Source organism: Coloeus monedula (genome assembly GCF_965178545.1).
Source record: "Coloeus monedula genome assembly, chromosome: 6".
Lineage (NCBI taxonomy): Eukaryota > Metazoa > Chordata > Aves > Passeriformes > Corvidae > Coloeus > Coloeus monedula.
Genome location: NC_138786.1, coordinates 61,302,573 through 61,424,468, shown reverse-complemented (window position 1 = coordinate 61,424,468; position 121,896 = coordinate 61,302,573). Strand labels below are relative to the sequence as shown.

General features: G+C 47.4%; 1 protein-coding gene across 9 annotated transcripts; it reads left to right on the top strand.

The window, feature by feature from the left end:
- The first annotated feature begins 3,643 nt into the window (after positions 1 to 3,643).
- On the top strand, positions 3,644 to 78,815 carry KTN1 (kinectin 1). 9 transcript variants are annotated; one of them, XM_082283504.1, is made up of 44 exons: positions 3,644 to 3,762; positions 26,435 to 26,991; positions 28,589 to 28,726; positions 31,185 to 31,286; positions 33,507 to 33,637; positions 36,038 to 36,154; positions 38,602 to 38,742; positions 40,582 to 40,688; positions 42,060 to 42,192; positions 43,149 to 43,236; positions 43,527 to 43,693; positions 44,304 to 44,372; positions 45,926 to 45,963; positions 46,561 to 46,651; positions 46,921 to 46,989; positions 47,703 to 47,740; positions 47,855 to 47,945; positions 50,241 to 50,309; positions 51,377 to 51,411; positions 51,546 to 51,636; positions 52,988 to 53,056; positions 53,927 to 53,964; positions 54,581 to 54,671; positions 54,831 to 54,899; positions 56,426 to 56,463; positions 56,928 to 57,018; positions 57,121 to 57,198; positions 58,075 to 58,112; positions 58,816 to 58,906; positions 59,008 to 59,076; positions 59,440 to 59,477; positions 60,423 to 60,513; positions 62,465 to 62,551; positions 64,373 to 64,462; positions 65,491 to 65,571; positions 66,145 to 66,234; positions 66,318 to 66,410; positions 67,872 to 67,943; positions 68,385 to 68,468; positions 68,671 to 68,754; positions 71,018 to 71,101; positions 72,379 to 72,471; positions 77,039 to 77,158; positions 78,333 to 78,815. In XM_082283504.1, the coding sequence occupies exons 2-43, from the start codon at positions 26,469 to 26,471 to the stop codon at positions 77,141 to 77,143; spliced, it is 4,002 nt and encodes a 1,333-aa protein (XP_082139630.1). In that variant the 5' UTR covers positions 3,644 to 3,762; positions 26,435 to 26,468; the 3' UTR covers positions 77,144 to 77,158; positions 78,333 to 78,815. The 9 variants fall into 9 exon arrangements, with proteins under 9 accessions (XP_082139630.1, XP_082139627.1, XP_082139632.1 ...); XM_082283501.1 differs by having other exon boundaries at positions 31,119 to 31,286; XM_082283503.1 differs by lacking the exon at positions 3,644 to 3,762 and adding an exon at positions 4,083 to 4,131 and having other exon boundaries at positions 31,119 to 31,286.
- The last annotated feature ends 43,081 nt before the right edge of the window (positions 78,816 to 121,896 follow it).

Genomic DNA, 121,896 nt, shown 5'->3' with positions numbered 1-121,896 from the left:
TCCAGTGTCATTTCTGCTGACAGATGCTGCTTAGGACAGATTTATTTTTATTCCCTTACAGTTGAATTGGATCAAACGTCTTTTTCCATGTAGCTCAAGTTTCCACAATGGAGTTACTCCTAGCTGACTACTCTGAGAAGAAAATTGTAGTAATTTTTGTGACCTTCTTTAGCAGCAGTTGAAATGTTTTTTGGCACGTGTGCCTATAATCTATTAATTTCCACTTCCTGTCAATTGTAGGGATTCATGCTTATAAATAGTATGAAAAATTTTAATGCAAATAAAGAGGGAGAGAAAATCCAGAATTTGCTCTTTTTTTTTTTTTTTTTTTCCCCTAGCTGGATTCAGTGAGGTGTTGAAACATGCAGGGCATTTGTTTCTGGCATTGATAAGGATCTCTCACGTTCTTATATGAAATGCTACATTAACAATAATCAGCCCCCATGCCTTAGAGCCCTGCTCAGTGCATAGCTTGCCTTTTTCTCGGGCTTCCTCTGAATCCACAGATCTGAAGGCTTTTTCCCTGTGATCTGAGAAAGCAAAATTCCTGACAAAACTAATGACTTGGGGCTCCTGCGGCATTTTAAAACCTTTTCTTTTTCCCCATGAGTGGCTGCCTAATGTGAGTGGGATTTCAGTGGCTGTTTGCATTATTTCCTCCCTGCAGTTGGGACATTCAGCCCCATTAGCCTGCCCGCCTGCTCGGCACAGCAGTGGCTCTCCGGTGAGGTTTTCCACCAGGTTTCCCAATCCACACAATTGAGATAGTTTATTGCCTTGCATTTTGGGTAATGGTATCTGACATGGGATTTAAAAGCATTTTCAGGTCCTTTATGCTGTGATGTTGTGGCAAATCCATAAGATGTGAAGAACTGGAGATTTCTGAGCTGGTAGGAAGTGGAATGTTCTCAGCTGAAATCCTTCAGAGCAAGCAGTGACCACCCAGCAAGGAAATCAACTCCGAATCCTGGAAGGAGGAAGAGGAGAAAGTTCTGAATCATAGAATCAGAGAATATCCTGAGCTGGAAGGGACACACACAAGGATCATGAGTTTGACTCCTCGCCCTGCACAGACACCCCAACAATCCCACCCTGTGTATCCCTGGGAGCATTGTCCAAATGCTCCTGGAGCTCTGGCAGCCTTGGGGCTGTGCCCATTCCCTGGGGAGCCTGGGCAGTGCTCAATCACTCTCTGGGAGATGAACCTTTTCTTGATATCCAACCTAAACCTCTCTTGACACAGCTCCAGCTGTTCCCTTGGGTCCTGTCACTGGTCACAGAGTGCAGAGATTGGTGCCTGTCCCCTCTGTAGCTGTAGCAGCTGATTTGCACTCTCTGCTCTTCCATTGCGGCTCCACTCCTGGCAGGACAGGCAGCCCTGTCCGTCCAACGCCCTTCCCAGGCTCGTGGCTCCAGTGTTTTTCTCTCTGTTAGCAGGACCCCCACCCACTTTCTGGGAGGCAGCAAATCCCATTCCTGGGAAGCGGCGATTTGCTTCTGATGCCAGCTGGAAAACTCTCCTGTGGACAAGAGCAATTAAACATCTGCAGAATCTGCTGCTGCTAAGCCCTGCCACAACCAGTCCTGGAATGGTTAATATTAGGAATATTTGGCCTTCAGTTTTCACCTTGGAAGCGTGGGGTGGGGATTCTGCCTTTGGCTGGATCATGTGCTGCTCTCAGCAGCACTCCTGCTAGAGTGGAGTGACTGGCCGGGATGTGCTGAGCCAGGGAAACTCCAGGATGAAGCAGCAAAACGCTGCCTGGCCAGCTGATGGCCGGTCACACATTCCAAGTGTCCAGCCGCCTCCACACCCCCGTGGCCACCCCGCCAGCGAGGCCTCGCCTCCAGGCCCGTTTCACCTCCCAGGCAAAGGCACAGCTTCCGTCAGCATCTGCCTCATGCCGCTGCCTTTGTTTGCTCCGGATAGTTTGGGAATGCGGCGGTAGCCTGCAGCTGAGTGACACGCATGGCTGGCCAAGAGGGGAATGCTGAGCTCTCCCCGCAGCTCCATGCAAATCCTTCTTTGATACCCAGTGCTACGGAGCGGTTGATTTCTCAAAGATGCTTTGGGACAAATAAACATATGGCTTGCTCTGAGCAACAGGACCTGGAAGTCAAACCAGGCTCCTCATTGCCAGAGATCTGAAGAAATGATGGGAGGGTGCGTGCAAAGCCTCTCTGCTGCGCTGGGATAACTCCCTTTTGCCGGCTGCCTCCCGGCTGCAACCGGACACTGTGGATACCTGACCAGCATCGGAACTTCCCCCCCAGCCACCGCTGGCTCAGCTGTGCTGCTGAGCCAAAAAAGGTGCACATTCCTGTGTTTTCCCCAAAATGTTTGGGATTCCAGGAAGCTGAGAGTTAATGTCAGTCCCTCAGCGATGGAGCTGGACGGGTGCCCTCGGTGATTTCTTGGGCTGTTTCGCTGTCCCCAAGTAACAGACAGAGCATCAGTTTCCATCCCCGTGGGTACCCACAGATCCGTGGTCAGCCGCTGAGCTGAGGCAGGAGAAGGAAATCTGCCCTGTGAGCACTTTGGGAAAGATCCACGTCAGAGGGAAGAAGAACTCGGGGCTCTAAGAAGTCAGAGCTGAAAAAATCCTGTTAATCTTCCTCCCTGCAGACTCCGCAGACTCCCTGAATGAGCCCCTGGTATGTCTATGCTGCAGGCAGGGCTGCCAGGCAGTTTTAAGATTTAAGTGAAATTGAAGGACAAGCTCTATTCCTGGTCTTGAGGAGGTGTCTGGTCTCCTTCATGTCCTGGAGGAGGCCTTGGGGTGTGCTCTGTCTGCTTGCCTTGGGCACCTGGAATCCCCACACCCCCCCACTCTGCCAGCTCTGGGAAAAGGGGTGGAGAGGGATATGGTGGGAACTGGCTGGAACTGGGGGTGGGGGGGTAATTAAGGAGGGTGGGGGTCTGGATGGGCGATCCCTGTGCCTGGTGGGTCTGGGCAGTGAGATCCCCGCATCAGGCCGGTCTGTGGAGAACGGTCCCCACGTATGGGTGGGGAGATCCCTGGGGACACCTGCGTGCTAGAGGTGGTTCCCATGCTTGGGTGGGGTTTGGGTGGATGTACCTGTGTTCCCTACGTGTGGGAAACCTGGGTGGGAGGATCCCTGTGTGCAGGAGGTCTGGGTGGGTGATCCCTGTCCATGGATGGGGTATGGGTGGGGAGATCCCTGGGGATCCCCGCCTGGTGGAAGTGTAGGTGGTTAATCCTCAGGAATAAGTGAGGGATTGCAGCATGGGGGAGCTTGGGGGTGGTGAGATCCCCACGTGGGGGAAGTCTGGATAGGTGATCCCGGGGGATCCCCGTGTAGGGGGACTCCGGCTGGCTGATCCCTGGGATCCCCACGTGGGGGGAGTGTCGGTGGGTGAACCTCAGGACCAGGTGAGGGATCCCCACGTGGGGAGCTCGGGGAGCGATCCCCCAGCGCACGGGCGGCTCTGGGTGATGCACCCACACACGTGGCAAAGCCGGGCGGGCGCTCCCCGCTCCTGGGGCTCCCCCGTGGGTGGGCTGCGGCCGGGGTCCGTGCCGGGCAGGCCCGGGGGGTGCCGGCGGCCCTCGGGGGCTCCCGGCCGGGGCGGTGCCGGTGCCTTTAACGCGCGGGGGGGCGGCCGCAGGCGCGGCGGACGTGCGGGGCCGCCTCCTCCCCTTCCTGCCGCCCGCGCCGCGCAGCCACCGGCCGCTCCCGCTCCGTCCCCGCAGCCTCGGCCCGGCCCGGCCCGGCCCTGCCCTGCCCGCCGCCGTCTCGGTGAGTCCCGCCCGGGGGGTGCCGCGGGTCGTAGCGGGGCCGGGGCCTCCCGGCGAGGGGCGGCGGGCCCAGGCCTCGGCGGGCCCGGGGCTGCGGCCCGGCCGTGGGGAGGTCCGAGCGCGGCCCCGCGCCGGGGAGAGGCCGCCGCCGTGGGGCCGGCGGGGTTCGGGGGGCTCCGGTGGGGCTCCGGTGGGGCTCCGGTGCCTCCCGAGCGCATCTCCCCGCAGCCGGGTGAAGCGGGGCAAACACGCCGTGTCCGCGGTGTTCCCGGAGCGTGCAGCGTTGAACCGCTCGCCGAGGGGCGGCTGGGCGAGAAGCGACGCCCGAAATGTGATTTCGGAGCGTTCCCCGTGGCTGTCGGAGCCCCGGGTGAGGTTTGGCGAGAGGCGGATGCTGCAGCGCCCGGGTGGCCGTACGAGCTTTAATGAGCATTGCGCTTCATTACCGCGGTCTGGCCCGGCTTGGGTGCCTGTACTGGTGTCACATGCTCGCAAATGCTGCTCTCCACCTTCGTAGGTGATGTTGTCAGCGGTGTTTTATTTTTGAGGTTGCCTGTGCCCTTTGGTACGGCTCCGGTATGGTTTGTGTGCAGCTCTGTTAACCCTGGAGGTGTTAATGTCCCCTCACCTCTTCTCTACTCACAGCTTACTCCCTTCTTCCAGCGTGCAAGTTGTTGAGAAGGAAAGAGGAGTTAAGGCGGCAAGGCTAAACCTTTTGTACCCGGCTGCCTTCGCTTGATGAAGTATTTTAATTGAGTAGGTGGTTATTAAGAATAACGTAGTTGAGCATCTTTTCTGCATTAGACAGTGACAAGTTCTGCTCTCTAGTGATGTGCATCCACCCGTGTGCTTTAGGTTCGTCATTTTATAACCTTTCTTCCCCCACACCCCCCCCAAAGGCTGTGCTGTGTATTTTGAGGTCACTGTTAGAAAACCTCAAAGATCATTTCTTTCTTTGTGGAAGAGGAGCTGAGCTGATACCCTGCTGTAGCTCTTTTCTGTTTAAAATTCTCCCTTCCCCCATTCCTTTAGTGTTGCCGTTGCTGCTTCTGTCCACCAACACAAATGGTATTTAGTCGACAGAACTATTCTGTTTGACATCTCTTTACCTATGACAAGGCAAAAATTTCTCACTGGGCAGTCTGAACTGATTGCTGCAAAAGTTGAGAAGGGATTCAGTTCCTGTCTTCCACATCCTTTCAGGTATTTTCCTTGCCTTTTCTCTCGGTGAATCACTATCATCCTTCTGTTTGGCTTGGGCTGGAAGTGTTTCTCTGCCTCGTGGACCTCCTGCCTGTAACTGCGCTGTAATTTCTGCCCACGAACAGGCCATGCAACTTGCTTTACAACATATTTTTTCTCTTGCCTCATATGCTGATGCTGCTTTCTGCATACTGTGATTAAAATAACTTTTGTGTGTAACTGCAGCAGTGAAAGGTTGGGGATTGGAGAGAAACATTAATTCTCTGGTAGAGTTATTACCAAATACCTTTTTTGGTAGTTTTTTTTTCCTACCACCCCACTTTTCTAGCTGCTCTCAAGAAGATGCTTTCTGCTCTCAGAAACAGCAGCAGTAGGATCTGAAGGACACAATGAGATTTTAATTTGATCCTTTATCCCCTACTGGCACAAAACCCTTGTTACAGACCTGATGACTGCTTTGTTTCTGACACCCCTTGAAGAAAAGGGAAGGACTTGCTTAAGCCTGTGTAAAGCTGTGGTATTGCTTGGTTAGCTTGGTAACAGCTTTCGTTTGCGTCATCTGCTCTTGCTGTTGGAGATTTGGTGGTTATGGCTCAAAAAGGTCTAATCATTCTTGACCCTGGTTGCTGTAAACCCGGGGCTAAAAAATTCCCTTAGGAACTGGAATTCCCTGTGAATTTCAGCAGTGATGGCCAGGTCTGTGTTTAAGCTACGCCCAAGACCCTTAAGCGCGAGGACACGGGGGAGAGGACGTGCGTTTTATTTTAAGCATCAAACTTGGTGTCTCCTAATCCCTTTCCCGTGCTGCTGCCAAGGCACCCACCTCTCACCATTGACTTTGTGAGGCTTCAGCTCCCAAGTTTAGTTCCCTGGTCATACCCCAGTGATGTGCCTGAGTAAATAGTGTGAAATCCCCCTGTGCTGTCCTGGAGGGATGGGGAGGAAGCAGAAGACAGAGTGGCAGGAGGAGGTAATTCTTCATCCCGCTCCGCACTCCAAAAGCTGTGGCAGCAACCCAAATCAAGTTTAGTTTCCCTGTTTTTAGCACCCATCCGTGCTGTGGATGCCTTTCATAACACAACTACTTCCAAGGTGAAACTCGATCCATTTATTCTTTCTCCATCTCTGTGGGAGAGCTCATGGAGAACCTCCTTGAAGTCTCAAGCAGTTGCTGAATTCCCATCCTCACGATGTTTGTGGCCTGGTTGTGTAATTTGTTTTTGGTTCTAGTGTTTCCATTTGGTTTAAATGATTGTTTTCCCTTCCTGATGTAATTAGAGCAATCGGATCCCCTCTTGACCCCTTGTTTTCATAGGTTAACCAAGTCAAAGTCTTTAAGTCTCCTTGTGCTGTTCTCTTATCAATATTCTCAGGATTTCCTTGTCAGTGACAACGTTTTACCTTTACCCATCAGAATCTTTTTTAGTATAAGGGGAATTTTACGTATCTGTGTTTAGCTCTTAAACTTCCTGCTCTGCATTGGCAAAGCAGCAGGATTGGACTATTTTTAAAAGTAGGAATATTTTGGAGGGGGCTGCTCACTGCACTAAGCTCACAAACCTTTTGACATTCCTCGGGTGATTGTTTCAGGCTAACGAGACAGGGAGTTGCTGGGCTAAATCTGTCCCAGACAAATCACTTCTTGTTAATGACTGTGCATAAACTATGGAGATGATAAATTGGAGAATTACCAGCCCATGACTCCTAGGAATCTGCTTCTCTTCTCATCGTTATACAAGATGTCCAAGCAAATAAAACACATGGGGACTTAAAAAAAAAAAAAAAAAAAAAAAGTATTTCTTTATGCTTTTAGAAATGTAAAAGCTTCTTCCTGTTAGCATGCCTGAACTACAGCTGGTGGCAGGAGAGAGGGTACTTGGGAGCTTTGAAAACTTCCTATTTCTTGCCAGAATGGAGCCTTTAAAGTATTTTCTTACAATGTGGACTCTTTGGCACGTTTTCCAGGCTGATGCCTGTGGTCTGCAGTTTGGGAACGCATCTGTGCCTGCTGGCGTGGGTGCTGCCTGAGAGACTGATTCCTGTTCTTTTTTTTTGCCCCCATTTCCAGTGATTTAAGAGCAGGAGCAGCAGCCCTTGCATCGATAAGTGCTGTCCATTGATCTGGACTCTGCTGCTGCTTCCAGCTGAGGAATCGTTATTTACCTGGTGGAGGGAAGAAGCAGAGTGGATCCAGGTGCGCTCTGAGACAGTGCACAGACATCTGCAATTCCTGCCATTCCTCTGCAAGGGGTATTTTCCCCTCTCTGTGAGAACTAAGTAGCACCTGGGCTGGGCTCCCTGTGTTTGAGCTCATCAATGCCTGGTCACTGCCATGCCTGTGTACAGAACTGCTGCATCTAATTAGATTATATTAGAATGAATAAGTGAATCTCGATAAATGAGCTTATGGGGGCACTGTCGGGTCAGCTCAGTCCCTAAATATAGGTCCTGGGCAGAGGGCAGGCTTGGTGCAGGATCTCTCCATACAGCAAAATTAAACAGAGATCTCCTGGGAGTGCAAAAATTCTGCTGCCTTGGCCATCTTGTCAGTCTGGATGCTCCGGTCTTGGTACAAGAAATACCAAAGTCCACTCAGATAGGAGGATTCTGTGTTTGAAGCTTGGTGGGCACTTGGAAGGGGGAGTCATGGCAGTGGAAACTCTAATATAATCTGAGGTGCTAAAGAATGCAAATCTCATGATCCTTTTTAATGCTTCCAATTTAGAGGTGAGGGGTTTTTTTAAAGTCTCAGTGTAGAAAACAGGGAAAAAGAGGAATGGTGTCTGTTACCTGTGTGCATGTGAAAACTCTGGAAACAATCTCTGGCTAGCACAAATAAATCTCCTTGCCACTATATGATGCAAAGAAGTAGTTTGGGTGCTTCAGGCCTTGAGTTTTGCTGTGCAGTGAGTGTGCAGTGGGAGGGAGAGGAGAGGGGCAGGAGCTGTAAGGCTTTTGGGGCAATCAGAAACCTTACTTCTTTGTAGTTCTCCTCCTCCTTTTCTGCAATGTTTTCTCTGTTTTTGTTAGTGCTTTGTGGCCACACTGCTTACCAAAATCCATAGCTCTAACTTGCTGTTACTAAAGAGAAGCAAAAGTAGTTTCTTCTCTTTTTCTTTCCATGAAGATTTATTTAAAGGAATCACAATTTTTTCTGTTTCAAATGAAAGCTCATCTTTGCTTCTGCATCACTGGGGCTGCATTGTAACTTGGAGAAAGTGTCTGTAAATCAGTCATGTGGACAAGCTACTCATTTTCTTGCACTAATAGTCCCTATTATAAATAGCATTGCCCTCTTCTTACATTTACAGCTCTTTGCTGCGGTTGCTCTCAGGTGTGCAGGATTTTCAGTGGTACTAAAGCATGGGCAACAGCTCTTCTTGCAGGGTTTTTTTCTCATTTTCCATTGGACACCCTTCCTTCTGGCTGATCCTGCTGCCTGGCTTTCCTGTCTGGATCTGCTCGCAGCCAGGCAATCCTGCAAATCACTGCTCTGCTGGAGCTGCTGCATCACAGCTCCCCTGCTGCAGGAAGCATCTTTAAGCCCTTTTGTGCTGTGAAGTTGAGGAAATAGAGCAAAACTCCTTTTTCCTTCAAGTTGTAGCTGAATGACTAATGGACCATCAGAAGCTGAATGACTAATGGAGCATCGGAAGAGGTATGTTGATGTTATCCAGCAAAACACAAGTTCTGGTTTTGGGATCACACCTATTAATTGAATAGCTGACCTTCTCAGCCTGCCTGTCTCATGTCCAGCTCGCTGAGCATGTGTTGAATGACCCAGGGAAAATCAAGCTGGAGTTCAGAATTACGTGGGTGTCAGAGGCTCTTAAAGCCTGGTATATTTATGCCCCTGATTCATGGTGCTTCCAAAAACAATCCAGCTCTCATCCTGCAGAGGGGAAATACCTCAGTCCAGTGTTACCAACTTTTGCTTAGCTGCCAGAGAAATATAAACTCAACCCGAGTTATTTTGGGCTCCTTATTCTTTTGCTTCCAAATCCCACCCTGCAAGTTCCTTGTAGAAGAAATGCTGGATTAATTCTGTTTTACACGCTCCTGTATGGACTGAAAACGGTAAGCAGGGCATTTTATTTCAGGGTTATGACAAATTTTAGTACATCTCGTTCCTGCCTGTGGTGTGAAGAGCTGTCTTTTGTCTGCCTGCTACCACACAGGAAGGAAGTTGTTGAGTCTGGGAGATAAAAGCTTTATCTCCTCCCCTGCAAGAGACAAGCTGCCCACTCCTAGGCTGGCACCACTCTGTTCCATCCTGCTTGTAGTAGGGCAGGGAGGAAAATTTTCATGGGAAAGTGTGAGTGGACTCATAATCTGTTTGTAAGTGCGTAGCTGTCAAGGAAGATGATGACTAAGCTATTGCACAAGGTGCAGCTCTTCAGGGAGCTCGCCAGGATTGGACCGGATCGTGACTGACTCATAAGACAGCCTATAATATCAGTCAGCTCCTAATTTTATTGTTCCTGGTTTGATCTGACCACTAGCCATGACTAGTTTTTTTTCCCAGCCTATTTGCCGTGGGGTTTTAAGTTGGAAAGTCTACACTTGATGACAACAGATTAAAAAGTCCAATTTATTGGAGGAAGTGAATGGTTCCCAGGCTTTGGGTGGGAAGTGCTGGGTGGCAGGAGTGTTTAAGCTGATGTCTTGCATTTGGCTCACATGGATGTTTCTCCATCAGCACCTGTCCTGTGCTGCTGCCAGGCTCTGGCATGGCACTTAGCTGCCCATTTTACAGGAGGGAAAGCAGAGGCCAAGCACCTGCAGGTGAAGATGCCAGGGGGTCACCAGCAGAGCAGCTGGTAGTGCCTTTCTCTTGGTCCCATCTGTGACCTGGACCCCTGGCAGTCAGCTGGTGGGTGAGCTGCAATGTCAGATACTGACAGGACAAAGGGGAATGGATTTGAATGAAGAGAGGAGAGATTTAGATTAGGTATTAGGAAGGAATTCTTCCCTGTGAGGGGTGTGAGGCCCTGGCACAGGTTACCCAGAGAAGCTGTGGCTGCCCCTGGATCCCTGGAAGCGTCCAAGGCCAGGTTGGATGGGGCTTGGAGCAACCTGGAATAGTGGAAGGTGTCCCTGCCCGTGACAGGGGCTTGGAATGCAGTGATCTCTAAGGTCACTTCCAACCCAAATCATTCTGTGATATGACGTGAAACTGCTTTCCTGCAGCAGCCAGTTCCCATGTGCCCCTTCCTTGCAGGGTCTCCTCTGGTGTGGGTGGGAGGCCAAGCCTGACCCCAGAAAGTGATGCTGCTTCTTGCCTCCCAAACTGGTTTGAAAGGCTGCCTTGGCGTTAAGTGCTGCTTTGCCCACTAAACCATCACTGAATGTTGCACTTGGACATCCCAGCTTGGCTTTCACATAGGCATTGCCTTTAATTCTGTGTGAGGACCTAAAAACAGGTACATGAAGCCAGCTGCAGCATCCCTGCTGCTCCTGTCTGCTTCAGCTCCAGGTGTACCTGAGAGCATCACCATGGCTGCAGCAGCTCGTACCCACTGGATCTTTCACAGGGCATTTTCAGATGTGGGAAGTGATCGGAGTTTAGGGTGCTGTGCCAAGAAGGGCCCTTTTCCCCAGGACTAGGTGGGAATTCTTTTGCCTCCTTTAACTCGCTGTTCTCCAGGGAGACTCAGTGTGTCCTGTCCTTGGAGCAGGCAGTGTCTGCAGTTCTCAGGGGGTGTGGTGCTGGGAGCTGGCAGAAAATGGGAGGTTAGAGGTCAATGCTGTATCCCATGTCACACCTACTGACCTTCACTTGGTTCAACACCTGTTGGCAGCACGTGTGGCTCCAGCTGTGGTCAAAGGACAAAGGATTGTGCTGCTTTTTCTCTTCATACTGCCTGGTTTTGTGTTTACAGCAGTGGTGGTGGAGGTCCATGAACCTTCACTTCTCTAAGCTCATGGAGAATTGTTTGCCCTGAAGTGTGCTGAGAAGGTTCCTCCCAACCCTGTCCTAGCATGGGCAATGAGCAGCATTGTCCAGAAGAGAGGTGGAGGTGGGATCTCAAAGCCTTGGAAACCACCAAGCTGCCTGATGGATTTATGGAGGTTTTGTTAGGATTTTACTGGGTTCTCTGGGCTTTCCCACGGCAGCTCAGTGGGAGTACTGACAGCTTTTCCTTGTTACCTTCACCTAAGGTCACTTCCATATCTTCTGCTTGTGCTATGTTACCACTAGGATTGGGTTGCGTGCTAAATTTAGTGAACCTTTATAGCTTGGTGTGTGTATGTAAAACCTGAGGGGTTTTTAGCAGCTTTTAAGGGGTTAGAGCCTGGTTCAAGATGCCCAACAAGGCCAGGCTTTCTCTGCACAGGTGGCAGCACCCCAGGCCAGGTGTGGGAGGGTTCTTCTCTGCCTCAGTGTACTTCCACACAGGGATTTGCTGAGGTGTAGAGCCTGTGGGTGGCAGGGAGGGTTCTGGAGGCACAATTAGAACTTGCATAACATGGTCTGCAGTCTGAGGCATGTGAGAAGTGCTGGCGAAGGGGTTGGGTCTCAGAAGTTTTAAAGGCTTGTGAAAATTCTTGATCAGATGTTTCCATTACAATCCTGCCTTTTTCGGCCCCTTGCCCTCTGTCTCCAAGTTTCTGCCTCTTTTTCTATGCTGTTTGTGTGCCAGAAGAAGAATTTTTTTGGCTTCAGGTCAGGTGTACCTATTTCCAAGTAGATTTTTTTAAATCCCTGCTTGGCATTATAGGCTACTGAAGTAATAGTTTGAGATGTAACTTAAGTTGGAAGCAAATAAGTTTAGATCTGTGTGGTTGCAGTGAAGTGTTTGTTCAATTCTTGCACGCCAAAGGAGGAGCAGATTGTGGGACAGCAAGGGGAGTGAGAACCCAGAGAAGCGTGAGAGAAATGACCTCAATTACTCTGCATTTCTGTTGCTGAACATTTTTAGGCCTTTTTAACAACCTGGCGTGTTCTTGAATTCAGATCAGTGCTGAGCACATTGGGGCGGGTGTGTGTGCTTGTGTTAGGAGGCCGTTTTGGGGGCAGAACTCAGGGATGTTGGGTTCTTGACTTGAATTTGAAACTCTTCAAATAAGCATTTCACTGCTTTCAGTTCCTTTAGGAGACTCCTGCAATCTCGGTCCTTATGGTCACAAGTGGAAAGAACCAGGAAACCTTTAGAGATGTGCTTTGAACACATCTTTTGCAGGGTTCTTGTGTGGCATTGCCCAGCTCTCAAAACTGCCTTGTGCGTGGGGTTATGCAGTGAACTGGATTGTGGAACTGGGGCCAGTAAGGAGTGTTGCAGCATCCCCTGGGCTGCTGCTGCTCAGAGAGACATTAGCAACACTCAGCGTCACTCACCTGGGGCATCAGCAGCTGCATGAGGAAGGTGGTAAAAGAAAGCTCCTTCACCATGTGGCTCAGGTGTGGTTCAAGCATTAAGCAAGTCTGTGGAGGAGCTGGAGCCTTTACCCTGCTGCTGGAGGGGAGTCTGGTCCCCTGCTCTGGGTGTTTTAAGATGCAAATATTGCCTTGGGGTCTGCTGAAACACTGCACTGATTCCTGAGAACATGTGACCTGCTAAAGCTGCCTGCCAGAGCCTAAAGGATCCGGGTGATGACACCGTGAGATGACACCAGTGGTGTATCATTTCTTCAGCTGTGAGTGCCCTCAGCAAACTGGTCAATGAAGCACAGAGAGGTTAACAAGGTGAAAAGAAGCCTTGTGGGGAGGAATATGTGGTTCTGCTGTTCAGGAGCACATCTCCTTGGTGTGGAAGGTGGAAGGATGGCATCTCAGTGGAGCTGTAGCCAGTGAAATTCTTGTTGTAGTGCAGGAGGTGTTTTGGATGGATGATGAGGTGAGCTCTTAGTGCTGCCCTCAATAAATGAGATACGTGCAGTGTCTCAAAGGAGAGCAGAGAAAGACCTTAACACTTCACCTGCCTCAGCAGGGAAACGACCAGAGTTCAGCAGCAATTTCTAAACCTTCATGTTGTGCTTTTAAATAGTTAGAAGTTCCAGCTCCTGATGCAGTTTATACTTTGAAATGCACTGGTGTAACTTGTATGGTGCCAGTGCTGCAGGGATTGCTTCTAAAGCCTCTTTGTTCCTAAACCATTTTGAAACTTTATTTCTAAGAGTATTAACAGCACCATGTCCTACAGCATGAGGGATCTGACTTGGGTATAGAAGTGCTGTCTTTATGCCTGCATGATAACATGCTGTAGGATAAATGCTGAAAGACAGCTTTGCTATGGAGCAGTCAAATGAACTCCTATCTACTGTGGAAGTTTTCATGATGGAAGTTTGTTCAGCCTTCAGCTGGTGCAAATTTCTGCTGGAGCAGAAAGTCAAAATACCAGTGTACTAGGAAGCCTATCACCAGCAGAGCCTTCTGTGGTCCAAATTCAGTTCTGAGTGTACCTCTAAATGTTCCCTGCATTCAGAGGGTTTGTAAACAGAGTGTGAACAATGCTTTAATCTGGCAAACGATTTAAAATTTAGTGCACATTTGAATAAAATCCAACCCTCTTTGGAGGTGTTGTTCCTAATGTGACTGTGGATTAAAACTCATTGATTGCTACCAGCAAAAGAGTGAAATAAAATACAATGCCCCTGCTCTGTACAGAGGCTGCAGGCTGACCATTACAGCACCTTGCACCTCGCTGGATTGAGGATTGAGAACGTTCTCCCGACTTGCAGCCAAAATGCAGCCATAGCCCATTGCTGCCCAGTTGTTCCCACGCCAGCATTGTCCTCTGGCTTCGACCCCTCCCTGCAAGGTGGGAGCGGAGGAAGCCTGAACTGCTGGGCAGGGTCCTGTTCCTTGGGTGCAGTTCAGGGCAGCAGAGCTCTTTGTGCACAGGGGAAGGGAGGGTAGCAAGTAATGCCTGCTAAAGCCTGGCTGTTTGGATTTTCCAGTATTTTTGTGTCTTTCTGACCCATGACTGTGGTGTAGAGTATTAAAAGCAAAAATAGACCTGCTGATGCAGTGCTTACCCGGCCGCGTGGGCTGAAGAGGAGGCAATTCCAGCCTTGTAGTAGTCCCTAAATTCTAGTTTGGTAGTTGTGCTGGGCATGTTGGTGATAATTTCATTTTTGATGCCTCTGTCAACATACAGGAACTTTGACTTCCCTGCGTTGAGTCTCTGTTCCCCCCGTCATCCAGCCTAAACTGAAGCTGCCCTTTTAAAATCTCAGAGTTGAGAAACTAGCTGCATACCCCTGAGTTTTAAACTCTTGGCATATTTGAAAATTTATTTTCACTCTGTGAACTTTGGTTGTTTAACTGATGGATACTTTTCCTCCCCCATTCTTTTATTGTACTGTGTGTGGTGACAAAGGAAAGATCTTCCCTGTTGATTTCTCTCCCTTTGCAGCTGAAGAATTATCAAGACTCAGTCTGAGTGATGGGGTACAGCAATCTTGTTTCACTTGCTGCCTTTTGATGCTCTCATTTAGCTACATCTGTGCCACATTGACAGTAATTTTGATACAGCAATCACACGTTTTCTCTTTAGAGACAACTTAAATCACTCAACTGCTTAGACATAATGTGTGCAATAAATAATATCTTGAGACTCCAGGTAGTTAGAAGAAACCACATGAAAGCATCTAGATCTGATATGATTCACAATCACTGAAGTTTTGATTTCTCTCTGAGCTAACAACTCTCCTCTGCTGTGCAGCCTGTTCCCAGTGCAACTCAATTTCATTTTCCTCTAGGAATTCGGATAGATGAGAGCATCCGTCTGCTGCTGGCTTCTCCTTTTGTCCATTGCTGTTCAACAATAGGATTGTCGAGTCACTGAGAGGTTAACGAAGCTTTTTTTTTTTTTGTCAGTGGTCCAACCTCTTTGTATAGCTGTGTGGAACAGCACACTGAACAGAAATAATGGGAAAATCTTGTTGCTGGAATGACCGGGGTTGTCATTTTGCGATACCAGGGTAAAGACCTGCTTAAGCTTCAGGCTTCTGGCTGTGTTACGGGGTGGCTGAGCACAAATCCCTCTGCAAAACATTAAATATTAGTTTCTCTGTGTCTCCTTGCATCCAGCAGTGTTGCAGCAAGGGGAGGGAATCTGAACGATTACAGTTGGTTCAGCTTCCCATTTAGTATTTAGAATGGTTTTGTTAGGAGCCTTTTGGGGTTTGGCATTGGAAAAAGGGTGAATTGTAGTCCGTAATTATGAAGTGTGGGAACAATTGGAGCTGGACAGACAGGCAGTGGTCCAGCTCCTCTTCCTGAGCGAGCAAAGCTTTTGTGCTGTGCCATCCCACCGCACAAATGACCGTGCGGGGCTGTTGCTCGATTGATTGGTTTTGATCTCTTTTAGGAAGGGGTTTGGAAACTCTAATTTTGGGTTTATCACAGTAGTCAGGCTCCTGCCCTGTTGCTCTGAGCAAGCCTGTTACTGTGGCTGCCCCGAAGAACTTCCCATGGCGGGGGGAGCATGGGATTAAAAACCAGTTGTTAAATCCAGTTGAACTGGGACATCAGTGGCAGGGCTCGTGTGGGTTCAGTGACAGAGTAACTGCAAGGAAAGATGTGAAGGTGCTGTGTTTTGCTTGTGCAGGGAATGGAGAGCTTTGAGGGGGAATTAAGCTTGGAATGGTGTGGGATGGATGGCACGTGAGTGAGCTGTGACTTGCCGGATGCCACCTGGGGCACAGAAACACTTGCACTATCTCTTATCAGCTTGTGGGTGAGGGCACCCAGCAGGGCAGGGTGGCAGTGGGATTTACAGGAGTGTTTGCTGGTGGCAGTGCTCCAAGAAACTCTCACCTTTTCCCTCCAGAGCACCTCTCCAGGCTGGCTTTTCCCTACAATTCAGGCAAAGTGCACCTGTTCTCACTCGGGCATTGCTGCTGGCCCCAGCTGTGCCTCCTTTCCAGGCTCTTGTTCCAGCAGAGCTCATGCTGGGAAATGGAAAATGCAGAACTCCTCTTCAGGACACAGCTTCACTTTTTTTTCCTGTATTTTTTTTTTATTTTCCCCTCCTGGGAGCTGCCGGGCCTCCGTGGTGACTGGTGTATGCATGGCCCTGCATTCTCCTGTTGGGAACGTTAAAAATACCAGCTACAATTTTCCCTTTCCACATACCAAAATATATTAATGTGCTGCTGCTTTGATTAGTCATTTCCTCTTCGTTTGTTCCTTTCGCAACAGGGTAAAGGACAGCATGCACGCACTTGGGTGAAATCTTGTCTGGTTAAGAAGTCTGAAACTAAATAGATTCTCTTAGGTTAATACCTGTCTTTGTTGGCAGAAGAATTCTGTTCTCATCCCTTAAATATACATTCAAAAATAAGTCTGGATAAAGTCACTTTTATGGTGTTCAGACTAAGAATATCTTTGCCTGATTTATTTTTGTAGTGGAAAGAAATTCTAATATGAACAAGATTAATATTCTTATCATGAATTTAATACATTCTTGTAGGAAAACCTTTGGTGATACATTACTATAGGAAATTTTCCAAATCCATTTATTTTGAGGGTTCTTGTCTTCCTCCTGTGCCATCACCTCCATGCACACATTCCTCCTTCCCTGAGTTCCTGTGAGACCTCGTTCAGCGTGGGTGGAAACTTGGTGAAAGCAGCATTGTGCCATTGTTGGGCTGTGCATGGCTTGGTTTGGGGTAGTTCTGGCAGCCTCTGCACCCTCGGGGTCTGGGGCTACAAAGGTTAATAAATCCAACTTACAGGGACCTGCTAAAGTTGCTCTGACTTGCTCATCCTTCAAGGCTGGGTATTTTTTGCTTCTCTGTTGCTGTGGCTGCCTTAGGGAGAAATTTGGGAGAAAAGCTTTAGCACCAGGCAGTCTGGAGAGCTGCAGAACAAGTGGTAGGTTTAAAACTTTCTTGTGTGTGTGGAGGAATTCAGGTGAGTAAGCTAAAAAGTTGCCTGGTGAGTATAGTTAAGGGCAAAGTTGAGTAGAAATCTGGAGAATCAAGCAATAAATTAAGACTGATCTCTTCTCAGTTATGTCCAAACTTGAGAAACACAACCCATAAACAACATGCCATCCTCTTTAGCAATCTGTCGTGGTTTTCCTGTCGCTCTGGCGCCGAGGGCGTCTGCTCTGCCCTGGATTCAGACGGGAGGACAGCTTGTGCCTGCCCGGGGAGGTGAGGGGCTGCTGCTGCTGCCACGCAGCCCGAGGGAAAACTGTGGTGCTTGGGCTGTGCAAAGCTTGCAGGGAGCGGATTTTACTTCTCCTGGGATGCACAGGCAGGTAGTACACTCGGGTTTTCTCCTTGACTCTTTGCAGCTCTTTTATATAAAAGCCTGTGTTGTTTTTTTGAATGAGCATTAGCTTCCCAGTGCTCAGATGCCATTCATACTTTCACAGAATCTGCTAAGGCAAAAAAAAAGAAAAAAGCTAAACCAAAGGCCTTTGCTTCTTTTGTTTCTGTCTCCTCTTATTTTACATTTATTTTTAAAAATATAAACAAGAATTCATAATACAGAATGTATATTTATACAGTTATATTTGCTATATACACTGGGAAAGGGAAAATGTTTAATTCCAGCTGTTTTCTCTTTGCAGATTGCTGTGAAGGTATGAGAGGAATTTGAGTACTGAGAAGCTGCTGCTCATACCTGCTTTCCTCTGTTACAGAATCATGGAATGATTTGGGTTTGGAAGGGACCTTAAAGACCATCTCATTCCAACCCTCTGCCATGGGCAGGGACACCTCCCACTATCCCAGGTTGCTCCAAGCCCCGTCCAGCCTGGCCTTGGACATTTCAGGGATGGGGCAGCCACAGCTACTCTGGGCAGCCTGCACCAGGGCCTCCCCACCCTCACAGCCAAGAATTTCCTTCCATGCTTGGAATTGGATGTAAGGGGATGAAAAGGATGTAGCAGCCCTAAATTTTTCAAGAGATGACCTTAATCTTTTTTGTTTTTCTTGGAATTTGGGGCTCTGCCTCATTTGTGACCAGAGAATGGTCAGCTGCATCATTCCCATGGGTGCTGCAGACCTTGTTTTAATTGAGTAATAGAGCATGGCAGGGGTAGGTGCAGAATGAACATACTTACAGTAATGCAACTCATTCCTGCATCAGAAAGGGATTAAGCTGTGTTAAAGTGAGCAAACCCAGCTGGGCTCAGACCTATATTTTACTGCCCTTGGCTTTTTAGGGACTGGTAACTGCTCCCTGAGGCTTTCTATGGGTCTGAGGTGAAGATTATACTGTGAATGTCCATTTATACACTAGACCACAACAGTTGTCTTAAGGCCTTTGTTGAGGTGCACAGCAGCTTTAAACCTGTGTAAATGGCTTTTGTGTGTGGTAAAGCTGAGCTCCTGTGGATTCAGCAGCGTGGATTGTACAAACCCCTGTGAACTTCCCAGACAGCTAATTGGAATAAAACAGGCGTGGCCTGGTCCCTCCCTCCTGTCCAGGTGCTGGGCAGAAGCAGATTTCAGGTGTGGTTGTGTGTGTTTAATGCTTTTGCCTGTCTGATCCAAGAGTCCTAGCTTGAATTCTGTACCTGGCTGGTGCTTTTGGATGGGTTCATGTTGCAGGAGATGCTCGAAAACTACGCGACATACGGAATTGCTGCTCAAACTGGGAACCTAAACTCAGTTTTGGCCATAAGTCTGCTAGATTTGGCTCTTATTTGTAGTAGTATTTTGAGAAAATTCTGTGATCTTTTTTATGCCTTCCTATTTTGAGAAGTATCACTTCCCAGTTCCCTGTGCACGGAAGCGGGTGGTGATTGAAGAGCAAATGTCTGATCTGGTCCCTGCCTGCGTGGAGAGTAGGGAAAGGGGAAATGCTTACCCAAAAGCCTGAGCCGGCTGCTTGAGTGTTTAAATGCCTCTCAGGTAGTTCATGGTGGTGTGGGCAGATCATGTCTGTACATGAATGTGTGAAGGAAGGAGCTGGGGAAGCCTCAGGGACTCCTTGGAAGTAGTGATGGGAAGATGCAGACTTGCTGAGTAATTCCTGCTGGAAGAAGGAAACCTTTGATTCTTTACAGGCCCTTTGGAAAAAGGTAGTGTAAAGATCATTTGTTATCTTCTGACTTTGGAGATAATAGGGGTGTGTGTGTTAGCTGGTAGTGATTTAAAGGGAAACTTGCAGTTTCTGGAATCTGGTGGAGCCAAGGACATCTTTCGCTGGTCCTGACACATGCTGGCCTTTATCCCAAATAACATCCCCTCACAAATACTGCAAAAAATGTTTTGGTTTCCTAAGACCCTGTGCTGAACAATATAGATTCATTTAGGCTGCAAGAGCACTGTAAGATCAAGTCTAACCATTCCCCCAGCACTGCCAAGGCCACCACTGCCCCATGTCCCCAAGTGCCACATCCACATGGCTTTTAAATCCCTCCAGGGATGGGGACTCCACCACTGCCCTGGGCATCCTGTGCCAATGCCTGACCACCCTTTCAAGGAAGAAATTTTCCCTAATATCCAAACTAAACCTTCTCTGGTGCAATTTGAGGCCGTTTCCTCTTGTCCTGTCCCTTGTTCCCTGGGAGCAGAGCTTAAATCCCACCTGGCTGCCCCCTCCTGTTGTGGAGAGCTAGAAGTTCCCCCCTGAGCCTCCTTTTCTCCAGGCTGAACCCCCTCAGCTGTCCCTGGTGCTCCAAACCCTTCCCCAGCTCCTTTTCCTTCTCTGGTCATGCTCCAGCCCCTCAGCATCATTCTTTTTATGATGGGCCCAAAACTGCGCCCAGGACTGGAGGTGCCCCATCAATGCCCAGCACAGGGGACAATCAGTGCCCTGGTCCTGCTGCCACACTATTCCTGATATCAGTGTATTTGTGCCCATGATTTGGTGAATGCCGTGGGGTGCTGCTGTGACAGGGTCTGTGCAGTTTTGGGGTATTTGGGTGAGCTGCCAGGCAGGAACGTGGAGCGTGGTTGTCCTCGCTCTGTGCCAGCAGCAGATGTGTGCGCGTTTATCCCTGGCTAAATGCGAGGTTGCTCGCTCCACTTTCACTGATGCTAATTCCAGTTCTGGGCTTTATCCTACAGCCCAGGTGGTTTCAGGGCGTCAGCTGCCACCTGGTGAATCCATGCCCTGCCTTATCTTGTAGGAACTTGCCCGAACAGCTGGGCTGTGGTGGAAACCTCTTGCAGGAGGTAGCTGGGTGCTCCCTGCTGCTGGCGCTGGGACAAGATCAAGGACATCTGCTGGATACTGGTGGCGAGGTTGCACAGCCATATTGTGCTCCTAGCTTCCTCTCGGCACTGCTGCTGCATTTTGTCAGGTGTTGGCTCTGAAGCTGTGTTGGAAGAACCCTCTGAAAGTAAAGGCTTTTGTTGAAGCAAAGCTACTCTTTCTGGAATTTAATAAAGAGCTTGTCTGTGTTAACTAACATCAAGCGACTGAGAGCAGACAGAGCCCAACAGATGGTACAAACAGTGGCATGTTTGGAATGGAAAATATTTACCTAGAGGGTATTTGAAGCACTGAGCCTGTGCTCTGCAAATGGCTTAATTGTATCAGTGAAATAAAGTGAAGAGCAAGATTTATTGACAAGTTTTCTCTGCTCTTGCTGTCAGCACCTTGGAGGGGGTGTCAAGCACTGTTGAGCTTCCCTTGAACAAGTCTCCTTCCTGGGAAGAGTAGTTCTAATACCTGAATGGCTCAGTTGGTGTTTTTGAGTGTCTACAGCTTTCTCCTGTGGCTGCACAAATCATGCTGTCAGGGCAGGTATGGAAATGAAAAACTCAGAGCTTGAAATGCTGTTTATTATTGCTTCCCCCCCTCCCCCCCAGTCTTGGGTTTGGGAGAATTGGTGTAAACAGAGCATGGAAATACAGATATAAAACTAGAATTTAAAAAGAATACAAATATGTAGGTTAAATTTTACATTGAGTAATGTGTGCAGTTTTGGTTGCCACAATATAAGAAGGTTATAAAGGTATTGGAGAGTGTCCAAAGAAGGGCCATGGAAGTGGTGAAAGGTTTAGAGGGGAAGCCATGAGAGGAGTGGCTGAGGTCACTTGGCTTGTTCAGCCTGGACAGGAGGAGACTGAGGACAGGCTTCATCCTGGTCTCAGCTTCCTCACAAGGGGAAGTGGAGGGGCAGATGCTGATCTCTTCTCCCTGATGACCAGCAACAGGACCTGAGGGAATGGCTGAAGTTGTGTCAGGGGAGGCTTAGGCTGGATATCAGGATTTCTCCCAGAGGGTGGTGGGGCACTGACCAGGCTCCCCAGGGAATGGGCACGGCCCCAAGGCTGCCAGAGCTCCAGGAGCATTTGGACAACGCTCTCAGGAACAGGGTGGGATTGTTGGGGTGTCCTGTGCATGGCCAGGAGTTAAGCTCTGATCCTTGTGGGTCCCTTCCAACTCGGGGTTTTCTATGACTCTACTGTGTAATTCTCTGATACTGTCATTGGGGTCAAAACTCAAAGGTCTGTTTAGACCTTCAGTTTTTCTGTGTGGTGAGTGCCTCATGCATGACTTTAAACTGTGCAGTTTATAAAGTGACCCGTGAGGAGATTGTGATCTTACTGGAACTGTGCCTTTTCCTTGTCAGGTGAGATTTATGTGCAATACCGTATTCTCCTGTGTAAAAAACTGCTCGGGTGCAGTCAGCTCCTTGCTGGTGTTCTCTGGGCTGGGTGGTTTTGTGAAGGCTGAGGCCAGCAGGTGTGGCTCACCTGCAGAAGTTAGCCAGCTGTTAATGAACTCAAGCAAGTTTGATGGGCTAAAATCCCTGCCTGCTCCGACAGCTCCTTTGTGTCACATCACAGCAGCTCTGCTGTCTTTTGTGTCTTGTCCTGGGGCATGAAAAACCCATCTTGTTTTTTCAGTAACACACAGTGCTGCTTAAAAAACCCTAAAACTAAAGCTGTAATTCTGCAGTTTTCCCATGTCCTAAACCAGCACTGATGTTAAATGAACTACCCTGAGGTTTTTCTGGCAGCCCCCCTTCCTAGAGCTTGAGCCCAGCAGTGCTTTAGTCAGGTAATACTCATGAACGAGTCACAGAGAGCTGGTTGCTCCTGCTGTATGAATGTGGAATAGGCATGGAGTGGCTGAACTTCTTATTTAATTTTGTTCTTTGCCTTTGGCAGAGTCTGGGTTTAGTTGCCCAAGTTGCTGGGCATCCTCTCCCAAAAAGCTCTGGGGGAGGATGAGCTTGGGAGTGAAGCTGTTTTCAAGAGGATCCTCTTTGCAGCTGGCTGATAGGGAGCGTGTTCCAAACTGTGTGCAGATTAGGGAGAACAAAAATAGTGTTATCTGTTTGAGGAATTTATTGAATCCAGATACTGCTCTGAGACTGCTTGCTGTGTTCCTAGTGACTGTTGGATGTGAGTCTGCTTGCCAGCTTGAGAAAATCCCAGGAAAATATCCCAATTAAAGAAGCTCTTGCCTTGGCTAAATCATACGTGGTGTCTCTTAAAACTGCTTAGTACTTAAAAAAAGGCACCTTGGTACCTATATTCCCCCCCCTTTAATGTTAGTTTTTCAAAGAGGCACAAATCCCTGAAGATTATGTGCATTTTGGGACCCAAGCATTTACAGAAGCTGTGCTTCTCATGTGCTGGGACTAAGCTATGAGTGACTCATTAGCCAGATGGAGCTATAATTTATTTCTATCTTCTCAAGTAAGTTAATCCCCTGGACCTAAACTGAATGGATATCCTGTGAAATGTGGTATCTGTGCAGAGTGAAACTTGAGATTTAAATTCAAAAAGGCAGAGGGTGGGTTAGAAAATCCAGGGCAGCATGAACTGGCAGGGGAAGTCAGGTGCAAGCAGTAATAGCACACTGGAGTTCAGAAATAGTCCTTTTTCTGTGGCACGGGCTCTGTTTAGGGAACAAAAGTGCAATTCTTTTGTTAAAGGCGGGATGGGAACAGTAACTGGGTCTGTGCACGGCCTGGGACAGATGCAGCTTGTTCCCCTTTTTCAGAATGACTAAAGGGATGTTGTGAGGTCTGGAATTTACGGGTGAGACAGGAGCATGTCTGCAAGGGGGGAGCCTGGCACGGGTGCTGGACTCTAAGAAACGTGATCAAGAGCAGGTCGAATATCAAATACGAGTGAAAGGTGAGTATTTAACCAAATACGTTGAAATTTAAATGTAGCTAAAGTCACTGTGCCTCTTGTAGGCAGCAGGGAGAGGGGGAGTGCAGTGTGATTCCTACTGGGAGTGCCTTGCCTGGGATTGTGGGTTTGGGTGGGTGGGGAGCTGGTGCAGCCGCCCTGGGGAGTTCTCTGAGGGAGCTGCGAGTGATAAAAGTTCCATTGCAGCATTTCTGTGGGAGAAAAGCTTTTTTTTTGGGAGGGTGTCTCCTAACCGGGATGGTAAAACTAAATGGAGCAGTTAAGCTGGTAGGTGAAGGTGTGTCAATGTAGCAGTTGTTTTTTGCTGCTTTAACAGAATGAGTTTCTTCATCCTGTTTCTTTTTGCATGGCATAGAATTCTTTTTCCCCCCCATAGATTTTTTTTTTTTTTCCTAGATGGCTTCTCAGTGTAATACAGAAATATCAATTGGAATGATGGAACTGTTTTAGTAATTGTAGATTGTCAGAGGACAACTGGAAACTGTCTGTGAACCAAAATATTGCCAATTTACCCCATGGCAAGGATGCCTCTTTACAAAGACATTTTGACAGGGGGTGGTGTGATGGGTGTTGTTTTGTCATTCTGCATAGAGCCAGCAGCAGTGGGATCCTCCTTGAGTGAGTTTTAAATACCCTTGCTGGGCTGAGATGAGAAATTAGTGTATGGTCATCAGAGCAGAACTTCTGCTTGCCTTTCCTGTGTGCTTAATCAATTCTAGTTAAACCCTGAGACTTTTATTTGGGTTTAGTTTTTTTGGACCCTGCTTGCATGTGAAAAACTGGATTTGTGTATGGCATTCAGAGATCAGATCTACCTGCCTCTGATTAGTGTTTGGGGTGGAAGGGTTCACGTGGCTTGTGCTTGGCTTTGCCCCGATGACCAGGAGGGGGACAGGAGCAGGAATGGAGCCTGGAGAGGCTCTGGACCTCACCACTGCAGTGTCATGCTCCAGATCTGGGAGATGATCCTGTTTTTGGTGAAGTGCAGGGAGGGGGAGCAGGATGGGGGACAGAGGCTCGGCAGAGCTCGCACTGCTTGTGCAGCTCTGAGATCAGACCTCAGCTAGTCCAGCACACATTCCCCACCCAGGCTAGCTGTTGTAATTCTGTATTTATGGCTCCTCTGGAAGCAGCTGAAGCTTTTAAGTGTGTCTCTGCTCTCTGGTCTCGGAGCAACAACCACTTTGTGCGAGCATGTCCTGCCTCGATGGCCACTGTGCCCTCCTGACCTTTGAGCCTTGAACCTCTTTAGCAGCACATGTTACCCTGAGCCTGTGGTTTGACCTGAGCATCTGGTGTCAGATGCTGGGAAATGTGTAGGGACTGACAAGGTGTGACTGTCCATCCCATGAGTTCATGGCTGGCTGTGTGCATGGTGTCAGCAGCAGGGCAGAGCTGGGCTGTGCTGGGCTCCTCGTGCTTGGGTATTGTAACTGTTGCAGTAATGTATTGTAATGATCAACTTAATTACACTTGTGAGAAATCTGCTTAATTACATATTTACTTTGGGGATTAGCTTCCCCCCCCCCCCCCCCCCCCTTAAGCATTCAATATTGACTTTGGCTGAGACAAATTTTCAAGATCTGCTTCCTTCAAAAGATGACTAATATTAGATCACTTAGTACAGGGAGCTGGGTTTATCAAGTAGCTGTAATTAATCATTTTGAAAGCTCCAGCTTAGTTTTGAGCATCTGTGCTTTTTCTCCCCAAAAGACAAGCTTTTCTTCCAATCCCTCTCAACCCTTCCAAAACTTTCTGTGCTGGATGTAATTTTAGACCCTGTAATTTTCAGTGAGCTGTGTGCATGCAGAAAATAAATACAAACTGGGAGGAGACTTAATGTTAAGACAACTGATGAATAATTAGTGTATTGAAGTGTTAGTCTTTTATTTGGATAACTTAATAGCCAAATTAGAGTTCCCAATCCTTGCTTTCTGTGCTACTCAATGCACTGTACAAATATATTATCACAGTAACTCCTCTCTGTCCAGAAATTATTCTATGTAACAACTATTCCCCCTTGAGCCTGAGCCAGACTCCACACCGAGCTCTCTCCGGTGTGGCAGGATGGCACAAGCCAGTTTGTGATAGCAGCTTCCAAAACAGTCAGGAATTGAGGTAAAACAACTTTAAATGAGTAAATCTTCTGCCCAGCAGCAAGGAGAGCCTGTCCTCTGCCTGCACCATGCAGCTTCTTCGTGGACTTTATTCCCTGTGCCCTCGGTAGGCACATCTGTTTTCATTTTTCAAGCAGCAGTGGAAATATTCTGAGCAACCTGGGTTAAATCCCTTGCCTTTTGTTCCCAAGAGAATGGGTGTCCCAAGGGACACTCAAGTTGAAGAGTCTTTTTTTCTTGTGTGCAGGAAAATGTAGTTGTAGCATGTGCTTCCTGTGATGGGTTGGTGGATTGGGAATTGCCTAATTAGTTTGGATTATGTCTGGATTTTTTTTTCAATATCTGGTGAATTTTTTTTTTTCTTTCGTGGAACAAACAGTCTGGAGAAGATTTGGATTCTTTCTGCAAAAATCCAGGTCTGTTCATAGCAATCAGCTGTGAAATGGAAAAATCTGGCATGTCTTGACCCCGAAGTTAGGTTTTTTACCATCGTTTTGACTGTTTTTTAACTTTGTGGTTCCTGCTGTTTTTAAAAAGACAATAAATGTAATGCTTGGGACAAAAATATTGTTTTTAGCAAATTGCCCTGGAATCCTCTGGTCTGTGTAAGTGCCCTGGAAGTTTTATACCATCACATGGTCAAAATAAATAACAGATCTTCTTGTTGCCCCATAAATGTATGGAATTTTCATGAGTGTGAAGCTGGGTTTTAAGACTTCAAAAAACAGTTTTGAAAATATCTGATTCTTTATGGCTGACTAAAATTCAGGGCTCTCTCCTGTTTTCTCCTCATTCTACTTCTGAAGCTGTCATAAATCTGGGAACAAAAGCAAGGTGAAATTTAACTCCCACTTGTCCGGATAAGAATGTTAATTCAGTATGTTTGATTTATGAAAAAAAAAAAAAAAAAAAAAGGCAGTGTTCTGCATATTCTGGTCCCTGGTCCTTATTTCACAGCCTCTGAAAGTGCTGTCTCATGTATTTCTGAAATCAAAAGCTTTCACTTTCATAAAGTCACGTGGGAAGGAAGAGTGAGGAAGATGAAGGAAAGCAAGGGAAGGGAATTATTCTCTCCCCAGATCAGCAGTCTGGCAAAGTGCATTTCTTCCTCTCCAGGCCAACAACTTTGAAGCAAGTGGTAAATGATTCCAGAAGCTGTTCCATGGCTGATATAGTTTGATAATTTTATTAAAGCTACTTTAAGGCTACTCTGTAACAACGAGAAATCTTCTTTTATTATTATAATTGGTGGAGGAAATAACACCTAGGGAAAACCTGTTCAAAACCTAATTCTTCCTCTTTTTTTCTTTCTTTCTCCTATAGGTTTTTTAAGAAATCATAGCTAAGAAAAAGCACAATGGAGTTTTACGAGTCTACCTACTTTATCATCCTCATTCCTTCTGTGGTTATTACAGTCATCTTCCTCTTCTTCTGGCTTTTCATGAAAGAGACTTTATACGATGAAGTCCTCGCCAAACAGAAACGGGACCTAAAGTTCCCACCTACCAAGGCTGACAAAAAGAAAACCGAAAAGAAGAAGAACAAGAAGAAAGAGGCTCAGAACGGGAACATCCACGAGTCTGACTCGGAAAGTGCCCCTCGGGACTTTAAGCTGTCTGATGCCCTGAGCACGGATGAAGAGCACGTCACTCCCGTCCCCTCGGGCGTCACCGAGGCCTCCGCCGGCGTCAGGGAGCGGAAGAAGAAGGAGAAGAAGCACAAGGCCAACCAAGATGATCATGTAACTAAGGACTTGGAAGGATCCAAGTCTTCAGGCAAGAAAGTAGATCCAGTCCCTGTTACAAAACAGCCCACTCCACCATCTGAATCAACAGCAGCTAAGAAGAAGCCTGGGCAGAAGAAGCAGAAAAATGGAATGGGTACCTGATGTTGCATATGCTTTTTGCACAGAACGCCAAAACTGTGTTCTGCTTTTTGCAAGGCCACAGAGTGTCTCTCACAACTGTTCTGCCTGATCTCTATGGGGCAAAGCTCCCTTCTAACCTTCTCCTTTTTTACAAGCTATTGCTTTTTTCCCCCCTGTTTTTCATCTGGCAGCAGTGCTCTGGTTTTCCTCCTCCCGTCCTTGCTTTCTTCTACTAAAGATGAAGTGGAACAGAGTAGCTCATTCCTCTGCTTTGCTCTGTGGTTTGGCTGCTTTGCTCTCAATCAGAATTTTGATTACCTGAGAGAAGGCAGTAGATGTTTGCTGGGTGCATTCTGAGTCAGGCTGTGAAAAAGTGGAGTCCTAAGAGTGGTGGCTCTGATAAGGGAGGGCATCTCGAGTAACCTCATAGCAGTCTGCAAAATAAATCACTGTTTAGGCTCAGGGTTAATGCACAGAGAGGTGTTTGGTGGCTGATTCATGGATTGGTGGTTGATTCATTGCTGCCCGCCTGCTACACCTCTGTAACTGAATGGAACTGATGCTAAAACTGGTCTGGCTGTTGTAACTGAAATATCCAACCTAGAACAGACCAAAAACTCATCAGAATCACTTCTGACTGTCTTGACCATATCCTCAGCAGCTGACATGTCTCAGTGTGGTTGTCTTGACTAGGAATAGAAGTGAAAAAAGAATAAAAATACCCAGTTCTAGAAATGAAACCCAAGATATTTGCAGATCCCCTTGTGAGATGCAGGCACAGCAGGTTTACACAGGGAGTGAGGAAAAAGAATGACATTGCTGCTTGATGTGGTAGATTTTTTATTTTTCTGAAAAAAAAAAAAAAAAAAGGAGAAAAAGACCCACCCACTATCAACAGAGAAAGTATCCAGTCTTGTTTGTGGGTGTTATCCAAAAATCTCTGTGGCACAGTTAAAACGTGGTCTGCAAGCACAGTTCTGAGGGCAGCCACAAGTAACTCTTATCCTTGATTACAGGAGCTGACACCAGAGCCCTGTGCTGTGCGTGTCAGCTCTGGCAAGAATCTTAATATAGCACAGGCTGTCCAAAATGATAAAAAAATTCTCACTAGAAACTGCTTTTAAAAAGAACAGTTCCCTAATGGGAAACACTTATTTTCTGCTTCTCACAGTCCCAGTAGCTATTGGGGGTGTGTGTTTAAAGTGCCCAAGTGGGTTCACGGAAGGGAAGAGTGCACTTCTAAATAAGAAACTAATATGGGTAACATGTGCTGTCTGCTCTGTCACAGTGAAATCTGGATTGGAGTTGTTAAACTGTTCCTTGCATTGCCGTGTGTTCTGCTTGCACATGAGATTCCTGTCTTAAAAATCACTGGGTGCTGTGGCTCTTGATTCTGCTAAACCTTCCTGTTGCTTTGGGGTCTCACTTGATCTGGGAAGTGTGTGTATGTGTGTCTGTGTATGTATGTATATGTGAATAACTTTGTTCTGATTTAAAAGATGTGAGTTTGTTTTCCTGGGAGTGGAGACTTTGGTTATTACAGATTTGCTGATTGAAAAGTATTGCTGAGGATATACAGAAGAGCATATTGTCTTAATTGTCTGTTGCAGATGATCAAGATAGTAAGACTGATTCTGTTGTGTCTCCTGCCAAAAAGCAAGAACCGGTGCTGCTCCACCAGGAGATAAAGCAAGAAAATGTGTCAGGGAAGAAGAAAGTCTCTGCAAAGAAGCAGAAAGTTGATAATGGTAAGAATTCAGTCTGTGACATTGTTCAGGTAAACCTGACTGTTAAACCTTTTTGCTGTCCATGCTTCAGTTTCTCTTCCTTTGGAAAAGGAACTTGTAGAATAGTAACTCTTTTGATTTGAAAAAGCAGGAATTGCAGGTAGGAAAGATTGCTGAGCCTGAGATACTCTTAAATTTTAGGAACATCTGGTACCACTGAGCACGGGATAATGAATGTTGTGAACCTTTCTGAGCTCTCTTGGATCCAAACATCCATGCTTGAATGAGGAGTAATGTGCAGACTTAGAGTATAAGCTGAGCAGGTTTTAAGTTGCTCTGAGCAAGGCATGTCTGGAACTGCTGCAGTCATCTGCCCCAAACAAGATTGCAGTTTTTTCAGCCAGTTGCTTTGGCCACATTCCTCTCTTACTGTCCTTTTGTTGGCTGGCTCTTGCTCCAACACAAACTGTTCATCTTTGCTGTCAAGGCCTTCACTGTTCGTCATCCCTTGTTCTCTGCCAAGATGCTGCTTCTTGTGTCCTCTTGGCTCACTGTGCCTCTGTGTATGTGTTTTTCTCCTTTTTTTAAAATTTTTTACAATGAGTGCTCTTGTGTCTGGCTTTTGGACACAGTGTGACCATGAAGTTCTGTGAGGCCACCTTGTTAGCTGCTCAGGACTCTTTGCTGGGGCAGCTGTGAAGTTGGGAGCTGGTGTGCTGCTCCTGGAGTAGGCACTGTTCCCCACTGTTCCCTTTGTACTTTGGTCAGGTTATAAGGGTGTAGAGCTATTGTGGGCACTGTTCAGTCCAGGATGGGGTTCTAAGCTGTGTAAAGTTCCTGTATAACTGAAAAACTCCTAAATGATTCCTGGAAAAAGCCTACTGATGGGGAACTTAGGATGTGATCACCTTTTATGGATGTGCTTATTGTTTTCCTGATGGGAAGCAGGTGCACTGCACTTCTTTAGGGGCCATAAACTTGTCTGTATGTGGCAGTAAATGTCAGTACCAGCTCAGCCAGCAGCAAAGCTGAGCTGTCAGTGCTACAGGGCAATAGCTTATGCATTACTTGAATGCAAACTGTTCCTTTTTCAAGCCACCTCTCCAAAATGACAGAGCAAAAATGAGCAGCGGTGGACATCAGGATTAGCCAAGACAGTACTATGGGGATTTCATCCTGCAAAATGTCTCATTGATATTAAAAAGGTTTTGAAAGGAGGGGAAGTTAATAAGGAGAGGAAGGAAAAATATGAGGATAGCAACCGGAGTAGCTGGTGGCTGTTTCTGCGAGAGGAGAGCTCTCCTCACTTCTGAGCTTGCAATGTACCTGCAGGTGTTTGCTGGCTGCTTAAGTGAAAGGCTCTTACCAGGTGACACAAAAAGGTCCATCTGGCCTATTCTGCTCCTTTTACAGCAGCCAGAATTTAAGAGTGTTTTATAACTGGCTCTCTGGCAGCCAGGAGTGCATACTTGTTTTGCACTGATGCCCAAAACCCTGCATCCCACCCAATTCCTCCTCTCTCTGTGCTGCTGCCTGGCATCTGTTGTCCATCAGCCCTGCAGTCTGGGCTGGCTGGGGCAGTGATTTTCCTGTTGGGCCATGCACAGCCTCTGGCATCCTGCAGGCAGTATGGAGCAGGAGCTGGGCAAGCAGCAGCTGCAGCTCTGGCTGTACCTGTTGCCCCAGGTCTGTCACTCCTGCTCTCCCCTTGCCTGCTTTTGTCTCCGCTGAAGAGCTCTTTGGACAGAGGCTGCTCCTTACCACGGTGATCCAGTAGTGTGGGAATGGAGACCTGGGGTCAGGCAGTAGCCCTGGGTACCTCTCTGCATGTTAATGATGCCCAAAGCCTGCTCTGACAGATGAGAGCTCTTCATTAAGTGCAGTGGAGTCTGCATGCAAAATAAGCTTGACTGCTGCCCCTGCTGCATGTTCTGCCTAAGTGGTTGAGTTCACAGGTGATGTAATCCATGAAAATAATGGCAGTGCAGCACCAGCTTTTAACAGAATAGGGACAAAAGACTTTACTTATATGTTAGGGATGCTGAATGGTTTCCTGCACAGGCACAAGTAAAACAGTCTCACTGATGCTATGTGCAACTTTCTCACTAAAGTGAAATGAAAGTCAAAATGTAAAGGTTCTTGTCTTCTTGTTAAAATGCTAAAAGGCAGCTTTGGAAGTAGAAATTTAATTGAAGCTATTAAATTACTATGCATTAGAGACCTTTATTTAATGGACTTACCTGAAGAGCTTTAATGAGTTAAACTGTGAAGGATAATAGTAATAGAGAGTATAACTAACTGTTGAGGTTAGAGATGTTTTACTTCAACTCTTAATATGTTAGGCACCTTTTCTAAAAAGGTTGGTGTCAATTATTCCAAAGCTTTAACCCATCCTATGGACTTATGATTACAGTTTTGGTGGATGAACCTCTTATTCAAGCAACTACTTATATTCCTTTGATGGATAATTCTGACTCAGGCACTTTGGAAAAGCGTGAGCCGGTTGAAGTTGTAAAACACAATGTGAATGAGGGGATCCAGAAGAGCAGTGGCAAGAAACTGAAGAATGAAACAGATAAAGGTAAGAAACTGATGATTCAGTCTGTCTCTGGCATAGCCTGCTTGCAAACCTCAACAGGGAAGATGTGTGGGGAGGGGGATCCTCTCTGATGTAATGTGAAGAAAGGATTTGAGGAAAACAAAAGAGCAGGATGCTCTTCTTGTGTGTGCTCATTTCTGCCTTGTCTTTGGCACTGTGGAAAGGGCTTTGTGCCATCTGAATCTTTTCAGCTCTGACTGGGCTTTTGTGTCCCCAGTGAGCACAGGGGTGATCACAGACCACACAGATGCAGCGAGGGAGTTCACAGTGGAGAGTTCAGACATTGCCCACAGGGATGGAGTCCAAACCCAGGGCGTTCAGCACAGGCTCTTGGAGTCTGCTGGAGGCTGGAAGTGCAGCCTGCATGCTCCAGGACTGTTCATGGAGCTGAGACTGACACAGTGCAATACAGAGTGACCTGAAACAGGCTGCCAGTGGAGGGAGTCTGGCAGTTTCCAGGGAGACTCCGAATTTTCCCTTCAGTGCCGTTGGAATTGGTTGGGACAGGGGAACTTCCTTCATACTCTCCCACAAATGCCTGGAGTGATTAATGAGCCTTGTGTTCCACCCTGAAGCTTTAAATAGGCCTCTGACTATGTCAAAGCCTGACAGATATACGGAGCCATGAGGTGAGACCTCAGATTTGTGAGTAGCTAGGCTGATTCTTCAGCGTTGTCTGGTCACTCACTTCATTCTTTGGAACCTCTCTTTTTAGTCTTGTCTTCTAAAATGCCCCCTGGAAAGCTTCCTGGCAGCTCTTTGATTGGATTCCCACATTCCTGAGGCTCCTCTTGTGCTTCTGGTTCAGTGGCTGCATGTTACTGTCCTGCAGCATCAAAGCCCCTCACGTGCACTCGTCCCTTCTCATTTCCTTGGCACGCTGTGACCTTCTCCATGAACTCCTAATTCTCCTGTGTCAGCTGGGATTTGCCCTCCCGATATAGAAATCTCCCCCTGCTCTGACTGTAAGCTCCTTGGATGCAAGGGCAAGGTCTCTGTGCCTTCAGGGAGCACAGGGCTCAGGCTGGTCCTGGCCCAGCTGCGATGGATTCCCGGCTCACCGGACTGTGGTCTCAGGATCTTGGCATATTCCTGGTAACAGCATCACTGATGATGTCAATGCAGCACCGATGTGAGCTGAAGTCTGTGGCCAAGACTAAGTTGGATTTAGGACTAGAAGAGAGAGTGTGCTAGAACTCCTCAGCACTCCCTCCCCTTGCTCTATTATTCAGCGATTTTTATCTGTGGTAATTTCTTTCAGGGCATAATGTCACCACTGCTTTTTTGTTCATTTATTTTTCAGACAGATCTTTGGGTTTGATGTGTAAATTGGTTTCAGAGACGCGTTTAGCACCTGTGGTGAGAAACCCAGACCCTTCTCCATGATCTATGGGACAATTTCTGACCAAGCATCACTTTTAAGCTTGTGGTTTTTTTTTATTCTTCCCATCCCTTCACATAGTTTTGGGCACTGGTGAATGTTTGACAGGTATATGGGATGCCTTGGTCTTGTGCTCCTGTTCCCTGGAGTCAGAGGGCCACCTAATGACCTGTCTACGTGCAGCCTGTTTGTGAGCAGTGTTTTTTGTTAGAGAATAGTTCAGCTGAATTGTCTTTCCTTGTGTGTGTCTTTTTAAACACTTGGTCAGCCACTAAGATACTGATTTATCTTCCTACTCCTGAACTCTTCTTGCTGCAGTTCCCTCAATCTAAATTTGGAAGTTAATATTTTTGTCTTCCATATATTGTAATCAAAAATGTGCCAGTTTTAAAAATTAATTAACTTGTCATGTGCATATTGCTTGTGCAGCCAGGCTGTCCTCCAAATTGAGAGCTCAATTTAAATTACTGTCATGATACCCTGGAAAGGACTTTTCAATTTTTCACATTTGTGCTATTTTTCTCCTCCAAAATCTGTGTTATGCTTTGTCTTCTTTCTAGCAACACTGTAAACGTTACCAACTGTGCAAACAAAGTGGTGGGATTTTCTCTTTTCCCAAAACTATCAGCTGGCAGATTGTTATCGGATTTAAATTGGAGAGATGTTGTTTTTGCTGAATGTTCATGACCTCTTGCTTCTTGGCATTTCAGACTGGAATTAAATATAATGCATAATGATACCCCATCACATGCTGTTTCAAGGCAAAATAAATAATTCTGTATGGAGTCCAAAGTAAATAAATCCTCCCTTCTGTGTTGCAGAGAATGCTGAAGTAAAATTCAAGGATTTTGTAACATCCATGAAGAATATGATCTTCTCTGAAGATGAGGCCCGTTGTGTAGTGGAGGTGTTAAAGGAAAAATCCGGTGCAATTCATGATTTCTTGCAAAAGGTAAATGACTGTGGGGGGCAGACAAAATTTATTAAACAAACAGAAAGTGGAAGAGGTGCTGTCAGATTAGCTCTGTCAATGTTCTCATGTGATCTGGGCAGTCTGTCTTTGGAAGACTCTCTCCAGCTGGTCTGTGCTTGCCTTGCATGCAGGGAATGAGCTGTCTGATGCTTTTGTGCTGCCATCTGCCATGCCAGGGGTGGCTCTGGCCACTTGGAAAGAGCAGGCATGGCCATGGAGAACAAGGAATACAGCAGGTGTGCTGCTGCTGACGCGCGTGTGTTGGCACGGGGAAGGATGGCTGCTGACTGTTGGGAGTGATCTTTCCCAAATGTGTAAATAGGATAAGCTGTGGGAGAAATTCAGAACAAGCTGCTGTGGCTGTGCACTTGATCAGCTAATTCTGTGTTTTGCGAGTCTATACAATGTAGTCTGACTTCTTTTGGATATTTTTCATAGGATCGTAGAGCAATTCAGGTTTGGAAGGGACCTCAATGGGTTTGTAGTCCAGCCTCCGACTTGAAGCAGGAACAGCTCTGAGGTCAGCCCACAGTGCTCAGGGCTTTGTTCAGTCTGGATATCTTGAAGCTGTCAGGGAATGGGCCTGCAAAACCCCTCTGGGCAACCTGTGCCAGTGCTTGGCAGTTCTTTTTAATTCTTGTAGTCAAGACAGAAGAGAATGGTGTCCACCAATATCTTACCAATACGGAATCACACAATCCTTGGGGTTGGAAGGGAGCTCTGGAGGCCACCCCAAGTCCCTGGCCAGGGCAGGGCCACCTGGAGCAGGTGACACAGAAATGCGGATTTGAAATGTCTCCAGAGAAGGAAACTCCACCCCTTCCTTGGGCAGCTGTTCCAGGGCTCTACCCCCTCCAGGGAAAGCAGTTCTTCCTCACGTTGAGGTGAAACTTGTTGTGTTTTAGTTTGTGACCATTGCTCACCATCCTGTTGCTGGGCACACACCTACTCCTCCCTGCCATGACTCACTGTGGGTGTCACTGTGTCACATCCTGAATATCCCTCTTGAACTCTGGCAGTCCTGTGTTCTTCTGCAGACATGGTACCAGAGCAGAAATGCAGAACTGGCTACGTGTCAGCCCAGTTAATGCAATGTATCACCATAACGACACAGTTTGGGCTGGGTGGGACTTCAGGATGTTGTGCAGTCCAGCAGCCATCTCAGAACAGGTCCAACACTGAATTCTGAGCAAGTTGCTCAGGAATTTGTGCAGTTGCATCTTGAAAACCTCCAAGGACAAAACCCAGTAGTGCTACACTTGGAATGGTGTCACCTGTTCTAGCAGCCACCCTGCCTGCTGTGTTTTTTTCTGTTAAAGGAAGGTTTGGTGTTTATGCTGAACCTTTAGGATGAAAATGAGTTCCTGGGTTTGTACACAACAAAAAAATGTAGGTTTCTGTAGGTGGAAGTGTGAACAGTGTTCTCTCTGTAGCTCATGGAAGTCACTGACAGTGTCTTTGTACTGCAGGCGTGCACTTTACCACTAAAGAAGAATTTCCAAACACATCTGGAGTGCATTTGTGGGACTGACACTTCTTTGCTTCTTCAGTTATCAGGCTTCATTGAGTGAAGTGCAGGTAGTCTAGCCTCCTCCTCGAAGCAGCACCAGCTCTGAGGTCAGCACTGGCTGCTCAGGGCTTTATCCAGTCTGGCTTGAAACCTTCAAGGACTGAGACTGCACAACCCTTCTGGGCAACCATCACACTTCACTGAGTCAAGTCTGAGCACAAACACGTAGAAGTTGTGCTCCTTATTACATTGATTTGATTTGTAGGACCAGTATGCAAGTGGCAGGACCAAGGGGATTGTTCTTTTAGGTCTATTTCCTGGAGTATCTCTGAAACTTTGTGTCAGTGTGCCAGTAGAAATGTAATTATATCAGCTGGAGGCTCTCCTGGGAAGTGGAAGGAGACACCAGATTAGTGTTTCCTTTTCCCTTTGTGCTGAGATATTTCAAGCAATTACAGTTCTTGGATTATACCTGCTTTGAGTGTGGGCTGGACCAGGTGATCTTGGAAGTCCTTCCAACTGCAGTTATTGACTGATTCAGCGTCTCTGCATCTTTTCCCATTATTTCTCTTAATGGCTGTTCTTTATTTTCCCCACTGCCACCACAGCAGCTCTTTTTCAATGGGAAGCACCTTAAGAGCCCATTTATCCTCTTAATTGGTTTCCATGGCTTGAAAATGCATTTCCTTGCCTGGTGAAATGGGATCCATTAGTGGCATAACTGGGTAGCAGCGGTGCCACACGCACCGCACCGTGCAGATGGAAAATCTGGGGGCAGGAGGGGGTGTTTCCTCCTCTCAGGTTTGCTTTGCTGCCTTTTAGTGTGCTGTGCCACTATTTGTGGTTATTTTTATGTCATCCTGCTGCAGGCCAGCAAGGCTGAGACGGCTGCAGCTCTGCACCAGCTCCAGGACAAGGAGAAGATACTTGCAGCGATGAAGGAGGAGGCAGCTGTTGCAAAGGAGCAGTGCAAGCAGCTCTCCCAGGTAAACATTGAGGGGTTCATGGGTATAGAGAGGAGCAGGGGTTTGTAGGACTAGCAGCCAGCAAATGCTGGTTTACTGAGCATATTATAAGTGAAAAGGTGAAATATTTATGCTGAAAAGGCTTACCAAGACACTACGTTTGCTTTTACAATGTATTTACGCACAGGTATTTTCCAGTAGTTTTTCCAGAGAGTTCATTTACTGAGACTTGTAAGCTAAGCCTGTTTTTCTTTTCAAATGGTTGCTTTAAAAGCACTTCCTTCACCACTGTGAGACTATTTCATGGATGTAAATATTAAACGTCTTTCCTGCACTGCAGTTTTAATTTGGTCCTTATTGTAGCATTCACGTGCTTAAGTGCTTCTAGGCACAACAATCACCAGTTTTCTTCAAGAAGGAAGGTACAGAAAGTGCAGAATGTGCCTGTTCAGCCCCTGGAGGTGCAGCTCTGATTGCTTTGGACTTAGAGGGATGCTGATGCATTACTGTCAAAACTAGTTTGTGAAAATACACTTTTTTATGAAGGTTTCAGAGGAAAACAGTTAAAGTAGAACAAATAGTGAGGCGGAGATGGACTGAATTTGAGAGTCTTAGGAGTAGGATTTGTGTGTTTTGGCTGGTTTGGAAGCACATGAGCATTAGACTCAGGAATTGTGGGACAAAACTTGGGCACAGAAAGCTGGGTGGGCAAAGATGGGAGCAGAGTGGCCAGAGGATGCAGGAGTTGGGAGCCTTGGGAGATGAGGAGGGGAAAAGGGAGTGGGTATTGTGTGAGCTCCTGGCAGGGCACAGGTAGGTGTGTGTTCACAGGTGGGATCAAGAGGTTTGGGACAGTCAGTGTGTAATCTTATGGAGAAGGGGCTTGTGATGTGTTTGGAGGGAAGAAAGAAACTGCCTCAGGATTACAGAATCAAATTGGAGAGAGGGATTTGCTGGTGAAGAAGCAGAGGGAATGTATGAAGGAATCTGAGTGTGGGAAATGCATATGTGGTTGGGGAAAAAACATGTGCAAAGTGGGGCTTGTGAAGGCGAGGCAGGATCTGCAGAGAGGCAGGAGTCATCAGGGGTTTTTTCCATCTGGTTTGGGGAAGGGAAAAGCTGGGAGAAAATGGATAACAGCAAAGTTGCTGCAGTGCTGAAGTATCAGGATAAACGAGGGTAAAGCTCAGCTTGACTGATAAAAGCTCTTATCTTCCAATTAATGCGTTTCTCTTGAAAGCACTGTCAAAAGCTAAAGGTGCTTTAAGGTGCAGAGCTATTCCTGTAGGGATCTTGATAAAGATAATAACTGGAGGGGATAAATGAGAGCAAGAGCTGAGTACCTCAAGATTCAGAGGTATTTGGCAAAACAGAAGCTCGTGGAAAGTTAATCTTCCCAGGATCTCTGGTTCTGCCCTGACAGGGTAGCTGGGTTACTGAGGACTGCAAGTGAGTAGTGGGATTGGTGTAGGGATAGAAGAAGCTGCAGTGTGTCCTGGTGCTCTTCTTTTAGTTGCATCTTAATTAAAAATAACATGGAGAAAGATTTGTGTCAAGCTGTCTAGATTGTATTTGCAGAAGTGGCTTAAAACTGAGTTTGATCTACAAGACAGAATAGCTCTTATTTAAACTAAAAGGTGAAAAAAACTGTAACTACTCTGAAGAGATGGAGGGTATTCAGGCTAATAATTTAGAGCACTTACATTATGTCAGGGCTCCCTGGCACTGTTAGGAGCTGTGTGGCTGGAAACACCTGAAGCTTGGGTGGTAGAAATTCCTTTTTGTGTGATGGGAGCTGCTGAAAGCTGCACTTAATGTTTTTGCTTACTACAGCAAGTGCATTTATATTGCAGAGGAGCAGCTCTGTGGATTTCTCAGGTGTCTGGGTTGAATTACTGGCTAATAAAAGATTAAAAAGCAATGTGTATTTTCATCTGAAAGCTATAATATGGCATCATGCTGGTGGGATTCAGGGCTTCTCTGGCCTTTGTAGTGCACTAATAGCCCATCTCCTGTGGCAAAGCTGTTGGCTTTGCAACCTGCTACAAAGCAATTATTTTGCTCTAAAGTGCTCTATTTTGCCATGGTGCTTTACCTGTGTTCTTCCATTTTGCTAACCTTGGGATGAAAATCTAAACTCTGCCCTCTGTGATACACCCGTGGTTTTAGTTGTTAGAACTCTGTGATTTGGTCAGAGATAGAAAAAAGACTCCCATCTCTTTGAGACAACAGAAGATCAGTGTTTTAAATTGGTAAACTTTTTAATAAATGTGAGATTTATGATGATTTAGGATCATCATAAGGTTTTGGAAGTTTGGTCTGATACTGTGAATTTGCTGAGTGAAGATCAATGCTGATTTTGATTTTGATGCACGCTTGCTGTATTTTTAGTTATCTTAAAGACTCTTAGCCTTTAGAAAGGAGCAGTGGATTACTTGTTTCCCTTTTCCTGTTACTTCCCACCCAAGGAGCTGGTTGCAGAGAAGGAGAGGAATGGTTTGCTCACGGCCAAGATGCGAGAGCGCATCAACGCTCTGGAGAAGGAACACGGCACCTTCCAGAGCAAAATCCACGTCAGCTACCAAGAGTCTCAGCAGATGAAGATAAAGGTAAATGCTGAGAAGTCACTGCAAAACTTTGTGGCAGCTTTCTGACTTAAAAAAAAGACAGGGAGTTCTCACAGGTGACTTTTGTGGTGTGTAAAGCCCAGTGCTGGCTAGGCAGCTGGTCCCTGATCTAGTTACTTTCCCTTTCTGGTGTTCTGCTGAAATGTTATTCAATTAAAGTGTAAAATCTAATTGAAATACCCAGCTTAAGGGAGCCACTAATGCTGATGATCATTTACCAGCAGATAAATATCTTTAAGATTATAGTACAGAGTGATGGTGTAGCATAATACACATGAAATATCATTGCCTGGGGGAGTGCTTTGCTGGAAATATTTGAAGAGCAGACACTTGTATTTTTTTAAGCCTCCTGTTACTTTCTGTTGTAGTTGCTTTATGGAGTGACCTTAGAAGGGTTTGTTTCATCAGATTAAAAAGTTTAACTTAGATTTTTCTAAGCAAAATGGCCCTTCTTATACCAATTTAACTGCTTAGATTTCATTCTAGAAGGTTTTTTTTTCTGTATGCGTGTCACAGCATTGAGCCCAACATGTGAACTCCCCAACTTTCATGTTGTATCCTCTGTCTTGGCACTTTGGAGAGTAGCATCTCTGCGGTTTTGGAGCAGAGGAAACGTCCATGGAACTTGTGTAAATAACTGGACAATTAGAGGGTCTTGCTGCTGGCTGGGGAAGGGGAAGGAGACCTGGGCACACCTGGGAGGCTTTAGCAAGTGCTGCAGTGCCGGGCTGAGCTGGAGAAAGGAAATACAAAAGATCCAGTGCTCCGGTCCTGCTCCCTCTGCTGATGTGCTGCAGCATGGCAGAGGAGCTGAAAATGGTCACAGCTTCCAGTTTTGTGGGGTTTGTGCCTCCGCTTCTCTTGTTGGCATTAAAAAACGAAGTAGGCAAGGAAAAGACCCCCCCAATAAACGTCCAAGGCCCAGCTTGTTCCATTTGTTGGTGCAGAGCTGGAGGTGGCTGCCCTACAAGGGACTGCTCCCTGCTGCTGTGGTTGTTACACAAACTTTTATTTGGATTTTTTTAATGTAAGAAATGCTCATTGATGAATCAGCCACTTGATGAATGGTATCTTGGAACGGTGTCAGCCATACCTACAAACTGGCACTGATAAAGGAAGAGTGTTGTGTGCCCCTGAGGATTTTCAGACCAGACTTTTGACTCCAAGACCAGCTCTGCTGTTGTCTGCATATGTAGAGTCCATTTTTTTTCCCTTTGAATCCTGTCTTTTGATTTTGTTCACACTATCCTGAACCTTGGGTTATCAGGGCTTCTTTCTGCCTCAGTTTGGAACCTTGCTGAAAATCAGAATATTAGGTTATTAGATTAGATGCCTTTTGCAGTTTGCATGCTATAATCCATGCATTTTTAGTTTTTGTTACTTTTTCTGCTTTGTTTAAAGGCTTTGTAAACTTCTAATGATAACTTACAGCACGTTTGTTTTATTTCCCTTTGGAAAAGTAACATATTGATATCCAGTTATTGATAAATACCTCAACTTGTGTGGCTGAGCAATTGGTATTCTGAGTAACACTTATGTAGTCTTTTAAACAATAAAAAAGGTTGCCTTGATAAATAGGTCGATGCACTGATATAAAAGGAAACCTGTGCTTTGGTTTGAGCATGAGGGTCTCAGTAGCACAGTTTAATTTAAGAAGGGGTGTGTGAGAGGGAACAAAGCTCCCCTTCTCCCAAAAATCCACTTAGTTTTATTTACTGAAACTGTTGTGGTATCTTACCTGCTGCTACAAGCTGGGGTTTTTTTTGTTTTTATTGCTCCTTAGCTTAATCTTTTACAGAATTGACTTTGTTTCCCCATCAGTTCCAGCAACTCCGTGAGCAGATGGAGGCAGAAATAAGCCACCTGAAGCAGGAAAATGGTATCCTGAGAGATGCTGTCAGTACTTCCACCAATCAAATGGAGAGCAAGTATGTTGGCAGCTACTCAGAACTCTGGGTGTTTTTGAGCCTCCTCTGAAGAGTTGTTCTGGCTTCTCCTTTTGTTTCCAAGTCCTTGGCTGTCTCTGAATTAGTGATTAAGCTGGGAACACAAATGTTTTGGGCTGGACAGGTAGCTGGTGGTGTTTGCATTGAGCCAGGGCTTTCAGAGCAAATAATTACCTTTTTTTTCAACTTGAAGCCTGAGCTTTTAGGCTGTATTGCTGAGGCTTTGAATGAAACAGTGCAGCAGTGCTTAGGCACAGTTACTGTTTTTGGCAGGGTGTGTATCCTTCCCCTGGGGCTTTAGGAGAGGTGCTGATTGTGACCTCTTGGGAGAACAGCAGCTCTAAACTTAGAGATCAGTATCAATACCCTGCAGTTACTGGTACTGCTGGGGTGGCACTCGGATTTATCTGCTTGTGGTGTAAATGTTTGGAGCAAGAAAAAAAGGTATCTCCAAGTTTTGTCTATAGTGAGTTAAGTTACAACTTAGGCTGCCCCTGAGCTGCTCCTTTTGTCCATTGTGGTAAAAGCTGAGCACCCTTGTAAGGTGTGTAGAAGACAAAACTGACGAGATCTTTGATATCAGATATTTGTTACTGTTGGAGTCTGGAATGTCAAGTGGTGAGAGAAGGGTGTGGAACCCTGGTTTTAGGGGCCCTGTTCATTTAAATGAAGCATCATTATCTTTTAGACAGTAATCCTTAGAAGGCCTTAATTCAAGCAAACTTGAGATAAACATGAAATGCTTTTTACTTGCTTAGGCACAAAGGGGGAGCCTCTTAGAATTCTTCCCTCGGGCTGAACAAATACATCTTCTCTCCCTGCCGAGAAAGTGCATCAGATACCTCCATAAGTTAATAGTCAGGTCAAGGCCAGGAGGCAGCAAATAGTCTGAAGAAATGTCTGCAGTTAGTCCAGGAGGAATAGTCCTGAGCAAGCCTGAGATCAATAATCCTTTATGGGAAGAGGAAGAGAATGTGAATTTCAGTGTGAGACCTTTCCTTATGCTCAGTCTCTCTGGTTTACATCAGCCTGCCCAAATCATAGCAGTCAGCTTGCAAACCTCTTCAGGGAACTGGTGCTTGTGGCTTATTGCTGACCTTTTGTTTCTGACCCTGGGTTGTAGCTACTGAGTTGTGCTGATGGCCAGGAGCGATGTGTTTTGCTGCTGTGGCCAGAGTACCTTATCCCTTTCCTAGGATGAAACAGTTTGGGGGGGGGGGGGGGAGAAATGCCCCAAACCCACCCTGTACAGCCCTTTGGTTGCAAATACGGGACTGGCTGTTGACATTTGAGTAGGTGCTGTTGTGGCCTTTGCTCGTTGTAGAAAAGCCCTGTGGAAATGTTTGTTTTCAGGCAGTCGGCTGAGCTGAACAAGCTGCGCCAGGACTACGCGAGGCTGATGAACGAGCTGGGGGAGAAGAGCAGCAAACTGCAGCAAGAGGAGCTCCAGAAGAAGAATGCAGAGCAGGCAGTGGCTCAGCTGAAGGTGCCTGGGGTTTTCTCTGCCTGTCAGGTTGTGCTCAGGATTTTATGTGAGCCGGGATGTGAGGCGTGTGGGAATTGCTTTAGCTGCTTGTTTCAGATGGGCTGAGCCAGCCTAGGGGTTTATTTAATGTTTTTATTCAGTGCACTGGGTTTTGAATGATTACAGATCTCCCTGTGAAGTGAAACTTACCTTCCAGGTAAATATCTTTTCAACATCACCAGTTTAGCTTTTTACTTTGCTTTCTGTGAGAGTACAATTCCAACAAGAGTTGATACTTCGGAGCCATTCATCCAGATGACATTGTCCTTGTGTGGTTTTTATTTGAAGCTATGTGCTTTTGCTTAAATGTATGCTTAATTTTGAAAATAAATATACTTTTTCAAGAGTTAAAATGTAAGTGGACTGGCTTCTGGATGAATCTCTTTCAATTTCTTTGGAAGAAAAAGTCTTTTGCTGCTTTTTTTTTTTAGAAGAGAAAGTGTCTTCAGGTGAGAATGGCAATCCAGAGCTCATTATTTCTTTAATATTTGCAATTAAATCTTACATACCAGAAGTTCTCCCTGCCTTTTGCCTTGGCAGGTGCAGAATTGGTATCTAGAGTTAAGATGTTTTAATTACTGGATGCAGATTTATGTAATGCTTGGCTGGTCTGGCTTCTGGTGTTAATTCTGAACTATCACGGCAAAGATGCTACATTTTCATATTACAGAAACCATTCTGTTAAGAGCCTATAATGAAATCCTGTTCACAATTTGCCTTTCAAATTAATAGGCTAAACTAGTCTAGGAGGAGGATTACAGAGCACTCTGTCTCAGATGTGCCCTAATGGAAACAAGAACCAATTTCACTTCATTGCTGTATGTTTTGGGAATAGCACTGAGGAGAAGCACTCTGAATGCTTCAAAAATAAATTAAAGGTTAGACTTCTTTTCATCAACTCTTTCTTCAATGTGAAGGTCCAGCAGCAGGAAGCAGAGAGAAGATGGGAAGAAATCCAGGCTTATCTCAGGAAAAGAACAGCAGAACACGAAGCAGCACAGCAAGGCATGTATCACAAAATAATGCTTACTGCAGTGAGCTGGCTGTTGCCATTTGTTAAAAAAGGACATTTTTGAGTAAATATCTTAAATCAAGCTCAGGTGGAGTCAGCCCTGCTTCAGCACCCTGGGGAAGGTGTGTGTTGGGACCCCGGGTAGTCTGAATGCTGATGGGGGAGCTGAACCTTGGCTTGTTGGAGTGAGGCTCCTAATCAGCCTCCCTGTTTACAGTGAAAATGATTTCCCCCAAAGTTAAATATTGACTTCTGAATTAAAATCCTGACATTTCTGCTACAGATGTGCAGAATAAGCTTGTGGCCAAAGACAATGAAATCCAGAGCTTGCACAGTAAACTTACTGATACAATGGTGTCAAAACAGCAGCTGGAGCAGAGGATGCTGCAGTTATTGGAGGCTGAGCAAAAGAGAGCTTCTGAGGAGGACTCCATGCAAATGCAGGTGCAGGTAGTATTGCTCAAGTGTTTTAAGGGTTTGGGGTTTTTCCTCTCACTTTGTGTCTGTGGAAACGCAGAAATATCCCTGAAATGCTGCTTTAGTAAGGCTTTCCCACTGAATAAAGGATGAAAAAACTCTGCTTGTGAAGTGACACCTCCTGTGTGGTGCTGTGAGGAGGTGTGGGGCCACCTCACACCTGAGAAGCACTTGGGGCAAGTCAGGAAAAGGTGCTGACCCCATTTCCCAAGCTGTGAAATGGTCCATGGTCTGGGGAACACCCTGGGACAGCAGCCATGAACCTTTGATATTTGTTGATCTCCCTCCTCCTGGCATCAGGTGGTGAGAGGCAGGGTGGACATAAATTCTTGAGGGCTTCAGGGAAACCAGATGGATTACGGTGGAGCTGGGAATACTTTTCCTTGATACAGAACAAGTTCTGGTGCTTCCACTCTAACTGGTTGGCTGTAGTGGGGAGAAAAAACTGGCATCTTTTGTAAAGTGTCTGACATGTCAATGCTGAACTGTTCTTACTAACATAATCATGGCTAAAAGCTAATCCTAGCAGAGGTCAAGTAGCTGCAGATCTCAGCCTGCTTTTCTTTCTGTGCTCTCTTACAAGGAGCTGATAGAGCAGAATGATGCTTTGAATGCTCAGCTTCAGAAGTTTCATTCACAAATGGCAGCCCAGGTACAGCATGTTCTCAGACTTTCTTTTGTAGTCATGACTTGTGAACTTTCATTAAAAGTAAGACTTTTTGTAGCTGGGTATGAGATGTAATGCTGAAAACAGAGAATTGTTAGCATCCTCTTTTCTAATGTTTCTTAAACACTTTTAGAACTTTAGGCTTCTTTCTTTTTTGGGGGGGGAAAATCCACTTATTTTCTCCCATAATGGCTTTCATTTATAACTAAAGGGTAGGGTACCTTTTTCAATGGTTTTTTTGCTGTAACTTTGCATGTCTACAATTCTGTCTTGTGGTTCTTCTGGTTTTTCTGTAGTCCTCCTGTGAACCACCTGATTGTGCTTTTTCCCTTGTGGTAGCTACTGTATGAAGCCGTCTGTTCATTTTAGTGCTGATTTCTATGCAGAAGAAGAAAAAAAAAGAAAATCACACCAAAACCCCACCAAACCTGCAGAATGCCTTTCTCAGTTATTTTAGTCTTTAAAATTTTGGTTTGACTAGTTGTTTTGAGACATTATTTCTGTTGTAAACACTGTCTAAAGCCTTAGGATCACTGGAGTTGCTTCCATGTAGAGGAGGGTCACAGAAATCAGCTCAGGCAGGCTTTGGGGGCACAAGTGTGGGTGCTGTCTTCTTTTAATCGTGGGTGTGCTCGATGGAATTTGATTAAATTTGACATCAGGCTGAAAATCTGGCTTTGCTTGAAGTGCTTTAACCTATTGAGTGAGGAGAGTAGTGAGGGAAGAGCCACTCTGGATTTACAGCATCTTCATGGCCTGCTCCTCTCATCCCAGTCCTTTAAGGGCTTTGGAAATAAATTCCTAGGGAAATTTTACTTTTTAGCTCTGAGTTACAGCGGGAGCATGTTGGAGGTGTGTGCTTTCCCCAGGTAGCTCCAACTGGCCATGAAAATTCAGGCAAGTTTTTCCACCATGGACAGTGGATGTGCAAATGACACTTTGGAGAAGTGAGTTGGGACTGGATCCTGCTCTGGATATCTTTTAGTTATTAAGAGGGACTGGAATTGTGAACATGGAAGTTCTGTCACAGTCTGCAGAGGTCCATTGAGGCCTTCATAAGCAGTGTGATGGGTCTCCCTTGTCCTGTTGTGTGTGACAGCACAGGGACAGGCTTTTTCCAGAGGGAAAAACGCCCCTTGCTGGTTTTATGGTGCTGTTTCTGTTCCCAGCACAACTCCTGATACACTGTGCAGGGTTTTCTTCTTTTTTCTTCATTTGAGTGGTTTGTCAGCAGAATGTCCCATAAAGCACTTCGTTCCTGGGAGGGAAGTGCTGGTGAACCCTGTGGCTTGTTTGAATCTAGTGAAGGACAAATAACAGGGGTCTTTCTTCCCTTCATGTTGCATTAGGCCAGAGGGGAAGGGACATTGGTATGTGCTGGTATTCCTTCAATGTTCCTTAGCCAGGAAATAGTTGGAAGCATCCTGTGCCAGTTTACAATAAGCACACAAATGCTATTCCTGGCTCACTCTAGATGAGGATTCTTTGACTTGCTTTACTTCCAGTTATTTGTTTTTATTTTTTTTTTCCTCCTGCAGACCTCAGCTTCAGTCCTGGCAGAAGAACTTCACAAAGTGTGAGCATCCGTTTCCTCTGGGATTTGGGAGGTGTTAGTGGCTTTCAGTGCCTGCCACCTTCCCTCCACTCACGTGCAGAGCATGTGGGAGGGACTGGTAAAGGAAATGTTGCTGTCTGTGCTTTCAGCTTCTCATGAGATCAACCTGGGAGCTGGGAAACCGCTTCCTACGGATTTCCCTTCCGTGTCTGGCCTCAGGTTTGGAGTCTGCTGTAGCTCTGAGCTCCAGAGAAAGCAGCATCTCCTCTGTTGTTTACCCCTGCCTGTGTGCAGGGTCAGTGCAGCGTGCAGGAATGTGCATGACCATGAGAATTGTTACTATTTGGGCTGTGGGGCTGTGCCAGGAGGGTTCTCCCTCTGGGAGGTCGGGTGGTAGTTGTGTTTCAGAACTAGGGAATGTCTCATAAATGTTTTGGCAAGCAGACAACATTTAAAATGGAAAAGCTTTTGGACCCAAAGTGTACAGTCAGCAGGATTTAGAGCAGGAGCTGGACTAAAGGGCCAGGGTGTATTTTGGGTTTAGCTTGATGCTTCCTGCACCACTTCCATCCAGAAGAGTCTTTTGTACTGATCTGTCCCTGTTTCTCCCTTGTGCAGGATTGCAGAGAAGGACAAACAGATAAAGCAGATGGAGGACTCATTAGGCAATGAACGTGCCAACTTAACCAGCAAGGAGGAAGAGCTCAAGGTATAATAAAAGCATGTGCCAGCTGATCCAGGGAGAGGCTCGCTGGCTGCTTGTACAAAATGAAGCCCCCAAGGCTGCCCTCTTGGGGTGTAGAAACAGCCTTTTCAGGTACAGGTCTGCTCTTCTAGGCAATGCTAGATGCTGGGAAAGCTGTTGTTAAGGAAACTTGAGGATTTTCCATCAAAAAATACCCTGAAATGTCGCCCTGGAGAGTGAAATACTCTCTGTGTATGAACTGCATATATATTTCTTTTTTTTCCTTCCTTCAGGTCTTACAGAATATGAACCTCTCCCTGAAATCAGAAGTACAGAAGTTACAGGCTCTGACAAATGAACAGGTAAAGCAGTTGTTTTGACTTTGCTCCCTTCCCAGTACCTATTCTGTCATAAATGCAAATGCAGATCTGTTGGCTTTTAAGCAAGCTCTGCTTAAGCACATTAATGGTGTGAGGCTTCCGGATTGGGCTAATATCTGATTCCCTGGTGTTCTCAGAGCTGGTGGGAGGACTAATTCTTTCCCCTCCTTCACCAGCAAAGTCTTGTGCTTGGATATCCAAGTTACTGAAGCATTTTGCTTGGTTGGTTTAGATTTTCAGGCACACAGAGTGCAGGACACTTCACAGGAGTGAACACTGGGAATGTGCAGGCCTGGCATTTGCATACAAGATTCATAAACAACCCCCCCAAAAGCCCCCCCAAAGCACACAGCCCCCCTTCCTCACCACAGAGATGTTTTTAGAGCCAAACAAGATGCTGTCCCTGTGTTGCTGCTATGTGGTCTGTTCATTACAGAAGTGGAAATGAAGTGTTTAATTAGAGATAATCCCAGTTGTCAAATGAATCTCTTGGAGATCATTCCCTTTGTGCAATTGCATGCTTGTAGATTGGTGTTGTAAAAGTGCATGAAGACAAGCTTACCCCTTTCACTCTTGATTTCAGTCATGTGCTGGGAGGCCAAATGAGTTGTTCTGGCTTTTTAATATTGTGGAATGAAAGGTTGATTGAATCATGTGATGTATCCTAAGTCTGTGTTAATCCTCTTTATATCTAGGCTGCTGCTGCACATGAGCTGGAAAGGATGCAGAAAAGGTAAATGGCTCTGGGATTTGATAAACAATGTTTATCAGTCTTTTATGTTCTTTTCAATGATGCTTTTTGTAAGACTTGGATGGGGACGTGTTTAACTGTTCTGCTGTGTCTCAGCATTCACATAAAAGATGACAAAATAAGAACTCTTGAAGATCAGCTTCGAGAAGAACTCACGCAGATTTCAAACACAAAAGAAGAATTCAAGGTAAGATACAGAACAGGTGTTTTTGTGCTTGTTTTCAGTACGTTTTCCAGGCTCCAGAGGTTGTGAAGCACCTGTAGAACAGTGAAATAAGACTGACTTTTGGGTGCTAAGGTAAATTACAGTATTGTGTTTGTAAGGCAGGAGCAGTGTGGGATGTCGCAGTAGCAGACTGTGCAGCAGAGTGAGAGGTGGGATAACACAAGTTAAATGCAGTGTCTGCAGTTGTGGAGAGTGAGGGCTTTGAATTCTGATAGAGGAGGTTGTACAGTAAAAACTGTATTGATTTTCCTGCATTCCACCCACAAATGTGCCTTTCAAGGCCTTGGTGCTCTTGTTTGGAGCCTTTGTTGCTTGGATTATCATACCAAGCCTCTGTTTTCTGTCAAGGCAGATGTAAAAATGCTTATTTTAGTTCTGCCTCCTTCCAGATTGTTTCTCATAAGGCTGCAGCTAAACTGCTGAAGCTTTTGTTCTGACATCTGGGGTCTGCACAGCAAAGCTGCTGCTTGTTTCTATGTGGTGTGTGCAGAGAGCAGCTTAATTCCTCTTTGCCCTCTGCCTCCTTGGCCTTTTCTTCTGAACTTGGGCTGTTACAAACAGCCCTGCTTCCCAAGAGAGGTGATGACTCCATCCATTTAACTCCTTTAAAGCCCTTGGTGGGTGCTGCTGCTCTTCTGATGTTTCTGGTGTGAGGTCAGTCCCTCTGAACCTCCCACTGTCACCTTGGGGAATTTGCTAGTGTGGGACAGAGTGAGTGGGCAGTGGCAGAGGCAGGATGCTTTTGTAGGAGAAGCCTCTGGAGTCTCCTGGAGCTCTTTGAAGCAGGTAGTAAACTTGATTCTTGTATTAAAGTGACACTTTCAAAGAGGTTTTGATGAGAGTCCCTTTCCAAGGCTCTGTAGTTTCTCTAAGCTGTCAGAGAATAAGAGGGAAGAAGCTTGTTCTATTAATGGAGTAGGAAACAAAGTACAATTTCAGGTGATTTTTGGAATAAAGCTGGTGATTGAGTCATCAGTGAAGTGTGGGCTGGGTCACAGGTGTATAAACTGTGGAAAGGAGAGTGGGAAGAGATGGCAAGCTGGAGTAAGCAGGCAAGTTGCAAGTTAGTGACACTCTGAGGGCTTTCAGTGTGGTGAAACATTATAAAATGGTAGGTGAAGTGAAAATGAATGTGAGAGGGAATATGAGCATCGTTTTAGTGTGATGGTTTCTGTAGTAACTGTTACCCAGGAAAAAGGCCTTGGAGGTGTTGTGAATGGGTATGTTCTGTAATCAGTTCAGTGCTGAGTAATGGCAAAAATCACCTGCAGGCAGTTCCAGCAGTTCTTGGGAAGTGAATAGAGAACTGAGTACAGATCATCATCATCATCATGATGGTGCAGAAATCCACACTGTGCTCTCAGCATGAATATCATGTGCACTGCTTCTCTCCCCTGCCTCTTCTCTTTGATCCCAAACAGAAACCAGACCAGTGCTGTTCTAAATGCTTCCACCTAAGGAAGTGCTGCTTTTTCCCATGCACATGAAAGAAGGAAAAACCGGGTTCAAAACAGAGCAATGCATTTAATCCTCACTGTTGCTGTCCCTTCCTGCTTGTGTTTGCCCTGTAAGGCTTTGGGGCTGGAGCACAGAGCACGTGTCCTTGTCCTGCTTTTCACTTTTGTAAAGCACCAAGCAAGTCTTTAGAAAGACAGAAAGCAATCATAGAGGAGGATTTTAAAATACTGTCTATTAAGGGCTGCTGAGTCCATTGTATGGAGCAAGAATGCAGGAGGAAAGGCAAAGTCTGTTTGTCCTCCCCATCCACCTCTTCCCAACCTGTGGTCAGACCAAATGTGGGAGCTGTGCAAACCTCTCTGCTGCTGGACTGCCAGTTCCTTGCTGTGCATGGAGGCAGCTGAAGGGAACTCAGAAAGGGGAACTTGGACCATTTGCTTTGCCAGAGGAGTGTTTTGTAAGAGGCAGTTATCAAATCTTGACATGATGCTGATGCTGCTTTAGGAGGAAAACCAAAGCAGCTTTTTTCCAAGCTTCTCACATTTGGTACTGTCTGATTCTCTGTCAGGGAATAAAGATGGTAACAGCTGAATTTCTCATGGGAACATAAGGACAATACTTTTGTCCTTAACACAGAAAAGCAAGACAGAGAAGGAAAGGACTCTTTGTAGTCTTGTAGCTTCCAAAGAACTCTCTGTAATGACTTCTGTGCTATTTAATTACCTCTTTGCCATTATGGAAACACTGTATTTAGGCTCTGCAGTTCTGAACTGATAAAATGCCTCAATTTTCTTCCAGGTTTTGAAGGATCAAAACACAGCTCTGCAAGCTGAAGTTCAGAAGCTGCAGACTCTTCTGTCTGAGCAGGTACAGCCAGTGTTTGCTGAGCTTTTATCAAATACCTTCTATGCTTTTAATTTCTTCAGTACTTTTTCTTAACCTGGCTGTAGGCTGGATTAGTTGGTGTCAAAACCTGATGCTGTTTTAGGTATTTTCTCTTTCATGGAGGGTCAAGTAAGGCAGTTGTGACTGCCTTGTAGACCTAGTCAAGAGTGTCAAAACAAAATGTGGATTTCTTGGAAGACTCATATAGCTTAACACGAGCAAGAACTTATTTCTGCAACCACTTTGACCCTTGGAGATAGAAAACTCTTTACACTATGATGTTTTTTGCCTCCTGTTCTCTATTTTCGCCCATGGTTCACCTGCTGCAGCCAGACTGGTGCTCACAGGATGCTGCACATTCAAAGCTTTTGTGTTGTTCAGCTCCATCTCCTTTGGGATGTTCTCTGGGAGAGCCCTTGTGAACATCACTGACTTTGCACCATTGTGGAATGAGGAAACTTCCTGAAACACTGGAAAAAGACTTGCAGGAGAGGAAACTTTTCCTGTGCTGTGTTGGTGGCTGCTAGTCAGGAGCTCCCTGTGTGGAACAGCTTCCTTTCCTCTGGTGGAGAGCCAGATTTGCAGCCACTGCTCCCCTGGGCCTGGCTGATCTGGTGTCCTGTCTCAAAGACTGGAGGTGATTTTTCTTGGAAGCTGGTTTATATTTCCCATCTGTTCTCTCACAATGTGGTGGTGTTGAGAAATCATGAATGTTCTGCCAAGTGAGCCTCAGGTGGAGCTTGTAGTTCTGGTAAATGCTCAAAAGAGGCTGATTTTTCAGGTACTGAGCTGGCTGCCAGTCCATCAGTGTAAAACCATCAAGGCATTTGGGCTGGATCTGTCCCTCCCCTGAAAGACTGACATCTTTCCAGCATCAATATTAGACACATATGCCATGAGGACTTTCTCCCCCTACTTTGTTTTCCTTTCTGGATGAGTCATGTAACCAAGCTTCTGGTTAACTTGGTGCTTTCCAATTACTTGTTTTTAAATCCCAAACCATTATTGATCCAATTAATGATGGCTCTATTTTTTTTTTTTCTTCATAGACAAACAAAGACTTGATAGAGCAGATGGAAAAAAGGTGAGAAACTTTTTTTTTGTTTTGAGTCAGAGGCTAAAATAAAGATTTTGGTGGCAGTAAGGTTACTGTTGATAGCTGAACTGCCTTCAAAGTTAAACTCTCTTTTTTCCTAATTTTCACCCTCGCTTTTTCAGCATGAGAGAGAGGGATGATAAAATCAAGACAGTTGAAGAGCTGCTTGAGGCAGGACTCATCCAGGTGGCTACTAAAGAGGAGGAGCTGAAGGTAAAATCCCTTGTATCATCTTTTGGTGGGGAAGTAGACATAAAGTGCATGTAGGAGTGCTCATGGTTCAGTGTGAATTCCTTCTGAATAGGAAAAGCACTTCGTGGAGATGAGGTTAAAACCTTTTCTGTAAGATAGACTAGGCATGAGCATCAGTGGGGTAGAATAAATGCTTCTCTCTGCTAAGTCTAGGGCAGATTTTGCTAGGATGCCCTTGGGACAAAAGGGAATGCATCTCTAGAGCTGTACATTTGGTTTAATCTCCAATCAATCTGTCTTTGGGAAAGGGTGTTTTGTCAAAACTTGGCATGATGGGACTCCTGCATTTTTTTGCTTAGTTGATAATTGGAAGGGCTAAGTGGGTTATAAACTAGTGAGTCTCCTGGGATGATGGTAAAGTTATTTCCTTCCTGTTTGTTTATAAGGAAGGTAATGATGACAAGCCTGGAGAGCCAGTACAGAAATCCCTGGTTGTTTTGAGCTGCCTTTTGGTGGAAAGCTGTGTCCACCTGGACATAGCCAAGGCAATGTTCCCTTTCCTAAGGTGCCTAAATTCAGGGGCATTGTTGACATCTGTGTGCTGGGGAGGGGTTGCAGACTCTTGAGGTTACTGAACAGCCAAAGCTGTGAGCACATCATAAACTCTTCAGGCTGAAAAGACCTCTAAGATCATTGAGTCCAACCATCCCCCAAGCACTGCCAAGCCCATCACTAAACCATGTCCATAAGTGCCACATCCACGAGGCTTTTAAATCCCTCCAGGGATGGTGGTATTTTGCAAATTATTTGTTTGAAATAATAATCTACAATTTTTTAATAATGCTGATGACCATGTTTAGATTATATGTTTTTTATTCCTGTACTGTGTTTCTGTACAAAGGCATCTTTGAATTCTTATATATTTTGGATGTTACTATTGGCTCCAGAGTAGGATCTAGACTGTTAAAGCCCGTGGTGTTATAATTTTTATTTGTATTCCCAAAGTGGTGTGAAGCCTGTCTGTGGGAGAACCCAGTATTATGTAAATACATCTAAATAAATGGGCTGTCCAGAAGAGGGCCTGGAACATGATCTGTTACATTTGTTTTCCTGACTTCTCTGCTCAGTTACAGCATTCCCACCTTGCTCTATACCTGGGCTCTAATTTCCTATAAATTGGTGTCCACTCCAAGTTATCCATGGTGAATAATTAGTTTGTTGAATACTTTGGCTGCAACAGCTGCAGAGGGGGGTCTCTTTGAGACTTTCAAAGTCTTTCACTTATTCTAAAAGAAATTACTTTTCTGTCAAGCTTAACACTTTTTTCCCCCCACAAATGAGTCTTTCATTATCTGTGTGTCTGCTTTCAAAGGCCCTGCGAACGGAAAATTCATCTCTGAGAAAAGAACTTCAAAGCCTGCAAATTCAGCAATCGGAGCAGGTAGTACTTTTAATCTAAAACTTTTATTACACCTAAACTAAATCTGAAAGAATCTTGCTGTGGTTGCAAAAGTCAAGGGAAGAAGGTGGAGATGCCTTTGAAGCCTGTTGGCAAAGCATCCTGTTTTCTTTCAGTGTTGGTCTGGGAGCTGATGCTTCTGTCAAATATTTCCTTTGCAGAAGTGTCAGAAGCGGGGCAGACGTGCAGGATCCTGTCAGTGCTGGCTGTGGGTTGGTTTCAGGTTGCCATGCTCTGAAACTGCTGTGGGTCTCCTTTTCCAGAAGCCTGGAGCAGCAGGCTTGGCTGGCAGGCAGCTCGTACTGCCTCAGCTTCGTGATGAGCGTTTGAGGTTCCCAGTGTCAATCCACACTCTGCAGGTGTCACTTATCCCCCTTCTCCTTGTGTCTGATCAGTGACGCTGTCACAGTGTTGTCATTTTTGATGTGCTGATCAGGAAGTGCCTTTCCTTGACATCCAGCTCTGCTTGGACAGCTCAGGAGGGCAATTAGTTCCTAGAAAATAAGTTATGGAAGAGGGAGGCACCGTGACCCTGAAGAGATGTACAGTAGTGTCAATATTAAAGAGTAGCTGATGAAATGCTGGTCCTGAACCTCATCCTCTTCAGGTAAAGATGGTGTGGGTTTGCCTTTGTTTTCCTGGAACTTGCAGCAGGCTTGGTATTATTGGTTTGCTAGGAACTGGAGACTGACAGCTTATTTTCTTAGGAGCAGCCAGATACATAAAATCATTAGGCTGCTGCATAGTTCATCCAGTGCCAGAGAGCTCCAACTCTCTATCCTCACCCCTTAATGTTCACAGATTGTTTTGCTCTGTTCTGCTTTTTCTAAGATGAAGCTCTGTTTTTAACAGGTTTCCTTCCAATCACTGGTGGAGGAACTGCAGAAAGTGTAAGTTACTGCCCAGATTTAATTTCTGATTATTAATTCTCTTTGTCTTCATTCCATGACTACAAGTGTATTGCTTCCCTGAAATGATTTGCCTTTAACTGGGTGAAGTGTGTGTGTGGCAGGAGGCATTTTCATTTTTGAAACATGTCACACCAGATCAATACCTGCTGAAAATCCAGTTGCTTCTCTGCTAAGCAGTTAATTTCATAAGCCTTACTTTGACTAGATGAGGAATTGCTCTGATTTGTCAGATAATCATTTTTGTTCCATAGGCACTTTAAAAGGAGTGAGGCTGTGTGAGTTTTGAGTTGATAAGTACTTCGGTGGAATGTCCAGTGAAGGCTGATTTTAAGTGTGTGTCATTCCAGGCACTCTTGATATCTTGATTTGCATTTTTAGACTGCAATAGTATTTATTTAGGATGGTTATGTAAAGCCAGCTGGTTCCGCACTAGTCCCAGTCTTATTTTTCCTATTTGTTCCTCCTGCCTGGTCCCACTGTGGATCCCAGAGGCTGGTGATGGGATGTGATGGGATAGCAGAACCAAATTTTGTGTGTTTGCTTGAGTAGCACATTTTTTTCATCCAGCTAATGTCATTTCTCTGTGCTTTTTAAGGATCCACGAGAAGGATGGAAAAATAAAATCAGTGGAAGAACTCCTACAAGCTGAAATCCTAAAAGTAGCAAGCAAGGAGAAGACTGTTCAGGTATCTCTGTGCAATCCCTGCCTTCCTTTCTGTGTTGATGCCACGACCACATTTGTTTGTTACTGCATGGCATTCTACAGTGATCAATTTGTAGCATCCATTTTTGTGGCGTTTTCGTGTTTCCATTGTCCAACCCTGTCTTGTTTTGTCATTGAAAAGGCTTTGACACAGGAAATAGAGGCTCTGAAAGAAGAAGTAGGAAATTCCCAGCTTGAGATGGAAAAACAGGTAAAATACTTTAGTGCCAGCAGTGTGAACCAGCCTTGCCTTGGATGTGCTGCTCACTCGTTTCTGTTCTAGTGTGTTCTGTTTCACTGGTGAATGTCATTGGGTAAGGAACTTTTTAATGCTAGAGCTCCACTCTTCTTGGATATATAGCCAGAAATATGTAGGATAACTAGTGCTGTCCTTCAGAAACCACACACCTCTGGAAGCCTGAGCTTTTTGGACCATTAGTATGAGATTTGGCAAGAATTGCTACAGCTTAATGCATTGCAACATCAGCTCTGTCTGGGCACACTGTCCCTGTAGTGAACATGAGATCCTAGGACATCCTTGGACGCTGGCAACTTGGAAATTTCAAGTGCTGAAGTTGCTGCTCCCGTTGTTGGCCTTTTTCTGTGTTGCTGGAGCAGTGCTACAGGCCCAGATAATATCTGCTTTCTGGCTAAACCCAACACTGTTTTTTTCCCAGTGCCCAAAAAGAGTTCAGTCTTGGCACAGTCAGTTTTGCTTTAGCTATCAGGAATGCAGGGATGGAGGAGTATTGGCTTTTTTGGCTTGATTGCTGTCTGGCATCCAAAACAAGGGAAGCCCACGTTTCCTTAGGGAGCCCATTCTGCAGGCAGCTTAATCCATCGTGCTGTCAGGAAGTTTGCTTGTTTGTGTGGGTTGTGTTTTTGCTCTGCACTCTTTCCAGTCCTAGCTACATTCCAACATGTCACCCCTTTCTCAGTGTTGGAGTTTTGTCCTTTTTAGGCAAAGCTTCACAGAATGTGTTTCCATCTTGGGCTTTTCCTCTGAAGCAAATTTCCAGGAACTGCGGGAGTTATTTGTGTGTATTTCCTTCCCTGGAACTGTCAGAGCCCAGAATAAAATGCAGTGTAGAGTTGCTGTCTCTGGAATGCTCTGTGAGGGATGCTTACTCCAAAGGTGGTGTATTTGTGCAACTTCTGGTCTTCTGCAAGCAGAAGAGAGATTTTTGGGAATGTCTGAAGCTCCTGCTGTGTTGTGGTAGAGGATTGACTATCTACACAGATAACCACTGTCAGGCTTTCACACAGCATTCAAAAGTAACATTCCCACCAAATCTTGTGTCTTCAGTCCACATTCAGCCTTAGAATGGCAATTTAAGGGAGTGCTGGCTTTTCAGAAAGCACCTAAAAAGCACTTCCTTATGCAAGGATCTCAATGGCCAGGGATGATCTCTGTGGCTGGAGGTGCAGTTGCCAGTGAGATGGTGGTCACAGTCACTCTCTGCTTCTCCCTGTGTGTCTCCTGTGGGCCTGCTTATGTTCCCATTTGCACTGTTTCCTTTGCTGCTCTGGAAGTCACATTTTAAATGTGGGGAATGGGAATAGTGGGAGAGACTTGGTGTATTGTAATTAAAAATGTTTTTATGCTTACTGCAATAAAACAGGGCCTATTTTGATAATGTCTGAAAGCTTTTCCCCCTGTTTCTTCATAGAGCAATTTTTAGCATTTACGTGCCTTTTTCATGTGCATTGAACTGAAGTGCTTATTACTTTCTTTAGGTGACAATAACATCACAAGTCAAAGAACTTCAGACTCTGTAAGTGCAGTTATTAATGTCTGATCTGCCCTGTGCACCCCTTACTGACTCCCTAAATTCAAGTCAGGATGGAGGAATGTAGGCAAGGCATAGTGGAAAGCTTGCTTTGGTAATATCTGAGCTGTAGGGGTGGGGAAATGGCCAGTCAGTCCCTTGTATCCCCAGCTGGGGAGGGGCAAGGAAGTATTTTTGGGTGAGGAGAGCACACATTTGTGAAACCCCTGCAATGTGTCAGCACAGAGTTTGCTTTCACCTAATGAGCAGTGCCATTGATCAAGGGCATCTCCTGCTAACCCAGGCTGAAGTGGAAGTGTTCACACATTGATTTTTAGCAGGTGAATTGTGGTTGTGCCTTTGATCACAGATGCTGCTTTTGTTGGGTGCTGCAAAGCATAGGATGTTTTATTTTCAGATGGATGAAAGAGTGAGGGGTTGATGCTGTGTGTCTGTGTTTAATGGTACAGGTTGAAAGGGAAGGAAAAGCAGGTGAAAACCATGGAGGCCTTATTGGAAGAGAAGGAGAAAGAGATTGTTAAGAAAGGAGAATGTTTGCAGGTAAGCTGCTTTAATATTCTGAAGGGAAATAAGTTCTGTTGCAGCATTTCTGGCTGGGAAAAATAAATTCACACTTCTAACCTTGCTTTTTTCTGTCCAAAGGGTCAGAAGGATACAATTGCACAATTAACCAGTAAAGTTCAGGAGCTGGAACAACAGAACCTGCAGCAACTCCAACAGGTACAGCCTGCAGAGCGGATGTGGCTTGGGAGTGCTGCTTGGTTGAACAGGAAGATATTTTTCTCCTCTGCCTCACACAGAGGATTTGCATTGGCTTCAACTTAGAGATGTTTTAAATCCTACTTGACTGAGCTATTAGTTTACAATGCAGAGAGCCCACTAGTTCAGCTGTGCTCATCCAGAACAGGTTTTACATGGATAGCAAGTTCTGAGAGCTTTAACTGGATGACACTGTGCATAACGAGGTGCTTTGGGGGTCTGAAAGCCTTGGAGCTCCCAGACAGAGTCCCAGCTGTGTCCCAGGCACCTCCTTGCCAGGCTGAAGCAGCATCTCTGCAGGGCTCTGCTCATGCAGGAGCTTTGGCTGTAACTGAACGTAGCAGCTCCTCTTGAAGTGGTCAGGCTGTGCTGTGATTCCTTCCTGCCTTTCCCTGGGGCTGGGATATTTTGGCTTTTGATTTCCTGCACTGGACTTGAGAGCAGACAACTGGACAACCTTGAACCCAGGTGTTACTTAATGGAAGAATTTTTCCAATAAGGTGGTATTCCGGCTCAGTTTGGATTTTTGTTGATGGTAAAAGGAAAGGACTGAGTTGAACTTTTATTTTGGGTGGATGTCTAGACACAGGCATTTATCCCAGGCGAAAGATTGAATGGAGAGCAATTGGCTGGTGTGACGTTTGGGATGCTTGGTGTAAGCTCTGTGTCTGAAATCCATTATGTGTTTAGATATTCTTGGAGCAGTGCCTGATGCAGAATTCCTGGTATTTCTTTGGCAAGTGTCTTGCAAGCTGTGTGTTGCCCCTTCTCATGCAAAGAGCTGCTGTTAATTTGAAAACTGTGCCATCAAAATGAGACTGGGAATTACTTTTTCAGGTACCTGCTGCATCCCAAGTCCAGGACGTGGAGAACCTGTGAGTATGGGGAGTAGCAGCTCCTCAAGTGCCTGCTGGGAATATGCATGGAGTCTATCTTAAATTGGAATGTTTGAATTGGTGTCAGGAATTTCATGGGCTTTGCTAAAATAAGCTGTTAGTGCCGGTGGCTGGAGTGCGGCTGCTGCCGTGCCTGGCGTCCCTGCCCTGAGCTGTGCTGCTCACACACTGAGAATGTGCACCCAGGGCTCTATTAGCTCGTGGAACTGCTGCTGCTTCTCGTGTCTAGTGCTAATTTCTCCTTCTGTTCAGCATGTTTAAGGGTTGCAGTGCCTGTGGCTCAGTCGGTAGCAGCAGCGAACAGATCCGGTTTTTGCCATTTTCAGGCTGAGATGCAATAGCCAATTCTCCAGTGCCTGTTTTATGGAGAAACGCTGCCAGGCTTTCCTCTGTTTTGACTCTGCTTAGTCTGGCTGCTCCAAGTCAGAGGAAGGTTGTATGAGGCTGTGCCAGAAAGGGCTCTGTCTTCAAAGCAGCTCCTGTGACGTGCTGCTCTCCCAGCAGAGCTCCGGTACAGCCGGTGTGTGGTACCTGAGGCAGCCTCAACACAGAAAATGTATTTATCTTCTGCTGCACAAACTGTCCCAGTTTGAGTGTCTGTCCCTTTTTAGCATTAATTCTTACTTTAACTTTTTTTTCCTACTTTAACCCTTCCTCCTTACTTTCTAAACCATCTCTGCAGGTTCAAAGGGGAAGAAGAGCAAATGAAGAAGTTGAAAGCTATGGTGGAAGAAAAAGAGAGAGAAATTGCAAACCAAGTAAAACAGTTGCAGGTAAAGTTTTGGCAGAAATGCCTTGTGTTGAGGAGTCTATGTATTTTGAGTGTATATCTCTATTTATACATGAGTATATATTGCCTTTTTTCTTTCAACAGGATGTGCAAAAAGAAAATGAATCTTTCAAAGCTCAAATACAGGAATTAAAGCAGGAGAACTGCAAACAGGTACAGCTTCCAATTGCAGTGTTACTGACTGAAGTCAAAAGTGGGTGGTGGTAGTTTGCATGGGTGGCATGGAAAACCAGGAGTTGTACTGCCCATGGAAATCCAGGACAGCTTCAGTTTTGGGTTGCACTGAGGCAGCTTTTCTGGCTGTTGCATATCTGTTCCTGCTTCCTTTTATCATATGGATTTGCAGCCTTGTGTTCTTTCTTATGCCTGATGTGTTCCTGGCCAGAGGAGGCAGGACAGGATTCCCTCAAAGGCCCAGAGTGCAGCTTTCTGGGCTTGCAGCAGTGCCTGCTTAACAAGGCAGATCCTGGTCTTTGCTGCTGCTCTGCTCCTAACATATCTCTGGTCTCTTTGTAGGCATCTCTGGCTGTCCAAAGTGAGGAGCTTCTGCAAGTGTGAGTACTGCCAGGAGTTGAATGCTTTAGAAAATTGATTCAGTTCTCTTAATTGCTCAGGGAATTTTGAAATAATTGCCAAATGTACAATATTGGAGTATGTGAAGTGGCCAGTAAAAAAAAAAAAAAAAAAAAGAAAAAAAGAAATTACTGTCTAATAAAAGTTGAACATGGGAGATTGTGCTCACACTGCTAATCCTCAGGTGTAATCTCCTGCAGGCAGACAGTGCTGGCAGTATGTTGTGCCCACCACAGAAGCAAGCCTTGATTGATGTAATTTTGAATGCATTCCAGCTCAGCTGTATGGCTGAAGAGTTAAATGTTGGTGTTTCAAGCAAAAGTGACAGGCTTTTTTTCTTGGAACTTCACCTTAGCAGAGGGTTGTTCCTATGATAAGATTGTCTGGTGGAAATATCTTCCCAGAGAAAATCTCAGGGGTAAAATTGTGTTATAATGTGGGGCTGAAGCACATTAAATAACTATGTGGAAGTTAATGTTATATTGTGCTAAGCAAATTGCCACTGTCATGCGTTTTTGGCTGGCTGAATTATTTGTCTTTCAAGTTAAATGACTTACAAATTGTGGATTAGGTGCTTGAAAGGGAACGCTCTCATCCAGCCGGCAGTGCCTGTTCTGTGGTGTTGTGCTGGCGTGGGCTGGCTGACTCTACCCTCAGCTAATGTGTTGCCTTTCCATGGCCTTGATAAATGTGTGCAGATGCCTGTTGTAGGCAAACAACAGCTTTACAATGGGTTTGCTCAGGCAAAGTGGTTCAGGGAGCGGTGGGAAGCAGGCGATGCTGCCAAGGCAGTGAAAACAGCTTTTCAGAGAGAGTGTGTTGCTGGAAGGGGAAGGCAAGTGAGTGTGTGGGAAAGGGTGTCAGTGCTTCACTGGAAATTTCTTTAGTATCTCCTGACTTGTTTGTGGTTCCCTTTGTTAATTCAGGGTTGCAGGCAAAGAGAAGGAAATTGCCAGTCTGCAAAGCGAGCTCGCCTCTCAGAGAAATGCTTTTGAGCAGCAGAGGAAAAAGAACAACGTAAGGAAATTCTTCCCCCACCACCCCAGAAAACCCCCCAAAACAACCAAACCTGTGTTCCCAGCATTTCCTGAGGCCTGGGGCATTTTGCAGAGTCAGAGTGTGTTTCTGACAGCTGTCTGCTGTATTGTGTCCCTGGGCACTCCTTTCCTCTTGGGAGTGACTCAGCACACCTGAGTTCACTGCTCAGAGTCGTGTCAGCTCCTGGACAATTTGTTGATTGCATGAGAGGAAGGAGACTTGCTAGGGGACACATCCCACAGCAAGTTCTTGGATTTGGATTCAAATCTGGTTTACCCTGTTCAGAAACAAGTCCTTTGCCAAGGGGAGGGAGGGTGGGAGGAGGAAAGGTGCTGTGCTCTGACAGAGTTCTGGTCCTTGTGTGTGGACATGGGAGGAGGATCTGGCTCTTCCCATTCCTAAGAGTCACTAATCCTGATCTTCCAAAAGAAGTGAAGGACTGAGCCTTCCTTCACAACAGCTGCTGATGGTGCAGTCTGGGTTGTTTGTGGATGGAATTAAAGATTGTATCTTCCATCACAGAGCTGTGGAGTTACTTCCTTGTAATGCATTACCTGTGCAGGGCAGGAGAGTGTTATCTTTTAAGTTATATGGAAGAAAGGTAAAATACAGGGTGTTTATCTCACCTGTCTCTCCTTGATACCCTGTAAAATCCAATGAATAAGCTTTATTTATTAAAGCAATAAGCTTTATTTCTTAATAATTGGACAATCGAAGGAAAATGCACAAGAAAAATATTGAGAACTTGAACTTCCGAGCAAGGAGTGCTGCTTAAGAGCTGAAATAAAGTAGAGAGGAAGTGGCTGAGTAGTCTCAGAAGACAGATGAGCTGGAAAGGCAGAACAGAAGGTCTGTTTCCTGGGGATTCACAAGGTCTAAATACCCTTTGTGCTGCAGGCAGAAGTCTGGCTGCTGCTAAAGGCAGAACAGGCCTGTAGGTCTTTTTCTCAGTTTTAGCCAATATTGTGTTTATAGCCTGTGAACAGCCCTTAGGATTGTGGGCAAATAGAAGTGGTAGAGTAAAACTAGTGCAGGTGCTTGCTAGGGTTTTGATGAATTTAAAATACAACCTTTCCAAAGTAGCCCTTTGCTAAAGGAGATTTGCTCTGAGGGTTGGAAAAAATTAAATCTAAATCCCAATCACTGTAATTGCCTCGCTGCAAGCCCCCACCATCCTTCCTAGAGAAGAGCTGTGAGGCTGCTCTTAGAAGAGCTCTCAGCCTCTCACTGAGTTGTATTGACGTCTTGTGGAGTACACGTTTGATGACCTCGCCAAGAAAGACACAGGAGCACCGTGGCCTTCCCACGTGGATCGGGGTTGTGCTCACCACTGCTGAAATCCCAAAGCCTCCCAGGTGGGCTGGTGAGCACCAAACCAGCTTTCTTTGGGTGCAGTGGAGAGAGCTGTGAACCCTGAGGTTTGTGTTCCTGAAATCAGCCCTGGTGCAGCAGCAGGTTTGGGCTGAGGTCTGGTTGCAGGATCAGGGGTGTAAATGCACACACCTCCGTGTCTCCTGGGTCTGTGCTGGGTTCTGCACTGCGACATGCCTAACACTCTGTTGTGTAATCTGTGGTTTGGTGTCTGTGTTCCTCACTACTTTTGAAAACTTCCCTCTTTTCTTCTTCCAAGTGCAGTCAAAGTGTGGGGTCGCTGTAGTGGTAACGCTCTGCAGTAACACTTGTATCAGTTTTGGACACAGGGGCAGGTTGGGCAGAAATTGGCATTTTTTCCCCTCACTTTTCATTCAGACTCTTTGAACATCACACTTGTTTTTGCTAGTGTATGTCATACTCCTCAGCAAAATCACCTTGCAGTAACCAGCATTTAAATGCAAATGGCGGAATGTAATGCGAAATATTTCTCTGAAGTAAAAGCGAAAACAGTTTGAATATTGGCTGAACTGAAATCATTCTTTCTAAAAATGATTAGGACCTTCGGGAGAAAAACTGGGAAGCAATGGAAGCATTGGCATCAACTGAAAAATTGCTGCAGGACAAAGTGAACAAGACTGCCAAGGTTGTAATGTTGACTGCTAGAAATGATGCGTTAAGCTAGAAGCAGATCTGCAGCTGGTTTTTTAAGTGAAATGGAGGCATTTAACTTTTACTGCAGTTTAAGTATAATCTCTTCTGAGTGATCATTCATATACTTTCACCTCTGCTTCTTCCTGTTGTCTTTAGGTTGTGTTTTTTTTTTTTTTCATCGTTAGTTTGTGGGCATGCTGACCTTTGATTTCTGTTTGCATAATTGTTAGAGCTGTCGTGAAGTGTTTTTGGTTTGTGGGGAGCTCCAGAATAAAAGCTGTGCTGGTGAGCAACCTGCTTTCTTCTACTGGGCTTTGGCTGTGCTTGAACAAATCTGTTGGACCTGGGAAGAACCAGGACTAAATTATTATTTAAAAACCTGGGAGCATCTGAGGAAAACGGTGTGACCACAGCTGTGAATTTCCTCCTTGAAGGCATGTGAAGCTCGACAGGGACCATTGCACCAATGTTCTAAACGATACGGGGTGCGAATTGCTCTGAAAGGAGCTCGTGTTTGCTGTGGGCCTGATTCACTGTTAATTGTCACTGTGCAGGACTCAAAAAAAGGCATCTGACTAACTTTAAGAACACCAGTCAGGCAGCCAGAAGCAGAGGAGCTCTGGTTTGGGGCTGTGTGTCTGCATTGTGGAGCCATCTCCACTCTGTGCTGGCCCCGTGCTGGGAGGAGCCTGTACCTGCTTTTGCTGTGTGCTAACGCTTGCCTGCTTTCTCTTGCAGCTGGAAAACTTCAGCAGCCTTTTGCCACTTCATGGTGGCTCCTAAATTGTTGCCAACTAACACACTTAGCACAGCCTCACCACCTAATGTCTCCTGTCCGTTTCTGTCTCTGAATCTCAACCTGCTCATGCCACCGATCCCTTGCAGCACAGGAACTCAGAGCAGCCAGGCAGTAGCACTGATGTCAGAGGGAAAAACAATCCTGAATATCAGTGAAGGGTTTTGGCTGAAAGCTGCCTTTCTGAGCAGTATTTCAGGCTTTCTACATTTTAAGTGGGAGCCTGAGCGTTGTATGGCTAAACGAAACCAATCTGCCACAAGCACAGCAAGCACGTGTCCTATGGCTGCTCTGCTTTTAATGTTAAATACAGGGAGGGATAGATCTGTAGTGCCTGTCTGTGGCTCTGGGTATTTATATTTGAAAAGCATTAACAAAGAAAAGTTGGAGATTGTCACACAGCTCTAATAATTATCTCCCTTTGCATCCAGGGTTGGGAAAAGAGGATGTAAGGGGCTTCCTCTTAAGTATTTAAAAGTAATGTTTAAAGTCTTACTTTCTTGGCCTGGTTCAAATGTGCATTAACACAAAGTTTCCTTTTGACTTTAATTCTCTATTTTTGATGTGATGGCGTTAACTTACGGTGATTTTTTTCACACCTAAAATTAATTTAAAAGTACGGATTAAAAAAAAAAAAAGATTGACCAAACTATTTGATTTTGAGCTCACTTAACTTGGGTGGCAGGGCTGGTGTGATCTGTGGATGCAGTTACTCAGCACAGTGCAGCTTGTGTTGTGGACAAGTGAATGATGGTGTAATTTCTGTACAAACAGGCCGGATTGGAGGAGAACTTCAGAAAATAAAAGCTTAAGCGAGAACAAATGCAAAGGCCAAATTCTGAAGCAATTCAGTGCCCATTTTTGAAGCAATTTACTGGCAATTTTAGAGAGTGTAGCGCCTTTCTCACTTAGAAAAAGACTTTCTGGGTTAAGTAAATTGCTGTAGGCATAGGAGAGGCTGTTGCCAGGTCGGTGAATGTGGTGCCCAGTCTCACCTGTGCCCTCCTCTTGGTTTAGGAGAAGCAGCAGCATTTGGAAGCTGCCGAGGTGGAGACGCGCCAGCTCCTCCAGAAGCTCTTCCCCAAAGTCTCTCTTCCTTCCAACATGGTAAGAGAAGTGGCTCTTCTTAATCTCCTTCTGGAAGCCAGGGAGCTCTGGTCCTGCTGTGCTGGGCAGTCCTGGAGTGTTTCCTCAGAGTGCCCTCTATCCCAAGGTTTTTGCAGTGGGATGAGAGTGTCTCTTGCTGGTGATACCTGTACTTGCACAGGGAAGCAAAGCTGCAGTTGGTTGCTTCAAGAAGTGTTAAAACAACGACAAAAAAGTTACTATCTTGTGTGTTTTATGCCCCAACATTTACCTGTCTGTATTATCTTGTGTTTCACTGAGACAGTAAATTGTCAGGGGTGGATAATGCCTGCTGTGTTTGCTCACTGTCTGGCGTGATGGGGATCTGTATATTCCCAACCTTTCCAGAGGAGCTGCAGTGCCTCAGTGACAGTTAATACAATTTAGGAGGATTTATTTTGTCCCCAGGCACCAATTTTCAGTTTTATATTCTTAGTGGCTCTCAGTGGTTTGCAGGGAAAATGCCCTGGGTTTGTGAAGTTCAGATGGGATGAATAACATCAAGTGAGTCTGGAAGAATGGGTGCATTTCATTTATAACCTCTAGAGGTTTTGAATATTCATATTTAAAATTGTTCCCAAATGTGCTAAAGTAAGTGTCCTGATGAACCAGTCTTTAAAAAGACTTTCTTTAAGGTTATAAAATAACCTTCTGAGAGCCATGCAGTAAGTGTCTGCTTGAACTGCTCAGGGATTTCAGGAGAGGTTCCCTTGAATCTTTAAATGCTTATGCAGAGAGCCCTGACACTTGCAGGGAGTCCTCTGTCACCCAGCTGTATTTCAGCTCATCCAGGCCCCCCTGAACTGTGTGTGTGTCTCATCACCTCGTGCTCCTGGGTTGCTGCCAGCTGTGTGTGGCACTGGCTGAACAACAACCATGGGGCTGTGTGTGAGCTCCAGGGACTTGGGGCACTGCAACACTGCTCCCTCAGCCTGCAGTGGGGAGGCAGATGTCCTGAGGAGAGTTCTCCTGAGGTTATTCTCAGCTTTAACTGATTGACTTCCCAACAGAGCCACAGTGAATGGATATGTGGGTTTGAAAAGATGGCTAAAGAATACTTGAGAGAGGCTTCAGGATCTGAAGATGTCAAGGTAGGCACGAAAGATGGATAACTGGTGTGTGGCATAATGTATTTCTCCAGTATAAATCTTACAAATTGTGCTGTGGGTTGGGAAGTTCAGGTTCTCAGACAAGTCACAAGAAAGTTGTTTTATATAATTCTAGAATGGTTTGAGTTAAAGATCAGCCAGTTCCAACCCCCCTGCCTTGGCCAGGGATGCCCCTCACTGGACCAGGTTGTTCCAAGCCTCATTCTGCCTGGTGCTGAACACTTCCAGAGATGGGTCAGCCACAGCTTCTCTGGGCAACCTGCTATTTAGATAATTACAGAAATTTATTTGCATCTTTGATAAGTACCTTGTGGAATTGTGACTTCATAAAATTGAAAATCCCTGTTCTCTTTTTTTAAGTAATGGGGATTTTTTTCAGTAACTCAGAGTTTGTGATTGGGAGTTGCAGGTGAACACTGCAATTGCTGTTGTCTTTTCGTGTGTTGGAAAGACAGACCTGCCCAAGAGTGATACCAGCTTGTTGAAATAAGATGAATAGAACTGAAATCCATCCACTGAGATATGACTCTTGTGATCCCTTTCCTCCTTTGCCAGGCTATGGAGCAGAAGTTGAAGGAGGCTGAGGAAATGCACATCCTGTTGCAGCTGGAGTGTGAGAAATACAAATCTGTTCTGGCAGAGACAGTAAGTGGGATGCCTGGTCACTTCTGTGATGTTCCAGCTGCCTTTCTTCTGCTCTGAGCTTTCAAATCCCTCTCTCTTCTTAGGAAGGGATTTTACAAAGGCTACAGAGGAGTGTGGAAGAGGAAGAAAGCAAATGGAAGATAAAAGTTGAAGAATCACAGAAGGAACTTAAACAGGTATTTCTGAAGCTGTTTTTTTTTTTTTTTTTCAGCAGCCAGGCAGGTTCTGCTTGAAGTCACAGAGAGTGTCTGAGCTCTGTGAAAGCAGGTGTGGAACAGCCCTGGCTGTCTGGTTTGATGTGTGCATGACCAGGGGGTGAAAAAGGTGAAGCCTGCAACAAGTATAATAGGAATGATTCCTCTTATCAGTGATATTTTGGTGCTCTGACACTTTAACTTCATGTAAAGGCTGGTTTTTAATTTTTAAAGGAACGTATTTCTATTAAAGAAGCTGAAAAATGGAGGATTTGTTGATATCTTTGGTTTTGTGTAGCTGTTTCTATTGCCATCTTTACAGAAGGAAGAAAAATAAGCAGCACAGGTGGAAGGTGTTTGACCATTATGATAAATCTGTGTCACAGTCACAGAATCACAGTGATTTGGGTTGGAAGGAACCTTAAAGATCATCCAGTTCCAACCCCCTGCCATGGGCAGGGACACCTTCCACTATCCCAGGTTGCTCCAAACCCTGTCCAGCCTGGCCTGGGACAATTCCAGGGATCCAGGGGAGTCCTTTGCAGGTGTTGCAGGAAGCAGCCAAGCAGTAACATTAATGCTGATGGGATAGGAAGCCAAAGATTGAGGAATGTACAAGTGTCCCATTAATGTGTCCAGGAATATATATTTTTCTAATCCTGGTAACTTATTTTTATTGAGCACATGGGTTTTTTTCCAAGTATATTTGTGAGCAGATATGGACTCTTTGTGCTAAAATTGAAGTATCATAGAATCATAACAGTTTTTTGGAAGCTGTTAATGTACTGCTCAATCCATTATGGTCAACTAATTACACTTGAAACTGCCTGCAGAGCTTTCCTTTTAGGAAGGCTCTGTTGATAGCAGAAGTGGGAAGAAAAACTGCTTTTATGTTTTTTTTCTAATCTAGAACTAAAGTAGGTCAGACTGCTTTTTTGAAAAGTAATTTCTAAAGTATCTCTGCTTAGTAAATTTGAGTGCCACTGTGTGGACCTGGCAGCAAACAGATAATTTATAAACATCTTGTTTGAGGGGCTTATAAAGGCTGTCAGATCTTGAACTATAGATGTGCTGCCATCTGCTGCACTTCCACAGCCCCAAATAAAGCTAAAAATGCTGGGTTTGGGTACGTGGATGGTGACTATTCCCTGTCTGGGAAGGATATTTTCCTTGCCATGGCTAATGGACAACAGGATTAGTGCTTATATTCCAAATCTTTCAGGCACGTGGGCTCTAAATATGTCAAATAACCTGGGCTGGGAATAGGTAGGAATGGTGTAGACTCAGTATATTGAATTAATTGAGTGAACATCTTATTTTATTCAGCCACTCTTGATTTCATCCTTAATATTCTTAGATTGTTTTCTAGAATCTTGTGTATTTATGCAGAGTTTGTCTTAGACCAACCCAACTAAATATCTTTATTTTCCTCCCAAACTGCAGATGCGTTCCGTGGTCACTTCTTTGCAGCACGAGGTGGAGAGGTTAAAGGAAGAAAACAAAGAAGTTGAAACTGTACGTGCAGGTGGTTTTTTCCTTTTGTCTTTGAAGTTTTATGTTGTTTAAGCGTGATTTAGGCTTGTGCTGTAAATCTGAACTTCTCAGGCTTCTCTCCTGCCAGTGGCACAGCCTGTGCTGCAGTTTAACCTGAGCAGTGTTTTTAAAAAGCAGAGAAGCTGGAAAGTTGTTCTGATTTTTACTTCTGTGCTCACCCACTGGGGCTCTTTCTTGTGAGACTGAGCAGTTTGCTGCTTGTTGACAATCATGGGCTTGATTCTTTCTCTTTTTATCTTATTTTTGAAGTTGAAATCTGCACTGTGCAATCACTGGGTTTGAAATGCTCTCGAAACATCATGGAATATTTGATAGAAATTTACAGCTAATTATAAATCAAGCAAATGATACTGCAAGAAAGCACTGAAAACATCTGTTTTAACTCTGTTTTTCTGTTCCTAGCTTAAAAAAGAGAGAGAACATTTGGAAAGTGAACTAGAAAAGGCAGAAATAGAACGATCTACTTATGTTTCAGAAGTCAGAGAGGTAAACATAATTGTCCAAGCTGTTCTTTTTTTTTTTATTATTTTGGTTACCAGTTGGCTGGCAAACTAACCTAGTGCTTAGCCCCTGTGGCTGAGGAGTTTGTATGCTTGTGACCTTAGGGTAGAGCAGCACACAAATAACTGAGCAGAAGAGAACGGGCATCCTAAGGAGACAAATCCTAAAACTCTAAACTTCATTTCAGCTCAAAGATCTCTTGACTGAATTGCAGAAAAAACTTGATGATTCATATTCTGAAGCAGTAAGACAGAATGAAGAGTTAAATTTGGTAAGAAGCTTGTTCTCCGTTGGGCACAAACGAGGCTCCCAGCATACGTATGAAGCGGAGACTTATTTCAAATCCTGTCTGTTCTGCTAACCTCTTCAGCTTGATATTTTTGTCCATCGAAATCATTTATGTAGTCTGACTTTTACAATTTGTCTCTTTTCTCTGCTCCTAACAATAGCATGTCTGGTTCTTAAGACTTTTTCCCGAAGTCTGTAAGATTTTCATTCCTGAAACTTCTTGAGAAGATTTGCAGTGTAGGCATATGCAGCAGCAAATGTCATGTCCTTGGAGCAACAGAAGTGGTGCTCTCATTGGTTTAACTGGAGGATTATTTTCTGGTGGGATTTTTTTTTTTTCCCCAAAGCTTTTGAGGTGCTCTGACTGTGCAGAGCCTTTTGCATCCTGCTCTGTATGTACTAAAATTGGCCAGACCCAAAGTTAGATTAATTCAGAGTATTCAGCCATTCAGCTGCTGACACCCTGCTGTGGCTGAATGGCTGTGCTGGCTTGGTGCTTGCATGTGTTACAGCGTGTTTGGCTAGAAATGCTTCCAGCCAATAATGCTCCTATAGCTGCTTTCTCAAGAAGGACTTGGATTAACAGGATAGACCTAAGGATGCATGGTTTTCCATTTTGAGCCCTTTCCCTTCTCACTTGTTTCGGTGACCTGTTTTTTAAGGCTGCAGGAGCAGTCAGAGCCTTCCTCTGCTTGTGTTTGGCCAGTGCTTTCCTGCTTTTGAGCCAGAATTGGGGAAGGTTGTCACTGTCACCATGTCTTTGGGATGATGGGACAACCAGGCTACTGCCACTGATGTAACTGGGTTGAAATAGTTGATTTAGAAAAATAACTACCACCACAGTAGCAATCTGCTTAAGTTAATAGTACACTTGGCTCAGCAAGCAGAGCCTCTCATTCTGAAAGCAAGGGAAATGGGAATTGAATGCATACCTTGGAGTTAATCAGTAAACGCCAACCTCTTTGAATATAAGAGGCAACAATTTATTATGTCTGTGCACAACAAAAGCTTAAAAAGCTGAGCTCCCTGCTAGGGCAGCTTGAGTGCAATCTGATGGTGCTGTGCTGCTGGGAGTGTGAGGATGTGTTAAATGACCACCCCCATGCAGCTGGCTCAGGAGTGCTGTCCTGAGTGTGTGAGAGTGGCTTTTGCAGGAGGCTGGGGAATAGAAATTACAGTATTTCATAATGGGTTGCCCACTATTTACAAGGTAAGCAAGGAGAAGCTGAAACTGCAGAGGAGCTTCCCCAAAATGTATAAACCCAGCATTCACCAGTCCAGGTGCTCCAAAGGGGGAAGCCTCCCGAGGGTGAGACAAACACAATGTGTAGGTTTGGAGTCGGTGAGAATTCAGGGCTCTGGGTAGTCCATTGTTCCCTCCTTTAATCTCCTGCTGGCTCCCAGGAAGATTGACAGCAGGAATAGTGAACATTAGCACAGCACACTTCAGAGGCACAAATCCAACAAAATTGGCACTTGAGCTCCTTGTTAGCACTTCTGTTTGAGGCTCAAGCCTCAAGTGCTGTGGCTGGTTCTGTGTGCTGTGTTGAAGAGCAATCAAAATATCCTTTAAAAAACTGTGTAGCCTTTGGAAGGCTGCAGTTTAAGTACTGACTGCAGCCAGTATGAAGTATTCATCCCTCTTGACTGAAATAGTTTCACTTTTTTGGATTGAATCTAAACACAATCGACAGCTTAATATCCCCCTGTCAGTGATTCATGCCTTGATGTGACACTAACAGACTGGTTAAGTCAACATAGTTGTAGTAAGTGGTGCTTTATTAAGATGACAAATAGAGCTTTTTAGTTTATTCAGCAGTAGAGAGACTGTTTAGCCTGCACTAGGAAGATGACAATCTTCATTTTTGCATATTTGCTGTGAGTTAAGTTGGAGTCTGGGCTGACTCCTGTGATAAGGTGCTGGAGAGGCTGATGCACTGTCAGTATTGCTGATGCTCCTCCTGGAATGGAGTTGAAAAGCTGAAACCACTTGTAAGGAAGCCAATGCCAACCATGTTTTGTCTTCTGTAGTTTCCACTCTTTACCTTTATCTTTACAGATGGAGTCTCTCTTTCTTGACTGTCCCTGTAAACCTCATCATACATGTTGCCTAATCCAGTGTGTGCAGTAATTGTTAGTAAATCTTCCTCCCTTCGCAGTCCATGTGCACTGGGTTAATCCCTGGGACAGACAGACGAAATCTGTGTGTGTGAGGGAAACTGATGTTCTCTGTTACTGTTTTGCAGCTGAAAACGCAGCTAAATGAAACACTATCAAAACTCAAAGTTGATCAAAACGAGAGAGAAAAGGTAGCTGGTGACTTGCCCAAGGTAAGCAGAGACCCTTAGCAGCTGCATGGATAAATGTTAGCAAAACCCCTCAATGTCTGTAGTTCTGCAGTGCTGGAAATGATGATTTGAACTTGATTTAAACTGCCTGCCTGGTGGGGTGTCTTGCTTCACTGGCTGGTTCCCCAAGTGACTGGGGCTGTAAGACCTCTACCTGCATCATGTCTGCAGAAATGATGAAACTGCAGCTAACAGCTCTGTTTAATTGTCCTTCTTGAAAGGCTCCCTTGTCCATGATAATTTTATGCCAGTGGGAACAAGTGGTGATTTGGGGCTGACAAATAATTCTTTATTTAAAAGAAACCCCAGCCTAACAAAAAGCCCATCCCACAGCCCTCCACCCACACCACAGCATGAGGCTTTTAAATCCAGACTCAAATGGCAGAGGGTTACAAGCTGATTTACAAAGCATCTGCCCTTTTGTGCTTGGTGACATATCCACTATAACCCAGGAGCCTGCAAGTCCTAAAAGTTAGATCTGTGCAGTTGTGATGGGACAAACAGGTGGGTTTCCTGTGCTTTTCCTTGGTGACTGCTCTTACAAGATGGATTGGAGTGGAAAATCTTGAAGCATGAGAGGTCTCAGTGCTGTCTGTCACTGCAGAAGCAAAGCTGTCATGGGAGAATTGATAAATGGAGACAGGAATAGCCTGTGGAGTGGCTGGGCTCTGGCTTCAGACTCTGGAACACCTTGTTCCTTCAGCATAGTAAGCAAATTGGGCTGAGTTCTTACAGGACTGGAGTGGGAAATGCTGTTGGGGGAGCATATCTTGTCCTGGGACAGGGATAGATGATCACAAAAGCACTGCCAGGAGGTGAGAAGCCAAAGGAAACCAGTTACAATAAAGAATTTAAAACATTTTGCTCTGGACAATTACCTTGGATGTTAACATACAAAGCGAGCTGTGCTGATGTCCATGGTTCACAGTACAGGATTTTGGAGACCTGCACTCCTGCTCTTGCAAAACTCACTGCACAATTTTTACCTAATAACTTGATGTGAGACTATTAAAGCTTCCCTGTAGGATTGCTCTCAGATGCAGACAGGCTGACATGCACCATGCTGATTGTGAGGAGACATGTCAGTCTTGGCAAATGGGTTGGTCCCTGGAGCAAATCCGGCATAAAACAGATTTCCTCCTGAACAGTGATTTCCTGTGTCTGTGGTGCTCTCAGGGAGATGGGGCTTTGCTAATTGTTGTGTTTTCCCTGTTTCTTCCTTTTTTTTTTTTTTTTTTAATAACATCTTTCCCTTACAGGCCCAGGAGTCTTTGGCAGCTCTTGAGAGAGAAATTGGGAAGGTTTTAGGGGATGCCAATGTTATTGAAAACAGCGACGTTTGCACAGACTCGGTGAGTGTTTCCATGAGCTCGTGCTCAGGGGCCACACAAATCATGGGCAAAGTGGGAACTTTGGGAAGTGAGGTCCAGCAAAGTGCTGCTGGTGGGTAATTAGGGCTTGATGAAGCTTCCAGTCCTACGGCTTGCCAGGACATGTCAGGGGTTCACTGGGAATTCTGCTGCTGTCTAGATCATGACCTCCTTCCCGTGGCTTGGATTTGCAAGGAGGGAGGGGAGAGATTCTGGGCTTTTGATGGGTTTTTGGTTTGGCTTGGACAAAAGTGGGGAGATCCCCAGACTTGTCCCTTCAAGAAGGGAAAAGGGAAGCTAAAAATAACTCTGCTGATGAGTTAAGTGGGCTGTAAACACTGTTGGGTTGGCCCTTGCTGACATCAGTAATGCCAAAGAAAGGCAGCCTTGTACTACCTATAGCACTCAGGCAGAGATTCTCTTGCCAGAACATGGTTCTTTCTTTTTCTCTGCACCTGTGGCCAAGAGCCAGAATTTGATTTCAGCTGGTTGTGGCTCCTGGGCATTTGTGTTGACCTTGATGTGGTCCAGCAGCAAAAATCTTGCTAAGCTGAGCTTCAGTGAGGCCCAGCCCTGAGCACTGCCTTGTCCTGTGGGTGGGTGACTCTGCAGACTGCTGGTGTTCTGTATCCTCCAGCAATGACATTCCAGTTTTAGGGTCTGGAATTGGGTGGGCAGCTTTTCACACTTGCAGGTGACTCACCTGAGCGTGTGGGTTGCTGTTAGCACAGATGGTTGTGGAGCTGGTACTCAGAGTGTTGCCCTAAAGACACCACCTGCACAGGGGGTTGGGCTGGGGCTTTTTCCATCTCTGGAAAAAAGAGCTTTCACACCAACCCTGGAACAGCTTTCCAGAAGACACTTGGGAAGGGGAAGGCTGAGGCAGATTCTCTCCCATCTCAGTGGTGTCAATGGAGCTCATTTCCCATTTTCTTCTGAGGGACAGAGTGGAAGGAACCGCTGTCCTCTGAGGGGAGAGGAGCACTTGCTGATAGGACAAATAATTTGTATTGACTCCTTTTAGCTGCTCAGCCTCAGTGGCTTCATCAGCTGTGAGAGGAAGCTCGAGGTCCTCTGAGGAGAGCTGTAGAAAAGCTTCTGCAGTCATTAGCAGGAATGAAATGGCTTTTCCAGGCTAATCAGTCTTGGATGCTGATGGACCCTGGGCTCGCCGAGTCTGAGCCAGAGGTGCAGCTGGACCTGTGAGACCTCGGATGTGCCAACCCTGGGAGCTGAATTCCTGGAGGGATGGGAGGGCTGTGTTCCCAGAGGGAGGCCAGGGGTTTATGGTGCCAGCCAGGTGCTGTGTGTCCCTGTCTGCAGCAGGCTGGAGAAAAGCCCCCCTCAAGCCAATGCCCAGCTCTCTCTGCTGTGCCCTCATGGCTTATCCGTGTGGTGCATTGGGCCAGCCATGCCATCAGCCATGGCATTTGTGGCTCTGGTCAGCCCTCCTGAGCTGGGCTGTCATGAGCTGTGCCCTGTGGTGGCCCAAATGTGCTCATTTGGCTTAGTTGCTGTAGCCTAAACTCACGAAACCCCTCTGGCTCTCGTATCGCTCTGCTCTTGCTGCACATCACGGAACCCAGGTTTCTGCCAGAATATCCATGGCTTTATTCTAGAGAGGAGTGTGGAAAAACAGTCCTAATAAACCTGTAATTAAGCCTTCATTAGTAAAAATACATTAATTGTCTAAGCAGCACTCTTGACAGGTAGCCATTGGCAGAGGCTGGAATTAGAACATTATCTTTTCTCCAAGCCTTTTCTGCTGCCGGTTTTTTTTTTTTTTTTTCTTTTTCTGAGGGGAGAAAAAGAAACTATCTCCCCAGAAGCCTAAAAACCCAGCTGAAAATAGCTCTGAGATCAAAAAAGAAAGTCTTCCAGCCACTTCCACCTAGCAACAGTGCCTCTTTTTTTTTTTTAATTTTTTTTTTATGAAGGACCTGAAAACACATGCTTGAAAATGAAACATATTTGTTCCTTCTGGGTGCTGGAACCAACCCACAAAATTGAGAAATGATACTTGCATAAACCCTCAAACACACTCAGAGTGTTTTCTTTAGACTCCTTTTCTTTCTGTTTTAAATAGACCATTTGGGGTTTCTAATCAGCTGCTTTGTCACTTGTGGGACCAGCTGATGACTAAAGGGGGCTTTTTAGTGTGCTTTAAGGGAGTAATTTATATTCAGCAGCTTGCTTAGGCACTGAGCTTATTTTGAGGCTTATGTGAAATCTAATGTGCTTTTCCCCCCAAATCTCAGTGTAGAACACTCCATCACTGGGAACTGGGAATGCCATATGTGTGAAACAGTGGAGGGGAATCTGTCCAGACGGTTCAGCTCCTGTTTTAGCTGCTGGGTCTGAATCTGAAATCACAGGGGCTTCCCCGCTGCCATCCTCTTCCTCTCTTCATCCCCATATCCCAAAGAAGTGGAATCATAGGATCCCAGAATGGTTTGGGTTGGAAGGGACCTTAAAGACCATTCAGTTCCACCCCCTGCTGCAGGTGGGGACACCTTTCACTACCTCAGATTGCTCCAAGCCCCATCCAACCTGGCCTGGGACACTTCCAGGGATCCAGGGACAGCCACAGCTTCTCTGGGCACCCTGTGCCAGGGCCTCACCTCCCTTACAGGGAAGAATTTCTTCTGTATGTCTGACCTAAGTTTCCCCTCTTTTCCCCGAGTCATGGAGAGCACAGGGCTGGGGCTCAGCAGTGGCTGTGTAGGGCAGCTGTACACTCCTGGGTTAGCAGGAGCTGCAGGAGGACTGTGCTGAGCCCAAATCCATCGGGATCTAGTCAGGATTGCCCCCGGGAGGGCTGGGGATGTGTCTATAATTCATGAGCCAACACTGCCTGAGATCAGTGAGGTCACAAAACAGAAGGGAGACGCAGAGGGAGGGAGGAGCTGTTGCCACAGATGGGGGTGGGAGTGGACTGGAGGGCTCCTTCCTTGCTCCTGCTGCGTTCTGTGCTGATGCCCAGGCAGCCTCACTGCTGGTCAGTGCTGGATTAATTCATCTGCTGGGCTGCTAATTGCCTTTGCCTTTCCACTTCCATCAGCCTGTATGAGACTGCTAAGCCAAGTCTCAGCCTTGACAGACCTGATTTTCTACTTTAATAAGGGTAAAACAGGTTAAGGCTACCCTAATACAGATCCCAGTGATTTTTTTACAGTAGGAAAATGTTTACCAGTTGCACAGGAGTAAGAGCTTTGCTGTAGATTGTTTTGTTCTCTTGTCTGAGCCCACAGTCGTTTCTGTAATGGTGCAGGTGCTTGAGTTTGATTTACTGCTCATTCTGCATTTCCTGCCAAATGGGAGCAAGGAAAATGGCCCTCTCTGAACTCCCTTTAATTTCCCTGGAGCTCTGGGGAGAGATTTGCACCCGCATTGTGCATCAGTCTCATTCTGGGGTAACACCAGAGCAGGGCTGATGGATGCTGAGTGCCTGCAAACACCTCTGCACTCCTGTGGAGAATTGGGTACTTCTGCACTGCTGACACCATGGCAGAGTTGCTTATTTTTAGCTGTTAAATTTCAAGGAAAAGCTCTCCTGCAGGTGATCTGCATGTCTGTGTTCTGAGCTGAATGAGGAGCAGTAAGGTGTGTGTTGGATGTGGAGTGCTCTGTGCGTCTCTGGAGGAGTTAATCAATAAAGGTAATAAAACAGGGTTTACACAGCACTGTTAGCCTAGCAAGGCTGGCAAGCAGGGAGGCAGGAGGGGGAGAGTCCATCTTCAGCTGTGACACTTCCTGACTGATAAACTGTTGAATTCCTAGGGGGAAAAAAAAAAAAAAAGGCATTTATTTTTGTTTCAGAACACAAGCTCAGCATTTTCGTTTCAGCACAGGAAACTTCCTAGCTCATGGTAGCTTTCATTTTTCCTTTTCTCCGTGTTGGCTGGTGCTTGGACTGCTTTGTGAAGCCCTCATCCAAGTGCAGGTGTTGCTGGCAAGTGGGAATTTCACAGTGGTTTGGAGCTGAGGGTGAATCCATGGGATAGCTGTGGGTGGGGGAGGGTGTGGTTCTCCAGGCAGCTGTTCCAAATGCTGTTTCACAGCTGGAGCTGCCTTGGGCTCTGGTATCGGGTACTGCTGAGGACACCACCCCACAGATCCTCAGTCACACCCAGTCCTTGGTGGTCCAGGAGTTTTGCTGTTCCAGCTGTGGGGTCAGATGTCATCCCTGTGCACCTCGACCTGTGTTATAAACCCCATCTCTGGGGGTGATTCAGCCAGGCTGGTGGGGAAATAACCTTTGAGGCTAGACCAGCTGTGGACACCAGCACAATTCCTGGAAGCAGGGAGTACTGGAGTCCCAGACAGGGAGGGTAGGAGCTGGATGTGCAGGTGATTCCCTGGAACAGGAAAGGGCTCCTTGACTTTGAACCATGTTCTCCTTAAACATGGCCATAACCCTCTGACTTACAAGAATTGTTCCTATCTGCACCACGAGTTGTAATTTTATACAGAGGATCTAATTCTAGGCTTCCTTGGTAATTAGATTGTAAATGAGTTTTTAATGATTTCCTTTTTTTCCTTCTTCCAGGAATTGAGTGATAAAAGGCGAAATGTGGCAGTGAATCTTACCCAGGATGTGGGTCATCTCAAGAAGCTGCTCGTGTCAATAAGCCAAATGCTGTCAAAGGGATGAGGACACTACAGCCAGGTGGGTGTGACCAGTGCCCCCCCAGTTCAGCTGTTGAGAAGACTACTGGTCTGTGATGGTGGGACTTTGTTCAAATGTAACAACTCTGGTGTCAAAATATGAGACTTTTTAGAATCAGATCACAGAATCAGTGAATTATTAAGGTTGGAAAAGCCTTCTAAGACTGTGAGTCCAGCCATTCCCTCAGCACTGGCAAGGCCAACACTGGCCCATGTCCCAAAGTGCCACATCCACATGGCTTTTGAATCCCTCCAGGGATGGGGACTCCACCACTGCCCTGGGCAGCCTGTTCTGAGCCTGACCCTCACAACACTTTCAGTGAAGAATCTTTTCCTAATACCTGATCTGAATTCCACATGCAAATCATAAAAAGCTTCTGGTAGGCACTGGATTTGTTCCTCTCTGGATGCACATGTCAATCAGCTGAGACTAACCTTGTGCTCCTGCAGCAGTTGCCCCAGGTTTTGTTCTCCCAGAGCCTTTGCTTTTTTTTCCTCCTTGTTTGCTAAGTGAGTAAATTTGTCTGCACTTCCATGCTCTGATTGCTTTGGGATGGAGGATATAAAATAACCCCCTGGGCTCTCACTGAGCTGCCAGCAGTGGCTGGCTGTGAGTGCCTGAAGCACCAGCCTGGCATGAGCTCTTCATCCAGTCACAGACACATGGAGAAGGCTTTTATTTCAGTACACAGCCAGCCTGGAAACCTGGGCCTTTGTGCTGGTAAACTTCTTAAGTGACCCAAAGTTAGCTGAAAGTTGGATGAACTCAAGACACTGAACTTTCTCAGGAAGCTGATGCAGATGTGGGTCTGAATTGGAACAGTTTTGTGTTGGGAGGCAGCAAAGCCTTGACACTGAGCAAGGAGTGTCAGAGCTCCCTTTCATCTGCTGAGGATGGGGACTTGTCTTGCTGCTGATTTAGGTATTTTTTATGCTCCTGCCTTTGTAATGCACAGACAGCAGAGCTGGTAGAGGGCACCTGGCTGTTCAGGTGGGAGGGAGGTGCTGCTGCACCTTGGCCTCTACTCCGGGAGGCTGTTCCTGCTCAGCCTCCACCTCCCAGGCTCGTTCCCCTGGGCTTCCTCGTGGGTTGACACCAAGGAAATGCTGGCGAGGTCCTGGATTTTCCCTTGGAAGCTGCTCCTCTGACCTGGTGATTTGTGTTTCTCTTGCAGAGTGAAGTCACGGGGGAATCGTTCATTTGAGGATAGCAGAAGGCATTGTATCATATTTTGCCAAATTAAAGCCTTATTTATGTTTTCACCCTTTCTACTTCGTCAGAAACACTGAACAGAGTTTTGTCTTTTCTAATCCTTGTTAGACTACTGATTTAAAAAAAACCCCAACTCTGTAGACACCTCCAGAGTTTAGTTTTATAATAAAAACAAACCTGTTTGGATAATTAGACCTTTACATTCCTGGAGAGACAGTAAACACATAATCTTTTATCTTATTTTGCTCAATCAAACTTGTTCGGAAAACTCCAACGTGGTAAAGTCACCAATGGGAAATGACATTTTAATACTGATGTTGTACACTGTTTTACTTAATTACATTTTTGGGATTAGCTGCCTCTGACTTCAACCTCAAGTAAACACTCCTTTTTTTTTTTTTTTTTTTTTTTTTTGGTTGCTAATGTAATCAGTTTTTGTAATGGTGTCAGCAAATAAAGGGATGCTATTATTCAGGGTGTTCCTGGTCTCTTCTTTCAAGTGAATTTGGATGACTCAGGTGAGGTCTCCACCTGTCCCCTCCCCGAAATGAGCATCAGGCTGCACCCACTGTGCTTGTTTTTGGGCAGAGGAGGAGGCACCAGCTTGAAAAGAGGCAAACTCCAGAGCAAGTTGTTGTTTTAAAGAAAAGGTATTAAAGTTTTAAAAAAGACAAGAAATCCCCATCAAACTGCCACGTAAGTTGTGGTTCTGTGTCATGTGTTATCCCTGGGAAAAATCAGGGAGTGCAAGGGGGAGGAACAGCTGGAAATGCTGGATGTGGCAAAGCCAGTGGGGTGCAGAGTCTGTCCATTTGCCCCAGATCCACCTCCTAGATGGGAGTCTGGGGTGGAAGGAGTTCTGGGGAGGGGGTCTGGATGCTCTGTTACCTTGTGCTTTGTTGGGAACAATTGTGGGGAGGATCTTTGATGGGACAGGGATTCTTCTGGGGGTGTGGGGAGATCAGGTGGCCCCTCCTCTGCTTTAGGGTTTTAAGTGTCTTAGAGGAACCCTAAGAGAATCCCTATGGGATTCTTCAGTGGGCAAGGTGAGGGGTGGTTTGGTTCTTGAGAACACTTGAGGACGTGATTACCCAAGGGAAGGCAATAAAACAGGGATCAGTCGTTAATTGGGGGGTTAATTGCAGAGGTGAAACAGATCAGAATGCTCACCCTGAGCTGTTCTCACTCCCCTCTGTGCTGTGTTTTAGTTAATAATTGGCCTTCACCAGACAGGAGGTAAAGAAGCCTCTTCCTTACGTGGCTCCAGTGATCTGGATCATGCTAAATCCTGCTGAGAGCTGTGAAATAGCTCAGAAGAAGGAGAGAAAAACTGGAAAATGTGGTTTCCTCACAAAAGGAGCTACCCCTGGTCTCCAGCTGTGGGCCCCTAAAGTGTCCCATGTGTTCCTTGGAGATTTTATTCCATGGAATGAAAAAGCAAGTGCCACTAGCCTCACTTGTACAGGTGTTTGATACAGAACATAGAAAGACACCCCCTGCAGCTACAGATCCAAGGAGAACCTGAACCCTGGAGGGTCTCCACACTTGCCTAGGTTGGGGTGAGAGGCTGGTCCTTTGGCAGGTGTCTAAACACCTATTTTTGGGGGGTGAGTGGCAGTTTAATGGATCCATGCAGGTTTGACAGGTTTAAAATGATTTAAGAGCATAGCCCAGGAGTTTCAGTGATGGAGGGTTGGGTAGGGTGTGTCCCTGTGGCTCTGATTCTTTCCTGCCCCTCTGGGGGAGTCCCCTTGGCCACCCATGCTCTCTGAAACATTCCAGTGAGAAGTGGGCTCTGCAAGTAAAGCAATGTCTATTTTTTCCTTTAAAAAGTGGTTTCATAAATGCTGGATGTGCCTCATGCAAGGAATAAATGCTTTTGGAAGGGGCAGCAGTGCCTGGCGAGCCTCTGGATGCAGCCTTTGGAGCCTGGCTGTGTCTCCAGGCTCTTGATTTTCTGTGGGTTGAGCTGCAGAGCAGGGGGTGAAGGTGCTGCTGCAGTGCTCAATTGAAAAGGGGAGAGATTTGCAGCATCGTTCCCTTTCTTGGCAGGAACTCTCCCTGGAGAGGGCAGGAGATCTTTTAGTTCTGCAATTTAGGCGCGGGTTTTTATCTTGCTTTAGGGGATGTACAGAGGTGTTAAAGGCAGCTGTGAAAGGATCCCCTGGAAAGGCCAGCTTTAGAGTAAAGCCTGATCCCCTCTCTGACGGGCGAGGAGAGGTCAGGCTGCTTCCCCAGGAGCACTGGGAAGAGGGAAGGATGCTGTTTCATCTCGCTGTCCTCTCCAGCCCTGGATCAAACACCGCTCCTGGCAGCCATCTCCAATTTGGGAAGCTTTGCCTCGCCGGTTTGGTCACTGAGAAATCCCTCCTGCTCGGAGCATCTGCTGGGAGAAAATGGGATGAGAAAGAAAAATCTAGAGAGTGTGGGAAGCTGACTCATCAGTGCAAAGGCAGAGCTGGTGCTTGGCGTGTTCCCAGGGCCGGGAGCCCCCGGATCTCCGCAGAGCTCCAGCCCCGGTGCCCAGCCAGGCCGGGAGCCGCGGCAGGAGAGGCGCAGGATGGTGTCTGCCCGCGCTAGAGGGAGACAATAGCTAATGGATACAGGGATGCTTTTCTTGGAAAAAGCCCAAAGTGGGATGTTCAGATGCTGGCAATGGATTTTTTGGGGTATTTATTTATTTTTTTAGAGGTGATTTGCAGCGGGAGAACCCGCGCCGTGCGATGCGGGGCCGAGCGCTTCCCGTGAGGTGCTGCCTGCCGAGCCTGGCTCCTGTACCAGCCTGGCTGCTCTTGCTTTCAGTTCGTCACCGTCCCTCGAAATGGGGATGGGGAAGTGCAAGGGAAGGCTCTGAGCTGTCTCCCTGGAGTTGTGCTGCCTTTCCTGCGCCCCCCATCACAGCCCTGCCAGCCTTTCCCGGCTGTTCCCGGCGTTCGGGAGCGGCAGGTTGTTTACCCGGGAGCTGCTGCTGGGTTTTCTCAGGCAGTGACTCACTCAGCTATTTATTACTGCGATTAAAAAAAGAAAGCTCGTGCAGCTTTAATTCAACCCCAAATAATTCAGATGATTTTGCCATAAAAGCCCTCTGCAATGACACAGCTGTGTGTTCTCCCCCGGGGGTCCCCGTGTCCCCCCTGCTCCGTGTGTGACCTTGGCTTTCTCCTGCAGCTCTCTCAGGGATGTTTGCAGTTTGGTGCTCACCAAGGTTCTTGCCAGGCTGGTTTTGGCAGGGCTCTGCCTTCCTGGGCAGAGGGGTTGTAGTGGGGGGGCTCTTCTGTGGGTCTTGGTGGAAGCTGAGTGGGAGTTCCTAAGGGAGCATCCAGAAGGTGAAAACCACCATATTTCTGCCAGACTTCAAGGTTAGACATCATCTTCCAGCAAAAACTCTCCTCCATGGGGCCAGACTGTGCTTGTACCCTGGCTGGAGAGGGAAGGTTTTGGGGAGAAACCCTCTGGTGATGCTGTGGGATGTGAAGTCTCCAAAAGCTTTAAAACAAAATGGACACGATTGCTACTTTCCCAGCATTCAGGCTTTCTCTCACATCCAGTTGGAGATTTATCTTGCTCTCACAAATCCCTGTGGATCCCCTGTCAGCTCTGGCTGGGCAGTGGCTGGGGGGGAGTGATGGGCAAGGGGTGCTCCTTGGAGGGAGGTTTAGCCAAATATCTTCATGGAGGGTGTCTTCTGTCCCAGACTCGCTTAAAATAAGGCTGGACTAATTCCTGAAGGCACAGATTCTGCTGAGAGCTCTGCCTGTCACAGGGGCAGGATTAGAGCCCGCGAGTGGCCTCCTCTGGAGCTTTATCTGGATGTTTTCCTCTGTGAGACTGCCAAAGCAAATGGGTCAGTAGAAGTCCTGAGGAGTTTCCTAAGTCTGTATGAATGACCAGAAGTACAGGACAACCCATGGGAATGCCAAGACTTGCTCAGGTGTTCCCTGGGGGAGGTTTCCTGTGGTGTGTCCCCTTCCAAACCCCACCTCTCCTTGTGCTGTGACACCGGGATGTACAAAATGTTTCCTTTCTGTTTGAATTTCTGTGTTTCTATTTTTCCAAGCCCAAATGTGGGAGGGTGCTGAGGTGGCTGCTGGAAGTGCCCCTGTTCTGATGTCCCCTGGGCTCAGGATGGGTGCAAGTTTTGCTCTCAGCTCGTGCATCCACAGCACAACCCGCACGTGGCTCCTTGGTGGCTGTTTGCAGCTTCCTGCAGGGATGCTTCTATTTTTGGAGTGGTTGCACCTAAAAATACATCTTCAGGCTCCTGGGGAAGCTGGCTCTGCATCATTGAGGAGCTAATTAAACTGGAGGAAACGCAGGCCCTCGAGCAGGGTTTATTCCACACTGCTGAAAACGTTGTGGGTTTGTTTTTTCCCCATTTTTGCAGCGATCCATGTTCCTCTTGCACTGCATGGGCAAGGTCCAGAGGTTTATCCTTCCTCTGTGGGAAGGGCAGGTTTGCACCTGGGTATTTGGGCATTCATGTGGTATTTTTTTGTGCAGCTGTGACCCCCCAGACCCTGAACTTCATTCTCAGCCCCACTGTGACCATCACAGGATCCCCTGAGCAGCCCCTCAAAGGAGAAGGGATGGGGGCCTGGAAAACAGCTTTAAATTTCATCCTTTTAATTTCTGAGTATCTGGGGTTAATATCCAGCTCAGATGAGTTGAGGGGTCCCAGTGGGCTTTGAGCCTCCAGCTTGGCCATCAGCAATTCTTTATATCAACAAAACCACCATCAAATGTGGCCGTGGGCCCTGTTTGTGCCACTGTGGGACCCTAAGCCACAAGAGGAGGAAGACCCTGAAGGTTCATGACCCTTGTGATGTTCTCACAGGACCTATTTGGGTAAAGTTCCCCTCACCACCTCAACCAGGCTTGAAGCACAGAAAAGAAAGACCCCCAAGACCATTTCAAAGCTCATATTCAGAGCCAGAGTGTTCCTGCAGCGCATCAGTGCTGCCCAGGGCCGTCCTGGAAGAACCTGATCTCTTGCCTAAGCAAATGGGCTCATCCTAACCCAACCCTATGGAAAACAACCTGAGCTGCACCAGGCTTAGATATAATTCTTTAAAATCAATAAATATTTCAGGAGCAGAGGGAGCTGGTCTCTATCAGCAGTGCTGGTCCTGGCTGGTCATTATTAATTCAATGGATGCAGTTGTAAATTGGCTGAGGAAGCACAACAGCTGTAATTTTAAGTGCTGCTTGCCCCCACATAGCTGAGATAATTTGCTGGATCTTCAGTGACTCAGAATGGGGCCCCCAGACTTCACGCAGGTGTTAAATACAACAAAAAAATAGTTGTTTTGCACATGCCTCAGTTTGTGTCCTCGGTCCCTGGGTGTGTAAAGCTGTGACAGCAGGATTTGGACTCCCAAACAGTCAGTTGTGCTTTCTAGGATGTCTGTCCTAAATCTCCTGCTTTTGGGGTCCTGTGATGGAGTGAAAATCGTGGCTTAAGGAGACTCCAAGCTGCTGGCTGCCCTGGCAGAGCAGGATCAGTCCCTGTTCCCAACCCAACGAGGCATTTTGTTACCCAGCTGAAATAAGGAGAAACTGAAACCTCTGTTCTCTCAAAGGGCTTCTGAAACCTGATGAGGAAAACCAGCAAGAGCAACCTGTTTGTTGGTGTGTGAGTGTGAGAACACAATTGCTCTCTTGAGAGGAAGTGTGTGTTGGGAAGAAGCCTGAAAATGGGACACTCAGGGAATGGGAACTTCTAAATATCGTGGAACCACAGAATGGTTTGGGTTGGAAGGACCTTAAAGATCGTCCAGTTCCACCCCCTGCCATGGGCAGGGACATCTTCCCCTATCCCAGGTGGCTCCAAGTCCCATCCAACCTGGCCTTGGACATTTCCAGGGATCCAGGGGCAGCCACAGCTTCTCTGGGCACCCTGTGCCAGGGCCTCACCTCCCTCACACCAGGAATTCCTTCCTAATATCTGATCTCTATATATTTTACATGTTATGTTTTATATATTATGTATTTTTATATATATAATGGAATATAAATATAACCTCCCCTCTCCCCTTGCCTTGCTGGGGGGGGTGCAGCTGGGCTTCTGTGCTGGTTTGGGGGGAGATGTGGGGTCGCTGTGTCTGGCCCTCTGCCCCCTTGGGAGGTGTCTTTTGAAGAGCTTTGCAGCACACAGGTGTATTTTAAATACACATATACATGTTGCTGCCGGGCTGGGGGGCTGTACAGGCAGAAACACAAACCCTCCCCAAGTTTTCTTTGCCCTGGGATTCCTGTTCTTGCTGCTCAGCATGAGTTTATTGCCAATCTTGTGGTGTTGGACAGGTGAGTCTCTCTCTGCAGGGTCCTTTTGGAAGCTGAGACAATTTCATGCCCTATAGCTGGGTAAAGGGTGAATCCTTTGGGACTATGACCAGGAGAGGATCCCCCAATACTGCATGTTTAGCATGTCTTGTGCCAGTAATGGAGCTCTGATCCCATATAAACATCATACATATATGTTATGTACATCTCTGTTTGTGCGTGTGTGTTTCACCAACAAGGGGAGGGGTTTTATCACTCAAGGCCAGGTTGGACGGGGCTTGGAGCAACCTGGGCTAGTGGAAGGTGTCCCTGCCCTTGGCAGGGGGTTGGAATGAGATGATCTTTAAGGTCCCTTCCATCCCAAACCATCCTGTGACTCTGTAAGTGCTGGCTCCTCATTTGCAGTTAAATCTTGCCTCAGGATGACTCAATCCAAGCATGACTTTTTTTCCCCCTCACCTTTTGCTTAAAACCCATGTTCCAGGCTCATCTTTTACTAACTAAATCCACCTTTCAGCATTAGCCTTTGCCATCATCCTGGTTCCCCAGGCCCTGCAGCCGACAAGAAGCTGCTGTAACAGCAACCAGCATTAACACAAGGGCTACTCTTAATTACAGGAGCTGCTGTTTATCTCCCCAGCTCTGTTTGCTGCTGACAAAAGCCCGCTCAGGAGGGGGGTCTCTTGTTAATAAGCTGCGTGTGCGCCCCAGCAGTGATATATTGATGTATTTTTAATAAATATTCCCCTTTAAAGGGCCACATATGTATTCTGGGCTAATCCTCTCATTACAAGATCGCGGGGCGGCTCCGAGGTCGGTGAGAGTGTGCCCGGCAAAGCTGGATTTCCTATTCATGGCTGCTGCCTTAGATCTTAGATTGTACTTCCTGAAGGGGAGAGATGATGAGAGCAATAACGACTCGCTGTGCTAATTATTGTCATCCTTGAAGTTTAGAGGATGGAGGTGCATCGCCTCAATTAAGAAAATCGGGGAGCAATAACCTGATAATAGAGAAGCCTTTCATTAAGCAGCCCCTCTGGAAATGGGAGGCTCTGCCGAGGCTTCTCCCTGTCCACCGTCACCAGACACCTTTGTTAGGATGGGATAATAGGGAGGGAAATGGGGATTAAGCGTTGGGGGCAGCAGTGGGATGGTGGCAAAGGTTTGTCCTTGGCAGAAACCCTTCTAGGGAGGGCTTCGTTCTGTGCCGGGCGAGTGCAGGGGCCACGTCCTTTTGCTGCCTAAGCTGGAGCAAACCTGGAGTTAGCGGGATGGAAAGGCACATTTAAGCCTTCCTCTGTGCTGTTTACCTTGCTCTCCCACTCGGGTTGCAGGGGCTTTAATTTCGTTAAAATCCGATTATAATATTCCGTTACCATTTGCTCAGCGGCTGCGTGCAGCGGCTCTGTGTACACTGGGCATCTCAGGGAAGGGAGGAAGGGCTCAGATTAAAGCAGCTAAGCCTGCACAGGCTTTGAACTGCTGCATCCTGATTTCAGTGTTTTCCACTCACTTCTGTTTTCCCTACTTCCATCGTTTTTCTCCCATGAAAAAGCCTCCTTTTATGTGAAACCTCCGAGCCTTTTCTTCTGCTGACGGGAGAATGGGGCATCCTGGAGGTAGAGGGACTTTTAAATCAGGCTGGTACTTTGCAGGATAAAACATTCCTGGCTCTGTAACTGTGGTTTTCCTTTCCATGGTGGCTCTGGATGGATCTGGATGTGCTGGTTGATAAAACAGCACCACAACTGCACAATTTCTTACCTCTGTCTCCCCAAAACCAGCATGCAGACACTTAATGAAGAGCATCTTTTTTAATTTCCTGAAATATTTACACCTTGCACGGAGCAATGGTAGGGCTGATGTGTCCCCTGACAGTTTTAAGAGGGTTTGGATGGTTCACATCTCTTCCTACCTGGCGTTAAACTCCTTGGCTACCAGACATGGGAGACAGTGGTGAAGGCAGCCTTGGCTTTCTGCCTGCAGGGAGTTGCAAGATGGGACAAGCATCAGCCTGGAAGGGAATTTAGGGAGGTGTGAGGTGTCCCTCACCACTCTCCCAAGGTGGGAGCGAGGAGTAGAACTCCTGGGAGAGATGTGGTGCTGCCTTTTGCCTTTTCCAGTTGTTTTAGTAATGAGGATGGGGATTTTCCTCATCAGCAGCCGGAGATGCATCACGTGGGGAGCCTGGGGGTGCTGCAGCATCCATGCCTCCATGGAGCTGCTTTTGGGGATGGGGACAGGCTGCCACTCATGAGCAGGGTTGTCTCCACCATCCTCTTGGCTTGGGAAGCTGTTGAGGAGGAAACCCTGGGCTGGGAATCATATTTTTGGGCGGCTGCTGCTGTGGTCTGAGTCTGCACCCAAGGGTGCTACTGCTGGGTGCCAGTGGTGCTCTGAGAGCATTTGCTCCCTCACTGCTGGGTCTGGGGGGCACACACATCCTGCAGGGATGGGGTTTTGGCAGCGCTTCGGGGTTTTTTTTCCTTCCTCTTGCCGGCAGCCAGGGAGCTTGGAGGGAAAGGATTGCCTCCTGTTCTTTCCTGAGGATGCTTCGCACTGGGGGAGGAGGTGGCGATGGAAATGACTCATCCGTCTAGCGGGTCCCTTCTCCCTCAGCGCTGCTCCCACGCGGGAAGGTGATGGTTCTCCTCCTTCCTGTCAGGGAACAATGAAGCTGTCGGAGCTGTTCCCTCTGCAGCCTGAAGCCTCGGGTGCTTTCAGAGGTGCCTTCAGGGGGAGCAGGTTGGAACCCTGGGGTGGCACCGTGACCCTCCGGTGCCGTCACACACCTCCCAGCCACGGGGATTTGTGGTTTTGTGCTTCACCCAAGGGAAAATAAAAGGGATTTTGGGCAGGGAAAGGACAAAGCTCTCCAAACCTTCTCCAGCAGCCACCAGCCCAGGGGCTGGGCAGGGTGTAGCGATGCTCTCCCGGCTGCTGGTGCTCTGCAGCGCGGGATATCCTGAGCCAAGTGTGCTTTCCACGTGTTTAAAAACCATCCATGAGCTTATCCTGTCCCTGCCGGAGCTCCCTTAACCGTGGTGTCCCGAGGCAAGGAGATCCACTGATTAAACACCCGCACTCATAGGGATCCACTGCTAAATCCTGCTGGCCCTGTGCTTGCAACCCCAAACGAGAACAAAGCTCTTAAAGCCTGCAGGATTTGTTCCAGAAATTCCTGGCGTGTTTCAGCAGCTCCTGGGAGCTGATTTCATATTTTGTACAAATGTTTCCCTGGCCCCTGTGAGCAGAAGGCGAGCGAGCGGCTCGTGCAGCAGCTGTTGGTGTCACAGCTGATTTTAGCCCAAATTTGGCAGCTCTAAGCTCAGAGCCTGCCCAAAGGTTTCAGCTTCTCCATCCTTCCCTAGCAGCAGGGTTTGACTTTTCCTTGGGTTCAGAGCCCAGAATGAGTCCCAGGAGTTTGAAGCAAGTTGTCGCCAGCAGGCACCGAGAAATCAGCTCCAGCCTCTCCTCAGGGCTCCCGTGTGCTGCTCCAGTCAGCTGTCCCAGAGATTTCACAAGCTGGGTGGAGCAGCAATGCCTGGATGCTTTCCATAAGCTTAGATGTACCTTGTTTAGAGTCTCGACAAAATAGAGGCCTTGTCAAGCCTCTAAAGGGGGAAATGATGCCTCAGGTTTTAACTTTTATATTTTTCAAATCCTGCACTGCCTGGTGTGTAACTCTGAAGTTTCTTGTAGCCTGTTAACTTCTGTCCTCTCATGCCAGGCAGACATAACAAAGCCTCCCCAGGCCTGCTCTTCAAGGACACCCAGACTGTCCTAGGCCCAAAAAGTATAAACCAAAGAGCCTCTAAGGGGCGTAAGCTGAGGGGAATTACATCATTAAATGGAAGCTTTAATTGGAGAATTAACCCTGCTGTGCAAATGAACCAAACCTATAAAAGGGTGAAGAACTCGTGACCTGGGGTCCATCTTGGGGTCCATCTTGGCAGTGGCCTCTGGCTCCCCAGGGCTACCTTTGAAGGCCTTTCAGATAAATCCCTGCCTTATTCCCTTACTCCTGTCCAGTCTCTGCTTCCAGGAGGCCTCTTCAGGCATCAGTTTGAGAGCCCTCCAAAGGTCTGGGTGTGGGGAGAGATGCAATGGGGTGGGTGATCACAGCTGAGCCTGTGCTGCCTGGCCTTGGGAGAACCTGAGTCTGTTTCTCCACGTCTCTCCATATCTGGATGCCCAGCCAGTGCCAGCGGTGGCTCCTGCCCTCCTCCAGTGTCTGCTGATGCTTTGGCAGCTTCCAGGCAGCTTTTTAGCTCCAGTATGAGGCAGATGTGACCTTGTCAGTGACATTTCGGGATTAGAGGGAAACTCAGCCCATGCACACGTGACTGAACCCCATCAACACCACGAGAGCATGGGAACAGTGTCTGCTTCCCACATCCATCCACCCATCCATCCATCCATCCATCCATCCATCCATCCATCCACCCATCCATCCATCCACCCATCCATCCATCCATCCATGTGCCCGCAGCTCTTTCTCCAGCCCCGGCACCTTCTGGCCTTTAGGCTGTGTTGTGCTAGGAAAGGTGAGCGCCGATATCAATCTCCAGATCATTTTTTTGGGGCTATTTATGAAGTGTGGCTGGAACTCAAAAGCCTATTGTGGCAAATAGTAGGCTGCTTGTGTGGCATCCCTGAATAGGAGGGGTGTTATCCCGTCCCCATGACAACGAGCATTTGAATTAAGAGCCGTCTACTCGGAACAATTTGCCGTCACATGGTTCGGAGGAAACACTTTGAAACCCTTGTAGTCTTTTCAATAGGCTTGATTGTTGGCGTCTCCCAAACTTAATCATTAACAGGGCTCTGCGACTGATAATTACTGTGCTCTGCGTTTCTCTGCCCCGCACGTCACCGGCGCGGCCCCGGGACGCCGCTCGCCCTGAGCTCCTTCTCCTCCTGGATGAGGTGGATGAGGGAAGTGGGTGGCGGATTTTTGACCGGCCTGAAAGATTTGGGCAGCTTGGGCAGCGGCCGAAGCGCTCAGGGATGGATGGTTTGGAGGGGGAGAGGCTGAGCCCTGCTCGGAGGTGATGTCTGCGGAGTGGCCATGGAATATCTGGGACTTTCTCTCCTTCCCTGGAAGTATCCAACCCCCTGCCACCTTTCCTTGACCATGCAGAGACACGAAAAAGGGGTTTAAAACAGGTCCTGGTGCTTTGCCCAATTGTAGGGCTTGGTGAAGGATGGTTGGGTGCCGACTGCGTTACTCAGTGCCCGGCGGAGCCGGCCCTGGCTGCTCCGACATCAGCAAGAGAAATAGAAATTGAACATATAACCCGGGAATATTTCCTTTGGGTTGTTTGTTTGTAGTTTTTTTTTGTTTGTTGGTAGTTTTTGGGGGTTTTTTTGCTACTCGGTTTGTATTATCCGGGCGAGGAGGAGATTTTGCATCCCACGGCAGGACCACCGGCAGGATGCTCCCAGCAGGACCCAACATCCCTGAGTGCAGCGCTCTTCCCCCAGCCACGGTGGCGTACTGGGAGCACTGGTGAGGCGCTGGCTCAGCCGAGGGGCTCCCGGCAGCAGCCCCTTGTCCCGAATGAATGGGATTTGCATTGTGCAGGAGCAGGTGGCAACAGCCTCATTTGCGATTTCTGTGCCTGCCACATGTCCCTGCAGCGGCAGGTTTTAACAGCGGGGCCAAAGGGATGGGCCTGCCTGGCAGGACAAAAAGAAACGGGCTTGGAAGGGCCTCACGCACCTTCAACATCCACTTGGGTGGATAAAACATCCCCATTCCCGCCCCTCCCTGGCCAAGGCGAGCGGAGCAGCCCGGACTCAGCAGGTCAATAATGCAATTTGCACCCTCGTACAGGCCCATCCATCAAGTGACATGATTACATCTCCACTGGTGCCAGGCTGTAATGTAAATTATGTCACAGTGATAGAAGGATCTGAGGATTCATTTCTTCTGCCTCTGGAAATACATAGCTTGCCCCTCCCTGCGTTTATGGGGACTCAGGGGTAGCATTACCCCATGCCAATAGTATTTTTGTTTAATGTTATTGTTTGATTAAGGAATATTTGTGGAGGTTTTTTGCCTTCAGGAGGGAAACCCTGATGGTTTTTTGGCTGGATGAGTGATGTGTGGAGGCAGTGCTGGGCTGTGTGTCACCAGGGGTGAGCATCCTGTCCTGTGCCACTGTCCCTGCCTGCAGCTGCTGTGAGGTTTCCCTGGGTTAGCACAGAATCATCGAATGGTTTGGGTTGGAAGGGACCATTAAAGGCCATCTAGTTTGAGCCCCACAACAAGAACAGCTCTAGATCAAACTTGGGTTCAGCAGAGGAGCTGGCAGGGAATTTAGTGCCTCCTAATTTAGAGAGCCTTTATTCCTTGCTAAGGAGAGGTTGGCGTCTCCTCTCCCCTCTGTTTCTTGATCTCAGTTTCCAGAAAAGCTGCTCCTGGGTTACATCCCACCCACACACCTGGGTTTATCACCCTGATGGGATCAAGTTATGTAAGAAATTCCCTTCCAGAAAGGACCTGATGCCCTGACAGATCTGTGTGTCGCTCCTTCCCAGAGCCCAGATTAATTCAGTATTTTGGCATGTAGGGCATTGGTGGGGTGATTCCTCCATCAGGTCTGGAGAAATTACAAGTTTTATTTTCTTGGCTCTTTTCATAGAATTATTGAATGGCTTGGGTTGGAAGGGACCTTAAAGCTCATCCAGTCCCACCCCTCTGCCATGGGCAGGGACACCTTCCACTATCCCAGGTTGCTCCAAGCCCCATCCAACCTGGCCTGGGACACTCCCAGGGATGGGGCAGCCACAAATTCTCTGGGCAACCTTTAATCTTCTTCAGCCTGGAATTTCCTCCCCAGCTGGAGAAAGGAGCTCAAAACCACATGGCAAAAGATTTACAGGTGGGACATCTGTGGCTTCTTTTGGCTGAGCAGGTTGGGGTGTCCGTGCCCATCCCCTGGCTGGGAAGGGGATGGTCCTGGGGTGACCCTGCTGGTACCCAGTGAGTGGTTCTGGGTGTGCCCAGTGCACCCAGTCTCCTGAAGGTGCATCCTCATGTTCCTGTCTCTTCCAGCCCTCCTGATGGGGAGGAGAGCACCCAGATGAACCAATGCAGAGCAGCAACGTGTGGGACTGGAGGGAGAAGTCAGGGCTGCAAATCCTTCCATGGTTTCACCTGTAGTGGGGACTGGAGATGGTTTGGCTGGGGAAGAGGGGTCAAAACCTTGGCTCTGGGTCTACCCCCATGTGGGAACTGCCTCCTCTGCTGCCTTGGGCTCTGCAGCCAGGATGGGATCGCGTGCCAGGAAGCGGGAATGCAGGAAGCCTCCCCACAGCCCAGCCTCCGGCCAGGCGGCTGCTATGCAATTAAAAGCTTTTGCCAGTGAGAGGCTTAATTAACTCTGGATTTCTAGGGCTGTACCCCCACGTGTGTGTTCTGCAGCCAGGCCTTTCTGTTGGATGAGCTGGAGTTTAGCCCTGGCTGCAAGAAATTCCTCGTGGGACTTGTTTGGGTCATGGCACCTGGTGGTGGTTCTGGGCTGGCTGGGGAGATACAAACCCTGTGAATGAAGCAATTCCATGGGGAGAAGGAGAATGCAATGGGTATGGAGTATTTTAGGGACTTGAAAACCCCAAATCCCCAGTGACTGTGATCCCACCACCCCCTGGACAGCCTGAAGCAGTGGCTGTCATAAAGGAAGGTCTCGCACTGAGCCTGGCCATCCTATCCATCTCCTGTCAAGCCTTTACTAAATATCTCCTTTACTCCCTCACATTTTTAGATAGTCAGCCCCAGCCCTGCACTTTTCAGGGTGTTTGAAGGTGTCTGGTGGAAGGGAATGGATGCTGGGTGGGCTGTGGCAGCATAACAGGAAATAACTGGTGGGAAGACTTGGGGTGGTTAGAACATTTCTCTCGTTTTCACTCACAAGGCACTAACAGGGCTTTTCCTTGCCCATCCTGCTCTCCAGGCTGGTCAGCAGACCACCTGCAGGAGGACTTTAGCCTCATCAACTCGAGCCAATTTCGAGTTATTAGGGCCACAAAGCTGCTCCTGGAAACACAGGACTCCTACTTTCACAGCACCCAGTATTTTTAACAGGCCCAGCTGAAAACAAACCCCCTTTCCCCCTCCAGCTGTTGTTTTGTGGCAGTGTGGGATGGTTTGGTTTGTTTTTTTTTTCTTTTGGGTTGAAACAGATATCCTTGGGAAGAGCTGTAACCCACTGACCTGGAGGGGATGCAGTGACATCCATGGAGCACCCTGCTGTGGGAAGCAGTTAACCGGGGTCAGCAGCCTGTTATTTTTCCCCCCCTCTGCAGCTGATAAGGAAAAGGAAGTTGCTACTTTGTGTCCCTGGGACAGCCTCGTTAAATAGGAAAATAACAAATGGAAAAACAACACGTTTCCGAAGGTACCCCACTTTCCTGAAGCTGCAAAACAACAGCTTGGGCTGCCTCTCCTGCCACCTAAGAGCAAGCCTTGCTCATCTGTTTTGTAGGGATGTGGGTTTTTCCTGGTGAACAGGCTTGCCATGTGCTCTGGGAACACCTCAGTCTTGAGCTACGTGCACTTAAATCTCTTTTTTGGTTGGCTTTTTGTGATACCTTAAAGGTATAAGCTTGAATGAGATGCATGGGGTAACCAGGCCAATGCTGTTTGCTCTTCCCTCCATCCCCTGAGCCTTGGGCAGCTCCTCCAGCTCCTTCTTCCTGTGTCAGTGATGCCAAACTCTCTCATCACCTGCAAGACTGATGCTCATGAGGGATGGTGTGTGCTTCGATCACTCTGGATTTACCCTACAGTGACTGAAAATCGACACTAAACTTTGGCCCTTGCAGCTGGAGAAACTTCCTTTGCTCTTAAAATTCCAGAATCCCAGAATGATTTGGGTTGGAAGGGACCTTAAAGATCATCTCATTCCACCCCCTGCCCTGGGCAGGGACACCTTCCACTGTCCCAGATGGCTCCAAGCCCCATCCAACCTGGCCTTGAACACTTCCAGGGATGGGGCAGCCACAGCTTCTCTGGGCAACCTGTGCCAGGGCCTCCCCACCCTCACAGGGAAGAATTTCTTCCCAATCTCCCATCCATCCCTGCCCTCTGGCACTGGGAAGCCATTCCCTGTGTCCTGTCCCTCCATCCCTTGTCCCCAGTCCCTTTCCAGCTCTCCTGAAACCCCTTTAGGCCCCGGAAGGGGCTCTGAGCTCTCCCTTCAGCAGTCCTTGGGAGGGTGCTTGGGTGAGGGTCATTGGCTCTGGGTGCCCAAATTCCCCTAAAACAAACCCTGGAAGCTGCTTTGCTCCCCGCCCCCGCTGTGTGCTCTGGCAAGCAGTGGCTTGTGGTTGCCCTTCCCCAGGCAGCACGAGCCACAAGGGCTCTGTGTCAAAAATCTGCAGCCCTGTGGGAGCGAGAAATGAGAGTTCCTGCTGATGCCAGCACTGGAGGGGGTTATTAACATCCCCCAGGATTTATTTCAGCCACATCAACACTCTCATTATTACCTGCACGTAACAGATAAATGAGCATTTCCACGTAGCCAAAGCAGGTATTGATTAGGGCCGGGCAGGGGCTGATCAATGGGATGCTGTTTTCCCTGGCTGGACGTGCAGGGCTGCTCAGCTGGAGCTCGTCCCAAGCCCCTGGGGACTTTGCCCATCATTAACAGTCATATGCACTCAGACAAGAAGGGCCTATTGTGTTATCCTAATGCCAGGCCAATCTGGGAATTAATCGGGATATTTGGAAGCACCTTAACTGCCTGTGCTGATACCCGGCCCTGAGTTTCCTCTCCTAATCTCCCCCAGGCAGCCGGGATCTCCCACAGGTCCCGGCGCTGGATAATGTGCCTAAGCTGGTTACAGTGAATTTGCATGAATAAACAGGCAATTCTGCCCGGGCTGAACGCAACTTCATTAAAGCCCAGCGATAATTTGAGCTTGCTTATTGCCTGTCCTTTGAACCCTAAAAAGGGAAGATTTTGAGCAACAATTGACTTCGTGTTTGGGGTCACGGGGACCGCTCCAGCTCCCAGGCAGAGTTTGCCTCTCTAGAAATGTCTTTTCCTCTTTGCTTTCCTCCACAATCGCTCTGCCAAGGTGAATAATTGTCCTGGAATGTTTCATTTGCGGAAAAAGGTTGGCTGTGCTCAGGGATAACAAAGTGCTGGCTGGCTGAAAGGGGGCACACGAGGATTTACTGGTGGTTCTCAGCACAAGGGGTCTGCCCAGCCAAAACCATGCCTGGAAACACAACTGGAGCTGGGACAGGGCGATTGCTGTGGGGAAAATGGTCACATCGATGTGGTGGTGGAGATGGGGATGCAGGAGGTGGAAATGGGCCAGGGAATACTGGGAGAGAGGGGATGAACATCCGTGCCTGGGTGGGAGGTGAAGGGGAGCAAGCAGGGCAGGGATGCGCCTGGGAAAGCTTTCCCACCTTGCATGATGCAACCATGAAAATGAGCTGTGCAGCCACAGAAAATGAGGGTCATTTTGGGGCCTGAGAGAGGAGGGGCAGGGTGGGGACCCCGAGGGACCCAGCGGGCAGGGTGAGCTCGGGGACACTGGGGACAGATTCAGCTCCCTGCTGCAGGCAGAGGGTGGATGGCTCTGAGTACAGCACCACCAAGCACCACTTTTCTCTCCTGGCTCTCCCCATGCAGCCTGAGAGCAGGGCTGAACCTTCCCTGGATTAATGAACTCTCATGGATGTGTGGGCTCTGCTCCACTGCTGTTTCCCAGCTGTGCCAGGGCTGCCAGCTCAGCCTGGGTGCTGCTCAGAGCCACTTTTACCTTGTGGTCCCACCCGGTGCTCAAACAGAGCATCTGCCTGGGCTGGGCAAACTCTGGGATTGGGAAAGACTCCAGAGGTTTACCTGGATGCAAGCAGCATTAGGTAAACAAAGCAATAAATGCTGCCTGCTTTGGAGATTTTAGCACAGGCTCATCCCTTCAGCAGAAAATTTATTATCCTGTGAACAAATTGGCCTGGTATTGGTGGCTTTCAGCCTCACACCCAGCCCTCCAAACCTCCAGCCAAGGAGCATCCACGCAGCATCTGGGCAGTGTCCTGGCACCAACAAGGGCAGAAACACCCATTGAATTCCCAGGTGCAGCTCAGACACTGAAGGAAAATGTTCTTTTTTTAACTTCCAGGCTTGTGGGTACGTGTTCTTGCACTGACCATGTATATCAGCAGCACTTTTGGGCAAGCTCCTGTGTTTAAGAGCAGGCACTGAGCCTCATTTCAGGGGTTTTGGGATGACTCCAAAACATTCTGGTTTTGACCAGGTGCTGGCAAAACGCCCACGAGGCCATTCCCAGGAGGGGATTGACCGTGCTTTCCCAGCTCTGGCCAAACAGGTGTCAAAGACTCGTGGGGGCCACAGAAAAACCCTGAGCTCTGAGATGTAGCTCAGGTTTCTGGGTGAAGCACCAGGCGCAGAGTGACAGGGGACAGCGAGCGCCCTGCTTCCCTTTGTCCCAGGCGAGCAGCGCCCAAGCCCGGGCACAGCCTCGGTGCTCGCACCGAACCCTGCGGCTGGGGCAGGGCCAGCACGGCGAGCAGGCATCCTCCAGGCATAAGGAGGACCAGGAGTCTGGCCCAAACCAGGGAAAAGCCGGAGGGATGGTTAAGGGGGAAGCCAAGATCTCGTGAGGGTCTGCCCTCGCAGCGGAAGCTGCTGACCCAGCTGTTTTGCACATCTGTAAGGCGAGGAAGGAAGGCTGGAGTTTGTCCTCAATTACCCCGACGTGATCCTGGGCTGGCAGGGGAGGCGTCTCCGCGTTCTTAAACATTTCGGTGGCTCCAGAGGCGCAGGGGACGGGGCAGAAACATCTGGGGGGGGGAAAACAGGTTTGGGTTGGAGTTGGCTGCGTGTCCTTGTTCCGGGGGTGCCCAGCAAAGACGAGAAGCCGGGAGGAGGAGGAGGGTGAGGGCTGGGCTGTGCCGGGAGCCCAGCTCCCATCTGGCTCCCTTATCACGCCCGGCACAGCCTCGCGTGTCACATTGGGATGTAAATCGCATTAATTGAATTCACTTTGGCTGCGCTTTTGGGAGCAGACAATGACTGAGTCAAAATCTCATTTACATACTGATAAGACACAGTTGAAAAATGATGCCTTCTAATGAATAAAATGTGTGTAACTGGTCCAGCTTGATATTAGCATTAAAGTGTTAATCACTTTGGCATACAAGTTTATAGTGCTGAGTAAATTTGTCTTCAAAGGGTCCTGAAACAGAAATCTATGTTTCTGGACTGCCATAGCAACATATAGACATCTTCATTGTATTTCTTGGTCAGAAAGCAGGTGCCAGCTTCTAATTAAAGCCTAATTTGCAATTTGTGTCCTATTCAGTGTTTTCACGGGAACTTTGATGGCTGATACGGTGGTAAGCAATAACCAGCAATGGAAATTCATCCTCCTCCGGGGCTGCAGGGCTGAGCCAGCACAGGAGGGCCAGGAGAAGGTTGTGACGTGTGTCCCTGGTCCAGGAGGCTGCTTGCAGAGAGGGAGGATGGAACTCATTCCACGAGCCAGCCTCACAGGGGCTGGTAGCCACCCTGCTCCAACCTCCTCAGGGCAGCTCTGGCCCTCCTTCTTTGAAGACAGATGGAAAAGGCTCCTTCCATACTCCCAGTTAAAGGCTCCAGATTAATGATGCTCATGAAGGTCTCTTGTTGCACATGTTCTCCAGCCCGCCCGCTGGCCTGGAGCAGCTTGTGCTTCCCAGTCTTCCCCCTGCCACCGATCCATCTCCTCTTTTTGTGTCTAATTGCGGGCCTAGGAGCTCCTGACAGCATTAATAACAAGGGTAATTAGCAGCAGCAGGTCTGTAGGTGCAGGGACCTTTTGTGGAAGGTGTCCTGTGGAGCTGGCTGCCCTGGGAGCAGTGTTTTGAGGTGCCAGCACCAGTCTGTGGGAGGTGTTGCTGCTGATAAATGCTGCGTTTGCTTCTGCTGGCTGCGGGTTTGGAAAGGGCCCTGGGGGGAACGGGGATCAGATCCCAGTGAAATTCAACGCTGCTTCGGATTCCTTTCCCTATTGCAGCCTCGGGCACTGGCTGAGGAGCTGAGCCTCCTAAAAACCTTCACAGCCAGAGCCTTGAGCTTTCCTGGAGCTATCCTGGTTGCCGAGTGCCTGCAGACCCTGGCTGTGTTGGGCTTTTCACTGTCCAGCCCATGGGACCCCAGCCCCATTCTTGCACCCCTGAAAGAGGGGTGGAAGTCCCTCGACGGGTTTTGACCACCCCTCAGCTCCTTGTAGGGTTTGCTACTGATAATAATTGGTGTGGCAGCAGATTCAGCTGTCAGTGGTCACAGCAGGCGTGGCTGAAGGACCACAGGGGTCTCTGCCTTGGTGTGGATGTGCCATCATGCTGGGTGTCCCCCCACTGTCCTGGGATAGCTGGGGACAAGCCAACAGGGAGACAGAGGCTCTGTTGTGTCCTTCAGGAGCAAACCACACACCCTGGATCAGGAATCACACCAGTGCTGGTGGGGAGAGATGTCTGGGGATTTGTGATCCCCTGCTCCTTGGCATGGGATTTTCCTGATTCCTGTTGGCCTGGAAACCCCTGGAGACAGAGATACCACCCTGGACTCGTGCTCCAAAGCTGCACCAGCCTCCAGCAGGGAAGTTTGCCCATGCCTCTCTGCTGGCTGCCCCTTCGCACCTTGGCTCAGATTTCCAGCTGCAATAAATCAGCACAGCTCCACCAAAGCCAATTTCACATCAGTCAGTGCTCTGACTCCTGGTACTCAACCTTCTGTCCCTCCCCTTCCCACTGAATTTATTCCCTCTGTAGGGTCCATGTTCTTGCTTAAGTCCTATAATCCATCATGGGGTGTTGTTCCTGTTTCTATAGCAAAAAAGACAAGACAAGACAAGGAAAAGAAAAGAAAAGAAAAGAAAAGAAAAGAAAAGAAAAGAAAAGAAAAGAAAAGAAAAGAAAAGAAAAGAAAAGAAAAGAAAAGAAAAGAAAAGAAAAGAAAAGAAAAGAAAAGAAAAGAAAAGAAAAGAAAAGAAAAGAAAAGAAGTCAGTGGCTTAGGCCAGGCTTTGCTGTGCTGCTCCTGGGGAGGCTGATCCAAGTGCACCACACACGTGGCTGAATGGGACAGCAAATATTGCATCCTTCTGCCCTCAGCCCTGTAATTCCCCCCTGCATCCCCTGCTGGCTCAGGTACCACTTGGGTTGTTCACCCTGGAGAAGAGAAGGCTCCAGGGAGAGCTCAGAGCCCCTTGCAGGGCCTAAAGGGGCTCCAGGAGAGCTGGAGAGGGACTGGGGACAAGGCATGGAGGGACAGGACACAGGGAATGGCTTCAAACTGCCAGAGGGCAGGGCTGGATGGGAGATTGGGAAGGAATTCTTCATAATGAGGGTGGAGAGGCCCTGGCACAGGTTGCCCAGAGAAGCTGGGGCTGCCCCTGGATCCCTGGAAGTGTCCCAGGCCAGGTTGGATGGGGCTTGGAGCACCCTGGGATAGTGGAAGGTGCTCCTGCCATGGCAGAGGGGTGGAATGAGATGAGCTTTGAGGTCCATTCCAACCATTTTATGATTCTGTGATTCTACCAAGCAAAAAGTTAAATCACTTCTGGACTATTTATCAGCTGTGAATCCGTTCCCAAGGGATTTGGGTCCCCCAGGGCAGGCTCCAGCCATTGAATCCTGAGGGTGAGAACATCTCCTGAGAAGTACCTTCTCCCATGGCCTTCCAGCTCCGTTGTTCCGTGCAGAGCCTCCTGAGCAGTGCAGTGTGGTTCAGGTGCTCCAGCCCCTTCCCAGACACCTGATCACAAGCCTGACCTCTCCCCTTGGCTTTTCTCCTGCCATCCCACGGGGAGCAGGAGCACCACCAGCCCTGACTGTCCCTGAGAGCTGCTGGTGAGGATGGCTCCAGCTCTGGGTAATGCTCTGGGCTTGTACCAAGCTTTTCTTTTTGGATTCAGGGTCTCATTGACACTTAGAAATTAACAGTTTAGAAATACAGGTGAAGAAGGGAAGAGAAAGGATTAGCACAGAGCTGCCTGATGCTGCTTATGGCCTCCCTAACTAATGGGAGAGGAAAAAACAGGGGAAGTTTGCATAGATATTTATGTGACCTGGGATTTCAGCTGGTGGTTTTCTCCTCACTGTTATTTCCTCCACCACATGGATCTATTCTGATATTTTTTGCTGGGAGTCCTTTCTAACCATTTTTACACTTTTCAAGCAGTGTAAAAATCACCCTGGGCTGATGCACATGTGCAAGCAGACATAACAACATCACACATCCTGAAGCCAGGGTGAAAACCCCAATAAACTGGTGTGGCACAATCAGATGTTCGACTAAATCAACAAAATAAATCCGGACTGTCCGAGATAAATGGAAAAAAATAAAAAAGAAAAGAGTAACCCACCTAACACTTTGCTCACATAACAGGAAAAGCACAGCCTGGGGCTCCATCCACCTATTTCTACCAGTGAGTGGAAACACTCTGCTCCAGGGATCCACCTCTTTCCTGCTTGCTGGGGGATGCGAGTTCTCCCTGCAGGGAATATCCTGTTTACCTAAACCCCTGTTTCCCACCATTCCAACAGGCACCACACAGGAGTGACATCCCCATGGGAGCTGGAATCGTGCTCTTCATAAGGAACTTATTAATTTAAGGGGTTTTTTTTTGCAAGGTACTGGTAGGATAAGAGGTCTGCAGCCCCTGGAGCAGGGGCTTGGTGAACAGGGTGGTGGAATCCAGGGCTGTGATGGCTTCTCTGAACCAGCATCTCCCTCCATCCCCCTCAGCCCCTTCTCCAGCTGGTGCTCCAGGAGCTGTCACACCTTCTTCTGCCATGTAATTCCCTGGGGCTCTGCTTGGACCCTCATGGGAACATGGGCTGGAATTGCTGTGGAACATCTGGCCCTAAGCCTCCTTGGCTTTGTGTGGCATTATGTGCCTAAGTCACTGAGGCCATTAAAAATCTTTTCCCCGAGGGCTTCGTGCTGCTTCTCATCCCAGGGAACAGCCTGGGACACGTGAGGGACATCAGCTCACAGTCCAGAGACAGGAACTGTTTGCTTCCTAGGGTTTCTGGCAGCTGGAGTTACAGCTTATTCCAGCCCAAGCACCCCTAACCACATGACAAACATTATCAGGGTTATTAAAATGTTTTACAGAGCCAGAAATGTTTGAAAAACCTGTTGCAACACTAAGCTAAGCGTTTTAATGCGGCCTGGGGAACAGGCTCGCTCTGTTCTTTGCACAAACCGGGGGATTTTTGTTATTTCTTAAAGTAAATTGCCATGGAGGGGGGACGTGCTGGTGCTCAGTGGGCCTGGGCCAACCCTGACAGAGAGTCTGTGATGGCAGCAGAGCCTGTCTGGGTCTTTTCCCAGCTTCTTGTTGCTCGTATTTTGGATTTGGGGCACTTTGCAGGTCTGAACATTCCCAGGAAGGAAAGGGGAGCTCTTATTTTTTTGGGTGTGCAGGGGTAGGGCTGTGTGTGGAGGGGAAGTACAGCATCTTGGCATGAAAGCACAGCATCCCAGGCACAGCCTTTCCCATGGAGCCAAGAGCTGATCCAGCTGAATCCTGGCTTCAGCTCATCCTCCTGGAAGCTCACAGTGCTGGAACACCCAGGCTGGGAGACCGTGGTTTCATGGAGCAGTTCATTTCCCAAGTGCTTTGGTGCCTAAACCAGGGTCTGACAAGGGATCTCAGAATGGTTTGGGCTGGAAGGGACCTTAAGGATCACCTGGGCAGGGAATCTTGGGATTCTGGGGGCCTTGGATCTCAACATCTTGGTATCCAAGTGTGGAATACACTGGGGGCTCTAATTGTGTCAACCCACAATTAGATCCGATGCAGGTGGAGTCGCCCCCTCCTCCTTTCTGCTGCCAAAACAGAGCTGATGGCAACTGTGGCTGTGGAGGCAACAGTGATTAACCCACCTGAGTAAAACCTGAGCTGGCAGAAGCTCTCCAGAGGGAGAGTGGCAGCTCTTGGGTGTTTTGCCAGGATTCAGTGCCTGATTTGTGAGCTGGAGCAGCACGACCTGGACCATTTCACCTGTGCAGTCACTCACTCACTGAGCTCTTTGGTGTCCCCCAGTTCAACCTCTCCCTGCACACACACAGACGCCGCTCTGCAGGCACCACAAAAGTTACGGCATCGCCCCACAGCAAATATTTGCAGAGGAGAGACAAAAAGACTCCGTGGCGGAGCCGTGACTCACTCGGTTCCTCTTTGGGCTCACAGGGAATAATTTCTGTGTGGTGCTGAGTGTGCAGCTCAGCAGCAGATGTCTTGGGTTTTGCTAAAGAGAGAGGATTTGGGAGTGACTGTATTGACACCCCTTTAGTTCATATGGGGAATTTTTTTGCCTGTTTTCTCTACTATGTGGCTACAGAAATAAAAATAGGTTTTCCTTCTGTCTGCTAAAGCAACAGTGGGGCATTTCCCACTGCCTGGGAAAGGTTGTCTTAATCCTGCTGTGGAGCAAGGGCCCTTAAGAACCAGTTGTCACAGGCAGCATCTTTTAAACACGGGTGAGTGGCCATCCCTGACAGCCTTATCTGTGTCAGACCAAGGATGATGTTTCACCCAGAATGTGCAAAACCAGCTCCAGGACCAGCTCCTGGCACTGCAGCCATGACCCAGCTCTGTTTTCCTTCCCTGGGGCCAGGGATTGCTTCTGTTTGCTGCACTGTATCATTCCAGGGTGTCCACTGGATGGCCATTTATCACATTTTCCTCCATCAGTGCTGAGCAGAGGTCATGGCTGACCCTTTGCCTTGGTCATTCCCAAGCCTTCCAAACTTTGCTGCCCCAAATCAAAATCCTCCTTTAATAAGACCCCCCAGATGTGCAAGCCCAGATCTAAACACAGTTTAAGGTGAGGAGTAGAGCCTGCTGAACCCACGTGGAGAGCACAAAGTGTGGTCACACAGGTAGAGAATGACTGGGGGTGCACAGATTTTAGCAGAAATCAGTAAAGGCGGAAGGCAGAGCCTGAATAGCTGGGCTTTGTCAAACACCACCAGCCAAGGGTGTGCCAGTTTCTCCCCTGGACCTGTGTGGAAGGGAATTTCACTTTGGTTTTGGCAGCAGTCTGGGGTATTTGGTCTGTTTGGAGAGGGATGCAGGGAAAGGGAGGTCACTGGCCCTCTGTAAATGCCAAGTGAGGATGGTTTGACTTTTGCTTTTAGCAAATCTAGCAAGGGTGGGCTTAGTTTATGTGCAAGCTGTCCCTAAAATCCATTGAGTTTGCTCCAGAGTTTATACTCAGATCAATCTGGGCTCAGACTAAACCTAAAGTTTGGGCAAATATCTCTGCTTTTGGCTTATTTCCAGTTCTAATGTTGGTTTTAGTTGGATAACAACTAAAGGTCTGACCCAGTGCCCACTGAAATCTGATGGAGCTTTAAATTCTCTCAATACCAACCTGGCCTGTGGATGGAGAGTCTTCCAGCAGATCCAAGCCCAGTTCTGTTCTCCTTTAGCCCTCTGTAAAGCCAAAATTGAGCCAAGGGAAGAACAGGCCTGTGGGCACAGAGCCTTCCCCAGGGGCAGGATTTGGCAAGCTGTAAATAGGCAGTGCTTCCAAACCCCTCGTGGGGGAGTGAGTGATGATCCAGCCACACTCAATAGACTCCAACTGCAGCCACCATCACTTTACACACCTTTTAGGCATTGGTGCCATCATCTTGGTGTCTTATTCAGCATTAACAAACAAAATTCCAGCTTTCCAAGCCGTGAGGGAGGTTTTAACTGAAGGGCTACTTGAGGCCGTTGGAGAAAGACACTTTAATGGCACATTTTCCTTGTTATAAAACCAGTCTAAAATAATGAGGCTCATGAAAGGATACGACCTGAACTATAAAATGCACTTATTAAAGTTGTATGATAAATCAGAGAGGGACATTTTTGCCTCTTCCTAAGGAACTGGGTGCAGTCAGACAAGAAATGGAGGCAAGGCAGATTGATTTCTGGTGCAAGGCTCTCTCCCAGCTGGGGGTGAAGGATTAGCACAGGTCAAACTGCTCACAAACCTCTGTCAAGGAATAAATATATGTCTAACCTAAATGTCAGGCTGGAGGAAAGAAAACCTGGGTTCTGTGGCCCTGCTACATCCCTGTGTGGGTGATTTCATCAGTTATATCCCTCTTTGCTCCTTTTTTGCCCCTCCTTTTGGTCTCCAGCAGGATGCTCTGCTGTCATGTTAGTGACAGGGCAAGGGGGAATTGTTTTAAACTAAAAGAGGAAAAATTTAGATTAGAATTTAGGAAGAAATTCTTCCCTGTGAGGGCGGGCAGGCCCTGGCACAGGGCTGTGGCTGCCCCTGGATCCCTGGAAGTGTCCAAGGCCAGGTTGGATGGGGCTTGGAGCAACCTGGGATAGTGGGAGGTGTCAACAGCCTTCCCTCTGAGTGATGAACTGCACCAGTAGAAAGGAGCGGGGAAAAAAGAGGGGGTTTTTTTGGTTGTCGTAGCTAAAAATACAGCCTCATTCTTCAAATGCTTGGGAATCTTTTTTATCCCACTCAGATGATTTATTCTGCTGCAAAAGGTCTGGCTGGAGGGGAGGCTCCTGGATTAGCTTTCACCAGCAGCAAGCTTCAACAGGGAGCAAAGCCAGGAATGCCACTGAGGAGCTGTGGGATGCTACAGCACCTGTAAAGTGAAGGCTTAGAGGAGTGAAGTGGTTTGATGACAAAACTTCTGGGCATGGGTGGACCAGGCAGGTTTTTCTCAAATCCCAGTTCCCAGAACACTGAAACAGCACAGAAATGACCTCACCCTCCTGCAAGGGATGGGGCTGAGCCCTCCTGTCCACTCAGGGCTTATGTCAGGGCCAGTTAAGGTGCAGGAGCTGCCTTTCCTCCCTTCAATTCCTCGTGGCACGAAGACGCCTCGGTTCTTAGCTGCCAAGTAATTTTCTTTTGGGTAATGCAATAGTGCATGGAAGAGCCTATTATTTGCCAGCAGCAAGAGACTCAGCAAGCACTAATTGGACAAACGAGGCTCCAGGGATTTACAAACTAAGCAGATGAATATGCAGCTGGGGAAAAAAGGCAAATAAGGCTCTGAGCCTCCCTGAAGGGCACCTGGGACAGTGCTTTGCTCCTGGAAGCAGAGGCACGTGCTGTGTGTGCTGTGAGGGGCCATCCTGTCCAGAGAGGTCCTTCCTCCCCCATAAACCATCTCCCAGTGCTGTTTTCCTGGGAGCATCTCTGATGAGCAGATTTGTTTTTCCCCAGGGATGCACAGACTGCACTCTGTGGCAGGTATTTGGAAATATTTCCCAGGCTCTTGGCATCCTGCCCAGCTCATGTTGCCCACAGGGACAGGCTGCCATCAGTTCTCTGTGTTGGAGGCTGTGCTGGGGTGAAGACTTTATAGCTCTTCACCCATTCCCAGCCTAAAATCTTCCCTCTAAAAAATAAGGAAAGGCGGGAAAGAGAAGGAAAACAAAATTCTTTATGGGGGATTAAAAAAAAAATATTCATTTTTGTCCTCAAATATTCCCTTTGAAAGAATATCCTGAGCTGTGCCACACTCCAGGATATCTTTTGGAAGCTCTTTCTTCTTGTGTCCCCATGGGTAGCTCATCATTTGGGGTCACAGCTTCATCTCTGCTCCCCTTGGATGCTGTGCCCCCACTTTGGTCCGTGCAGGAGAACAGCTCAGGCTGTGATTTCCAGTACACAACACCAGGCAGTGAAATGGCTTTGAAACATTGCTTTTTTCACTGCTCTGAGACATAATTCATGACCAGGTCACTTTTCCTTCCGTTACCGCTGCCCTTTCCAGCAACCCCTGGATAGGGAGGAGCGTTTGTCACATTGCCATCAAAACTCAACATATCCCCAAACCACAAAGTTTCTGGGCATGAGATCTGCTCTTCTCCACATCTGGGTCTTGCTCCATGACCTGGGTACCAAGCTGCTGCCATAAAATGAGTAATAAGGTGCTGTGTTCAATCAGTGTCCGGAGCTGAAGGCTCCTGGTCCTGGAGCAATGCTGGGAATGCCCCCGAGAGGACGGCCAAGAGATGACTGATGGTGTTGAGTAAGTTATTGCAAGCCCTTCTCCCAGGAAAAAGTGGTCCTGGCTGGGGTTTGGATGATAAATCACTGCCTTTTCCTGTAGTGCATTAGCACTTGATCCCAGAGGTCGAGGCAGAAAACAACCTTCTCCCTCTAATTGACATGCAAAGCTTCTGCTGTGTATTAACTTGGATTTGGGCTGAACTCTGAGCCCCAGCGCTGAGATCGGGGAAATGGAGAGTGGTAAATCTGCAATAGATTGCTTGGATATTTATAGGCTCTCAAATGTGAAATGATTCATTAAGAAAAAAAATAAAAATTGCAGTCCTCAGGATGGCTTGGCTTTCTGCCAGAGGCCAGGGTCAGAAAGTCCCCAGCCCAGTGTGGTGGGAGAAGGAAATATGCCATGGCTTTAGCCACCTGGAGAGCTTTCCAGGGAGGAATTGTGGATGTCCTCTGTGTTTTCATGGCTTTACAAATGAATGGGTTGGTTTCACTGTGAGAACCATCAGTGAGGAGGGGAAATGCTGAGGCTGGAGTTACACTGGGTAGTGAATGGGGGACCCCAATAATCTCCACCTTCTGGTGGTTAAAGAACAGAAATTAGCCAGGTGATGCACTGCTTTTAAAGCCTGAGGAAAACAGCAATGAAGGGGATGATTTTCTACTGTTTGACCCCCCTTTTTTTTTGCATCCAGTTAATACTTTCATGCTTCTTCTGCAGTCCTGATGGCCAGAAACCTGTTAGAAAAGATATCTTCCACATAACCCTACAAATAAACCATGAGAGCTGGTGTGGGACTGGAGGTACAGACAGATCTCGCTTCAATTTTGGGGAGCATCACCATTTTTGTGGTACCCAAACCTGGGAGACCTGATTTTCACTTGAAATAGGACCTGTCAGCTAATCCAAAGTGCAAAACTTCTTGCTAAACGTGAGGTGGCAACACAGAGTGCAAAAAAAAAAAAAAAAAAAAAGTTAACACACCTCTCCTTTAGTCTGCCTTCAGAATTACCCAGTCTTGTAAAGAAAAACCTTCCAGACCCTCTCTGTACTGTCTGGCTTCATTTTTGCATGTCTGAAGGAGCTCTTCATGACATCCTCCAGAAATAATGAGAGAAGTCGAAATGGGGAAAACTCAATGAAAAGGGCTGCTGTAAACAGAGCTGCATCTTCCTGCAGGTCTCTGTAGTTAGAGGCTCTCATTAACCATCGTGTATCCAAGGCCTTATGAATTCCAATTATTGTTTCCTCTGTGTACTTTTCTTGCAAGGAGGACAACGATTAATTAATTGGTCCTGGGCTTCGTTAATGCTCCTGGGTCTGGCAGGACTTAACAAGGTGCCTGTGGCCAGGCTGAGTGAGGGTGGGGGGGAGTCCACACACAGAGCTCTTGTGATGAGAGGGGAGAGGATCTTCACCTCTGGGCTTGAGCTTGTGCTTGAACCAGGAATCTCGGAGATTTTCACCTTTTTGGGGGCAGGAATATCCTAGAGCTGATCTAGAGGGATGGATGTCATGGGTCCGCCTTCAGCCTGCAGGGAAGCCCTTTCCATCCAGGGACATCCATGGATGTCCAAGACCTGAAGTGCAGCTCTTTGCTTGACCTATTTTTTATTTATGACCTGTTTTGCTATTTTTCTCACCTGGGTGCCACTCTGACCACAGAGGGTGTGAGAAACAGGGTGAGCACAGCTGGTCCTGTGCCACCCTGCGAACACCACCAGCACTCCAAGCGCCTCCCTCTCCCCTTCCCCTTTTACATTTCCAGCACAAAGCCTGACTGTGGTGTGTGCTATCACACAGCCCTCCTGCAGCCCGCTCATGTTGGTAAACAAGGCTGCTCAAGCAGCTTTTCCCAACAGGCATGTGCTGGATGGAAGCAGCCTGGATGCTTTTCCCTGCCTGGACGCAATCTGTGCAGCATGTGGAGTGCATTTCAGGTGTCTGCAGCTCTGCTACAGGCAGGCACATCACCAGCCTGATTAACAGTAATAATAATAATAATGAGAATAACAACAACAACACCTATTAAAATTATTATAACAACAACAACAATTACTATTACTACTACTACTACCACCACTACTACTACTACTACTATTATAATACCACCTCTCCTGACCTCAGGATGGGCTGCAGCCAGTTCAGGCCTGAGCCCAGAGCAGAACCAGGCTGCTGCAGCAGTGAGCAGATGCCAAAGCTGGCAGAGGGTGCATCAGGCTGCTCCTTCATTTCTGAATCCCGGGATGATTCCGTGTCCTGGTGCCTGTGATTGATGAGCCCTGACTTCAGGGCAGCCAAGCAGCATGGGGTAGGCACTCCACAGCATCCCACGACAGTCCCATGAGATGCCTGATCTTGGATGAAGCCCCAAGGTTGACTTTTTAGGCTAGCTTTGGCTCCCAGCAGGTACTGCTGCCCTCCAAAGCTCCCTGTTCCCGCTGGGTGAGGGTCAGGGGGTGCAGCTGGGCTGGATGTGGTGTTCCAGGACCTGTTGTGCATTGATTATTGCTCATGGGGGGCAATTCAGATGATGAATTGGCTCACCTTGAAAGGAGTCCACTCTCGACCCAGATAAGTCAAGGTTTTACCCAGTATCCATCCTCCAGCTTGGTTTGACCAGCTGAACATGAATTTAGAAATTTGTGTAGATTTGTGCCAATTTGGGCACTTGTATAAGGGAGCAGTGGGCAGGCAACTGCCCCCATGTTCACACTGCAGCCTTGCTCTCACCCACATCTTGTTTTTCAAGGTGATGCTGCAGCAAAATAATTTCTGTAGGTGTTCCTCAATCTCTGCCAACATCTGCTGCTTCCACCCCCAAACTGGGTAAATTTTTGATCTGAACTTCTAGGCTGAGGTGAATTTGTACACTAAGTTCCTGTTGTTGTCTGGCTTGCTCGGAAAACAAGGATTCCACAGTTTTCCCTTGGTGAATCCTGCTGGGACATGACAGAGTGTTTTAGAAGACTCTGTTTAATTAAAACACTAACAACAGGAATTTCTGGAAAAACATCAGAGGCCCTCATAAATTATCCCAGTCTCCCATGTTTCACACCCCCAATCTTCTACCTTTCCTTTACTCCGTGTTATTTTGGATGGTGTTTCAGGGGAATATTTATGGGTGAAGCATGCTCCTGACTATGACTGGCTTACTTACAAATTACCCTTTAATCAACAGATTTGATATTAATTAATAATTCATAGTCTGCTCTTAGGATAAAATTGCATAATAATGTCTTTGATGCAGCCAAAGTGTCCATTGTAGATGGCATAAAATGTTAATTAGCAGAAAAATGCAGTTAGGAGAAAACACTTTTAATTATGTAATAGGCCTCATTACAATGGGTAATCAACAGTGCTTCCAAATTAGCCCACTGACAGCATTTATCTATACATAGCAAATAAACTTTTGTTTGCAGAAAATGCATTTGAACAGCCAGCCTAGGAATTGCTTTCAAGCAGTTTTTTAAGTCACTGCAGTCCCCAGAAATATTTTAAGAAGCACCACGCTTCTCTTGGCTGAGCAGGCCATACGTAAAGCTTAGAGAATAATGGGGGAAATTGTTCACACATATTTGCTCGGATATGCAAGCAAATTTCAGTCTGACCTTTTGCAGGACCCTCATCTGAATACTGGAGTGTTTTGCTGCTGGCAGTGCCCAGAGAAAAATGTAAAGAACCGGTGCGTGAACATCCCCTGAATTTCACATTGTCTGTGAGGTCTGTGGCCCTCACTGGCTGCTTTGTTGGAGAGTGGCATAAATCACCCGGTCCCACAACTGAAATGTGTGGTCAATAGGGCCAGGGTGGCCCGAGGGTGTGCACAGAGACCTGGTTGGAAGCTACTCATAAATCCAGCTTTTCCTTGCGAAGGGAAACAGGAGAGAGCTCGGCAAGCAGATGCCTCATGGTGATCTCTGTCCCAGCTGACTTGTCTAAGCCAGAGTGAAATTAAGGGTTTGGCTGCAATGAGCCAATTGACCCAATGACACAGGGTGTTTTTTGCGCCCTGAAGCATTTTGCTGTTTCTGTCCGGATTTTTAAAATTATCCAGGCTCCTTCAGAACAGCCTTCAACCCTGATTTCTCTTCCAATTCAGCCAAACCTTTACGAGGTTCCACAGAGAGATGTGGTCCAGCTCAGACATTTTGGGGTAGGGATAATGGATTTCTCACGTCCTCTGTCCAGCCCCAGAAACCTTCTTGTCTCACTACAAGTCATTAGTGGTGCTAATAACACCCCAAAGCCAGTGGCTAAGCCATGCTAATGGCTGCTGGTCCTCCTCAAAGGGACGGCCTGAATCTTTGGGATAGCACGACCTTTCCGTGTTCTCTGCTTGTAATTGTCCTTTTAATACTGTACAACCCTGATAACCCAAGTTTATCCACACTGTGGAACAGACAGACACTCTGTTATTAGATTTGCTCTTGCAGACACCTCGCTGGATTGTCTGAATGTAATTTGGAGTCTCTAAAATCTGCGGACACAGATCTCTGCCTCCTTCACTGTCTGGTCATTTCTATTCATTTCATCTCTGGAATCTAATGTAATAAAATTATAAAAGGCTCGAACTCCTCAGCATTTAATCAGCTTAGTATGAGAGAATTACATCAGCAGCCCTTAGGTGTACTTTACCCAGCAAAGGAAATCTCACATTAGGAGGCAATCGCATTATTCTCACTACTGAGGATTGCAGGAATTCCCTAAGAGTTGCCAGGAATACAGAAGGCTCGAGGTAGGCTGTGTCTTCATTTACAGCAGGTAAAGAGCAGCAGGGTTTTGCTCTGCCAGCCAGGCTGGCCAGAGCTGAGCCTTGCACCCAGAGCCTCCTGGATCCTTCACTAAGATCCAGAGTTCTACATCAGACAAGATTTAGGGGGAGGTAGAAGCTTGGTAGATCCATCCCCATCCCTGTTCAAAATGCTTTCCATGCTCACAAGAGCAGCTCTAGATCAAACTTGGGTTCAGCAGAGGAGCTGGCAGGGAATTTGGTCCCTACTAATTTAGAGAGCATTTTTTTCCTTGCTAAAAAGATGCTGGTGCCTCCTCTCTCCTCTGTTTCTTGATCTCAGTTTCCAGAAAAGCTGCTCCTGGGTTATATCCCACCCACACACCTGGGTTTATCACCCTGATGGGATCAAGTTATGTAAGAAATTCCCTTCCAGAAAGGTCCTGATGCCCTGACAGGACTGTCTGTTGCTCCTTCCCAGAGCCCAGATTAGTTCAGTGTATTGGCTTGTGGGGTATTGGTGGGGTGATTCTTTGCTTCCATCGGGTCTGAAGAAATCACAGTTTTATTTTCTTGACTCTTTTCATAGAATTATTGAATGGTTTGGGTTGGAGGGAACCTTAAAGATCATCTCATTCCACCCCTCTGCCATGGGCAGGGACACCTTCCACTATCCCAGATGGCTCCAAGCCCCATCCAGCTGAACCTGGGACACTTCCAGGGATGGGGCAGCCACAGCTTCTCTGGGCACCCTGTGCCAGGGCCTCCCCACCCTCACAGGGAAGAATTTCTTCCCAATCTCCCATCCATCCCTGCCCTCTGGCAGTGGGAAGCCATTCCCTGTGTCCTGTCCCTCCATCCCTTGTCCCCAGTCCCTCTGCAGCTCTCCTGGAGCCCCTTTAGGCCCTGCAAGGGGCTCTGAGCTCTCCCTGGAGCCTTCTCTTCTCCAGGTGAGCACCCCCAGCTCTCCCAGCCTGGCTCCAGAGCAGAGGGGCTCCAGCCCTTGAAGCAGCTCTGTGACCTCCTCTGAAATTGCTCCAACAGGTCCATGTCCTTCTGATGTTGGGGGTCCCAGAGCTGCAGCAGTGCAGGTGGGAATCTCACCAGAGCAGAGTATCCATTTTATTTATTTCAACCTGCAAATCTTCAGCAACTGGTGTGATAAGGTGGATAAAGAGCTGGTGTGAGGAAAGAGATGCTCCAAAGGATGACGTGTCCCGCTCATCCTGCGGTTGCACAGAAACTCTGTGAGGTGAAGCAGGAGACTAAACCCACGTCTTCTCTGGGTTATGTCACCGCAAAGCCACCGTGTCCCACATCTGCTTCCCAGCCCTGCCCATGGGTGGCTGAAGTTGGGCCAAAAAAGGATTTCCAAGCTTGTTTTTGATGCATCCCAGTTTAGGCTTGGCTGAGAGGCAAAAAGAGAGGAGGAGGCAGACGGGGAGAGACAGGGACTGAAAGGCACTGTTAACGTAGCACAGGGATTGCACTTCTCTGGGCATGCTGAGGCTGGGGTTGTCCAAACCTGTCCTTCTCTCCTGCCTCATGAATCTGTGCTGTCCTGACCCCATGAGATGGCATTTCTGTCTCTCTGGGCACCAGTGTTATTTTAAAGGAAAACAGCTGGCTTGTTTTCCAGCCCAAGCTGGCTCTGCCAAGCTCAGCCCCTCTAACCACAGTCTGGGCATTTATTTTTGTCCTCCGGACTTTCCAAGCCATTTCTTGGGGTTGTTTGTCTGGTTCTTGCTGGGACTGATGGAACATGATAAAAATAGAGAGGAGTCCCAGACTTGGGTTCTTTCTTCTGAAAAATCCACAGCGAAGTTTAACACAAAGCTCGGGAAACCCAGGCAGGGTCTCAGTGCCAGAGCAGGACACCTGACATGTCTTGGAGCCATCTGTGGGGGCTGGGTGATTGAATATAACTCATTAGGATGGCTTCCAGCTTGCCCTTGGGCCTGTCTTCAAAATATGGGTTTGCTAAAATATTCAAGGAACTGTGTCTCCAGCTTCAGTGAAGGCATTTGGGCCAAAATTGGTTGAAATATAAAGAGTGGAGCCGCCTGCACCACCACATCGACTTCAGAACCTGGGGCTTTAATTAAAATATCAACCATGACAAGACTTGCTGGAGGGTGGGCAGCACTGGCTCCTGTCCCCACAGCACCTTTGGTGATGTCAGTGTTTCAGGAAAGCTGTTGGAGGCCAGGTTTTGCTCCTCCTGGAGCCAGCTGTGCGGCATCTGCCGCGTGTTCTCCCGTCCCCCAGCAGCGCGGGGAGCAGCCGCCCGTGTTGTCGTGTCTCTGTTAATTTGAGGAGGTGTTGTTGTGCCTTGCAAAGTGCCCTCTGCATGCTGGGGGGAGGTCTGTGATGGCTCCTGGAGGAGCTCATCCATGTCGCCGACGACTCCCCCGGGAAAGCACCGCTAATGCACAGCTGACCGCTGCACTTCTCCCAGCCGCGCCACTGGACACTGATTTAGCTGGTTATGGTTTGCTCAGCTGGTCTGGAGCCTGACCATGGGGTGCTTCAAAGATTTAAGTGGTTACCCTGAATTCCCAGGGGAGGACAGGGCAGGATTGAGGACAGGAGTTCAAACATCCCCAGCTCCCTGGGGTTTCCAAATTGATGATGGCTCAGGCTTGGCTCTGTGCCACAGCTGTGTTTCAGCCCTGAGCTGATTTGTCTGTCATCATCTGTCTGTCTGGGAGGAGTGGTTTCTCCTCGGGATGATGGGAACCATCACAGGGTGCTGCCAGGGTGGCTGAGTTCATCACAGATGGGAAATCAGGAGCCTGGGATATCCTTACTGTGCAAACAGCTGCAGGCTCCTCCTCTCCAGGAATTGTTCCATCTAGAGCTACGTGGTGCAAATATTTTCCATTTCCACCAGGACTTATCTTATCTGGGTGGGCTTTAAGCAGTTCTAATATCCAGCTACAACCTTTGGTATTTGTGGAGTTTTGCATTAGGAGTGACAACCCGTGACAGCACTGACCCAGCATTTCAGTGTTCACCACCAAACCGTGTCCACAGCAGCCACATCCTCATGTTTTTTGAACACTTCCAGGGATGGTGATTCCATCACTGCCCTGAGCAGCCTGTTCCAATGCCAGACAAACCTTTCAGGGAAGAAATTTTTCCAAATATCCAACCTAAGCATCTCCTGACACAATTTGAGGCATCACTTGTTACCTGGGAAATGAGACCGACCCCCATCCAGCTACAACTTCCTTTCAGGGTGTTATAGAAATAATCTCTGCTCCTCAGTTTTGCTTTCAGACAAATGTTCTTTACACAGGGAATGATCTTGCCTGAACTGGGTACCTCAGTGGTGGTGAGCAGGTCAAGCACTGGAGTAGGTTGGACATTTCATCTGGAATCATGGGAATCCCTTCAGCACAATATCTGGAAAAAAAATGCACTGGGACATGTAAAGCCACTTAGCCATGGATGTGTGGGGGAAGATTCTCTTCCTGCTTGGCAGGAGGCAGCCAGGATACAACCAGTTGTGCTGCTGGGGAGCTGTGAAAGGAGCTCTTGGGAGGCAGGTTTGGGGCAGGTCTTTGGGGTCTGACCTTCCTGGGACCTCGTCATTGCTTCAGGGCTGCTCATAATGCCCCTCCTCTTGCTCCTGTGCAGCTTTTGCAGAGCCACCATTCAAACCAGCATTAGCATGATCTGTTTCCTCCTGGAAGTTGCAGCACAGCCCTGGTGCCATTATTTTTGAATGTCCTTTGAGCAGAACTGTTCACACCTCTGGATTCAAATCACTGAGTGCCTCTCAGCATTCCCACGGCTTATCTAAACAGATCGTATTTCAAGGTTTATTTTGTGGTCATAAAAATTTGCTGTTGGCACTCAAAAGAAAGCTCTCTGCTGGATCTAAGCCTAGAAACAAATGTGTTGGATTGGCTTAGGCTGGAAGGAAAGGGACTTCAGGAGTTTATGAGAAATGGGTCTCCGAACTGGAATGCTTTAAGCTGATTTCCCAGACTTACCAGTTCAGACAAAACAAACGCAGCTCTTTTCCTGGCAAACATCTCCTGTGGAGCTGGCAAGGCTGTGCAGCACCAGCCCAGGGCCTTCAAGAAGCCTCTGAGGAAGATGTTTGAGGCACTGATTGAAAGTTGATCTTCGCTCAGCTCTGCAAAAAGGGGGACACCAAACACAAGTGATCACCACCTGTGCTGACCCTGAACCCACATTGTCTGCAGTGCCCTGTGAGAGACATTCCCCTTCTGCTTGTAACTCCCTCAGCCTCTTCATTTTTGGGTTCAAATTTGATTGATATTTTTCTCAGCCTGGACTTTTGTTGCCATGAGAAGTCAGAGCAACAGTGATTTGCTTGTTTTGTGGTAAGGAAACCTGAAAGGTAAGGGAAAGTTTGCAGAGTGGGTTGTACACAGTGCAGTGCCTCCAGGATGGGTGGAAGAGGCTCTAGGTGTGGTTATCCTTATCCTGCAAAGGTTCCTTTGAATAGACTGCAACAGATGAACTTCCAGTTATGGGGGAGAGAGTGGGAACAATGGATCTGGGAGATCTGCATAGACTCACATCTCTGGGAAAGCCAGAAGGGTGGAAAACACCACCAGGATGAGGAGACTGAACAAAATAGGAAACAAACCTCCAGAAAGGGTGTTCTTAGGGCAGTGAAAGACATTGGTTGAGGGATCTTTGGTATCTCTTTGATAAAAGCTGGGTACATGCTTGGCAGGCAGGATATTGTGAATTCCAGCCTGGATCCCAGGGAATGCTCGTTGTGCTGGTGAGCAGCAGGGTCACCCTTTGCCAGGCTGGAGATCAGGTTCTCCACTGGTTCTCGGGGCAGGATCTGGGTGAAATGCAGCCATTGCCCAGATAAATACTGAACAAACCAAACCTGCCCTGCTGGGTCAGGGCCCCAAGGTACAACTGCAGCTCCCAGTTCTCCTTACAAATTAATCCCTGCTTGGAAAGACTCTCCTACTAGCCCAGAGACTGCCCCTTAGCCCAGTAAGGGCTCCCAGAGCATAGCTGGCCTGGGTTCTGCCTGGAGTCAACGGGAAATCCTCTGGACTGCAATGGATGTGGATCAAGCCCGCCCCAGTGCTGATGCTCACACTTTAAATACCCTTTTATCCCTCTCTCATTCCCAAGGGAGTCAGTGGTGAAGAGTTTGTTGGCAGCAAGTCTTTACCAGATGGATCTCAGGCATGGCTCTCTCACTAAGAGTGTTTTCCACCAGGGATATTTCTTTTCCATAGGTGAAATTGTTGACTTAAGCCCAAGGCCTAGCTTGGCTAAATATCTCACTTGCAGGAATGGTTCTGGTGTTGCTGGTAGCAATCTAAACTGTTGGCTCCTGTTCATCCCATTGCCTCTGGAACCACTCCTGGAGCATCCTGGCTGCTCAGGAAGGATCATTTATTCCTGACAGCCCAGGAGGGAAGAAAAATGAGGATGGGGCAGAGCCATGGGAAGGGATCTGCCATCCATGACCGGCTTCAGAGGTAGAATTTTATTTATTTTCAAGTTCCTGCCCATCCATGTGAGGCTGCCCAGCTTCTGCCTCCAAGACTTGCATGTAAGGATGAGAGGTTTGCTCTTGTCTTGGAGCAACAAATCCAGGGAAAGGGCAGGAGGAGAGCCGAGATGATCTTTGATGTCTCTGCATCCTGCAAAGACAATGATTCACAGCTGCCCTTGTTACCTGGGAATCTGTAAGACATTCAGGTGATTAATTTTAGATTTGCTCACATAAGCCGTTTTTCATCCAGGCTGTGAAAGGCAAACCAAAGGAGCGAGAGCCCTTTTTGGAGATGCATTAATGATCAGGGATGTATCATTTTGCTTTTACAGCCTGGCTTTTAAACTGTGCAATGACAGGAATTTCAGCCTGCTGCTGCACTAAGAAAATCTTTAATAAAAGACCATTTTATTTTAAGACAACATCATGAAACTTTACCAGATGATGAGGGCTCTGCTACAACGTGACTGAGGTCACCTATTTTTTTTTCCAGACCCTCTGGTTTCCCTCTGGGAAATGGAGGTTACAGTCCTTTCCTCCTCCCTGCAGCACGGTCTTGGGCCAGTCTTGTCCAGCATGGCTGGACACCAATTTTTGAGCCTCTGGATACTTCTGTGGTGTGTAAACGTGCAAGGAACAGCTCAGATCTCTGTTTTAGCACGTAGTGCAGATGCTGCAGATGTTGTGCTGCAGATGTTTTTGCAATAGATGTAGTGAGGGCTTTGAATTTCACACATTTTCTCTGAGCTTCTCAGCTCCACCAGCAGAGATAGGTATGGGAGGGAGGGCACAAAAGGGGGTAGACAACCCTGGGGCTTCTGCATTGAAAAACAGAGTGGACCAGGCACCAAAGGCTCCTAATCTTCAGCAATGCATGGGGTAGTTTCTTTTCCAGCCAACTGGCTGTGAGGACAGTTTGGAGATCACTGTGGGGCTCTCCTTGGATAAGTCCTTGTCCTTAAATAACTTTTACCCTGGAGCTGAAGGAAATGATGCTCGTTCGTCTCAGGCTATCACCCGCCGAGCTGTGTCCGTCTGATTCAGTCATATTTCATATCCAGCCCTGAGCAGGTTATTTAAATCCCAGTGGTAAATAAATGCTAGATCAGAAGCACTGTGGTAGGCTGCTTAACCCATGCCCCATTCCCTCCACAACAGGGTTTTTTTTTTCACCATAGGGTCAGAGAGAAAATCCTCTCCTCTTTGAAGAGAAAATCTCCTCCGCATAGAACACAGCAGGTGGGTCCCCAGTGCTGCAGGGCAGCAGCTCCGTGAGCAGCTCCTGCATCCCTGCAGCCATTCCCTGCTCCAGAGGTGCTTCTGGATCAGCTGCCCATCTCTCCCCATCCATCATCCCTCTCCCTGCCCATCCTCATGCTGCTGCTGCCCGTTCTGGCTGCTGACTCACGCTGTTTCTGCTGAGCTCCTTCCCTCGCCAAGCAGCTTCCCTCGCTCCGTGGGTCATTTCCCATCAGCAGCAGGAACATCTCTGAGTTGTCAACCAAGATGTCTCAGGCTGGCAGCCTCTGGTGACATCTGGTTCCTGGGAGTCTCCAAGGGCTGGATGTGCTTTTCTCTGCAGCACCTCCAGGAGACTGGCTCAGGGTCAGTGGGAAGCCTGGAGGTGGAACAGCAGCCAGAGGTCCCCTCTGGCTGGGATGACCTCCCAAGGGGGCAAGTCAGGCTCATGAGGGTAGAAGATGATGGGCTCTTTGTCCAGAGGCAAGGTTATTTTCAGAAGGCCAGATTTAAAGGGGATTAATAAAAAAAAATATAAGAAGGCAACCAAAATAAAGTCACACAGAAAGAGCAGAGAGACATTGCAGGGCTGCTTTAATGGCTGATGCTGATGCACAGAGGAGAGTTTCCTTCTGCTCTGCCTTGGTGGAGGCACTGGTGGAGATGTCACTTGTGGAGATGGATCTGTGACTTCTTAACGGGAATCTTTGATGGCAGAAGCAAGGTTGTAGAGGAAATGGAGTAGTGGGCTGGTCTGGCTACTGAGCACTGGTAACTTTGAGCTCTGATCATGTGGTAGAAAATGAGTGGTTTGGTTGTACTGGATAATAACTTTAGCTAGGCCCATACATTCAGAACATTGCAGTGGAGGAGAAGGACCCATTTCCCAGGGAACAAGTGATAGATGAGAGGAAATGGCCTCAAGTTGCACCAGGGGAGGTTTAAGCTGGATATTAGGAAAGAATTCTGCACAGAAAGAGTCGGCAGGCATAGGCACAGGCAGGGCAGAGAGTCCCCATCCCTGGAGGGATTTAAAAGCCCTATGGATGTGGCACTTGGGGACAGGGGTCAGTGGTGACCTTGGCAGTGCTGGGGGAATTGGTTGGACTGGATGATCTTAGAGGGCTTTTCCAACCTAAATCATTCTGTGATCAGTTTTTGGAGGTAAGAGAATGAAGGAAAGTTCTCCTGTTCAAGTGACATGTGCTTTTGCTAGCACTCCCCCAAACCAGGAAAAAGGGCTGGCGATGCTCAGGAGGATCCAGGGTGCAGAGCATGGTGCAGGTGTCTCTTCTTGGTCTTCTTTGGGATGCCAAGATGGGCCACATGCTCTTCTTCTCTTCCTCTTGTGGTCTTCTGGCACACCTCTGAGAGCTGATGGACACTTGTCTCCTCTGAGCTCGTCCTCTGGGTGCTTCTGAAAGGGTCTGTGAGAGATATCAAGCCTGCTCCCACTATCTTTGATTCTTAAAGGGATACAAAATGTGAAAGGCTAATCAGCCAGCACTGTCTGCAGCTGATGGAGGATGTAATTTCAGCCCTATCTGCAGTTGATAACATTTAAACATTTCATTTAATCTAGGCAGAGGTGGTCTGAGGTAGACAAAAAGCCCATCAAGCAAAAAAACTACTAACTCCTCCACTGTCAAAAGGCTGAAACAGATCATTGCTTCTCCTCTGAGGCAAACCCAACCTTCCCAGACCTCAGTCCGACTCACAGAGAGGAGGAGGAGGATGGAGCCCTGTTGGGGGCAGAGCAAATGACAAGTTGGCACATGAATGCTGTTTTGTGGTGGCAAAAAATAGATGGTTCCAGCCAGCAGCTGCCCCTGAGGAGGAGCTCTGAGCAGGCTCGGGCTGTGTTAATTACAGCCACTCACTCCTAACGAGGAGCACCGTGGGAGAGCCAGGGCAAGGCAGATGGGGGCTGATTTCCCAAACATTGCAGTGTGGGGCATGGCCAAGGAGAAAAAGAAAGGAAGCAGGCAGAGAAAGAAAGAAAACAGGACCCCATCACCTCTACAATTCTCTCCAGCCTCTGAAGCTGCTGCATCTCAATGAGCTCCCCACAGCTCATCCCATTAACTCTATTTAAGGGTTGGGAAGTGATATGTTTATCCAGACACTGGGAGCAAAATATGCTCACTTTTTTTTTTTTTTTCCCTTCAGTCTGGGACATCTTATTTTAGGTTAAAGAAAACAGCAAGGAAAGGCAGAGTAAATATAAGTCCCCAGGAGACAGCAAGCCCACTGTGTCTGCAAAACTCAACCCACTGACGTCCTGCTGAGGGGAGAAGTCCACAACTACCCATGGCCATGTCACCTACAAGGAGGGAGAGTTCAAAAGAAGCATTAACCATGATCAGGTCCCTGGGCTGGGAACCAGGAGATCTGACACTGCTTCTCCAGTCCTGAGCAGAGCTGTGGGGTCACTGGGAACAAGCCCAGTTCCCTTCAGGGGTGTTGGCTCCTCACCCTGCTCTTTGTGTGTTTGAACCAAAGGCTCTCCTGGGCTGGCACTGTCTCCCTGAATGTTCCTCCACACACCTCAAATGTAAAGCCCAGATCCAGCCATTTCCAGCTGCTGTGAAGTGACCCAGGGCTGGGGAAGCTGCTGCTCAGCTCTGCAGTTTCAGGGGCTGTTCCTACAGCTGCAGCCACTCGGCATTTGTAGAAAAGGGGGGGGAATCTGTCTTCCCTTTGAAATATGGTCATTGCTTTACTCATCTCTAATAAGGCTGGTGGAGAACTCTGGATGTGGGTGAGGATGCATGGAGGTTCTTTCCCCTACTTGAAATGGACAACTGAGTGGATATTAGGAATAAATTCTTGCCTGTGAGGGTGGGGAGGCCCTGGCACAGATTACTCAGAGAAGCTGTGGCTGCCCCTGGATCCCTGGAAGTGTCCAAGGCCAGGTTGGATGGGGCTTGGAGCAGCCTGGGCTAGTGGAAGGTGTTCTTTGGCAGGGAGTGGGACTAGGTGTGTTTTAACGTCCCTTCCAACTCAAGCCTTTCCATGACTCCATGATTCTATGGAAGTGATGGCAGGATTTGTCCCCTGGCTCCAAGGATTTTTCTGCAGAGTTCCCAGCATGGCTGGTTCAGTGGAAGAAGTCTGCAAAGCACAGCTGCCCTCTGCCCTCCCTGCTCTGCTCCCTGTTTCTCACTGATGGACGTGGCTGGGACTCACCTGAGGGCAGGCTTGCTGTGGTTTCTCATGTTCATACAATGTCTAAAGTAATCAACAAGATTTTTGAAGCTCCTCAGGGCTAGATTTTCAAGTGTCTGGTGCTCACTGACCTTTTGGGGCAGTCTGTCTCTCATGTAAGCACCTAATAAGGCTCAGAGGGAAGAGGGCAATAACACTAATAGCAATCACTGCTGCTGCTCTCCTCAGTAATTGCCTTTTCCCCATTTTGTTTGTCCAGCATTGACAAACCAATTGGTTTAAAAATGTCAACAGCAAAAACCAAGGGGGTGCATCACTTGACTTCCTTGTCCATCAGGAGGTGTTCAGCTGTGTCTGATAGTCCAGGGACACCATGAATCTGCCCACCCATAATGTTTTCCTCTCTGGCTCCAGCTTGGGTTCCCAGGGGAGGCAGAGACTTTGGGATGGTGGTGACCAAACACCCAGCACCTCATTGCCCATTGCACCCTGTGCTGTGCTCTGGCTCTGTGCCTGCCCCCAGCACTGTGGGTGCCCTGGGCTGTATCCATGAAAACCAGACTGATGGTTTGCAAAAAGGCTGCTGGGTGCTGGGAAAAGGGCATGGAAAGGGTGGGTTTAACAGGCAGACCCACCTTTGCCACAGTACCTGTCCCAAAGCCCCTGTGGCCCCAGAGTGTTAATCTGGGAGAAGAACAGGCAGGACCAGCAACAAAGATCTGAATTATTTCTTAAATATAAGGTTTCAGTGCCCATGACTTCCCTGGCTCCCTGCTCCAGCCCCAGGCTTTGCAGAAACCAGGCATGACTCCCCTCCCAACTCCACGGGGGCTTCACACCCGACTCTTGCACATCTGCTCCGGGGGATCCGAGCACCCAAAGGGGGATCAGATGGTGGCTGTGCCACCCTGGGCCAGGGGAGCCAGCACAGAAGGGAGCCTGGAGTGTCTCACATAGAGGTGCCACTGTGAGCTGCAACAGAGGCTTCATTCAGCTGCAAAGGGGCTCTCCCAGGGTGGCACTCGGGTCCCTGCCGACCCCAGGGTGGGGTTTGTGTGGTTAAATAAAAACAAAAAACCCCCAAAACAACAACAACAACAAAAGGTTAAATAAAAAACCCCAAACCCACAACAACCCCTCCATGATTTATCCAGCCCCATGGAACTCAATGCTCCCTGGCTGGGGTCAGAGGAGGTGTGTGGCACCCAATGCTCTCTGTAATAGCTCATTTGTGCATTTATGGCAGCAGTCTGAAAAATGCAGCATTTTGCAAGCGAGCTGCTGGGGCTGGGATGAACCTGCTGAAAGTCATTAGAGAGGAGCTTGCTGAGAGCAAGCAGGAACCCAGCCCAGGGGCTAGAACTTGTCTCTGAAAGAAAAAAAAGAGGAACGAGAAGAGGAAAGGCTGTGATGCATATTCCCAAGTATCACACGCACAACCTTTTTGAGAACTTCCAGGGATGGCGATTTCACCAGATGCTGAGCCTGAGTGAGGGGAAGTCCCTTGGGCTCCACCCACTCTGTGGAGGAAAGGAGACCCCAGAGGCTCCAGATCAGAGTGGAAAACATTTC

Bases quoted from the DNA above. Each gene is read 5' to 3' on its own strand.
- KTN1 (XM_082283501.1), top strand. From the start codon at position 26,469: ATGGAGTTTTACGAGTCTACCTACTTTATCATCCTCATTCCTTCTGTG. The intron at 36,155-38,601 runs GTAAACATTGAG...TTCCCACCCAAG, and splicing joins AGTGCAAGCAGCTCTCCCAG to GAGCTGGTTGCAGAGAAGGA. The intron at 43,694-44,303 runs GTAGTATTGCTC...CTCTCTTACAAG, and splicing joins CCATGCAAATGCAGGTGCAG to GAGCTGATAGAGCAGAATGA.